This window comes from Dicentrarchus labrax, unplaced genomic scaffold (genome assembly GCF_905237075.1).
Source record: "Dicentrarchus labrax unplaced genomic scaffold, dlabrax2021, whole genome shotgun sequence".
Classification (NCBI taxonomy): domain Eukaryota; kingdom Metazoa; phylum Chordata; class Actinopteri; family Moronidae; genus Dicentrarchus; species Dicentrarchus labrax.
The window spans coordinates 18,265,212-18,379,795 of record NW_026136715.1 but is presented as its reverse complement, the minus strand read 5'-3'; the positions used below and the strand labels follow the sequence as shown (position 1 = coordinate 18,379,795).

Here is a 114,584-nt window from a genome sequence, read left to right as displayed (position 1 = left end):
CACTCCTTTTCTCTTTCCGCGTACCCACTCACACTCACTCTCTGTCTTCTTTGTGTCTTTGTGTTTTGCCGCTGTTGTCCTCTTTTCTGCAAATGATCACATCTACAGTCGGCGTTCTAGAGATTTTGTGTAGGAAGAAAGTATTTTGTGTGGGGAGAAATAGTTTTAAAAACAAAGGGTTTCAGTGTTTCAAGTGTCTTTTAAACCCTTTAAAATGTTCGAGGTGAGAGGCATGTTGTTCATTTCCAGTGGTTAAGTTTTCACACTTAATAACTAAAGATTTTTTCAAGTGTTTATTGCACAGTTGTTTGTCCATTTACTGAGCTGATGGCTTTGACCTGCATGTACAAAATCTGGAATTAAGTTGTATGATCCTAATTAAGCACCAACATATTGCTCATTTTTAAAGTTAAATTAGCCCTGATGATGAGACTGTCTTAAACCTCTGCTTCTTTAATTGAATGTATTCTGCTGTTTGCCTCCACACAGTTAACACAGTGTGTCTCTGGATCCCCACTGATTAAATTCTACCATAAATGATTATACTTAATGAAATGCAAGCAATTAAAGTAAAAGCCTGATCAAATGGTGTCTGACGGTCAGTCAAATATGCTGACATGTAATTGAAAATGTCCCCTTTCTCTTGCTCTCCACTGGCCCTGTAATATGAATCCATTTAAAAACAGATCAGGTTTCCGGCAGCAACAGGGGAGTAGATGATACTTAATCAACTAATTGACACAACAAAGACCTTTTCGAATGTGTGTGTTCAATAACATCTGGCCCCTCTCATGTTCAGTGCTAAATTATTCACCAGGATAACTTTTTATGCATACAAACTAGCTGTAACTTAATGTTTCAGCTGCTGATGAACATGTCAGACAGCAAAGGTTAAAGGTTAAACTGGTAAAGTAAAGTAAAGCAAAGGAAAACTTCCCAACTTTGTGGCAATATAAACGGTGTAAATCACAATTTCTCTTTGTGACTCTGATAATAAACAAGCACCTCCTGACAAACTGTCTCATCGAACATGAAAAACATGGAGCCTCAGCTTCATTGATCAGCTATAGCATTAAATGTTATTACTCGTCAGGCTTTTTGGATCAAAGGCAATTATTCATAATTCACCTTTCCAAAATCCCGTGGTGTCGCTCTGTACAACAAAAGCAACAGAGAACACGGAATACAATTTAATGGATTACCATTTTTTCTTGTGCCTTATGACACAATGACACAATTACCTTGAAGCTTATTTTCGAGGCGGGAAAAAGAGGATTGGGTGACAGAAAAATAAGGCGGATAATATGCTCTCTTGTATTTAACTTTGACAAACTTACAGGCTCAAGGCGTAACCGTTTCCTAGTTCTTTCTGTCATGCTTCCGAGAGTGGGAAGGGTCCTGTATACTGTAGCTACAGGTCATTGTTGCCGTACAGATGAACTAAGTGACAATAATTGAGTTAAGAGGGGAAACAAATGATGTCATGAGTGCATGAAGTGGAAAGAGTCGACTGATTTATTTTCCAAAACAATACATGCCAGAGCAAATCAGTTTTATTGGGAGGTGCTGTGGTGTGGGGGTGGGTGTGGGGCGGTTGGGGGGTGTTCGAACTGTAGCTTTGGTTCACTAGGCTTCACCGCAGTGCCACAGAGAGTGACTGTGTGCACCAAAGATTAACTGCTCCATAACAAGACAATAAGTCACTTTTATCTGTGATTAGTGGCAGAAGAAAGAGCAAAAAGTCAGGAAGTGACAGAGGAAATATTTAGATATACTTATAATAAAGAAAGGAAGCAATATGACGATGTATAATTCTCCTTTACAATTAAAAGTACTGCAATCAAAAAGTGTATGGGTATTACTAACAAAATATCTTTAAGTATTAAAAGCTGTATTAAAAGTGTTTATTATGCAAAGCCCCTTTCAGAGATCATTTCTGATGCCTTATCATATCATATCATATCATACCATATCTCCATACTGTCCGTATACAAATGTATCCCCACTTTGGATATTACCATATTTTTTTGCATTTATTCAAGTTGAAAACTGAATTCCAAACTAAATTTGTAACTCCACCAAACCTGAAATAATACTCATAAGCTGAAAGAAATACAAGTTAAATCAAATTTCAAAACATAAGATTAAATTTCAGTCTGGGAAATACAATTTTAAAGTTTGCATATAAAATTACGTTTTGAACATTTCAAATTAAAAACTATTAAATTCAGATTCAATTTGTGCTGGCACTAAAATAACTTCTGTCCTTAAACACAGTATTTGAGAAGATGTACTTTGAACCACTGAAGTCAGGTAATATGTAGATTAGAAGAGCTTATATGGAACAGATCTGGCACAAAAACAGGTGATATGTAACACCACTGCATGAGACACCATCAGCCTCACTAAAAGAAAAACAAATGAAAGGGGAAAAAAATGTATGAAACCAAAAACCAAACTTGTGTATGAAACAAACAAAAACACGGGCCGCTAGATTTGTCATTCAACCTGGATAACCAATCAGCCAAGTATTAATGAATAAACATATTACATTAAAGTACTTCATAGAGAATATTAGTTTATCATCTACATGATTTTCTAGGTGACTGCAGAAAATAAAACACACACAAGTTTCCATAAGTCTCTGCTACTTTTATGAATAAATAAACATAATAATAATGTGCTAAGTAGATATATTTTCTATCATTTTATTTTGTAGATAACAGTCTTTTGATGACTCATATATTAAACTATAATTACATTCTGCACACAACAATGATAATATCAAACTAATTTTGCTTCTTCTTAATGTAACAAGATATTTTACTTCAGAAGAAAACGCTGTGTATGTTAATTGTGGTGTCATTCGATACTCATCTTAAAGCATTTTGTGTTGCAATGTAGCTGCTATCTCAAGATATGTGTCAGAAATAACATAAACATAGTACACACTGCTTCTAATGCCCCTAGACATGCAGCACAGGTTGGTAGTGTCACAGTATCAACTCAAAGAAGAGCACTAATGATGTGAAATAGGCCTGAAGGACACATTGAGTTGTTGACATTCAGCCGTAGGGAACTCATTCCATTCCAGTGTGGAAAAAAAACAAAGGAATGATTAAAGTGACAAAGGTTCTGTCTGCTCTTGTCCTTTATCTGACTGACGACTTCACAGAACGAGACTAATTGCGCGGGGGATGAAAGTGGCCACAATTATTTCCCTATAATGGCACAGATGCATCCATTTCAAAGAGAGTTTGCAACTTCAGATGAAGTTTACTTAATTAAGTCTGAGTTGAGGGTCTTTGTTCCTGCATGTTTACATTGAGTGTTTGTGCATTTCTGATCCTACATGCAACAATTTAGATTTAATTTAGAGAACAATTCTATTCACTCTCTACCTATTTACCTATCTGTCTCTGTCTGTCTCTGTCTGTCTCTATCTATCTATCTATCTATCTATCTATCTATCTATCTATCTATCTCCTCTCAAACATTATCTAAGTATGGGGTGCAGCTGGGCTTCATTCAAGGACCTTTATTAAGTCCCTTTGGGCCAGATTATCAAACAGTATATTTCATTTCATTGTTACGCAGATGATACCCAGCTGTACTGCAAACCATCTGATTTAGCTAGTTAGCTAGTTAGCATCTCCCCTGCATAATTGCTTGGCTGCTATTAAGGTTTGGCTCTTCATTATAGACCCTGAGCACACTTATAGCCAACTTTTGCCTGCTCTTGGCATTCTGGCTCAAAATGTTGTACTTACTGTTGAGAACCTTGGAGTTCTTTTAGAGCAGAACCTCTTGAGTCCCATGGTACAAAGCTAACTCAGTTGTGTTTTTTCCACTCAAGAAATATCTCAAGTTATTTTATTACTTTTAATGATCTGCAGAGAGTTATGCTTAGAGACCAAGGTTGACAGGGCTTTTGCTTTTGGTGCTCCAACAGAATGGAATCCTACCTGAGAAACTAGAAAATGTACATGCTTTACTTAAATGGTCTCTCAAGATTAACTTTTACCATTTAGTTTCTTCTTATTCTTAGTATTCTCCTGTATTATTTTATTTGTCCTTGTTTGTGAAGCACTTTGTAATGGCAGGTTTTGAAAGGTGCAATTAAAATAATAAAGTTATTATAAAATCTATTTGTCTCTGATCAATAATAACATGAGGTTTTGAAGCTCACCCTATCTTGAAACCAGACAGGCAGCTTTAAATGCAGTACAAAAAACACAAAATTAAATTTTAAAAGCAATGCAAAGTTCCAAAGTTCAAAGGCTTCGTTATCAGTCATCATTTCCTCACATCCGTGGAGACTGTTTACTCCTCTAAAGTCAGTTTAAACTTGATCCAATCACATCTGTTGAACATTTGTGCTGCACTACAAAAAAGAAAGGCAATTGTCCCAGTTTTAGCATAGTCGACAGTCACAGGCATGCTGAGGTGGTAACTTGAGTCTGTGAAAAGTTTCCCTGTCTGTAGGTGTGTGGTAAAGCTGGGGCTCTTGTTGTACCGAGGTAGAATATGACTCATAATCCCAGATGACTCATGTGGTTCGTTGAAGTCACACTGAGGTTCTCAATATACCCTGATTTTCATGCTGATACAGGATGGGTACAGTGTTGACAACGTTGGAGCTTCCTTTTTTTGTTCAACTTTTTCATTCTGTTTTTTGGGGGGGAGGGTGCTGGAAGTTCTTAAACTGTGCTCTGAGACGGGCTTATCTTTGAAAAGCTTGATATGAATAACTATATAGGAGAAACTAGAGAGTCTGTTAAATATGCACTTAACTGCAACAAGAAATACACTTGGTGAAACTAGCTTAAAGGGATATGGTAGCTTTAGATATCACAGCAAATGATGCGCTGTGAACACAGTCCTTGCCTCAGGCCAACACAGTGACTAATGCATTTAACTGCGATTAAACAGCCTATATATTTAATGTGAAAACTGGTCATGTTTAACAAGAAAGAAAAGGCAGAGCATCAACCTTGTGCTGGCCGAGAAACTGGTTATATAACAATATTTTAGCAGATTCAAGCTGAAATAATCTTCTTTAAAGTTTATTAAATAACCATTTGAATAGAGTTTTTTTCTTGTGTTTTTAATACAGGGCAATGCATTGTGGGAAATGGATGATGCACTAATTCACTGTTTACTTGATATTGTGGGCTAAGCTTTTTCCATTGTTCCTCACAATCCAATCGTACAGTAGAACAAAAGGATGCCTACTAAAAGAGGTTTGAGCTCAGGAAAATGTGTGGCCAGAAAGAAACCTACCATTAATGTGTTTTTAGTCTTAAACACACACACACACACACACACACACACACACACACACACACACACACACACTCACCACAATTTAAATACATGTAACGGCATACTGTGTATCTTTGCACTTTTCAAATACCACTGGGAAAATGCAGTTTCTGGGTCATAGGATGGGAATGAAGAGCCTCAGAGAATTGCATTTAATACATTTGACTTTCCAAAACTGCATGACACATTCATACTGTACTGTATATAATGCATGATGATGAATGGAGATCACTCTTTGATGTCCTCTCACTTATAAAACTGGACTGCATGTGGTCTAAATTTACTTGATTATTACAGTAAAACATTTTGATCACATCTCAGAGTTTAATATTGTGTGATTAATTGTGCATCTTGTTGTGAAACATCCAGTTACACTCTAAGGAGCCCTTTAATATGCACTATAAATATGCATTATATTATATTTGAGGGCTTCATTCAAATATAAGATATCTGTGTGGAAACCTAGTCAGTGTCATATTTCCATGTGGACGACCAGAAACGACATCAGATCCCAGTGTTGACATTGGACTCATTTATTGATGTTTGCTGGCAGCATGTACAGGACGGACGCAGACAATGTTCACGCCATACTTGAAGCAGCTCATTCCCTCAGTATTTTCAGGTCAATGGCTTTCATCAGATGTAATGGAGGGGGGAGCGTTAAATTATGAATGAAGAACCACTCTGTGGACGATGAGGATGATGCAGATTATTCATCCCTGCTTCCTTCGAAGCCACTTCTCAGCAGAGGGATTTCACACCAGAGGGATGAGGACTGTATTACTCAAAAGTATAAAGTAAGTAGATTAAAGGCCGCTGCCAGTGACTGGTATCACCATCTGGATTATGGTCTGGATCAGGGGTTCCCAAACTTTTTAAAGTCAAAGACTTGCACAGTGAAATGCACCTTATATGATAGGATTTGATCCAAAATAGCTTCTGCTGAGATTTGATTTGCAGTGGGTGTTGTTGTTGTTTCATTTACTCCTTTATGTGTTATTTAAATTTAATCTGTTATTTTACTTGGATAGTCTCTGAGATCAGGAAGTTTTTTTCTGGAACAAAATAAAGAACCAAGGAAGTTAACAAGGATCCTAGCTTGGAAAACACTGTCAAAAAAATGATGATGATACTGATGATATGTAGGTGGAGAAGCAGAAATTGCATGAAAATGATGATGATTTTATTTATTTATTTTATTTCACCTTTATTTAACCAGATAAAACAACTGAGAACCTACCCAAGAGGCAGCGACAGGAGGGAAGTCAATATAACAAGTAAAACATAGATACATGATGGAGATTATGATGCGATGGTCAAAGCACTCTGAACTTCATCCTCCATCCTCGCCTCCTCTGTTTGTCATGACTAGAAGCAAGCTCTTTAGCAGCAGAATAAATGTTTTTAATTTACTTTTAAAACACAGCAGTGGCGGTTTGTGGGGCCCCAGGGCTAAGCATCAGTGACGTGGCAGGGGAAGAATGATTGCTGCTGATCATGCAGTATGCCGGCTGCTGATGACTTTATCGCACCATATCAAGTTATGGATGATTAATTTAGACACTGAATCAATGCATGCCGTTGGCTTCATCAGGGTCTTTGCTGACCTTAGAGGCCTTCATTAGGTGGTGTAAAGCGACATATGTAAAAGGCTTCTCTGCTTTTGGATTGGTTGAAAAATGAAATGTCACTCTCAACTCCTTGTCCTTTAAATTTAAATTAAACCAGTCTTCCTTCGCATTTCTTATTTTAGACCATTGGCCCATAATAAATAATCATAAGGAACAATAAGTAAGCCAGTAAGTCAATCTTGACAGTCAACTTTTGCAAAAATATCTTGCCTGTGTCCCAATTCCATCTCATGATTATACAAATGTGTCAGAGAGCGGCCATCTGAGCAAGACCTGGATAATAAACACTGATAAGGTAGATGTTCACTTCTGATAGCTGCACTGTTTCCTCTCTGCTGTCTGATGGAGGTGTAGGAGGAGAAAAGGAGGGAGGGGCTGAGGAAAAGGAGAAATGAGGTTGAGCTCTGATGAGGATGAATAGTGAAGAGAGGAGGAGGAAAAAGAGGAGGGTGGGGTAAAGAGGAAGGGGAGGGGTAGGGACTGAAGGGAGGGGTGAAAGGGGGGAATTGAGAGGAGAAAAAGGAGAGGTGGGGAGGGAGAGAAAGGGTGCGGAGAGGGGTCTAACTCTGGCATAAAAGTAAATTCAAATGCATTATTCATGGCTCTCTGTGTCAAAATATCATTTACGTGTGCTGTGTTGACTCATGGCTCGTAAAATGAGAAGGACATGAAAAGAAAGAAAGGATGGAGGAAATAAACAACTCAGGAGGCTTTCTCTATTCTTGGCCTGAAAATGAAAAAAGGAGCCCTGGTGCGCTCTCCCGCAACTTATTAGGCATCAATTATTTATTGTACTCTCTGTTTACTATTCTTTATCTGTGTAATAAGCAGCCACCTTGTCAGAGAAAGTCTCAAATCCATCTTCAAAGTTTGCAGGTTTGAAAGGGACCGAAGGAGTGCATTTCAAAATCCTAATGCAGAAGAATCCTAAAGAAAAAACAACAACCTCACCTCTCATTATTGACCTTAAAACCTAACACACCATGCATATATGAGAGTGACAATTTTCAAATCAACCCCAATCCCCTGTCAATAAAATTGAGTCTTCAGTTGCTTGCTTAAAAACTGGGCCAAGATAAGCAGCTGCTTTCTTTTTTCCATTTTAATTTTTGGGTTTTTCTGTATAATGAGTGCAGCCACTACTGTACCATCAGCAAGCCTCCTGTCTCTCCTGTTTGGGACTGTTGGCATCATACAGTAAGTACACTGACACCACAGCAGCCCCTACAGGTGGAGGGCTGTACTACCACCACCATCATCTTCATTAGTTTTTAATTACAGTAATAGTGGTTTACAAACTAGGGGTTGAGACCGTCAAATAAGCCTCAAGATAAATCTGAGGGGTCATGAGATGATTAACAGGGTGGGAAAGCAGGAAAAATACTGCACAGAATGATGTTTTTTATTTTACTTCTTCAGGCCTCTAAAAATATTCAAATAAAGCAGGAAAACACTAAAACACACACACACACACACACACACACACACACACAAACACACACACACACACACACACACACACAAAATCACTCTGCGGTTGACTTGGTAATATAATCATATGCAAATGTGACTATGGGTCACAAGCAGAGATTGCTTTGTTTTAAAGGTTGGTAAAATATCAGTTTTTATTGTTTTACACTTTTGAGAGTCATGCTACTGTATAAGTGAAGTTTAAATCCAATATGTCATTAAGGAATTTGGTCATAACTGGGTATTTTGGTGGTAATTTTGAATGCACACGTAGAGAGAATTACCATTCTTTTGTATTTATGTAACATGAATCATGACTGATATGCATACACAAAAAGCGACAGCAACATGGGAATATAACATGTTATGTTGCATGGAACTGTTACTTTGTATACTACAAATAAATAGTATACAGCTTTCTTGTACTTTTTTTTTGCCTTCTTCCTCTTCTGTCACATCTGTATTAGTATGCATGCATGCGAGTGTGTGTGTATGTCTATACATACATATATATATTTATATGCACGTGTGTGTGTGTGTACCCAGTAAGGGTGGGGGCACATATGACCTGCTCCACTTTTATTTTGATTTATAAGGCTGGTGGAGAGCATCATCACAGAATCGCTTCATCTTCTCTCCTTTATTACACCACATTTGTTTTCATTTTACTCCCAAGGCCTGGCTGAATACATTACAGATTTCCCATGGGGCCGCGGGGGCCAGCTTCTCCGCCACGGGAGACAATGGGACGACGGGGAGGGATTTATAAGCATGCTTCATCATTAGAGGCATTAGCATTATTTTTGACTTCAAAACATTATCACAGGATTATCATTATTCTTGGTATTAGCGGAATAAGTAGACACATTTGTAGGAGCATCGGTCAAGCATATTTGGTCGTAATAACAAAAGAAGTAATTGCTCAAGCCAGTAAGAGATAATTAGAGATATTAAAAGTGCCAGGTGTCAGAAGGATGCATTTTTAAAAATCCACTATTTCTAATGGAAAGAATATCCACACACCCCAACCAGAAACTTCTTTCGAGCAGGAGAAAAAAAATTTCCTCTGTCCTCTTTACTGATGCAGCTTCTATACCTCGGATCCCATTTTTTGTGATTTAGATGAGGCAACCCCCCTTCCCCCACCCCCACCTTCACATCTTTCCATAGGGCCTTGTAGTCATTTGAAATTTTTTTTTTATGCCTGAGGGTGAAGTGGGGCACAAAATCTGATTCAGTCGTAGGAAGATAACTAAGAGTAGAACATTACGTTAGAGATAATATAGCAATTGGGTTTAGCATACAGAGGTCAATGGCAGGTTAATGCACAATGTAATACATGATTGACTATGGGAGCCCAGGGGGGAGGGGCCTTGAGGTCAAGAGGTGGCACTGAGACTTGTTTTGGGTCAGTCTGGAAACAATATGAGACCATGGAGGGGAATTATGCTCATTTATCATGTTTGTCATATGACTTTGGCCTGAAAGATTTCTGCACTATACTATAATTTGTTTCCAAAACACTGTATCCATTTCTGAAAAAGGTTTTCCTTTCTTTTAATATCTCTAAAACGTACGTGAAGCCATTTTCTCATATCGTCAAAAGAATAATTTGCTTTAACATGTGCTTTTAGAGCCTTAAAGTTTCACACAAGAGGTGGATATTGAATTTAGAGAGCCAGTCATGCTAAAAAACTGCAGTCAACTATTAATACTTGCTGACACATGTTCATTTTACTTCATGTCAGCCATATTTTCCCTTTCCTTGGTTTCATTATATCAGTATTGTATTGTTCATCTCCATCCTCATCTACGAGCCTGACTTTGGCAACAATAGAAAAGGTACAAGGAGGCCATACAAATGGGCAGATTGCCTTATTTTAAACTCTCAACACCTCCCACAACTCGTCGTCACCATGCCTGCTGTAACTTTCACGTACAGTCATACTGAACCATCTTTTTTTCCACCTTATTCACATGTTCAACATTCACAGCCAGCAGTGAAACTGATAGCATCTACATCATTTCAAGGACATACAATAACACCCACTAGCCCAGCCCTTGTTACATGAATACATAGAGGAAAGGTTTCCAGCAATATTATTCCATGATTGAATTCCCAAGGACAAGAGGGAAAAAAAAGAAAAAATGGAAAATGGGAGATGGGAAGGGAGGGGAGGGAGGAGGAACAAGGTGTTTCTAAGGTTTAGTGTGGTGAGAATGCAACATAAAATATATATAAAACACCAAAATATGAAAATAGTATAACCTTGTTTATGTGTACATGCATTCTGAGTGTACATGTATATGCAAACACATGAACAGACACCCTTGTGAGAGTCAAATATGTCAGATAGTGTGTGAAAATAACAGCTATTAGATCTTAAAAAGCTAAGATCTCATTGGCTACTGAGCTCGCTATAAGCAATGCAGTTGGACATGTAAATTGCATGGCCTTTCCACTCCTGGGGGCAAAATTACTCCTCACTGCTCACTGCACCCTGTATAATAACCCTCTGGATTCTCCCTGAGAGTTTGGGGGATAGCTGTCAATCAAATCAAAGCTAGACAGAATACATTTACATAGTTACACTACATTGCAACATCTGAGAGACACTGAAAAGACACAGTTCACAAAAAAGATCAGATTTTGACCCAAGAAATATATGATACTATGAGATTTTATCATTTTGACTTAAATATACATATAATCACCCTAATAGCGAACCGGGTCTATTGTTAGGAGGTGATTTATGTTCAGCTGTAATAATGTTTTATTATAGAACTAACTTGACTTGAGTAATAATGTTCAGACTGATGGAAGATGAAGAAGCAGGCCCAGGCTGCTCGGATCTTCAAGTGGAGACTCCCACCCAGAGGTTATAGGTGGTACTGCAGCTGGAGCACGCATTCTCATAGGGACCTGCAACGATATTATAGATAAAGTGCATGGTTGCATCTGGGCTGCCATAGTTTGAGCTGGAAACAAACCACATTATTACTGTGTTGTTGTTTATTGAGATTTCTGCAGGATTGGAATGTATGTATGAAAGTACATTTACTCAAGTACTGTAAATCTTGATGTATGTATAGCCTACTTTACTTAAATAATTAAAATTTCTGCCCTTAAATTCTTCTACAACAGTATTCTTCAGAGGGAGTATATTTTTCAGTTCACTACATTTATTTAACAGCTATACCTACTTTACAGGCTAGAGTGCATACAAAACATGCGATCAGTTTATTTAGTATGATACATGTTTTTCAGATTAAACTACCCAAAAAGTAGATTAAATTAGCTACCTTTAAATCAGCTACAACATACTCCACAACAGGAAAATTTCCTGTATTTAAAAATCTTATCTAAGTGAAAGTATTCTCAGCAAAATGAACATAAAATGTATGCAACATGCCCCCTGAAAGTCATATGACATATTATGTTATTGTATTATTATTTGTGCTGCATTAACATGGAAGCAGCATTTAAATTTGTGATATGACTACTTTTACTTAAGTAACAGATCTAAATACAATGGAGGTGAATGTTTTATGGTGCTTACGGCATTGAAAGATTAGATTAAAAATAATCTACAGCAACTATTTCCAGAGTTAGTGTCCCTGTCTCTCAGGATAATCCAGAGACATCATTGTGTTTTCATTGGAACTAGTTTTCCATGAGAAACAGTTGTGTTAAAAAATGTTTGGGCGGCCCTTTCTTGAATCTGTTGCTTTATCCTGTACTGGCTGGTACACCATGACACAGCGCAGTAGACTGAATGCACCACCTTATCAGGATCAGGGGACTGAATCAGATAGACAGTCTGGCCTCACGGCAAAGGGGAGCCCAGCCAGATTCATCTAGAATCAAATACACGCTGTATTGTGGCAAAATAAAATGTAATTGTTCAGACTATCTCATTAATTTGCCACTATCATGGCTTATGTTGCGCTTTATACTATAAAGGACAAAAGTCAGATTTCATTAACAGCAGACAAAAGAAGAAAAGAGTGAGAAGCAACAGGCAGAGACTGTCTGTAATGTTCAATATGAGAGCAGTGACAACTGATGAAGGTGATGAGGTGTACAGTTTATTGTTATTATTATATTTAAAAATGTAAGGAGAAGAAAAAGAAAAGAGTGTATGAAACTGCTTAACTCCCAGTAACAATAAGCCTCCAAAGCTTGACCAGTGTGAGTTGCTTGTTCTTGATATTCATAGTAAAAAGTATTCGAGTAAAAAGAAAATATCTGGACAAGCAGAGTGAAAATAAAGATCACAGTTCAACCGTTTCCCCTCCGTCTCAGTTTTGCTCACATGACTTGTTAAAGTAAATTAGTTTGCAAAGTTTTTTGAAACAGCTATGATGTCTTGTTAAGAACACAGTGAAGATACTGGCGCTGTTTTTTTGTTGTGCCTGTAAGAACATGGCAAAACTACTTTCTATTTAACAGCTTATATGTAACTCCTGATTATGCCAATAGATGGCAATGCAGGGTCAGACTGAGAACACACCATGCCCTGGAGGATTGTATGAAAAGAAAGAAATACGCTGAATCTCCTTTGTCAGATGCATAACAGTAAAATCTTGTTATTCACTGTTACTGCATACTAAAAATGTGTAATTTAACTCCATCATTGAGTCCTAAACAAACTCCATCTGAAGTATCTGACTGGAGAAAAGTGTGTGTGCTGTCACATTGTTAAAGTGCAGAGATGGGAATGTAACTCTACAGGCACAAGGACCCAGCATCCTCTGACTGGGTTGCTCAGCCTGCAGGTTGTGTACTGGGATATTTGTCCAAACAGGACTGGAGTACATTCTTGTGTGCAAGAAGTTAACATGGAGAAACATTGGTCGGCAGTGTGTGCACTGATTCTAACACTCAGTGCATTTGTGCACTTTAACATTGCTTTTGCTGCAAAGGCTGATGGGAATTTAACAGGTATGTTTGTTTTGACTCAGATTTGTGTTTAATGTATAATCTGCCAATTTACTTCTGAAAAAAGTGCATGTTTGTCTTTTTCATTCCACAAACAAGTTGTTTGGCAACCAGACGCCTTCATTAATGTAATCCCACTTACCACAGCTGATGTCTCTCCTTTTCTGCTTCACTGCCTTTCTCTCAGTGATTCTTCCAAAACCAGGCCACTGCCCACGTCTCCTTAATGTTGTCCCATCACATAAGGGGTGTGAGTGTGATGAAGACTGTCCTGCAGACCACAAATGCTGTGTCTTTGACTGTGGAGCTGTCTGTGTCCCTCCTGCTTTCAGTACGAGCCACAATGTTTAACTTTTTCTCTAAGTGGACAGCTGTTAAATCTTTGGTCAAATCTTCTCAGTGACCTGGATGGAGAGTCCATAGGACAACAGAAAAAGAGTCCCTCCCATTCAAAAGCCATGTTTTGAAATTTCAGTTTTAGCTGTGTATATATTAATTTCTCTCGTCTCTTCAGCCAAGCCAGGAGTGTGTCCTCGCAGGCGTTGGGGCTTAGGGCGGTGTGCTGAATTTTGCTCTGATGACAGTGACTGCCCCAATGATGAGAAATGCTGCTACAATGGATGTGGACATGAGTGCACTGCTCCATATACAGGTTAGATTTGTGGCAAACCCCCCCCCAATACTCACTCCAGTAGTATGTGTGTGATGTCATTAATGTGTGTGAGTAATACATAATTGTTTTTGTCTTTGGTGTGTCAGTGAAGCGGGGCCGCTGTGCTCTGCCCAAGGGAACCCCTATGTGTGCCGAGTACTGCTACCATGATGGTCAGTGCCCAGGAGAGCAGAAGTGCTGCAAGACAACCTGCGGCCACGCCTGCAGCGAGCCCTGCTGATAGGATAGGCCTGCGACTCAGCTACATGTGCACAACAACACAGAAAATGTATTGAGCGATGGGAAATTTGTATCACTTTTTCTAGCTATAGTAGCACAATTTAGTGCAACGTTTGAGCATTGGTCTGCACAGGGTCTGATTGTTTGGGGGAGAAAGAAAATTGCTCCTTATATTATATAGTCAAGGAGCCTTTTTATGTTCCTGTACTTAAAGTACAAAGAAATATCTGCACATTTTCGTGAATACTGTTTTGATTGAGTATTCAGTTCTACATTATATTATCACACAGTCAGGAGGAAAATACTTTGTAGGATGTTATTCATAGTCTTCAAAAGACCCAAAGTGTAAACTTGATGAGTTTACAACTTAAGTAATCTTACTTGATGTCAAAAACATGTTGGTCAAGTAACAGTATCTCTGTATGAGTTGTAATACTGTATATTCTAGATTCTAAAATATGTACTGTACTTATATATGCTGCCTGTAGAGTTTCAAGGTATGAAGCAATTTGCATTTCTTTATATTACAACCAATAAACATGTTTCAAGAACCTAGAAATGCTTCACCTTGCTGGTTATAGGTCTCCAGTTTCACAAGTCTCTTTTATGGGCTTTTTAGACGAGAGCTTGGCTGAACAAACAAATGATGAAATATGCCAAGAATGGAACGTGCTTACTGGCAGAAAACAAGACTATTTAAAGAGGTGGCCAAGAATGTCTGCTGCCCTGAGATTTCAACACTGTTGCACCACAACCTCACATACCTTAAAATGCAGCTCAATTTGCTTTTTATATATACACAGCCGAATTCAATTTCGTCATTTACGAAAACTACAAAGCGTACTCGTCTAATCACAAACATATGTGCTAAATAAAGCGAAGGCTATGTCATTCAGAGTTGTGACAAGCCAACTGTAAGACTACTTGCTCAGAGAGTTAATGTATTTTGCAGCTGACCAGATCTGAACATCACTTATGTGGAATGCAGCTTTTTCCTTTGTTTTTGTTCCACACCGTTGCCAAACGTGCAGGGGTGAGAATCGCTGACCGGCTAAATACAGAGACGTCTGTGTTTGTTCTCTCGGAGTCTGCCAGAAGTGGGGCCAAGTCTGTTTACACAAAAATGTGGGCACTCAGTGGGAAGTAACACAGCTCCAGCTCCGGTGCAGTTTAGAGTGATGGACCTTTTTTTCACAGCTAGTAATTTGAATAAAATGAAGAAAATATATATATATTTTTTTATCAGTTTATTGAAAAGGCAATAAAGAAAAGTTTTGCAACTCACACACAGAGTACCGCTTCAAACATTCACATTCTGTACACAGCAAGTGAAACAGAATGGACTTCTGGGCAGATTAGCATAACACAGGTTGTTAAGATCTTGCAGGGTAGTATTTCATGGTAGGGAAAGGTCATTTCCACAATGACAGATTTCTATTTGCTATAAGACACTGACACTGCATTGAACTGATGAGTGAAAGAGTCAACAACCTGAAAAGTTGCGTTTAACATTCAAGCATGCATCCAACAACCAATGAGTGCAAAATAAAGGTTTGATAAGAGGGAGGTTTCTTCCATATAGAACAAGTAGTTCCAGGCAAGTTATGTTATGCTTACGTCCACCCCCAAAAACAAAATGTAAAAAATTATGGTTTTGGTAGTATTTTTGTAAGCATATGCTCTTCTCTTATATATTAAAATTACTATAAAACACGTGTTAGATAATACAAATGAATCAGGAACTGGATGTTCCATAGTTATTAGATTTGTTGTCTGTTGTTGTTGACACATGCTGTGTCAATTTGTAGTTGTACTCAGTATTTGATATCCTGTCATAACTGAGGTTTGAGAAAATGTAACATACTGACTGACCTCTCTCTATCTGAGCTCTCAATAGTCTCATATTTGTGGAAACATAATTCTATCATAATTTCCTCACGTTAACAAAAAGCCTCAGACATTCTGGCTATATTATGGTGTAGTGAAGTTATGGATTCAAACATCCACAAAACTTAAAAACAATGGAACCAGTTGCCATTGCAGCATACTGCACAGCTTTGGCTCCTTCTGCTTGTTAAACAATAAGAAAGCTCTCACTTCCCATCCAAGAAGACAAATGTCAACATTTTCTTACATTGTCCTTCACCAGCAGGAAATTATCCTGAATACAAACCAAAATACAAAACCTTCAAGTTAAAAACATTCATATCAGTGCTCGACTCAGTTTATCCCTGAATATCACATGTTTACCAGTGGTTTAACCAAAAGGAAAACTTCCTTTCTAAAAGCAGAGCCAGTTGGCATGCATAATCAGCCTCAGAGTGGCGGCACGCCCCGCATCTTGCGAATGATGTTGGCTATCCGCTTGGCCAATCCCGGGCTGGGCTCTTCTATCTGGAAACTCCGGGTCAGTAGGTTGTAGAGGGAGCCATAGCCCACGGCCACAACGGTGCAGGTCAGGCAGATGACATTATAAGGCATACTGAAGTCTGGAGTCGGCAGGTTGACCAGCAGAGGCTCTGTGTAGACGCGCACAAAGTAGCTGGACTCCTCTTTACAGGGAAAACTGGAGGGAGAAGGGAAATTTGATCATTCAGTTTTCCAGACAAACGTGTTTCTCTACGGGAACTCAAACAAGACATGAACGAATAGCAAAAACAGGCATTTTCCTCCGAAAAGAAACAACTCTGGACTTACAAGCTGCTGAAAAGTGGACGTTCCCGAGTGCTGTTCGTATCCATGGCGACAATGCTCGGTACAAGAGAGCTGATTACTGAAGACCTACATGTTTAGGAAACAGACATTTGAAAGTCAAAAAGAGCAATCCGCTCTTACAGCCCTCAACATCATACATCAACTACAATTTTAAAGCGACACAAGAAGCAACCTGTGTGCAACTTCTGTTTTCAGTTTTGAAAAATATATGCATACCCAACGTAGAAGCCGTGGTTAGGATCAGGGGTATATTCAGTCCACTTGAGGAGAGCCCTCTCAAACTGCACGGTGACCTCGGTGACAGAGTTGGGAGGAAGCTGGACCAGCATCTCCAGCAGGTGGGGCCTCAAACGGTCCTTAGACGGTTGGTAGTGGATGTAGCCTGTCGGAGGAAAGAAATATGAGTAACCACTGACAGACCATAGAGGGGCTATGGTAATTTTACTCATATGATACAATATGAAAATACTGCATAATTTATACTTATTTCATATGATGTATATATAATGTCTGAGCAAACAGGCAGGGAGACCTAACTACAGCTTTCATATGACTTGTTCTCCTCCTACTGGTAAAAAGAAGCATTACATTAAACAATGATTGAACTGTGGGGAAACCAGGAATGTAGAGTATAACTCGCTAGCTAGTACAATAATTTTACTGATCTATCTTAATGCAAAAAATTCCCACAGCAGTATATTCAAGAAGTTAGTTGAAGTACAATAGTAGTATTTTTATAATTTCCTAAAAATGGCAAAAGTTATTTTCACAGGTACAAGAGCAGAACCTGGTTTGAGGGTGGGGAATATTTGGAAAAAACATTTCTGCTGTTTAACAGGATTTGGGAGGAAATTCTGAGTTATTCTGCACATAATTCTGCTGTGCATGTACAGTACAAGTAGTGTCTTAAACATAACCAAACATTGGTTAACTAAAGTGAAGTAATAAACCAATATAATTAACAAAAATAATTTACATAATTTACACAGAAATGTTACATTGTCTGAAGAGCACTCTTTGTATGAGGCTGGTCTGATTTCTATAATTGTAACATTTGTGGTTGTTCATCCTTCTTATGCTTTCTAAAGTGACTCACTGGGCTTGTTGTCCTTTCCTTTGCTGGTGACAGTAAGGGTGTGGATGTAGAGACGAAGATACCAAGGCACCGAGTCCAGCAGCAGGACGGGGAAAGACCTGTAGGGATGGTTGTTGTACATCAGCGTGTGAATCTCTCCTGTCTGCAGCCCGTAACCAGCCACATAACGCTCAGCGTGGAGCAGAGGACGCAGCATGTCACCTGCAGGCAGGAGTATGAGACAAGGAGGTTTAATTGTTGACCATGTGTTTAACATCGCAGCAGAGACAAGTAATGTGACAATAAAACACTGCTGATGTTTAAATTCAAAATCTAGTGGAGCTCAATATTATATCTGACGATAATTCATTTGCAAATCAGGACTTTGGTCCGTTTCTTTTCTTGACTTTGTTAAAAACAGCTGTTACGAAACAGGTTTCACCTTAATGTTTGAAAAATCAACAGGGGATTATGTAACAGGAACAAATAGGAACAGTGTCACTTTGGTACAAAACACGAAGACAACAACACGTTTACACATGTTGCAGTCTCAAAGTGACTTCAGAGGCTGCTTGTTCAGGGCTTTCTGCACCAAAACAGAAGGGCGTTTAAAATTATGATTACTAGGCAAACACAGACAACACTGAGAACAATATGACAAACAGACACAGCTGTTAACTCCTTTATAGTCCTTCTTGTTGCATTCAATAATAAAGACGATTGTATGTTCAGCGTCTTACACCACGCTGTGTGTCATGTTCTGTTGTTCTCACTCACCCTCACTGGATTTCCAGCGGATCAGCAGGTTGAGGGAGCGCACAGTGCCAAAGGTGATTTGTTGGGTCAGATCGTAGACAGAGAAGGTTCGTCTGTCCCCCAGGACCACTGCCTGGCTCAGCAAGGGAGTGGCCGGGCTCACCTCAAACTGCTCGCCCTGCAAAATGACATCAGATTTCTCTTACCCAACAATGATGCACCCCTCTATACATAACGTTAAAATGTTAAACTTATAGAAAACATTAAAATGAAACTCTGCTCTGTTTCAAATAACCTTAAAAAAGGCACCCAGTGGAGTTATGGTTAGATTCAGCGTTACTAAAACACATCATGTGTATCCTTGAGCGCTAATAAAAGTGTTGATTTTATTTCCTTGCTCACACAACATTTGAAAAGCTAAAATTTATATTTTAATACTAAAAGTATTTAGTATTTTAAATCTAGCATTGTTTACTTACTAAGCAGTCTTCTTCTTCACTGCCTTTGTTGGTGCATTGCAGCATACAGGGACGCGCTCATAAATAAATGCTCCATAGCGCTACTAGAGGTCAACAACTCCACTGGGAACCTTTAAATATCTTCACCTTGATACTGCTTTGACAGTAAACACTGATCCTTTTTTGCTTTCTGTTAGGTTTCCATTGAGGGAAAACTAATTATTTAAAAGGAGATGGTAGCATATTTTATGTGGGAATCAAACCTGAGGGTTGTCTGTGATGTCAATGTAGATTTTACTGGAGGAGGCCAGTGGACAAGCTTCTGTCAGGGTCCGGGAAAACATCTTAAACAGAGACCACTCTGGAGGAACAAACAGTTTAAGTTAACTAAGATGCCCTCATGCTTTTTTCTACTACCAAACCTCAGAAACTCTAAACCTGAATGCAGGAAGAATATGCTTTTTGCTCACCTCGCTTGCCCTGTGCAGAGTTGTGCAGGTCAAAGACCACATTCAGCGTCTGCCTCAGCTCCCAGGATGTGGTTTTGCATTGCCAGTCCTGACACACGGGTCTGATGTGCACTGCCTGGGAGTGAAAACTGCTGTGGAAGAGTTTCTCTGACTTCAACAGGACAGCGAGACCAGCCTGAATGTGAAACAGAAGAAGAAACTAAGGCTGTAGTCACTGACGCTGAAAGTGAGTCTGAAAATCATACAAAAAGGAACACACACACACACACACACACACACACACACACACACACACACACACACACACACACACAAGGGCATTTCAGTTCTCATTGACACTCACCTTGGATCCACATGGCAAGAGCTTCTTCCAGGGTGTTAAATTCTCAGTGCAAACAATCTCTCGTGGGAGGGTGGCATAGCGAAGGAAGCGGTGGTCCGTCTCTTCAAGTTCAACAAAAATAAATAGACAATCAGTATACATGCAATGCAGTGCATCTTGGACAGTATCTGTAGCACCTGCATGCCGCAGGAGTCACACCATTAGCTTAACAAAACGTAAATGGAAACTGAACAAGCCTCTCAGTACCGTTGCCTATACCCAGCGGCTTGAAGGACGCACTGGGCTGAACTGTGTTGGTCGAGTCAATGAAGTTCAGTGACGCGCAGAAGATCCCCGACAACACATTGGTCAGCTCCTTCCACGTGCCATCCACACTAAAAAGGGCCGAAAATGGTATGAAAATGTATTAAAAGCACATATTAGACAACTTTAAGAAGAGAGCGAGATATAAAGAAACTGTATTGAAAATGTTCTCTATTATCTATATATCTATATTCTATAAATATGCCTATATAACAATATAATAGAAATGCCTCTCTGCACACGTCCCTGATGAATAAAGTAGTCTGATTTACCTGCCAGACACATAACTTTGTGTTCCATTCTTTTCACTGTGCTCACTATTCTTTACATTTTGGTGCGGCCAGTTTTCCCTCTGTTTTGTGCAGAGTAAGTTATGTCCTACATTTCCAGTTCCCATGACTTTTACCAACCAGCAGCATAGACCTTGCATTCAGCCTGAGGTAGCAGCATGGTAATAAAAAAAAAAAAAGAAGTGAGCCGGTTTTTGTTTGTATAATGATGCAAAATGATGTGGCTTTGATATTTTGTATGACTAACACAAAACCCTGATGTTTACCAATGACATCAGTAATAGAAAGCTAAAATCAATCAATCAATCTTGCATAACGGAGTGATGTCATAATGTTCTGACCAGTAATCCAGAGGATTAAATCAGATTTAAAATTTACTTTTTTCTTAGAAATCCAGAATATTTATTTCACCTCTGATGCTCTTCAACCACTAGAGGGCCGTACTCACTCTGTCACAGAGTCCTGGAACCAGACCCAGAGTTCAGCCCCAGGAGGGGACGGCTGAAAGGGCTGCCCCCACTGCATGGTCCTCCAGTAGCCCTGCGTAAAGGAGATATGCAGCTCTCGCACCGAGAACTTGGAGATGACCTGGCCCAGAGACTTGGGAAATAGCCGGTAGTGGGACACTGAGAAACATAATATAACATCACACACTTTAGGGTCAGGGTGAGAAAAAAAAAACATAGTCTAATGATGTGAGTATGAATTAACAAGAGAAAAACTAGGTTTGTAGAAATATTCTATTTCAAGACTCCAGTTGTTGGGAAAAAAAGCCTGAATGAATGAACGGTACCTCTGTGTCCTCAGTTTTACTTTACTGAAATGTCAATATGAATTTAATACAATCATCAAAAACTGTAATTGTACAAGAATGTATGCTGTTGTAAAGAAAAATGTGCCTACAAGTAATACTTAGACTTCAGTGAGAAGAGAAGATACAGCCAAATTTAGAACTGAAAAGTTAAAAAAACAACAACATGCTGTATCTGATCTTTTCTGTTGATAATCAGATTACTGGGGGATCAAGAAACCACGTATAAACCAAATTCATACCCATTTACAATCACAACTGGAGCTCAAGTTAAACATTTCGTGACTTTTTCACAACTTCCATATACACTGAAATAACCATTATCATTTAAATGGGGGGTATGAATGCATTATGTTACCACATAAAAACTAAACACGATATTTCTGACTCACAATGAATGAATGGCATGTTCACTGACTGACTGCTAACAGCTAGCTCACCTTTATTTCCTCTCATGAAATCAGTTTCCCACACGGTGCGGAACTGGAAGCTGGCATAAATATCTCCTGAGTGCAAAGGTCTGATGACCAATTCCTCCTGAAAATCGTCTTTGGGCTGCGGTACCGAGGAGGGGTCCACGGTTTCAGGGGCAGAGGTGTCCTGTTTGTCGCTTGCAGCAGCATCATCATCATCATCCGGAGTCGCCTCTTCAACCGCAGTTGCTTCCCACCGTCTCTCCTCCACCGCGGGCTCGGCTGTTTGTTCCGCTGTTCCTGTGGTTGTTTGTGGATTATGGACAGTAGTGGCATGGTGACCACCATTTAGGGTCGTTTCTTGACTGTCTACGACGATAAACACCGACAAACTACAAAGAATAAGCAGCGCAGCACAGTTGCTGCACCTGTGAGCTGCCATTTTTGTCTTCCGCCTGTGGTTTACTTCCGCATTGACGCGTCATACGTGGAGCCAGCCAATGGGCTGCTTGCATATTAATTCCTGTGGCACAGATATGAACCTGCTTTGTTTTAAGAAAAATGTTTTCATTTTTATGATATTTTACGAGTAAATGCTAGTGTTGAATCATTATTCAAGAAGAAAAAGTCATTTTAATTCATTTTAGATGTATTTTCTATGTAGAATATTATGCTTTTCATGCCTTGCTTCAATTTTAGATTTGGGTTTTTTATATACGTTGAACAAAACATAAAACAACCAGATTTGCATTTTTCTTCCCGGTGTTTTATAGAGACCTGGAGGTAAAAATAAAACAATACGGAAATTACATCGCATAATAAACACAAATTAAATGTATTTCTATATATATGAGTACATCATCACTTGACCAACGTCATGTGTCCATTAATGCATTCTAACCAATTAACCAATTGCAATTAATATAAATTAATTCTGCATATAACAATGATTGCTCGAATTAATGTGGCATTTCATAGCGTTACCTGGGCTGCTTAAACCAATAATAAAGCTTATGGACCCTAAATAAAGGGAAGGGCAAAAGGGGGAGCATAAAGGATACTGGTGCGTTCCCTAAAACCATAAAATACATCAATATTCGGTATAATAACGTACAATATAATGTGTGCAGCATGCTAGTGTTGCTGTGTTTAATATTTGGTCGTGTTGCTGGACAGGGACGGGCATCATCGGGGGTATATCACCCCTCCCACATCCACACATCATCGCGCGCACAGCCCAGACACACACACACATACACACACAGACACACACACACACACACACACACACACTCAGTGAGAATTTCTGCTCAGCCATGGCTCCCTGGTAGATGCTCAAAGCGGCTGTTGTCAGAGCGAATTAAATCTGCACTCGCTCGCTGCTTTCCTCCTGACCTTGCCTGCCTCTGGTTGGGTTTTTAATATTTTATTCAGGATTCCTGTGCTGTCTCCCCATGGCTACATCGGATGGACTAGACGGCTGTCTGCAACGAGGCAGATCTCAAAGTGACCCGAACATACTCACCGAACCGGGCATCGATTTGGATCACGGCACAGGTAAGAAAGACGCGTCATTGTCTTGGTATTTATATGCAATAATGTGTTTATGTTGCTGTTTGTTTGGAGATGCAGCGGTTTTCCAAAAAAAAAAAAAAAAAAAAAAAAAAAAAAAAGGGGCATCCTCGCTTGCCCAGTGGGATATCAGAACACCAAGGGATAATTAGCGCATATGCTTCCAACCTTGGACGTAAAATACAGACTGTGACACTGAATCATGGAGCTGCAAATTGAAATTTAATGTGCCATATCAGCGTCTATGAATGGCTGCATGCCCCTCCAGATTTGCGCGTTATAAAGACGCCTGTAGCCCAATGGGCTGTTGTGGCTGTGAGTAGTATTTAGGAATCAGCGTGTAGGCCGTTTAATATGAACATTAACGCGTGCAAAATCTACAGTATCTTTCGTCTTCTGCACGATGCCGACCTCCCTGTTCTGCGTGTGTATTTATCATCCCAAAATCCGCATGCACGTTTTGCTCCATGAAGCCGGGCTGAGCGTATTTGTTGTCTTATCTAAGCCACCATTATAGAGCCCCGTTCTTCAGGAGCCACATGGGTCTCGGCGCTAGGTTTTGGTGTGTTGCATGTAGAGAGAGAGAAAGGCACATGCATGTCTTTCTGCATTAAGCCTATATAGCTTTGACCCTGCGTATTGACAGCTCTGCCGCCCCCCATACGGAACTGATCACTGTTGTGATCAATGAGCGTCCACGTGATGCAGGCTATAGGTGCGATATATCTCCAATTCAGCACAGCCATGCACTCACAAAAGATCGACCCACCAATTCATTTTATCCTGCAGGTGCGCTTTCCAACATGGAGCCCTTGTTTATCTCTGTGGTCTGTTAGTCATCCCCTCTGCATATGGAATAATGAATTGATCTTTCATTAATAAGTGGAGAACACCAGGGAGCAGTCCTGTTCTGCACATCTACGATGAACTCTTGCAGATAGACTTGGATCTTGCTGTGTTTGCTGTAAATGTTTCTTGCTCTTGATTTACCAATATACCCTCAGTACAAAAAACATGGCTTGATTTTTTTTATGTAAGTGAGGCTATTTATGGTCATATTGTGTGGGCTTGGAAAGAGTCATTGCTAACTCCCACACATGGCGAGTTTTACGCAAATGAAGAATGCTTGACTGAATGATTCAGAAAAAACAAACAGTGTCATTCACCTCTCAACTGTTCACTAATGAGGCCCCATGTTTTTCACATCTCTAAATCACACCTGTCTGCACTCATCAACTGCCCAAAGCACATTTTTAATGGACCCTTGCTGAATTCAACCCTCCTATGGATGATTTAATTCACACATAGGTAGATGTGATAATGTCACACTGGGTCTTTGACACACCTGAATAAACAACAAAGCAGTTTGGTAGATCAGCAATGCTAGTGATGAGAGCTAAAGCTATTAGGGAACACTGAACCAGCCTCTTACGCTGGAATATGCACAACTGCATTACTGTCTAAGATGTGAATATAATTTGCAAATGAAAGACACAGTAAATACAGTTGTCACTGCAAGGACAATGTCAGTGTCTGGTGACCCAAAGTACACAACATCGTCCACCCCCTCCCTCTCTGTGTGGATCATCAGTGCGCTAGCGTCTGGGACACCAGTCTTTGCCAAAGGATTACTTTGGCGGACACTGCCTTTTTCCCCCAACACATTGGCCCTTGCAGCTGCAGAGGCTGACACTGTATTCATCCACTTACTCAACACTGGAGAGAAGAGTCAATAGAGACAGCAGTTACAGCTGACCATTGCAGAGAATCAGACCAATGTTTTTCTCTTGAATGAAGGTGCAGTAATCATACAGCAAGTCAGTGAAGTCAGTGTTAGGCATAACAAATTTATAAGGGTTTACGTTTGACTCTGATCATATTTTCTGTGTTTTTTTTCTCTAGAGCTTGTCTTGTTCACTTTCTGTATAGAGGCATCCTCTTTGAGCTGCTGATTTACAACTATATTTTAAAGTTATTTAAGCACGTAAGTCCAGTAACAGGCGTAGCAGTATAAAAACTTGTTTAGTGAGTTTGTTCAGACAAGGACCCTTTAGATTCTCCTGCTAATAAAATGTCACTTTCACTCAAACTTCCACTTAGTCATTGCAGAGTGTCGACCAAGGTAATGGTGTGGAGAGGACACCTTGAAGCTGTGGACAGGGAGCGTGTCCAAGCAGGGCTGTCCCTGTGGCTTCATTCCATAAAGTGATTCCACTGTCCTATAGAAAGATGTACAAAAGTGTTACATAGGACACATACCAGGGGAAAATGGAATGGCAATATCAGTACTAATACACAGTATAAATACATAAATATGGCTGCAACTATTATGTCTATTACCAGTTAACATATTTAAGTTTTTTTGACTATACAATGTCATAAAAGAGTAAAAAACTGCATATCATAATTTCCCAGAGCAAAAGTGGATGTCTTCAGATTGCTTATTTTGTCTGACCAACAGTCCAAAACCTCCAAATATTCAATTTACAACTATATAGAACAGAGAAAAGCAGCACGTCCTACTCCTTGAGAAGCAGGAACTGGCAAGTGTTTTGGCATTATTTCTTCCTAAACAACAACATAGACTTTGTTCAACTTTGATGAATCAACTGATCGTTTCAGGATTACTGTAGGTCCAAATGAGCAACTACTCCACTATACTCCAGAAATGCTATGATAATTCATGGAGAAAATCGCTTTCCACTTTGCCTTCCCTCATGGGAAGTCAGAGAGCAGGGTAAATGAAAGAACAGTGTCTCTAGAGCTCAGAGGAATCTGTCATGTTGCTCAAGGCGACTTCAACATGGTGGAGCTTCGCTTACATGGCGGCTTAAACCTGCGAACAGTCGGCCCCAATTTGTTCAGTTATAGGACAGTGTCTCTTACCACTACTGTCCACTGATCAGTATTTTTTGTAGGGCTCATCCTCCTCCGCCGGCCTTACTGATACCTGGATAATCCTCTCGGATCTGACATCAGAAGAATCTCTGAGGATTGCAGGTATAAGTGGAGCCCCCCTAATGAACAAGAAGATATTAAACCCTGTGAAAGCCGATATTGAGCCGTGACGATGACTCACCCCAAGCCAGAGCAATGTCTTGTACATAATACCTCCTGTATGCTCAGGTCTTGATGAGTAAATATGGTAAATTCTGAGTCAGCGGGTCTTATATAATTTGTTTCCCATTTAACAAGGCTTTGTTTAAAATGAAGAATTAATAATGTACACAAAACTGAATTAGTGCCACAAGAATTCCTAGAATAGAAAAGCAAGCCGGTTTTAAGATTTGAATGAGTTGCTGTAGCATGAAACAATAATGACATACACATTCATATGTATCTATGTATCACCTGTGGATCACACTTCAGAGAACATTGAGAAGATAGATAAACACCATGCCACACGCTCTGATGAAGGCCATGAGGGCGAAACGTTAGCATTTTTTTGTGACATGAAATTCAGATTAGTCATCTTTGTCCTGGAAATCTGTGTGTGCTACCTCTTATGCCTTTATCTGTATGCTACATACAAAGACTGGGAAACAGGGGAAACAGCTAGCCAGGCTCCGTCCAAAGGTAACAAAGTCTGTCTATCAGCACCTCTAAAGCTCACTAATTAACACGCTCTATTATGTTTGCTTAATACTTACAAAAACCACGAATGATGTAACCGGCCAGCTTCACAAAGAATGGAAACATGGGGAGACAGGTAGCCTGCTAAGCTAAGTTAACTGGTTGCTGGCTGAAGCTTCATACTAAGCATACAGATTTGAGAGTATCAATGTTATCTCATTTAAATGTCCAGCGGGTAATGCTCAGGATGCAAATAATCTGCTAGATGCTACTAAATCCTACACACTGGTCCTATCTATCTATCTATCTATCTATCTATCTATCTATCTATCTATCTATCTATCTATCTATCTATCTATCTATCTATCTATCTATCTATCTATCTAACTCTACTTTTCTGAATGATTGTGAACTTGTTGTATTCAGCTGTGGATAAAACAACAGCGAGAGCAACAGTGACAGAGAAGTGAGAAGTTTTTCAGTCTAAAAAAGTGTGAGGAAGTGAGAATCAGTCACTAGAAAAAGAATTCCTCTATTTCTGTTTCCAGTCTGTAAATATCTCAGTATGACATCATGCTAAGCGATTACTAAGCGGAAATACGCCTCATCACATTCGGATGTAGTAAACTAATTGGCAATAGCTGTTTTATTAGAGATTAAATGTGATCTTTCATACAATAGAGTAGTAGTAGTCAAGTTACAGTGATATTTCTGTCTGTTTGGATGACATTCTTCCTGTGTTGCATTGGAAAGAATGTATTTCTCAACAAAGTAAGCGTAGTAAACATCTTTACAGATTGAAATGGACATGGGTGGGTATTGCAGGACAAATGCTGATTTTAATTTCCAAATTTTACAAGTGGCTCCATAATGTGTAGCTCATAGCAAATTCTGTTAGATTGTAACATGAAATGTATTCTTACTAGAGCTGAAATTATCGTTGTCTTTTGTTTTTATGTTTTATTTGCACATTTTAAAAAGGAAAGATCAAACTGAGAAAAGCCAATAGAAGTAAAAGACGTGCAGGTGAGGTAGAAATCCACTATCTACGCTTATATAAACACCTCAGTTAATCGATGGACAGTTACACTGATTCCGGCTTCTCATATGTCAGGATTTGCTCCTTTTCTGTTTTATGTCACTGTAAACTGAACATCTTGGGTTCTTGACCGTTGGATGGACAAAACAAGACATTGGAAACTGTTATTGGCGTTTATCACTATTGTATGACATTTTATAGACAAAACATGTCGTCTTTTTTTTCGAGAGAAAATAATCTGAAGAGTAATTGATCATGAAAACGATAACTGGATGCATCCATGGAGGCTTCCGATATGTGCTCACTGGCCAAGTCAATGTGTGATGGAACCTTGATTAACAAGTAAACTTTAATCTACCGTCCGTTTGTTTTTGAATATTTCTTTAACTATCATCAAGGAGAACACAAGAACACATAGACAGAGAAAGATAGATAGACCGATAGACACACACAAGCTTACACTATCAAGATTATACTATAACCACCTGCACCTTTATCAAGCCCAGGATAATTAAGTTCTTACTTCCTATTTTCAGTAGCGGAGCTGTAATTCACGCCAGAGTCACGACTCATTCGTCATGGTCCGCCTTAAGGGATTGTGAGTCATTCAAGGCCACCTGTTAGTAGTAGCCACTGGGGAGCTATTCATTTCTCTCCTCCATGATGCACAGAGGTCCTCACAGAGGCCAAGGAGAAACACTCAGACATCTAGAAGCTGAGAGAAACTTCCTGGTTGCCTAACAAATATGTTCACTGTCTATTATTATTGATGCTGTCGAGGCTGTAGGAAGCAAATCTTCCAAAGGGAACTGCTTTATATTTTAAAGCCGAGACTTTAAGATAGTGCTACATATCTGTCAGTCCATGACTACAAGCACTGTTAAGTCATTCTAGAGTTTACTGTATTTGGATGGGCGATATGAATAAAAATCTGTAATATATATTGTTTTATACAGTAATATTCATATAAAGAGACATCAAATGTCTTGTTTCATCCAATTAACAGTCTAAAATCAAAAAGTATTAAACTTACAATGATATAAAACAGAGATTTTTAACATTTCGTGCCTTGTGTTAGTCTTTCTCCTCTCTGTCTGCAACTGTACTGTCACATTGTGGATCCATGGCCGCTGAGTAGTGAATGAGAATAAGCCGCATCTGGACGCCTTGTTGAGCTCTGCTCCCTGTGGATGCCTTCACTGTCTTTCAGCCGCCCATGAAAATGGAGCACAAAAATGGCGCCAACAACAAAAACCCTACATCATGCCTGCTCCCTGTGGATGTGGGAGCAGATTAAGCATTTGACAGTGTTTGAGCCATGTGTTGCTGCGGCTGTTATTTGCGCGTGTACACCTGCAGGTCTGCGTGATTTTTGGCGTGTGCATCCATGTGTGAACTGATCTGCAGGAGAACTGGCAGGTCTGTGCTGACTCGTGCAATGAAAAAAAAAAAAAACTAAATCACAGCCGGAATATGCTAGAATGAGACAGTCAGGCAGTTGAACAGACAGCCCTTGGAGAACAGAGAATGAAGACCCAAGCAGCCCTAAACACCTGTCAGAGACCGCAGTGTAAAGGCAGAATATAATGGAGCTGTTTAGCCTTTAAAGGCTAAGGTTAAATGGCATTCAGGAAGTTGCATGCACTATGCTGTGAAGGGTGAAGAGCTAATAGAAGAAACTCCTCTGGGCATCGTGTCTGCAGAACAGTGGAGACATTTTTTGGAGTAAAGGAGAAGAAAAGGAGCTGGAAGGGAAAAGGACAAGAGACTGAATTAGCGAGGCAGAAAGGAGATGGAAGAGAGGGAAGCAGAGCAAGGAGAGACAGAGATGAGGAGGCGGCGGCCTTCATTGAAAGAAAGCCAAGAAGTTGTCCTTATTGCTAACTGGCAGTGGTGAGATGATGGATGGTCTATAAGAGACCATTAACAAAGAGGCAGTGGCTGTGTGGGTCTGATTTGGGGAGCCTCAGCATGAGCTCCAGTATCAGGACAGTTTTTCCATGGATCCTCTGCAGACCTTTAAGTGACTGTTAAACTAACAATACTGAATTCCTCTGTTTACCTTGATCTACATGAGATTTTTTCATTTTCTCATTTACTCTCCATGCTAATTGCCTAAGGGACCACAGCTCTAGTTTTGCATTTCTACGCTATAATGCGTACATATGAGAATCAACTTTCAGAGACTTGACACCTGAGATGAATAGGAGGTACTGCTCTTGTTGGTGCGCTCAGTGAAGCTCTGACATTTGAGATTTACTTAAGACCTATCTGCTGAAAAATATTACATCCTTAAGCTACTTAGAGAATTAAACCTGGTGAAAGACAAACAATAAACAAACATGGACATTGTAAAAAAGCATCATTTTAATTTTTGCTGATGTTATTTAAATGCTGCTGTTTTGTCCGACTAACAGTTCAAAACCCAAAGCTATCAAAGGTCCAGGTCCTCCCAACTCTCCCAGTCAGTATGCTTGTAACATCAACTGCAGCAATCCCAGTGTCTCTCTATCTATCTCTCTTTCCTCTCTCTCTCACACAGAGAGACTCATAAATCGATGTATTGTATCTTCACACCTGTTTGTAGCCGCAATGTCCCTCTCTCCTAACGAACCTGCCAGATTCAGTCAGAGATAGATGAAGAGGGCAGAGGGGAGTCCCAGGCCCCATGGCAGATAAACACTCCTGTCTGAGATGGAGAAACATAGGGGATAGGGAGAAAGGAAACACAGAATAAAGCTGGAGTGAAAAAGAAAGAAGAAAGCTCATGTACCTAAGGCAGTGGAGGTATGATGAGGCTTACTAACAGACATTGAACCATCACAGAGATGAGAGAAAGTGGTGTGAGGCCTTCCATAGAGTGTTTGATAGGCACTTACACTACAGTGTTATTGAACATCTCTGCCAGGGCCTCTCAGGAGATGGTAAATTAAATACATCCAGATCAGATAACTGTACTAGAAAGTATACCGTAATAGAAAGGAAATGAATCGAAGCTTTTCATTGTGTTGTTGGACTGATTGTGTGTGAAGCAAAGAGAGTATCTAGGAGGAAAGTGAGTGAAGGGTATTCCACTCCATTCATGAAAATTAACAGTAGTATGTTACAATTTATGACTTGTAGATTATCAGAATTTAGCTCCATCACTCTGTTGAACTGTCACATATCAGTCATACATCAGGCAACAATTCTCTGCTTCTAACTTCTCCAATGTGAGCATTTGCTGCTTTTCTCTGTTCTTTATTATTGTAGATTGTGTCTGCAAACAAACAATTTGGAGACTTGGGTGCTGGAAACATTTTGTTCAGTATTTTTTGACATTCATAGACTAGAACGATTAACTGATTAATCACTAGTTGCTGGTGAACACATTAGTTGATATTGAGAGGTGACTGCAGACAAGAGTTTGTGAGGGCACTATAGTGGATAATTTTTACACCAAGAATTTCAGCGCTCAATTAAGATGGTGGAAAGGAAGTATATTGCACTAGGGTGCAAATAGGGAATGATTTTGGACTTGAGTCCTTGTTGTATTGTAGTGAGCTTCAGCACCATGGACAGCGCCAGCCTTTGCATTGCAGCAGGCTGCTGCTGAACCGAGCAGAGCCGTGTTCTGTGTGCTGATAAGTCTGTCCTGGATCACAGATGCCGCGACTCAACCAGGGCTCTTGATCTGCTGGGAAAGAAACACAGAATTTTCTCTTTTTTTTCCACCGATGACACATTAATGAGGAAAGCACACTGTGCAGATCCAGGCACAAATTCCGTTTAATTTAATCATCCCATACATCCATGTAAGCCAAAAGCTCCAATCCAATCCCATTAAAGCTGCTATTAGAACCGTAGCCAAGCCCAGAGTACAGAGCCTGTGGTCATTATTGATGAGTGAGTGGCTTCTAGCAACTTCTTCATCAACACTGATTCATCATATGGCCCAAACTTGTTCGACTACCAAATAATGTCTTTTTCACCAGGACAGCTCTCTGGCACAGAGCGACTGCAGGCAAGCTTGTGTGGTCACACAAGTGGATGTGTTTGTGCAACTGGGCAAAATCTTTTGTGGACAGTTTTCCTGTCTGCCATCAGTCCCAGACAGCTCTCACAACAGATTCTACTGTCGGACTGACTCATTTTTCCTCCAGTCAGACCAAAACAGCAACATTTTCTTCTATTGGCATCGTTTCAGGCAGAGTTACAGAATCTAACTTGTCATATTTATATGGATCTACTTGTCGGGGTAAGACCAACACATTGTGATATCTAACCTAAATCAAGGTGGTAGCAGTGACTAATCTTGAAATTACTAAATGCAGTAGTAATATCATTACTACACACGTCACATTTCATATCTCTGGTCTCTCAATAGAGGCAGCAGGCAGCATATCTGTCCTGTCCTTAGTATGTCTTCCATGACATGCATGAAATTGCTATTGACATGGATATTACATGGTAAAATGATGACCATGCATGTAACATCTTGCCTGTTTAAGCATATCCATATATCCATGACAAATGAGGTTACTGGAGAGTTAGTGCACTGACTCGTGTCTGTACTGTCTGGCATCACAAAATGAGCTGTTGGCTACTGTTCATTCCGGCCGGCCATGATCTTTGTGAGGTCCAGCACATGGGATGAACGCAGCTCTTTGGACAAAAACGTGGTGAAAAATGTCATGCTATTTTTACTCTTTTGTGTTTCCCTTGAGGAGTAGTAGCTTTGCACACACTACTGTACACTATGGCTCCCTGTCCTAGTCCCAGCTGCTGCTCAGGCAGTTACATCAGGTTGTTTAAACTGTCCCACGCTTGCATTGCTGCACACTTGAGGGAATCCAATTGTGAGTAGCACCCTTGCTGTGGGAACTTGTTTGGAGATTACAGTGCTAACAGTGATGATTTGTACTGTTCCTCTGTGCACCTCACATTATCTTTCCTGCCTGGAGACCATGATGTCTCCTCCACGCAGAGCGATGGGAGCTCAGAGGAACTGGGCTATCGGCTTCTGTGTCAAATGTAGAAACAAAAACATGTAGTCGCACACATAGTGGTTTCAGCAAAAATGTACTCTCAGTCTGCTTTATATAAATGTTTCAGGCACTGACCTAAATCAATGGAAATAACAGGAATAAATTACACACTGTTGCTCACCCACCTGACTACTGGAGTCTATAACTAGCCTCGTTGACTGAAATCGCCCACGCCCTATTGAAGACCCACTGCTAACCCACCTGTGCATAAACTTTGAGAGTACTGGCTGCTTTTAGGAAGCCATGACTGCTTACACTTGCTGTTATCTTGAGGAACTGAAAAAGACTGAGTAAGTAGGAGTTCAGGATATTGCTCAAGGACACTTTTAAAACTGTTGATAGACACATTGGCTGCTATACGATTGAAGCTGTGACCTTTTTGTTGGCGGGAAAGTCGTTGTAAACACAAGCCCACCTTTTTAGAGAATAGGGTCTAACAGCGTAATTTTATAATTAAACCATCTCTGTGAAGAGGCGGATCCTTTACAAGCAGCACTTTTGAAGATATAAGGAGATGAATGAGTCAATATGAATCTTGCAGTTTGTTAGATTAATGTGATAGACTGCAGGAACAGCCCATGGTACGAAGGGTGAACCAAGACTTCCATTACCTGATTGGAGGGAGATTTTTGATGGAATAGGATGAGATTTCTTATAACGGGACCGCAGCCCAAAACTTAACTATGGACTGGAAGTCTTCTTGGACACACTAAGGGTTTGTCTTCTTCTTCTGGTGGTGGTTGATGTTGGGAGGGCAGGTTGGAGGGACGTTTTCTGAGGCCCGCCCTATTGTGTGGGTGAAAGGAAAAGCACTATTAGCAGGAACATTTTTGGCCCACTGGGTGGATGTGACGGCTGCAGCGAGGCTTTCACAGTTGGTCAAAGATAGCCTGTCTTTTTTTGGTTGAATGCAGAGGCGTGTCTGTGTGTAAATGTGTCATGTGTGTATGCGCTTGTGAATGTGTGTGTCATGGAATTATCATCCATATTTTATGTATTTGTGTAGAAGTAGTGGTACCCATTTTGAGCATTAATGGTAAATTACTGTCCAGGCCAACATCCATTTAAAATATTTGAAAAGTTCAAACCTTGTTGAAGTCTTAAACTTGCTTTTGCATGTCTTAATACTACTTAATTTGTTATAAATGTCTTATTTCTTAGCCCAGAAAACAAAAATAAAGTACAAATGTACAGGAGATTTCTGTATTTGTGTTTTTATCTCTGCTGGTTTGAAGTGGGCGAGTACTTCCGTGCACCAATCACAGTTTAGCAACGTTTAAATAAAAACATGATGACGGATGATGTGTTGTTTGCTTGAGTTTCCAACATCAGATCAAGCCACCACACCCACACAGTCCTGATGAAGGAGGTTAGCTTTTTGAGTTTTCGACTGTTAATAAATAATAACTAAGGATGTTAACTTTGATTCATCCTGAGTTACTGTAGAAACATGGCAGACTCTGTACAAGAGGACCTGCTCCCTCTGTAGATAAAAACAGCAAATTCTAAGCTAACAAAAACACAACAGTTCCTGTATTCAGGTGATTATGAAAACATACCTATGAATATTATATTCCATTTCTGACAATAGATTTGACTAAATGTTACACATGACTCCAGAACGGACAAATCAAACACTGGCTCTTTTTTCTTTTGTGGCATTTTTACCTTACCTAAAGGCCACCGTAGGTTCTCCTACACATTTGGAAAGGGAGGCATGAGTGGAGGGGTATTCAGGTGGTTGCAGTCTGCAACCTCACCACTAGATGCCACTAAATCCTACACAGTGGTCCTTTAGAAGTTTGAAGTGTCCAAGCCAAACCTTTTTGACAAAGCCCCTCCACAGCCACAAAAGACAAACCATCAAAATCGAATCAGTTTCTACTTGTCCCAACATATATCTGAGAAGCAGCCTTTTATCAGAAACTGAGAATGAGCTAGATTCTTGATTTTCTTTGTTGATGCCACAGCAAAGTCTTACACATGAAGCCACCCACTAGTCCTCATTCTCAACACCAACATATGGTAACAAACAAGGGCCTCCGGCATTTCCTATTGGTTGCTGGCCTCACTGACATCATTTCACTCTCTTGATGCCAGTTGCCCACATGCTGGAGTTTCACACTAGGGCTGTAATCACTTTGATGATCTGGAGACTTGACCTTTGCAGACTCATGTTGCCTTACCATATTTTTCTCAGAAATTAGTTTCATTCCCAAACAAGTTAAAGTACACAAGTACACACATGTTAGGATGAGTCATCTTAACACGTGTACATAAGAAGCACAGCTAGTTTTGGATTGTTTTGACCAGAACTTATTTATTAGGGTTAATGTGGACCACTCATTGGGTTATACAATGTGTGTTTTTCCCCCTTTAATGCTAGTAATTTAATTCAGGGTGGGCTTTAAAATGAGAATGTTTTGCTCTAGATTGGGCTTTCATTTGAAAGTCGACTCAGACGACTATTCTTCCCCCTCTTAATGAAGTACATTGTGGTATGAAAAATGGAACAAAAAAAACATGGACCTGACCTCTGTGTCCTCGGTGTTTGTTATGGTCCCCTACCTATTGTCTGAAATGCATCAATAATAAAACTGTCCTGAAGAGAAGAAAGATATTTTGCTCATTAGTAATGTTATTATTTTTGTATTATTGAAACACTGTTCAGCAGGATGAATATTGGTGATTGGATATGCAAATGTGTACATAGAGTAATTTTCTGGGACAAAGTTCAGAGCAGTGACAAAATAAATCTCATACAAGAAAGAAAGCTTTATGAGACAAGGCTTTCAGATATTATTAATGTCCGTGTTGGGTGGACTTTTTTGGAGCCTGAATAGAGTGATTTTGTGAAGGTGTTCATTATTCTCTCTGATTTTCCTTTAATAAATCCATCTAAACTTGAAAACTACCATTCTTGATCTCATCCTTTCTTTTCTTATTAATTCTATTTTCATTTTACGTTGCTTCAGCCCTTCTGCTCCTTACTCTCTCCCTGCGAGTCATTAGCAGTGTGCCCTGAGTGTGGCCGGGCCCCCGAGGCAGCCAGGCTTCAGACAGATGGCAGCGCAGTTGTAAAGCCAGGGGGGTAAAGTGAGGAGGTTAGCTGGCGTGTCAGCGGGTAAGGAGGTGGTCCATTCAAGGGCACATTGTCAGTTGCCTGGGTGGAAGGAGCAGGGTGGCTGGAGCGAGGAGCTGGGGCTCTGTGGGGCCTGCAGAGATGTTGGGAGTCAAGGGTCAGTCTGATGTTATTTATAGCTGTGATGAGACCACTGAAGCACATAAACAGAATTTAACAGCAAAGGTTACACAGTGATATATATTTCTTTCTTATCAGGTTTGGTTTAGAAGTGCTTGCAGCAGGTACAGTACAGTAATAATAGTCTGCAGGCATGCTAGCGGCTGTGTGAGCCTGTGTGAGGCTGTGTAGTGATGCTTTAAGCAAAATGCTAATGCTAGCATGGCAATGTCCTCACAAGGACAATTCTAACATGCTAATGTTTAGCAGGTGAAATGTTTTACCAGGTTTAACATTTTAGTTTAGCATATTAGCATGCTAACCAAAGTATAGGACTTTTTGACCTGATGATGGTGCTAGAGGAAACGTAAACTGTAAATAACCAAAGTTATGACAGGTCATCCTCAGGGGAACATGAATTTCTGAACCACATTTCATGGCAATCTATCAAGTAATGTAGTTGTTGAGACATTTCTCTCAAAAACACCAAATGTCAATCTCACGGTGGCGCTAGATGAAGAGTCAGGGGATCAGAACATTTTTAGGATTCATCCTCTGGGAATCATGAACGTCTTTATAAAAATGTGTTTCAATCCAGCTGTAGATGTTGAGATATTTGACAGAATTAGAGAAAACCTGGCTCTGGAGGAAAGTCATTATCATCAAAATTAATAGCTTTCATCCTAATGACCTAATGAAAGTATTCTGGGGACCAGGAATTCATGTACAGTAATAGTTTCAGACATATTTCACTCTGGATTAAAGTGGTGGACCGACCAATTAGAATGCCTACAAAATGAAACTATAACTAACTGATTAGGACAATTTATTAAAATGATCTTCCTCAGCTAACAGATAAACAAAAATAGAACTGTACTACTAGTCTTAAGATGTAAATGTACATAAATTCGAAGGACAAACTCTATTTTCTGACTTCCTTGACAACCCTTCAAGGCCTTTTCAGCATTGCTATTCCAGAGATCTGAAGGCCGACGAGAGGTTTAAATACCTGCTTATAAAATAAAATGATCAATACTTGAATGTTTCACTGTAGTTCAATGTGTAAGGCAAGCGGTGCAAATATTTGAGCTACTAAATTAATACTAAAGTGCTGTTTTGTTCTGATTTGTCTTTTAATACAACAGAGAGAGCTTTTAAAAACACAAACCCACTCATTAGATCAGTTTATCAGGTGATTCAGCAAAGCAAGGCTTTGCCTCATACAACCTCACTGCTATAACTATGCTGCTGATATTATCCTACCCCTCAGTGTGAATCCCTTTCATTGCAAAATCTGAAAAGGTCACAGGCAGATTCAGTTGTATTTGTTGCTCACTCACATTCTTTGCCTTTGTGGTTGTCAGTGTTGCAACAGAGCAGGAAAATTGGGTGTTTGGCATTTCATCATCCACAAAATACGTGTTCCTTTTTTAAAGTTACCTTTCACTTTTAGACTTCATTCATTTATTCCTGTTGGCTAGCTCATCTTGGGCACTTGGGAAGGGGGATGTGCTCAGTGTGTACATGTGGGGAGAGATCTTATGCTCCTGAATGTGCTGACAAGCTGGTTAAGTGGGGTGTGGTCCCTGGTGGCACACTAACACTCTCTGTTGTAGTTTTCTTGCCAAGTCACATTATCACATTGCCTACTTTATTCCTCTCTTAAATCATTTTTGAGTTCACACTGCACTAATGCAGCATAGACTGTGGCATTCAAAGTTTACATTTGCTTGTATTCCTGAGGTATTTTATGAATTAAATTATGTTTTCTTGTTGGGGGTTTAATCTTTTATCTTGTGTTTATCTGTGACGCCACCACTCGATTGGAATTACAGTGTGTGCAGACTTATGTTGGAGAGGGCGTACAGCAAACAGACTATTGGTCCACTGCATCAACATGACACATGGATTTAATAAATCCTATTTTGCGTTAGCGTATTAATTAGAGTCACGCATACTCGCCACGTGGTGCATGTAGTCCATTCATGCTTATCTGACACACATTTCGATACATCCTCATCCGGCGGATAAAAGAAATCTCTATGTGCATGCATGTGTTTTCACCTAATTCCTGTGCTCTGCCCAGACTCCTGTCATTTTCTCTGAACAACCACCCCTTCTATGAAAAATGAAGAGTTACTTGATATGCATTATAAATAGCTGCGCCGTGATTGGACGAGCCCAGATTCTCCTGCAAGCTCTTCCGTATAGCAACAGCCCCCTCCCATCTCTCCTTCTCGCCTCTTCTCCCTGGAATCCCCCTTCTCTCCTCCTCCTCCCTCCTCCCATCTACTTCCCCCTTTCAAAATGCAGACAGATCTCAGTCCTCCATGTGGTATCACCCCTCCTACCCACAATGCACTGGGTGCTGCCACTGGCTTTAGATGTGGCAGGCAGTGTCTGTGTAGGGGGCTCCTCTGCTCTCCTCTCTCCTCCTCTCCTCTGAGCTACAGACTGACTCGCTCCTCTTGCCGGCTCCCACTGCTGCGGCAGCATCTGGATGTGGTCACCATGGCAACAGCAGCGGGCCTGACCCCACCTCCTCTCCCCCCTTCTCGTCACTCTCCACACACTGTCTCTCTCTCGCTCTCTCTCAACACCTCTACCCCTCCTACTCCCCCCCCTCCTTCTCTTAAGCTTTTTTTTTTTTTCTCTGCGCGACTGGGTGCGTTTCCTTCAAGATTGACCTGGATTCTGCGTGCGGCGCTACGTCTGCCACGCTGCATGTGTGACAGAAGTGATGATGACACAGTGAGACGGGTGTGCGTGGTCAACTGACCTGTTTCCGGGCAACTTTTACAGTCAAAGGCCGACTGGAAATTATCTCCTTTCATCTCATCTGTCCTTTACTTCTTCCTCTGTCTTGCCATTACTTTTCCTTTCCCTTTCTTTCTTTTTCCTTCCTCTCTACTTGTCCCCCCCCCCCTTTTGCCACTACCCTTTCTTTCCTCTGCTCTCCTTTTTCTCCTCTCCTCTTCTTTCTTTCCTTGTTTCTCACTGCCTTTTCCTTTTGTCACCACTTTTCCTCTCCTTTCCTTTCCCACCCTTTCCTCTGCTGTTTGCCCTCCTTTCCTTGTTTCTCCTCCTCCCCCAATCACTACCACAATCCTGGTTCTACTTCCTACCCATGTGCTTTAGGGAAGAAACAGGGGGCTGCACAAAAAAAAAAGCATGAAAAGGAGTCAGCTGTATCCTCCCTCCTCCATCACTGTACTCTACATCACACCCTCAGCCACTCTGCACCCCCCCCCCCCACACACACACAAACCACCACCTTCCTCTCCCAACATCCCCCATCACAAATCCTTGCCTCCTCCTCAGCTGAATATTTGAACAAAGATATCAGTCTCCTGAAGGCAGACATTGCTGCATTGACGTATGTAGCTCTTAAATACATGGAATTTATTGTACATTTCCTCTTTCTTGGCTCTTGACTACATGCAGGCGACCCAGCGGCAATGTACGCACATGGATCTGTAAGACCACACTTTGCCTGATGAGTCACAGCCTCTTGTTCAGTGAAATACATAAGTTTCCTTTAAAGTGAGAAAGGTGCTCTCTCTGCCAGAGATGGCAGCCAAGTGGTTGGGGACAGCTCATTGTCACTCACATTCAATATTACGGACTGCACTCACCACTGATTGCTGAATACTGTTTTACATTCATTCATTTTATCGGAAACATTATTTGTATATGAAACTAAATCTACTGAATCTCACACAGATGTACTTTTATTTGAGACATTTTTCTTTTTTTTTTATTGTGTATTTATATTATTTTATGAAGACCCTTCAAGACCAGCAAGCATTTGAGAGAGCAAAAAAAAAAAGGAAGGAAAGAGGGAAACGGATTTGCCTGCATGCAGAATATAAGCAGATGAGCACATGTGGTTGAACCATCCTCAGACATAAGCAACATGGAAGACATGAATAAATCATCACACTGTGGGAAGAAATAATGCCACCCATATTTTGTGGCATTAGGCAACATATTGCAGATATATTTGTACCTCCTGAAAACACTTGGGACAGCTAGGACAGAGAACATATGAGTGGTATAATAGAAAAACAGAAGGATGACACAATAAAACAATCAGCCCTGTTTTAGCAGGCAGCTGAGCCTAATGCTGTTTCTGGGAAAGCAGCGAGGCTGGCACACCTGTTGGTCTCCAGGGAAATGCATCTTTTGTAGTCTTATGAGGTCTGTCTGTGTCTATGTCCTCTTATGTTCCCTCCAAATTTTGACGGTGAGAGTTTTTTATTTTGATATTATGACGTATGGCTCGGTGGGAGGGGATTCGCAGGGAAATAACAGCCGTGAGGGAGTGTGGCTTGATCAAATTAGTCTCTCTAATTCAATCTGTTCACAGCACTTGGAGTCCATCATGGTTTATTCAGTAAGGTGAGCATACTAATTGTGCTCTGGTTTTTCTCTCCCCTCCCTTAAACTGTCTCCTCTCACCTACTTCTACACATTTTTCTTCATCTCTGTATCCCCACCTCCATACTGCAACCCACTCTTTGCCCTCTTTTCGTGCTTCTCCACCACACACGCCCACCCACTCTTTCCTTACCCCATTTCATCCTCCTGTAACAACTCTCAACCCTTCTCTTGGCTTCTCTTCCTCCTCCACTGTCACTGTAGTAGAGTTGGTGGACCAGCAGAGGGTGCTGAGGACTGGTTGCCTGGTGACCGGGGTCCACACTCCACCCATCCGACGTAACAGCAAGCTGGCCACCCTGGGGCGCATCTTCAAGCCCTGGAAGTGGAGGAAAAAGAAAAATGAGAAGCTCAAGCAGAGTTCCACAGGTACAGGGCTGGATGGTTGGGTGGGTGGAAGGTGAAGTTATGGTAGAGGGTGGCTGTATATTTCCATGTTTACATCCACAAACACATGAACACACATTCAAATTCCCACATTACTCCTCATCTCCTCTGATAAATTAGGTTAGGAAGAGATAACGAGAGGGTGTGGGTGAAAAGATGTGGTAAGTCATGTTCCAATTAAGTCAGTCCTCATGAACACCAGAGAGCAGTTTTATACATTTTTACTAACCCACAGAGATGCACAGCACAATATTGTTTTAAGTTCCCTTCCACTTAGAAATATTGTTCTTATTTTTTTTTATAGTGTGGAAATCAATCCTGGTCCAGTATGCAACTTATACAAATGTGGTGTAGAAACGTGAAGCCACCAGTGCACAGACACTGAGAATGGACTTTACAGTGAAGTAGAAGACATCTTGTGTGAACTAAATTAGCATATTCATAGATTCTGGGATTTTTAATGAGGTAAATGCAGTAGATGCCTTTTAAAAGATTTGAATGTGAAAATTATACTTTTTTTCTGGATAAAAACAACATCAGACACATGTTTGTTCCAAGCAGACTGTTTGTATGTATGTCTTAATACATGTCTTGAGAGGATCTTTAAGTTCAACAAAATATCAGACATTGTTTGCTGGCACTGACCCACTTTTTTAAATTGTATTGTTCCTTAAATGGCTGCTATTTTACTTTTGTCAAACACTTAACGCTGTTCTGAAGGTATTTTTCAGAATCCTCAAAGACTCTTGAAACCTTCATCTGGATGAATAGAATGTTCTGCTTAAAGATACAAAGGTCTTTCCTGTCCAGTTATAATATAGTGCATGTCCTTGCTCCTTTTGTACAACACAAGAAAAATATGAACCTGTTATTCTGCTTAAAAATAAAGAATACTATAAAGTAGCATCAGTGTAGACAAATATAAGTAATAAATGCTTTATGCTTGGTTCATGTTTTACAAATTTAGCAAGGATATATCTCGTTTTGTAGAACTAACCATGAAGAACTAACTACTGAGTGCCAGTTGTAAAAAATGTTACCAAAGATAATTTTTGTTGTTGAAATGGCATTACATTTGGTGAAGAGGGCATTATTACTTGTTTAGGACATTTTTAGGATTTGGGACGTGACACTGGACTTCCCTTTTCACTTGGAAAACAATGACTTGATTCAGGAATCAAGCAAGTAAGATGGTCTCAAAATGCTGTTTGATTGTAACTGTATAGATCAGCTGTGTGGTTCAGCAACAGGGGGAATAAATACTAAAAAATTCCTTTTTTATGACTTGAACTCTTTCTAATAACTTCTCCACCTCTTATCCTCTCGCAGATGTAGCATTATCCAGCAGTCTTCTATGCCACGACCTGAACTCCCCCACCCAGGGCTGCTGCTCAGATGGCACAGTCCTGCTTGGAGGATTCGGGGGACCTTTAAACGCTAACCTCACAGTCAGCAGTGTGGAATACCTTGGTCCTGAGGAGGAGTATCCCCTTCAAGGTACGACAATTCCTTGCTGTACTCACAGCCATCAACTAATCAATGGACATAATAAAATTGCAAAAACAACAGACAAGTGAGAAATGGATTCAAAAAGTGTCTGGGTGTCTTTCCCTCCGCATTATAGTAGATCAATATGAGAGTGCATAAGATTGCTGTGATCAGTTTGATAAAATGCTTGAAACCAATCTGAATGAACACAGAGGGATTTTTAAGCTGTTTCCTTAGAACAAAAGTTGACACAAAAACCTATAACCTACCTGCTATATTTATAATAAGTATTTAAGTGGGAAACATTTTGCCCAAATGTTTTGCTTTCCTACAAGAAACTGAGATGGAATTAATCCTCTACATATGAACCACTAGAGGGCAGCAAAGACAATTCAGTGACATTCTTTGTCTCTAATATGTATATTTGTTTGTACAAATACAGTACATTTAAGTATAGTTGGACATTGTAGAAATTCTAGATTTGTAGAAAATCAGCTTGGAAAAAATGTACAAATTGCATTACTGTTTCATTCATTTTAGAATCTGTTCATTTTATTATTTTTTTTCTTTTATAAAACACCATCTGCAATTTATATTTCAACAATCACTCTTAGGCTTTTCATTTCCGTTAGTATTTTACAAGTCTTTTCATTTGTATTTCAGTGTAGTCAGATGTTTTCATCACAAGTCGTGTCAATTATAACCGGGCTGTGATGTACAGTTCTTGCTACGTAACCGCCTTCATCTTCAAAACATTCTTTTACAAGCTGTTTCCACCAGCTGTCGTCCTTTTAATAGTGACATTATTTTTCCTTCATTCATGTCCTCCAGTAGCTGCCCCTCTCCAGGACTGTGAACGGGTGGAGGAGAATATACCACTACCGGAAGGGGAGGGAGGCGATGAGGTTCACCCTGCTGGGGATTTACCTGAGGGGCTGCAGGACGTGGGAGAGCACATGGAAGACAGGCCAGAGGAGGACATTACTCCAGGAACTTCCCCACCACAAGTACCTCCAAAACTTTTGTCCCAGCTGAGTACTGGAGATGGTGAGCCACTCATATGTTTCCATACATGTCATGAGAGTAATAATACTACAAGTACAGAAGTATTATGAGATGTACTAGATGTATCCAAAGTAAAAGCTTGTTCAGTACAGTCACTGAAATATTATTATTATGTTATTATATTGTTGATTCTGATACGACATTGTGTAAGCAGCATTTTACTGTTACTGAACTACACGTTGGTAGTTTAGTCCAGCAGTTCCCAACCTGGGAATCTGTAAAATAGATCTGAGGGGGTCATAACAGGATTACTTAATTAATTAATTAAGAGAAAAGAAGAAAGCACAGATTTATTTTCATTTTTTTCAAATTTTCTTTTTATCTTTGTTTCGTTAAATATTGGATAATTTTACATGTCTGGGCCTCAAATAGGTCTTTAAATTAAACTATCTTAGATGCCAACAACTCATGGACATGTAAAACATGACAGGGAGTGTCAAATAGACACTCCCTGTTTTGGTTTTATTCCAAGAGATCAAGAGACGAAAAGGTTGTGGTTGGGAAGCTTTATTTTTTAACAATGTGTTGTGTATATTCATACAATATATAATACTACTGTATATATATAATACTGTATATTTATTATATGAAGTAAATCTGAAAAGTACTAGTAACTACAGCTGTCAAATGAATGTAGTGAAGTAAAAAGTATATTTCCTGAAATGTTGTGGATCATCAATACAAAGTTGCATATTCTGCAGTTTGACAAATACTAAATTTGGTAACTTTGAAGTGGGTAGGTAGAGTCACACTTTCTACCCATTAATAGAACACGCATACTGTAGATACACTGCAGATGGCCGATCTCTAACTTCTTTGCAAGATAACCTTTTAAGTTTATTTCCCTGTGTTCATATTTTTCCTCCAGATGCTCAAATGTCCTCTTATATTAAACATCTGTGCAAGTCAAGTGTAGTGGAGAGTCTAAATTCAAAAGTACAAATGTAAATGTGTTTCTCAAACTCCAGCTCAGAATCCTAAGATAAAAGCCATTTCCTGTGACCCCGCAAATGGATATGAGGATAATAAAATTAAAAAAAAGAGTGATTCTTATAATGTTTGTGTTTATCTGCTCATCCCTCCCTTCAGATTCAGGCCCTGTATCGCTCCCCGCTCACCTGCCCAACTCCTACCTCCCCAAGGAGCCTCCACCCAGGGCCACAGAAAGCCTGTCTTCAATGACCCTGCCACTACGAGGGCCCCTGGCCAACTCCTCAGGCTCCCCACATCTAGGCAATATGATGCACCCTCCCATGCCCCCTAGCTGCATCATGGAGGAGCTGCAGAGAGCCTTCGCTTCCAAGAACAGACAGGAGAGGTAAGCCCTCAGGTTGACCCCATACATCTGTTTATATTGGCTTCCTCACTCAGACATACTGGGGCGGTGAAAACAGATATGTTGCTTTGTTTGTTGTCTTATTGGTGTTAAAGCTAATGCTGGCGTTGATGAAAAGCTTATATCCCATATGACAGGATATGATATTTGGTGACTATAATGAAGTTTGCACACATCTCTAATTTCTGACAATACAACAATTTGTTCAAAATGTCCTCCAAATAGACTAGAATTATTAGAAATAGATAGATTACATCCTTAAAAGCTAATATATTTAAATTCCAGATGTTATCCTTAACTCCTCCCACTACTATCAACCTTAATTTTCCCTCCTCTCTGTGTTCCTTTAGTGTGCACGAAGGGTGTGAGCAGGGCTCACCCCCGCGGCTGTGGTGTTCAGACGGGCGGCTCTCTCGCTCCTGCAGCTCCGAGAACCAACACACATCATCTTTGGGGGGCGGCTGTGTGGGAGGCGGAGGGTCCAACTGGCCCAAGAAGGAGGCGGAGGAGAATAAGGAGAACGTGCGGCTGGACCAGTGCTTCTCCAACACCTCAGGCCTCCCCACCGACTTGGACGACTGGAATGAGTCCGTTATCTCTGGTGGGTTGAAGAGCTTACAAGTACGATGTACAGTGCATTTCCACGTTCCTTTTGGTTTTGTCCTGGCTCTATGCTGTACATGTTAGATTTAAAATAAAACAATGACTGTGAACTTAAATTCTTGAAATTTGATTGAATTTGAATGTGTTTATGTCTAAAAATTAATTGCTAGCATGTTGATTATAGTCACTTTTAAAAGCTAAAGAGCCACATATTTATCTTCGGGAGTTGACTGAACATTTGTCAGGTGGCTAAACACGACTCTAACTGAATACTACTGTTGCCCTGTGGTTGCTGGATGTGTAAATAGGCAACTGACAAATTCACCATAGCAACTTTATAAAAGAACAAAAAAATCAATTAATGCAATCTTAATACAGTCAAACAGAATAATATAATTTTTGCACAATTTAATTAATTAAATTGGTCCCTCTTCTATCATAGTGCCTCAGGATCCTTATTATTTCAGTAAATATTAGACTTTACACAGTTGACACAGTGAACCTGTGGACTCCTGGAGGTCTGTGTCTTTGGGGTAGTAGCCTGGTTTGCGCAGTTGGTAATCCTGCCTTGGGAGTTCCATATAAAAGCAGCTATGAGTTGTACAATATTACTAATGTGAACACACTCAAACATTCTTAAAGTTGAGAGTTGGCATTTTTCCCTCATAGTCACCATTTCATTTCAAATCGAATTTGCTTCAGGACAGAGCAAACACAATATAAAAGGTGTCGTTCAAATACTAAAAAACTGCACTGTAAATAACAATCACTTGGTGTGGATGTTTGCTGAGGTTGTTGGCATTTGGGATGGAGGAAGGATTGGCAGCGTTTTCAGATTTACAGTATGTGTTTGCATATAGTCAGAGCTGAGAGTCTGCAAAGGATGGTAATAAGGTAGAGTTTTCTATGTTAATGCATGTATGCGTGGTTGCAGGCACACTTCCTCGCAGGCTAAGGAAGGAGTTGCTGGCTGTCAAACTTCGAAACAGGCCCAGCAAGCAGGAGTTGGAGGACAGGAATATCTTCCCAGCAAGGAGCGACCAGGAGCGCCAGGAAATTCGCCAGCAGATTGAGATGAAACTTGCCAAGTAAGCAATGAAATCCTCATTTTAATCTGTGTATCTGGAGTATTAGTGATGTACTTGTTGAAGTAATTGCAATAAACCTTAAGCGCTGATCATTGTTGAACACCGGGTTGTACAATGTATTTTGTCCTGTGATAGACGTATGAAATATTTTACTCATATCAGTAAAAGCATTTCTCTTTGTGCTCTGAAATATCTTTCTAGCTACAATCCCTTAATATCGCTGCAGTTAGCTAATGATTTCTGTGTTAATCGTGGTGGAACAATGCAAACACATGATGGATCAGGACAATGGATTTTTGCAGGGTAAACCTATATGCTTAATTGCTTCAGTTACATAACACCCAACAGTAGGAGGAGGTGAGATAAAAAAAACTGGATCTAAGCAGATTATCTGATTGTTTTGCACAGACTTGATTTATGTTGTGTAATCTGCTACTGCTCAGAGGAGACTGTTGGGGTGTAATACTTTTTTACTCAAGGCCAATCCTCGTACTGGGAAGCCTCTATTATATTACAGCACAGCACTAAACCATTTTAACTAAAACTGAGAAGGTTCCCAAAGTGGGGAAATGACATATCTATTCAAAACAAATAAAGTCCCAGAAATCATTTGGCACAAGAAACACACGTGTCGAGTACACGCCTGGATGCTTTCAAAAGAACAACTGTTCTCACACTTTCTGAAGTGCAACAAGTACAGACAGACGCTGCTTCCAGGAAATCTGTTTGTGCAAGACGCACCGCTGATGTTCATATTAGTGCTCTCCTACCAGGACATTAATAGAACAACTAGCTTTTCTAATACAACTGAGAAATGTCCAAAGACTGACTCGTGTGTGAATGTGTCACAAGACTCAGATTCTTTAACACCAGTGTGTCAAACAGGCACACCACGGCGTTACATAACCTGCTGTGCAATAACACAGCCAAGCACAGAGTGCCACCCACACTTTCAAGAGAACAAGATCTAGCGTCTGTCTGTGAGACAACTAAGAATACTGCCTCCCCGGTCTATTCTTAGATTCGCTGGGAGAACATATCTTATTGTTATTCGAAAAAAGGTGAATAACTGCTCGCGAGGTCACAAGCTTATGTAAAAGTGAGGATGGAGCACAACTGTAGCTAGCATGAGAGCTAGCAGGGTCTTTGTCTTAAAGACAGAGAGGGTTCCACTTGTAGCACAGCAGTGAGAGAAGCTGCCTGTTATGTAAATATCTAATTATACACTGGATTCAGTGAATTTACTCTTTTAGATTAATAGCTGTAGATTTCTTCACAAGGACAGTGTAAATTAATGATCAACCGACTTACACTTTATTTGTGAGCTTCATGCTGACGCCACTGAATAAAACTCTTTACCCTGCTCCAGGACTTTAGAGGCTGTGTAAGATATAAAAAGGCTTCACAAAAAGGCAGCAGTCCTTTGCTTTGTCTGGAGTTATTACCACTGCCATAATCTGTAACACCAGAGGCTCTAAATGAGTTATTTAAATATTTATACTTCACCTACAGTGTCAAGCATATGCAAGAATATGCGTTCTCATCCGACAGTACAGTACATGCATAAATTGACGGCATACTGCACCATTTTGGGAGGAAATCCTGGCTAAAAATAGCTCAGAATGGTGAAGAGGAGGGGGAGAAAAAAAAGCTCATTTCCCCTGAGAATTCATACTAAATGACAAAACAATCCATCACACACTCCTCTGGATTTTTCCAGGTGACTCCCACCATAGATTCAATCTGCTCTTTTTTTCCATCCTATCTGCAGCTCACAATGAAAAGCTACTGTTGCATTTGCTGCCGATCAAGCAGAAAATGCCATCAGGACTTATGGTGGATAATGACACCTTGTCTATCCATTGTGTCAGTGATAGATGACCTTTCTATCTTTAGAGACTCCCCGCCTGGCACTTGTGCTGCAGCCGCACTCCACTGTTTCTAATCTTAGCCACTGACACTGTTCAATAATGCATCTCCCCATGCACGCCCTTCTCTCCACAAATGTGTTGTCGGGGAGTTATAATGGCAGAAATAATGGGGGGAGGAGCAGGTGGGAGCCCTGCTACTGTACTTGAAAAAGAAAGAAAGCTGGGAATGGCCAATTTTGTCTCCTTGTGGAGTTGGCAGCTGAAATCAAAGACTGAAAGTCTCTGACACCCACACGTTGGCTTTTTTTCCCTTTTGTTTGGATTTTTCATTCCTCCCTTGGCTGGCGTAGTTAGACTTTCTATTCTATCTCGGTTCATTACAGAACATCCCGAGTGGGAAATGGAAACCCTTATGCCAACAGGCGTTTTTGCGTCATCATGGTATTCTGGGGATACCTTTCAAACCCTTATTTCAGCAATTAAACCCGGATGTAGAGAGCAGTGGGTGAGAAACTGGTGCAATGAGTCAATGTTTTTTTCCTGTTGTGATATTCTCGGTTATCCCAAATAAACCATCTCGGTCACCTGAGACAGAAGATGGTTGGAGAGCAACAAGGTTTTTGTGATTCATTTGGCACACAAAGAAAAAAAAATCTGTCTTTGTTACCAAAATAGTGTTTCTATTGACAGCGACCTTTGGTTTATTCAGCTCACCGACATAGACGAAAAAAGGAGGTGGTCTAAAAATAGCCCCAGATTCTCTGTAAAGCACACAGCTCTGTGTGTTATAGTGAAATTCCCATTAGTGTGTTGCTAGGGAGAAGTGAGAATTTCTGCGGGAGGACTCTATTGTCTCAAAGATACCAAGTGTTGTTGCTAAGCAACTCGGCGACCAGGTCAATAATACAGTGGATGGTCATATTCGCTGGGGCTTTGAAAGTGATTTTCTCTTTCATCTGTTTAAAATGTAATACTGTAAGAGCTCTGGGAGCACTTTGTATCTCAGTTTATCGAAGAGTCGTGAAGCCAAAGAGCGGTCGTGTTGGTGCTGTTCCCCACCTAATGAGATTTTACAATAGTAGAAAAAAAACACCCCCGATTTGATCAAAAACTACTAAAGGGTCCCCCTGTTCTTCACTTTTAATCTTATTTCTCAGAAGAGAGTTTGCTTGGGGAATCAAACTATTGAATTATTCCTCGTGCTATTTCTGGACGTCTAGTCAAACGAGTGTTATTTAACAGATTGATTGCTGGGCTGTACTCATTACTGTTTAGATACATACAACTGTGCAGCCAGCTTTCTTTCCACTGCCAGTGTTGCTTCACTTATGTAGAGATGTAGAAAGCAAACCTTTAGACACATGCTTATAACATAATGCAGTAGAGTACTGATGCCTGTTTAAATGCTGGCATCTGTTGTGACAAAAATGTGGTTTTAGTCCTACTTAAATGGTATTAACAGGGTTTAAAGGACTAAAGTGATTTTATGAGCTATTCAGTGCCCATTGTGGCACACACACATCGGGCCACCTGCTTTGCGGGTGACCTAACTTTGATCTTTTACAGGACAGAACTATAAAGTGGCCGGTGTTATCTCGGGTAAAGGGGATAAAGAGAGCCCTGCTGTGTGGCGGCATTCTCCACTCTCTGTCCTTTCCACCTCTGGAGGTGTGCTGTGGGGTGTGCCACATGCTGTCTGGAGCCAAGCCCTGTTGTGCAGCTCACATTTATTATTTATAGAAAGTATGAATAGTTCACACGCACAGGGGACTCCAGGAAAACATTGGATTTTGGAGACCTTTGGGACGCTTTGATGGCAAGGGAACGTGACAGCTTGAAATAAATGTGTAATCTGAATGTTCAAACACGGCTGTCATAGTAAAGAAGAGATAGGACAGATGGTATTAGATCATAAAATAGGCAACGGTATTTTGAATCTATCAAGTGTAATATTCCTTGTTTGAAATTTTTTTTCCTTTGAATATGGGTCTTTTGAATGACTAAAAATAAAATCAAGTGGTTCAACAACGTGGGTTAAATGACTGTGCCAGTAGCCCAGTGTGCATCAGGAGGAGGTTGGGGATGCCGTGAGTGGGAGCCCATTAGACTCCGCCTCCCATAGATTATGCATGCAGTAACCAGGGAAACTAGGGGAGTCGCTCCCCAGCAGCCAGTCACGACCCACTTCAAAAGCGCCTGTAGTCTGTGGCGGGTAGTAGAGGAGTGCCTGTGCTGCTGCTGCGGTGTACAGTAAACGCAATCCGGCGGCTGCACCTGACATGCAGCATCCTGAGACCGACAAATAATTTGGTGGAGAGTTCTCAAACAGGAGGATCGAGCTTCTTCCGACTATTCCAGATGTGGGGAGCGCCTCTGACGAAACACCATAGCCGCGGTTTGGATGCGAGATGGAGACATAGGGGATTCCTCTCGAGAACGCGCACAGTGAAGAAACTACAGCCGGTGTAAAGAAAGGATAGGACAGGGACAGCTCAAGTCACAATGGTTCAAAACGTGGTCTTGGTGTTTCTCCGCAGGAGGCTGAGCCAGAGACCGAATGTGGAGGAGCTGGAGAGTCGGAACATCTTGAAACGTAAGTTCAAACACTCCCATTTCTTTTTTTTTTTCAAAACTTTCTAATAATATTTATAAGAAAAATATTGTTAGTATATTAAAACAAAGCCCTGACCAAAAATACCTAAAACAGGGCAAGATGATGCATTAATAATAGCACAGATTGCCAAGTGTAGTACATTATTCAGAAGCCAAAGAACGCATGAGTGCACACTGTAAAGCCTGGTAAAGCTGGCAGGAACTGAATTTGCACAGAGTCAAGGCATGATAAACTTGCTATGGCTTACATAGATTTATAGATTTAACATCAGTTTAATTACACAATGGCTGATGAATGTACTCTAATTAAGCATTTAAATAAAATAACACCCTGTAGTGTCTCCAATGTGTGTTTTTAGAGTAATTACTTGCTGATGTGGTATGAATTTCTAATTTGGCTGTTTTCTTTTTCCCAGAGAGAAACGACCAGACAGAGCAAGAGGAGAGGAGAGAGATCAAACAGCGGCTAAACAGAAAGGTACAACCCTCTGTGACCAAGTAGTTTCCATATATTTGGAAGCATTTGTTTTAGATAACTAACAGCAAAACAATATCAACCAAGTTTTGTACACATGAAGCGTGTGGAAAAGCATCCGGCTGTAAATGTTTGTCCCAATGTCTTGTGTGTTCCAGCTCAACCAGCGGCCCACAGTAGATGAACTAAGAGACAGAAAGATTCTGATCCGCTTCAGTGACTACGTGGAGGTGGCCAAAGCTCAGGACTATGACAGGAGAGCAGACAAGCCCTGGACTCGGCTCTCAGCAGCGGACAAGGTGTGTGTTTGTGTGGAACGCGGAGAGACAGTATGGATATAATACACTGTATAATATTAGACAGTTAAGAAAGATGTTTCGTCCTATCACTTGGTCTCATCACCAAAACAGGTTCACTATTTAGGCCAGTCTGATTCCAAAATTCTTCAAATTCCATGACCTATTGGCTCATCAAGACTATCTGCATTGCATGTTGCTGTTATCAGCTTATCTTACCAAATCCCCAGTTCTCTTTATTTTTTTAGGCTGATAATATTTTCTCTTCCTCTTGCTGCCACTTTGCTGTTCAAAGGTTGCAGCACCCCAATGGCTCAGGATGTACTTAGGGATCCACTAATGTTGTTTTTCCTCTTTCCCCCCTCACAGGCCGCAATCCGAAAAGAGCTGAACGAGTTTAAAAGCACTGAGATGGAAGTTCATGCCTCAAGCAAACACCTAACGAGGTCAGTATTCAGAAGCCCATGTCTGTCTGTGTATGTTTGGGAATGTATGTTTGCTCTATTCTGGGCAGCAGCGGTCTATATTTAGCTCTCCTTGCTCATCCAGAGAGCGCTGAGGAGCTAAAGATAGATGGAGTGCTTCTAAACGGGGGGGTGTTTAGGGGTGGTTGTCCTCTGGAGAGCTCATACTGCCAAGCAGGGAGAAATGATATAATGCCACAGTGTCCTTGGATAAGCCTGTTTAGAAAGCAGAGGGGTCCTTGTTGTGAGTTGTAACAGTGACCCAGAGGGAGGATGGGATGCGAGTACGTGTCCAGACTCTTGGCGCATTTAATGGCTGTGCTAAAAATAGCCCCACGATGCTGATTAATAGCTCCGATCATAGCTGTTTACAATGACAAAGGCACCCTCTGCTCTCACAGTTCGTACATTTCCCCTTTTACAAACGGTCTCTCTGCATGTTTGTCTCTCCAGGTTCCACCGGCCGTGAAAGCATTGAGTTTCTTCTGTGAAGAAATGCTGAGCGTGGACATTTTCTGAAGCTGCTACAAAGCTGCTCAGCGGTGACAGTTCAAAGAGCCTGGAGCCTTTTCATCTTCAGCGCATCTTTAACATTCTTCCAGCACCCTTGACCATCGTATCGCCAGTGTGAGGGCATGGGTGTAGGAGAGAAGATGGCGGTAAATGTTTGCGGCAGTGTGTCCTGGAGACTACTGAATGTCGCTACATGGAGGCTGGCTGGTGGAAGAGGACTTTGGTGGAGCCTCTCGACTCTCAGGATGAGAGCGGAGGGAAAAAAACAATCTTGTCATTCAGTCAGTGTTGGGTTTTTTTTGTACTATTTCATGGACTCCTGTGACAAGGCGGCGTGAATCCGTGTAGTGGGAGGAAGTTGTGCATGTGACCAGCTTCACCTTTTCTTAACTGATGAATAATGTGTCACTTGGACTGTGTAAAGACTGTGCAGTCTGGGGGAGGTGGTATTGGGGATGAATTTGATATTAACTGTACATACAGTATGTCAATCTGAATGAGGCCGTCAATGTCTTCACTGAAAAGAGAAATACCTTTGTAAGCACTACTTGTCTTCAAAATACAAGGTCTTTTTTAAGAATGGCTTATCTCTTTTTTCAAACTGTTTATTTTCAATCAAGACTAATGTTGAATCGGTATTTAAAGGCAAATGATAGATTTAACATTTTATATATTTAGTTTTTCAGTACCTAACTAACCTACATGAATAAATCAGAAAGGTTTATTAAAAAAATCACAGAGCATCAAAGACATCAAAAAGATTACCTGTACTTACTTTTAAAGAACACTAAAACTTATTGAATTAATACATTTAATAAAATAATAAATATGGAATAATGTAACAATTCTCATAAAACATACATGTAGCAACAACACTAGGTCAGAATAAACCATTCACATTCAATAAAAACAGAACCCAGAAACATCAACACCTGAGGCAAACTCTTTGAAATGGAATCAGCACAGCAGAAGCACACAGCACAGTGTGCATCATGTGGTGAAATACACAACCTTGTTTAGAGTGCAGAGACCTTTGGCAGGACAACTCAAAAGCTGGCGCCATCAGGGGAAAAACAAAGCATGCAGACCTCTCTTGACACTCTGGATCTCCCCATCTTGCTACAAAAGCAAAAAGACACTTCATTTAAAACCTTAAACATAGCATCATCTGAGTCATAAATTCTCAACACTGCATGTTATTTAAAGGCTTTCAAAGGAGCAAAGTTCTGCTGTCAGAATGAAGGACACAGAATGAAAGGCAAACAGAAAGCCTAATTGTTCTGGTTTATTGTGACCGAAGGGTCACCAGTGTGTTGTTTTTACTCACCATCTGACTGAGGAGTCTGTCCTGGACTGACTTCATGTCATTTTTTATCAGGCACATCTGAAAACAGCAGGCAGAGCAGCAGGGTTTTAAGGGCGGTAACGACAAATATGACACAGTCAGGACAAGCAGGGGACAATAAGATAAGCAAAATGCTGTAAAGGCCACTCAGCGAACAATTACTGGACAGACAGGTAGGTTGACAGACAGAGGGGACATGTTCTATTAAAAAGAAAAAAAACCCTATGAATCTATGAAGGAATATTCTTCATTCAAAGCTACCTGAGCTCCGGATTTACACAGTTAATTAGAAGTCTAACACTTGAGTAACACAATGAAGCACATATTAGATGTCAGCTGTGAAGTTCAGAGCCGAGGATCAGACCTGGGATGTGAATAATCTCTCCTCATACTCCAAGCCGTGACACACGTTACCCTGGAGGGCTTTCGTCAGGATCTTATTTCTGGAGGAAAAGAGACACAACCAAATGAGGGAGAGCCCAGAAAGGTGGGAGAACCCACAAGATAAAGGTAAATAACAAATGTAAATATACTGCGGGTTAAAGGGGAAACTATGCTATGCACTATTTCCTTAAAAAAAAACTGTGGAGTGACTTAGTGTAATTATGTTACATAAAGTCTGTGTGTATGTCAGTGTGGCCAAAAAGAAGCCACAGCTCACACACCCCCACCATTTCACTAAATCAATAAGGCAGTAGGATAACATACATGGTGCTTTTCAGCAGCAGGAACTGAGGAACTCATAAATTAACAGAGGGAGCAATGAGTGGGGTCATAAGTCAAAAACTGCCTATTTTGAGCAGTGTGTTAATTTAAGCCTGCAGATAGGAGAGGCATGTTGATGAATTTGGACGCTCTATATGAACACAAATCTAGTGTCCCATATTTTTATGGCCATCCATTCATTTTTAAAAGCCACTTTTTATATTTTGTGAAGCCTATTAACTGTGAGAAACCTGGGTATAACAGGATAGTCATTTACAGTCGTGGCAGCAGTGCCTGGTTGGATAATGGGAGAGGAAAGCATGCTAAATAAACACCAGTAAGCTCAGCTTAGTCATATGAAGAAGCACTAACCACATTCCCCCAAAAAATAGCTTGTGCCGTTGGGTGCATAGTCTAACTTATGATGATAAGCCTGAGGGAAGGCGCATTTTCCAGTCAAGCTTTTTAATCCATGTTCCACCGAATAAACAAGAGTGTTATTCAACCTTTTACAGAGTATATGGGTTTAAGCCTGTGGGAACAGCATTGATCAGAGTGTGGCAGGAAAACAGCATCAACAGTACTCTTTCAGTGCTCAGACAAACACACACACACACACACACAGGCCTAAATTTCACCTCCTGGTTTCCTGCTCCTGGTAAGAATGGAACGCAATGCTCTGCTTTTTCCAGTACATCTATGAGAGAAAAGAGAGCATACATTGATCAGACACTAATCAAATCCACATGAAGAACACATATTTAGTCACAGTCTCATTCAACAGAATTTTGTATGGTGGGATTATTTTTTATGACATTACTTTTTATATTCTCCCCCACAAATGTTACACAACTTGTGTGTGTATGTGTGTGTGTGTGTGTAAGAGAGAGAGACAGAGCGGGAGAGTAAGAGAGACACACAGTCAGGTCTTTCTCCATGCTTTTCAGCACAGTCTCATTCTGCTCCAAACTGTGGATCTCTTCCAAGAGGACCCCTTGAACCTGTTCAAGCCTCTGAGTCCTGTACAGAGGAGCAAAAAGCAAACAAAAACTAGAGTGTTTTCAGACTGCAGGAAGACAGAATACTGTACAGTTGGAGCCCATAATACATACAAGTACTTGTGTACGGAATAAACTTAGAATCGCTTTGGGAAATGAACATTGAATGCTGACAGTGGATTGTGCTGTCATGTTATTGGAAAACAACACTGGTGGAGAACCAGCCATCACATTAAGCTCTATCTTGATTGGAAAAATGGCAAATATACAAATTCAATTTTGCAATCTATGAGTCCCTATGACCAGTGAATGGAAAAGTTAGCTTTGTGTTTTACACAAATACTAACTACACACTAACTGACCTGTGTTTGGTAACTTGCATGTTGAGGGAGGAGACATGTTGCTGGACGCTCTTCAAAGACTGCTTGTTGTAAAGCTCCATCATCTTACAACGGTTCTGAATACAAAATTTAATAGTGGCACTCAGCTGACAAGATATATGAAGTGCTCCACAAACCAATGGGTGAGGTCACATTAGGTTAACACTGGAGTGTGTCGCTATACACTGTTAATGTGTGTTGTTGTGTGTACTTCCAACCTGGAACTTCTTGTTTATTAGGTCAGAGCTGAATTGCTGGCACATGTTATTTGGGTTTACAGCAATTTTTGGCAACTCCAAATCCTCATCCATGTCCATGTCTCCATCCGTCCCATCAGCCTCCCAGTGGCTGGAGCTCACTGTGTGCGAAGATGACATCACCCGGCTCACCTCACTTTCAGCAGATATCTCGACAACTGAGGGTAACAGACAGAGCCACTGATCCATTAGGGGGGATAACCTCAGAGAGTCAAATTGATTGTTGACTGTTGATTGTTGTATATTATTTATTATTACATATTTTTTTATGTATTTTTTTTTGTATTTCTCCTAAGCTAACCCTAACCCAAAGACAACTCCTTTGTGCTTTTGGTATTTCTATTGGTGAACGGACGGCAGACCCAGAAAAGGATTCTGATCACAAGATGTGCTCCTTGCCAAACCACCTATTGGCACATATTGTTCTGATATTCTTTCCATGGTAACTTTGAAAGTATGAAATTATGACACACATTCCTCATGTCCCTAAAAAACTAATGTGGTAACATTCATATTACTTTGTGTGATTAATGCATTTGCTTTTCAGGTTTACATGTGTATTTCTCTGCCAGAGGGGCACTGATTTCTCAAGAGATGTTATTCCACCAGAACATTTGTAATGTTACTCCAGACATAATTAACTATGAATTTTCTTAGTACAACATGTCTTACAGGACTTGAACAACTTCCTTGGTTTCATCCGAGGAGAACGCTGCTCCCTCATCTTGCTTTTCTTCCTCCCTTCCTTCTCATTTTCCTCGAAATTACTGGACAAGGAGATACGGCGCTTGCGACTGGGTCCTGCACCAAGAACCAGCTGTTTTAATACATTACCCAGTATACGACTGTTCCTTAAAACAGGACTTTCCTCTAATATAGATCAGTGGTTTGACTGTGGAGCCCCATTTTATGGAATTTGTATTCATTATGACTACTGCAACATTTTTTAAGTGTAGCAGGGATATAGGTGTGGGGTTAGGCTGTAGCAGGTGGGAAATCCAGCGTACACTTGTTAACGACCAAGTTGAAAAATAAAAGGTCAGGTCTTACCTGACATATGAAGCTGTGCAGGCTGTAAGTCTTGATCTGAAGGTGGTGATTTCTGTCAGGATGAACAGTAATGCATTAGCCGTTTGTTTGATGGCAGACAGCTAAGTACAACAATTCATTAGTGGTCTTTCAGTCCTAACATCCGTCCATTCATTTATCCATCCAATTATAATCTGCCAATCAATCATAATACATTTTGTGTGGTAAAGCCCTACCTCTGTATTGATAGCCAGGACAGCAGTGGGGCTGTCTTTAATTCTATTACTGAGTACTGAAGACTTTGTGGATGACAGGCTCACTGAAGACACTTTACTAAAACCATAATGGTGGCCATAGTTGACAGTGTCTTCACGGTATGGGGACTGAGGAGGAGAGGGCATGGGCGGCTTATCCAGCTGTGTGGATGTCAACAGGGGCAGAGTGGACGGAGACAAAGGAGACTGAGGTGATGAGTTTCGCTGCTGTTGGATTGGACTCATCTGGCAACAAATAAAAGAATGGAGAGGGACAAAAAGTGATGATGATGATGGACAAGACATACGACAACTCATTTAGGGGTTATATAATCACCATGTCTGACATGGATTAGTGACAGTAAAATGACAGACATTTTCTGTGACGCATAAGAGGCCCAGATGAAGTCTTCAGCACTATTATCGCTCTGCCTGGAGTTATACAAGTAATTTCAATCATGCTACTTAATCATTCAGATCATCATGTGAAATTCCAACATTATCTACATAATTACATTATGTATTTAGCAGGGAAAGTTGAATTCTCCAAATGGCCACTTCAAACTCATTGTTATACACATTTGCCCATGAGAATGGCTTGGTATACCCTCAGTCCTCTAATGTTACCCCTAACCGTTAGCAGTTGAGCAGCAGTTGATATTCAATATAACCAAACAGCTTTAAAAAAGAACCTCAAACCTCAAAAAAGATTGTTGATGGAAAGAGTTGTTACTTTTACCCACGTTTTCTCAACTGGTCTCAACCAGTGATGCTTAGGTCACAGTCACACACATACTTCCTTAAATTCTAGTTTACTGTTCACGAAGGCCTACAGTCATCTAATAATTCATGCCTTCATTCATGCCACTTTAGTGATTCTCACATGACTTCTGAATGACGTCAATGACTTCCATGTAGTGTAAAGGTGTGTGAATCACTTAAAGACGTCAAATACCAGGGAACTCCCAACCAGTCATTAAAACCGAAGAAGGCTCTGATATGAGTTGTTAAACTCAGCTACACTGCCCAGATACAGATCACTGGGGTGAAAAGGAGCATATTGCATTATGTTACATCAAACATCTGAATGTGATTCTACCATTTAACACAGAATCCATATATGACCATGAGACCTGCATAAGGTGTCCGAGAGATGCAGTTTTACCTCTGCTGCACTAGGTCCAGTGGGAGCACTGGGAACAGAGGTTTGCCCTATGGGGGTCAGTGAAGGGAGAGAGGGGACAGACTGGATGGATCGAGTCTTGGAGGACCTGCGCTTCTTTACTGCACTGTAGAAGGAGGAGGGCTTGAAGTTTCCTTTACTGCTGACTGTAGAGTGAGGTTTGGGTAGCAGCGGGATTGGCGAGGGGGTGTCCTGGCAGGGAGGGTCTGGGGAGGCAGGGAGTGGGGATCCCCGCAGGCTGAGGAGAGGGGAGCAGGTCAAACCCAAGGTTGGGGCTGACCTCTCGGCAGCTGTGAGGGTCCAAAATAAGCACAGATGTTCAAACAGCTGGCCTCAGACGTTGGACAGAGAGTAGAAGGTCAATATATACATGCTTTTCTACATATCAATTTACAGTTATGAGGTTGGAGAGCAATAGGGTCATTTATGTAACAATTTTAAACTTTCTGCGTAAAAGGTGGTGAGAGTGAAAATGCATCTATCTATGCAAAACATAGACTGATACACACAATGCTTTACACTTTAGCATCATATGACTGAAACTGAGCAAGCCAATTAAATCAAGTACAATTTGGGTTTTAGGTGAAGAATATTATTTTCTATATTTATATTAATTTCAGGTAGGACAAATTCAAATCCGTTTGGACCTTCAAAATAAAAGTGGTTATTTGCTCTTTCTTTTTACATCAGGGCTCCAGTTTATTAGCCATTAGGACTTGACTGAGAAGAAGTCATTCCCTCCATCAGTCTGCATAATCTCCAAAGGCATGTGCCTTCATTTACTCTTGACCTACTTAAATAAGTGGAAACTAAACATATTTATACATGTCAATGATGGGAAAAAGTTTAGGAACCAAAGTGTCAAACGTAATATATGTGGCAGCTGTGATGGAATTAACCATTTGATCCAACATGAAACATGTAACAGACATTAGCTGATGTCAAAGGAGTTAAATGACTGTTATCTAACTCAGATGTTGGCAAGTGGCTTTCCACAGTCTTACATCTCATCCTCTCGATGAAAGGAGGGGACGGACAAAAAGAGGTCTGGCGGATAGCCAAGGAATCCTTCAGTGCATTCATCTGATCTTGGGCAGGGGCGACATTTCTCTTATTTAACTTCAAAGTTTCTGGAAGAACATTCACAGGCTTCTGCTGCTGAAAAAAAAGTGTTTCTGTTATACATGATGATTAATTAACAGTCAATCATTACAAAAAAACTACTGTTATCAGATGTGCCTAAATCACATAGCATAATACTTCAAAAGGTAAGCTGAAGTGATGTAAATAGAAGGCTGGTCTCCCACCTTGAGACCAGATGGCTTTTTCAGATCTGATTGGTTGTTGCTGTCCTGTCTCCTGTAGGTATCTGTGGAGTTCTCAGAGGAGGTGTTTTTTCTTTTCTTTATCTCTGGAACCTCTGAACAGGTCTGCTCATTTTTCCTCTGCTCACCTACAAAATAATTCTGTTGGCGGACAAACCAAAAATGAAATGGAATATTGCTGCAACCAATAATACAACTATGACTGCAAAATGATTCATTCCACATCAAACATGATATTCATTCTCACTGCTAACAACAGAGTTCACTAAGGTAGTCTAAGATGATGCGTGGACTGCCAACAAGCTTTACAGCTGAGAAAAGTTGCCCATGGCTGAACTTGCCTGCCATAAGAAAATTGATTTCCACCCCTTGTTGTTTTCCTGCCTGTGGGATTTTGTTTCAAAATTATCTCTAAAAACACCATATAATGCTTGGAGAACAACTGGATCCATCTGTGGAGTTCACTGTAAGGTCTGATGTAGTTGTATTCATGTTTTGTCCATTTTTGATGGATGCTACCTAATACATGATCAGTATCAACTACCGATATTTGCCTTGATCACTGACATTGGCCTATCGGCAAATAAGACATTGTTTACCAATATCAGTTGCTGATGTTTATCGGTTCTGTCACATCAATTTTGCGCTGGACAAATGCTGTGTTCAACTTGGATATTGGAGAAATGACTAAGGGTGCGCCGTTCACGGTTTTTGAGGTCAATAGCCGATCATTAGAAGCAGTATCAACTGATACCAATCACGATCAGAGGCTATTTAAAGCCTTATGTCTATAGTGTACGCACACACTTACATCTCTGTCTCACACACCAGCTGCCCCGCCTCTCTCTGCTCTTGTCTCCATATACAGGCTGTATGTGTCTGCTCCGTTAGTTTGTTGGTCAGCAATACGTTTTTTAAAGACGCCTAAGAATCTCATGTTTTCAGTGTTTTCACCTGCAATTCTGTTTTCACACCAGCAGGTGAGCCATGTATTAACGAGGACGACACTGTTGCTTTACATCCACCAGATAACCTCTCTCTCTCTCTCTCGCAAGATACTAAAATGAGTCCCTAAATCTATGTCAAAGACTTTATAATCTTCCTATGGAATAAAATAAATGCGGCTCTTCTGATCCCCGATCAAACTAATCTAAAAGAGTGTATATCTGCAGATGACAATTGGTGACCGATTACAATTGGTGACCGATCAATCAGAGCACCCTCAGAAATAATCACTTCCATTTTCCAGCACTAGCACAATTTACACGCAAATACCCATGAGATCCATGCAGCAGCACAGACACTGAGCTGCTGTATAGTTTTACATCTTACATCCTGCATGAGAAGAAAAATAAACTAAGCTGCAACGTGGCAGAGATGCTTATTCTGCTTTATGGAATGTAGAAAAGATAATCACTTCATCAGGATAACGTGGAATATAAACTCAATGAACTCTACCTTGGAAGTGGGTCGCTGCTCTGACACAGAGTCCGACCTGCTGCTATGATGGCTGCTCTTTAGATTCATGTAGCTTTTGCTTTGTTGTTTGCTGGCTGTCCCTTTCTTCATCACTTGAGCAGTCTTGTGAGTTTTTTCAGCATTGTCCAGATGATTGGTGGAAGAGAACTATAATTAGGGACAAAGACAGTACAATTTTAGTCAAGTACTGTACAAACAATACACCTGAACAAGTTAATGGTAGATATTACTTGCTCAAAAGCCAAACACCTCAAATGCTTTACATCAAAATTTTGTGTGTCAAAATTTAGAAATGGCCGTTAAGTATGCTGTACTGCAACTGTGTAACAAGGTATCTAACATCTCTGACTGTATTAAAGAGTGTATCATTATATATTGTACTACATTGTAAGGCTGACTTTGACAACATTGGTCTGCAAAATCACTCATATTAACAAAATGCCAAAAGGGTCATTGGTATGGGCAGATTCAGATAGATAAACTCAGATATATAAACCTAGTGTCATAGGAATGCACAATAAGAACAATTACAATGTTATTGTTCAGCAGTGTTTCAAAAGTGGATAAATTAAAATGCTTTTAAAAATAGAAAGTGGCATAAGATATAGGGAGTCTTTTGCCTTAGAAACAGGAGGCTTTACTGATTCTGACTGGCTGTCATCAGAATCTGGCTCCTTGTAGCTCTTGGTAGAGATGGCTGCTGCTCTCCGGGGCCTCCTGCCCAACACATGTGGTCTGTGTGGTTCTGCTGCTGGCTCCACTGTCTTCTTCGACTGTTCCGCTCTCTCCTTCATGTCGGGCTTCTTCTAATATAACAACGACACACTGTGGCTGACTGGGATAATGCATCACAGGCTAAAAGCCCATTATTTGTCAAAAAAAAAAAAAAAACCTGCCTTACCTTATTGGGTTTGGTATTGCCCTTTACAGGTTTTTGAGCTGGTGGGTGAAAATCTGGAGATTTATCTGCAATGAAAGAAAGCCCATTCTGTGTATGGAAATACTAATACCTTTAAAAAATGAACATCAGTCTTAATGTGATGAATTTCAGACTGTAAGAAGCATGAATGTGTGGCTTTAATGGCTTACATGAAGCACAAGGTGACACAGCTTTAGGCTTGAAGGGCGCCTGCCTAGAGTATTTGGTGACTTTGGGTTTGGGTTTCCTGCTCGACTCCCTCAGCCAGCTGACCTCTGTCATGGCATAGTCTGTGTCTGTGTCACTGAACAGATGCTTCTTCACATGTCGCTTCTCCTGCACCATACAGGGGAGTGGAAGACAGGGAGATAGATGGTTAGAAAGAGAGAGATGCTTTCCTGGCACATGGTACACTTAAATTTGCTGCTGCATAATTCTTGCCCTAATAATAAGTAGGCTTTCCTCCCTTTTAAATGACACGAGCAGAGCACACATGCAGCAAGAACACACACACAGTCTTTACCGACTTCGACTTTTAATACCTATAATAAAACACTACAGTACGATTTAAGAATACTTTTGCCACCGGTTGTCCTTTCTTGGCTGTGCTGAGGAGTCCTGAGGAGTCACGGATGCCACTGTCAAACATGTGGGGAATATGAAATTAGACAGTTTTCTTTACAAAATGGTACTCTTTCAAAGGTTTCATTTTTTAACAAATAAGCCCATGTGCCATTCTCGACTGTCAGACCCACCTGCTCGATATGGCAGAACTGTCAGTGAAGGTTTTGTTCTTTGCCTAAAGAGCAATAAAACAGACTTTAAGCACTACACTAGCATACCAAGTACTCAGGTATAATATATCCAAAGATATAAAATAACTAATATTAGCAATATTTACCCCAGTGCTCAATGGTGGATCAATGTTGAATGCAAAAACATCTTTTCTGTACAACAGAAACAACGCATTAAGTAAATCATAAAATGCACTGAAAGCCACAGAAATGTGCCTCAAATACAGAATTATATTACCTCTGTTTTGTAGAACTTCTTGTGGTTTTGCTGTGGGACTTCATTAGGCTTACAGCTCCAGATACATCTCTCTATAGGAGACAGATCATCTTTAGTAAATCAAGGAGGAGAAAGTAACATTAAGTTACTCCTCACCTTAAATAAAGTAACGATCACTTACTTTAGCAGTTGACAACCAGCTCATATTGAAGATCGGCCTATAACAAAAGTCAGTAAGTGGCACAATTAGCATTGATATTTGTTAATTTACTACAGTACAACATAATACAATCATCAATGTGTATACCTGTTTACAAAATGAGGACTCCAGGTCTGAGGGATATTTTCTGCAGTAGCTTTTGCTGTAGGTTGGGGGTTACTCTCATAACGGCTAGAGATGAGCTTCACCATGCTGCCTGCAACCTCTGCATCTCTCTGAGTAAAGACAGCAGAAGGTGTGGGGATCACAACATAAAACATTAATAACCTTAGAAAGGGCATAAAGCTTACAGAAGTCATACCTTCTCTTTGACTGAAAGGGCCCTGTTAGTTTCAACCCTAACGTTGGGTGGTATTCTCTCTTGCAGAACTTTGGTTGTGGAGGCCTTGGCTGGAGCTTTGATTAAAGCAGCATCTGCCTCCAGTGATATTTGGCCTTTGCTCTTCCCTTTGGCCGGGCCACTTCTCTGGGCCCGCTGTTCTTTGGGAGCACGTAATGTGGAAGCACATTGTTCCGCAGAGCTTCTGCCTTTGGAGTCCTCTCCGATATCAGACATTTTTCTCTGGGGTGCAGCTGGCTGCTGAGGTGCAGGATCTTGGTTCCTCTCGCTGAGGAACTGCTGCAGGCGCCTGGTGACTTCAGTATGGAGTTGCTTTTGGCTGACTCGACCGGGAGCTTGAACAGACACTTTCTGTACTGAGGACTGGCCCTCCTGCTGTTGCGCCAATCGAGGCTCTAAAAGAAGAAAAAAATATTTAATTTAGAAACAACATAAAAGTTAGTTACATACTTTTTTTCCTAGCTAGTTTTATGTGTTACTATGTTTTAATATTCAAAATATTTAGTGACATCTTTGAGATAGTAAACATACTTGATAACTTCTTTGCTTACCAGGTCGTGGTACAAAATTGATTTTCTGTGTGGGCATCATTAGCATTTCAGAAACCGACAGTTTGCTCCAGTTAGAAGATCTGCAATTTGAACAAATGAACAAGTTTAGCTATGCACTAGCTATGCATATGCTACATACAACATAAATACACACAACATTACCAATCAGAGGATTTCATAGGGCTTACATGTTTCTCCCAGAGCTGGGTTGGCTGTCTGGCACAAAATTATGCTCTGTAAGTAAAAACATCAGTGGTGGGTTCAAGACTCTCTGAAGAATAACAGTGTAGCTGTATTATCAGGCTAAGCCAAAGTGCAAAGTCACTATAGCAATATAATACCCAGAGACAGTTCTTCTCCCTGTCCAGCTAGAACCACATCTACTGCTTTTGCCAGTGGTATGTTCTGTAGGACAAATGGACACAATAAATTAACTACATTATATATACTGTGTAAAATCAACTTTCTTTCCACTGAAATAAAATATAAAATACATACAGGATTATCAGGGTAAATTACACCAGATTTGCCTGACAGCTGGAAGAGAAATCCTGGAGGGGTGGTTAGGACCACCAGCTTTAAACATTATCTTGGTCTGGGGTTATCAGGTTTAATCTTAATAATGAATATGTGTAACCACTAAAAAAAAGATTCAAAAGCAATATTACTGTGTTCATAGTTCAATTGTATCATACCCTTATATACTGAGAACAGTTCAGAAAGATTGTGCAGAAGTAGAAAACACAGCTTTTTTTTTTTTTTTTTTACAAACATAATAATTTGGTGATTATACCTTTTTGTGCTTGCCAGCTTTATTCTTAATGGCCTGTTTGGAAGCTGTACTCTGTAGAGACGTATCACCCTGAGACAGACACCATGAAATTAAGGGAACTTTCAAAAAGCAAAAACAATATCAGATTTAGCATACTGTGACATTTTGGGCTTGCTCTGACCACCTGTGTAGTATGTTAAATGCTGTTTATTCAATATTTTTCATACCTGCTCTGTACTGCCACCTGCTACGGTGCTGTTAGATGTTGTGCCGTGACTGTAGGTCTTAGCGGTTGTCCTTAGCTCTCCCAGGTATAATTCACCTTGCCGGTCACATGAACGAACCATCTCCAGAGATGGCTTCCCTTTACCCCTGACTGGAGTGTCTTAAAGGGAGAAAATAACAGTCCTTCCTTCAATTTATCGTCACAGAAATTAAGAAAGTATGAAACTGAATACAAAATTGACAAGAAGCTTCTCATCTGCACGAAAGACTGCCAGGAATTTTTTGGGCTAATATTGTGGAATGTGAATACGGATATGACGATAATCTTGGTACACATGAAATAGGCACATTGTAATCTTAAAAGACAAGAAAGATCCACTTGTGATTCAGTTCCATCTTTTGATGTGCTGTCTCAGCTGTGCCCTTCTCTTAAATTTATTTGTCAACAAAAGCCATTGGACAAAAATGTATCTTTCAATTCATCTTAGTTTGGTTTATTGTAATCTAACCAGTTTATTTCTGTCGCTAGATGTGACCTAGTAGTATCTATTCTAACTCTTTCCTCCTCAACAACAGGACAATTTATGATGTCATACATCTTATCAACCAAAGGTTCACAGTACACCGCTAATCTTTCCTTGACATCAAGAAAGTTGAGGAGGCCCTGTAATAAGAAATACATAACCCAAAGAGTTTAGTAAAGCATATTTAATGCTAAATAAATGTTTGCATATTGTACAATTAACCCTGTTTTCTTTTAACATAATACAATTAGACTGGAACTGGTGTGACAGCAATTCATAACAATTTCTAGTGTCACCTACTTGATGGCAAAACAGCAGAGAGGGACTTGGCTCTATGCACACTTCCTCCTGCACTGCTGCTGATGAAGGTGGTCGACTCTGAAATCCTCATCTTTGCTGGGGTCACGATCTGGATGGGAAATCAGAATGAATACGATGTTTTAAGTCGCATCTTTAAATGGTCCATGAAAATGTTATGCTCACATGATCTTTTTTAAATATGTAATCCCTTTAACAATCGACAATGGCAGTATAGAAATTCAACAAAGATTCAATGTCTTCAGTGTCAGTGATTCCTTCGTAGGGCAAATACTTGAACCTGATATGGACGGTTCCTTTGCCCTCTACGCCCCCTACTGGCCATAACTGCTACTTCTTAAGGTGTTTCAGTTAGTGATCTCAATGTCAGGTGCATATTTTCACAGCAGAACTACAACCAAGTGTACTTTTTGAATGATATATTATATTCTTTTATGTAGCCATAACACAGCTTCTTATCAACTAACAATCTCAACAAGTCCAATAAAATCATAACAGTTTTTTAGTCCTCTTAATCGTCCTTCATTAAATTTAGGAGTTTTTAAGACCTATTTCACGCCCATACTGGCGAGTACGAAGGATATGAAGATGAATCGATATTGGTTTCATGTCGGTTTTGTTTTGTAGTTGTTACAGCTTGATCAAAACCATTTTTCCCCCAAAGCACATTCAAAAGTGAGACTGCAACTTCATATGAATGTTACTTCACGTAAGTAACGTTAACTTTGTTAATCCAATGAATTTTTAAGACCTGTCAAAGGTCCTTTTAGACATTTTAAGGCTTAAAATTCAGATGATTGGATTTTAGACTTTTTAAGATCCTGCAGACAGCCTAATTAAATCATTTTATACAAGATAGTGTAATAACTAGACAAAAAAAACTGTTCTTTTTACACAAATCCATAAGAACTGGAGAGTCTGGTTATGTATGTTTTTGAGCTCAAAACATGTTTGTCATTGACAAACCTATGAGTTGTTCACATACAGAACCAAACTCTATCACCTGTACAGGTGCAGATGGGGCTGGCAAAGGGTAGGGGGCAGTATTTTTCTCACTGTCACCAAGGGACACCTGACTCTCTGGAACAACCTGCATAGAGTGACAAACATACAAAAGGCATTCCTCATAATATCAAATTAGTGTAAAACTCATTAATGAGGCCAAACACCAGCCTTGAGATTATTTGTCTGTAGCCAAACTTTACTCAATGAACTAAATGTAACTTATATTTTGTACTTCGACAATCTGATCTAAAACAATCTCAGAAAGAAACAAATTCTATCCGTAAATAGGCAGCCTTCCCAACTGTCTCCAGTTGAAAACATCTGTATTGATGTTATGCTGTATTAACAGGCCATTATTTACCTGGGAGCTGTTCTCTTCCATTATAATTTTGACTGTGGTCTTCACTACAGATGTGCCCGTCTTTCCCAGAAAGCCCTGCCAAGAAGATCACATGTTTATTTGCAAACACCCAAATAAATATTCTTATTAATAAAGTGATCAATAAGGCTGGAGTGGGTAAGCCATGGCCTACTTTGTTTTTGCTGTGTCCATAGACGCTACGAGCAGCCTGCAGGATATCCAGGGAGGAGCTGAAGTGGATGGTGAGACTCGATCCTTCCACTGCACCCACAACCACCACCTCTGACAGTTTTAACCGCAAGACTTGCCTCTTGCCGTCCTCTGGAGATAAAGTTTAGCGTTATGCTCATTCACTGATTAAAGCAAAGGCCTTTAAAGACACATACATTAATCAAGTTCATTCATGCACGATGCCTGTGGTTTAATGAACAAATGTATGCATGGAATACCACAATACACTATATATGATTGTGTTAATTGTGACATCTGCAGCTAGAGGGCTGAACTAATAAAGACCACTGCAGTGGTCTTTGTGCTTTGATTACCTGTAACAGTGTAGCTTTGGACTTCATTCTCATTAATACATATTGTTTCCCATTGGCCCTCCTAAATGAAAGGAAAACCACTCTACGTTAGTCTCTAACAGATATTCATCTACTGTTGGACTTTTTTATTTTTACTGTTATTAATGATCTTGCGGTACCTGCACTTCTTCATCAGCCAAGGAGAAGTAAAAGGAGATGCTATGACTGCCAAGGTTGAAGTCAATCCAATATTCTTCCAGCTTCTCATCAGCGGGCATCAGCAGCTGACAGGATAACCACAATGCTTACACCGACTGAGTACATTATGGATTGTGATGTTCCACTTCACATGCACACTATCTTTACACTTACTCACGTTCTATATCATTACCTTTACTGTGCTGTCAGACTCAGACAGAAAAACATGTACTTGTCACTTTCTGTTTGAACAATGTTATGATTTCATTTTTTGAACCATAGAAATCCTGTTTCATTCCTGATACTGACCTCAAACTTGTCCAGATAAACCTCCAAACAAGGGTAGGAATACACTCTATAATACAGAGAGGACATTGGTATTTAGTGATATGCATGTCATTAGGGCTGCAAGTTTTCCTTAACCTTTATCCTATCAAGAACCCCCAAATACTGTATATTTAAAGAATTTAATGAAAATATATTGGGACTCATGCATGAATCGTTCATACACACAGATTTGATTTTAAATTGTGCTTGCGAACAATTTAAGTTCTTTTGTGGCATTCATCGATACTTGTGTACTTCCTGTTTGTTCTTACGTAAGGTCAAATTTGACGTAAGATCAAAATTGTGCTCTTTGTCCCAATATGCAACTGAGCCAGCTTGTGCTCGGTGCTGTACAATTTAAAGTTACCTTATGAAAAAAAAGAAGAAAAATGTACTAAAATGATTTATTCATTTGATGATTTTAAATGTTTACACTTTCATGATGATAAGGTTGCTGAGTCAGATTCTACAAAAATTGTGTGCTATTCTGGAGCCTCAACTTAGATTAGACACAAAACGATCTAATCCTACCATCTCATCTGCAAATAGTCATCGCTTCGGTTTCCTGGCATTTCCTGTCCTTTTTTTTTATTTTTTATTATTTGGTCTGAGTTCAACATTACCTTTCAAATGTCAGTGGCTTGTTGATTTGCACGCGGCACCTACATCTGCTGCCTTTCTATGGATTTATTGGGGTGTTTCTAAATGCTAATTGCAAATTTCCTTGCACATGCATCCAATTTAAGATCAAACACAATTCATCAACATACTCAGGTAGGTAAGAACACACTTGACTGTCAGCGCACGTTTCATGAATCCCATGTAGGACTTTCTTTTTTTCCTTTATATAAAAAAAAAATAAAAACACATGCATGCATGAGGCCCAATGTTAGAAATTAGCTGGAACAGAATTACACAGCTGTTTATTATATGGGTGTGTGATATCACTGAGGAGAGAGGGAGGACTGTCACGCTTACTCATTCTCTCATTATACTAGAGTCAAGGGTGTGATGTAGCAGTTCAAATATTCCTCTTTTGAGTGTCAACACTAATAACCCCTCATGTTCCCCAGACCACATCTTGGTTAAGTTAAGATACTTGTGTACCTTCTCTTGTCTCCCTGCATCCCATTCACCAAGTTCAGAAACTTGCGACAATCCTGAAATCACACACACATTTACATTAAATTCAACATAGCTGAGCTGTTGTAGGACCATAACAATACATTACCACTGTAGTGCACTCGGATAAATTACACGTTTTTACCGTCTCAAACTCAGAATCACGGATCTTGGCAAAGGCTCTGGCCACATGCTCCATGCTGAACCATCGATCTGTCAGGTCCTTCCTCTGGTCAGGAGTGGCCATTCTGCACAACGCCTCCATCAGCGCTGTCTGCAAGTCGTAATCTGACAAAGATGCGTACATGTTTTGCGTCTATATAAGTTTCTGGGTAAAGAGAGATGGTACTTTTCGTAAAGAAAAACTTACCACCACCGTCCAATATCTGACCAGCCAGCTTGATCCTGTAGAAATATGATTATTAAAAAGAGTTCAAGAGCGTGTGGATACTGTAAAAAATGATATGATCCTGACAAACAACCAAGTCATACATGATATCTGAGGCCTCCTGTGATGTTAGGATCTTCTTCTTCTTCTTTAACTCCACTGGGATTTTGTCCAGAATTAAGTTAAATTTACGAATTGCCTGTTAGAACATTACTAGCAAGTTAATTTATGAACAAAAACCTGACTCACTGTTTTTAATGCCATTTCAAAAAAAGTAGTAAAACTATTTCAAACCTCTTTTTGGATCAGGATGTAGATTCTGGGGTCTACTGCCAACTGACCAACAGGATACAGGAAGGATTCTGTGATTTTGTATGTTCCTGCAAAATAACATGTTTAAGGCAATACTGTGAATAAAGACAGAGCTTTTCCAAATGTAAGCATTGATGTGGCTCTAAGCCCGTTCTGTATGATAAATCCTCCTTATTTTCCACCTGAATCTGTTCCTACAATCTCTCAGTCTAAAGGAACAGAGTAACTGAAAACAATGTCAAGAGCGCCTGATTTGATAGTACTCTAAAACAAGTGGGATAGTGTTAACAAATTTTAACACTAGTGTGAGGAGAATTTGATGCTCTCCTATCTGTGGAACAGAGATTCAGGTCATACTGTGACAGTATGATAAATAATGGGTAGGTGAAATACAAGCTTGCTCGTGTTAATTTCCACTAGGGTCCTAAAAAGGGGCGAATTGAAAATGAAACACATATACTGAGGATGGAATGCAGATAAAGATAAATGTGTACCCTCTTTGCATGAGTCGTGAACCACCTGTAACAGAGAGGAAAGAAAACAGTTTCACATTACAGGCACCAACATGAGTAGTACATGTTACAGTAGTTTTATAAAATAAAGTGTGTTTTACTGGTAGACATTATCTCACCATTAAGGCATCAAAGAAGTCCTCAGAGAGGTTGAACAAGGTCTCATCCCACTGCGGGCCACACTGGATCCACAGTTGCCTGCATTTCTCAAACCACTGCACCATGTGCACAAAACCAGGTTCAGTTAGCAATTAATTACATTTATTTATAAGATTTTATTAATACTGGAATTTTGAATTAGCTTGTATGTATTATACACACATAGACAAAATACATACACACACTATGTGCCTCTTTGTATTTAATGTATACTTATCTTTTTGAGCAGGCCTTGAACTATTAATCCAGACAGCCCTTGACTAACACCAGGCAGTTTCAGGTTTTTCCCACACTTGTAGAGGACAGCAAAACCCAAACTGGCTGACTTGCAATCTTTTTGATCAGAACTCTAGATGAACAAGATATATACGGTTTCATTAAATCCACAAACTACAGAAGATCATGGCATATTACTGAGTGTGCTGGGCTACATCTTACCCTGCTGACAAGTTTATCCAATTTGGTGAGAAACTGTTGGGAACATTTTATGGGGGTCCCTTCTTGTATGTCCCTTTGCAAGAATACATCCAGTGCTTGGACATTCCCACTCTTCAATACCTCATCAATGACTTTCTCCAGCTGCACATATGGAAAGGGTTAATCACAGTTTACTCTTCACCATTACTTCAACAACAAATATGAAAGTAACTTCACCACAAGATACAGTAAAGTTGGTAAGGTTTGCATGCCCACCTGTGTGTCCTGACTCGGTGCCATTTTTCCACCACTTGGCCTCTGCTGTCTTCAGAGTGACTGTAAAGGTAAATTTCAAACATCAACCTGCCAATCTCAACACTACATTAACAGGAATTAACTATATAACTCAAGAATTAACTATATAACTAAGCTGTACCTAGGTGAAGGTCAATATAACCTTATTTGTAAACTCCACATGCAGATAAGACTGTATTACTGATTTTAAAAAGCATTAGTGAGATGACTTTGTACATTAGCTAACCCTTGACAACATAATCACATCATAATACATATTTTTCTGTCAACTCTGTTAGTAGTTAAACCTTTATGTAACTACCGTCGTAAATAAAGTTTAACACAAGCTGACCTGTTTCAAGCTTACTGACTTTCCACATCTAGCTGTTAGCCCGATGTACAACCCCACCACTGTGTAGCTCAGCAGTAACGTTAGCTTAACGGTACCTGCTGCTAATGTTAGCTTAACGTTAACATTCACTAACGTTAAAAACTATAACAGACAATAAATACTGAGGTTAATGTTCAGCAGGCACTGAGTAACCAAAATCATCAAGGAAACGATGTCGGATTTCATTATTCCTGTAAAGTTACTTACTGTAATGTCGAGTATCAAAAACATGATATGTAATATTTCTCAGGTTTTCAATCGCTCCAGTGTTAAACGCGCGAAGTCTTTTCACTCATCACGCATGCGCGAGTCAGGTCACTATTATCCACCAGCTTCCTCCACTATTATTAGTCCCACTACAAGAGCTTCTCAAAGTAAGGTTCATTCATCAGGTTTAAGCAGACATTTAATCCTGTACTGGATTATATATTTAGTGCTTCACTTTCACAAAAAATAAACAATTATTTTCAACTACATTTCCCATGAGCTCCTGTTACATTAGCTACATGTTGTGACTACAGTGGTTTATTCCAATTTAGCTGAAAACATAGACATATATATATATTGGCATATGTTTTGAAGAGTTTTTTTAATAAGTGAAAACTAGGAGAAACCCCATTGAGTCACAAAGAAGCTAAGATAGCTGGGAGGAGGTGGGATTTCAGCTTTCAAGAAGAATATAAATGACAAATAATACGATTAATAACGATACAAGGTGAACATTATGTGCAATTGTGCTTTATTGTTAAAAAAAATAAGCAGGTATTTCTGATTCATGAAAAGATATTCAAATTGTATCTATTGCATGGTTTGGACATTTGGTTTAAAAACTATTGACTCAAAAATAAACTCTGAATACAGAGCAAATGGTTCAGCAGACCAACATCCTGCAGTGTATAAAACTATTGTCTATGTCAAATACCCAGCTGAAAGAAAACAGTGTTCAGTGAAGCGCCTTCATTTCAATAACACTGAACATGTACGTGATGCTCAGTGGATGTTTCCACATTAAAGTGCATTTTTTTTAATAGCTGGGAAAATCATATAGTGCAATTTAAAAAAAGAAAAACAGTGGCACTAAAGTTGGCGTCAGGTAAGTCCACTAGTGTTTGTTATTTTTCACTCTGCGAAGTCTGAGTTCACAGTTAATCTTGAACAAAGGAACCATGAGTTAGCACTTGTCTAACAAAATGAACATTACATGTTACAATGCAGTTATGCATTTTCAATAGGTCTTGCTGACAAAGTGCTCTAAATAGGTTCTTCTACCTGTACTCAGCATACTAAATAAAGTGCACCATGCTATCCTCGCATTCTTTTGGCACAGTGAGCTTGTAGTTATGGCAAACTAACTTATAATTCTCTCCATCATTGTTGTCCCAGTATTCAGCACCACAGACTTTGTACCGGATAGCAAACTGTAAGACTGCTCCAGGCTGCAGGAATGGAGGAACAGGCAGGTGGAAACGAAACGTATCATAACTGTGCTGTCCCCCTCCTCCTTCCCAGGTCTTGGTGATGGTGGACACCCAAGAGGCTTTAGTTTCTGTGCAGCTCTTCCACTCTGTAAACGAATAGCGAGCTGTGACATCTTTCTCAAAGTCCAAATTGAGGACCTGGGTGATTCCGATGACACCCAGTTCAAAACACAAGACTCTCTCCAGACACACTTTCTGCTCGTGGAGACGATGCATGAATCCTGGCTGGTCACCAGGTTGTTGGGCAAAAACCGGCTTCAGGTATGGCAGGGATATCTCCAGATGCCTTCCATCTGCCAACTCTGCACCCATCAACAATCTAAAGGTAACATGTTGTGGTACAAATGGATCCTCTCCAGATTTGAAAAGCCTGATGTCTTCCAGATCAACCCCCAGAGAGTCAACAAAACGCACACCAAAAGCTCTGCATTGCTTCTTCTTCTCTGTGGCGGAGGGCAGAGAGTGTGACCGTTGACGGATGATGGGTTTAGGCGTGGGTTCGCAGGAGAGACTGCGGTGTAACTCTTGTGCCCTTGGTAGAGAGACTCTGGGGCTTGGGGGCCGGATTGGAATCGGCTTCTTTACTGCATTAGGTCTGTCAGCTCGGAGCATTTCAGTCAGGTTGATAGTCATGCATGGCCTTGAGACGCTGCTGCAAGAGCTCTGCTCTTCAGATTTAGTAGAGGAGATCCTCTCCTGTCCAATAAACCACCCTCTATCCATGTCCTGTGAGATCTGTTGTCCTGCTCACCTGTAAGGAAAGTTGTGAAGCATAATTTATAATTATTATATCACATTAATTCCTACATGTATACACAATGACGCATTTGGACGAGAGAAACTATTCTGTTGGAGCACATTTGACAGGACAGAAAGTCACAGCAGGAAAAGAGTGGGCGTGTGCGCTGGGAGTACGTGCCTGAATGCATACAGCTCACTATACTGCCTGTAAAACAGCTCTAACATTACTGAAACTGCCTTTAATATGGCTCAATAAAATAATACGTTGACGTCACCTCACCATATAAAGATACGAAGCGTAAATTACATCTAAGCTGCAGGATGTAGCCTAAGCTTGATCCTCCATTTAAAGAAGTATTTATTGGAGCTGCGCGTTTCCGTGCGTCATGAAGTCTCCGCTATTGGCCGCAAGCACGCAACCTGATCTGTAAGTAGCAACCACCTCCATGTCTCTCGGATACGCATACATGTCTGGTGTATGTGCCCTCGGTGAAGATCTGCTAATGTGCGCGCAGTTAACAGGAAGCTGCAGAAGGACCAGAATATCACTGACGCTGCATGGGAGATTGAGGAGTTTAAGATCAACAGACACGTTGGTTTCAAGTCTTTTTTAACTTCTTTCCCGTAACACGGTGTCGGTCGTTCCCCCACTTGTACTACACACCGTTTATGAATAGCAAGTAGGGCTATTAAAGAGCGTTTGTGTGTGTAGTTTGAACGAGCAATTGATGTGCCTTTACTTCAAGTCCCATAATGCACCGCGCAATGCCCAATTCGACACAAGTGGCGAGCCAGTGAGCAAGCAGGTAAACAAACCTATCTGACTGGGAAGGCGAGCCAAACAAAGCGTATGCGCTGTTTGACCGTCCTGCATTCTTAATGGCGAGGAAGATGACAGTGGGAAAAAAGATGCGTCTGCTGTCACCAGTTCTTTAAAATAACCCCCCTGAATTGTTGTTCGCAACGAGAGAGGCGAGTCGACGGCGAAAAGAGAAGGACGAGTTGAACCTGCAGTGGAGAAAAACGACTGTCGACATCTGCGCATGATGCATTGCAGCACTTTTGAGAAAATGGGTGTCTTTAGCCTCATTCTGAGAATAGAGTATCTGATCCGAGATGTCGGTTGGGTTCTTTAGCTACCGGATCATTTGATTTTGCTGGACTCGAAACAACATCCCCTCTGGCGACCTGCAACATGGGGCCCATCATGCAGGAACGCACAGCATCCACGACACTGAGACGCGTCGTCTCCAAAGAGAAGATTCGGGTAAAAAACACAGAAAATAGCGGACCAGTAACCAGGTAGGCCTCATTGTACTGTGGCACATGGCAGACAAAATGAAGTGTGTCATGTTTTTTTGTCTCAGACATAGGTCAGAGGCGAGCCTGACAAAGCCACTATCATGTTTCCACAGTTCAAAGAAAGGTAACAAGATGAAGAAAGCAGTGGGCCAAATGAAAAATGGCCTCCCAGGACCAGGTCAGGATAAGGACACACTGACAACAGTGCAGAGGGTGAGTGAATTAAAGAGAGATAATGTTTCAGCCTTAATGTCCTTTGACAGACTAGATTGAAGAGGAGGCTGACTGCAGCATGTGTTGTGGGTCACGTACTTCACAAAACTCAAGACAGCATCCTCCATAATGATTTATGATGGTGATTGTTTTATAGGGTGCACAGCCCAAAGGTTGCAGGGTCAAGTCTGGCACAACACGGAACACTAGCAAACTCTCCAGGTATGTGTGGAGGAGGGGGGGGTTGCAGTCTTACTGAATGCTTTGCTTGAGTTGCAGTAAATCCCCAAATCCCCAGCAGCTTTTCCTTACACTTGTCTGTCTCTTCACAGCCCTGAAGAAGATGGAGATTTGAGACCTCAGCTCCGCAAACACTTATCTGTGCACAGGAAGGAGGAGAAACCTGAAAATCAACGGATGTCACAATGCGGCAGTGAGCTCCAGCAGAATCGTGGGGCGATGGGGAAAAATCGGCGAGCGCTCTCCCTGCCTCTCTCCCCAATATCAGGGCTACGACACATGCCAGCACACCCCCTAACACACTCCCCGGCCCCTACCCCGGAGGCACTACAGCAGCACTACAACCACAAGGATGTTGACACTGACAGCGCCAGCGATCTGTCAGACTCTGAGAGGCTGCCCGTGCTGCCCTCTCCCTGCACCCCCTGCACCCCTCCTCACCTCAACCTGCGGGCAGAGGTCATCAACAGTAATGACTTTCCCCCAGACTTCCCAGGACCCTGTGGGATTCTGGGTGATGAAGATGAGAGTGAAAAACCCAGCTACAGTTACCCAGACTTTCTGCCGCCTCCCTTCAACAGCTGGAGCCTGAGACAGCTGGCAGTGTTTCTTCATACTGAGGGCCGTGGCGCCCCCCGGCCCAAACCTGTAGGGCCCTTAGAGAAGTACCTGGAGAGGCTGCTGCAGCTGGAGTGGCTCCAGATCCAAACGGTGCAAGCAGAGAGCACCCGTCCCCCTGGGAGCCGTCTAAGGCCACAGGGTTTCCCCTCTGCCACCACTGCTCACCCACCCAGGCCTCACACAGCTCCACCGTCCAGACTCAATTCCCCTAAAGGGCTGCGGCACAGCCAGCGAGCCTTTCCATTTGCACCTGTCAACAACCCGCCGTCACCAGCCTCAACCCAGCACCAGCACTCCCGCTTCCCAGTTTGCCCTCACTGTCACATTCGCTACCCGCTGTGCAATGGAAGCTGCTCTGCCTATGCCTACCAGCGCCACTCGCGGCTCAGCCCACTGCTTGAGCGCAAAGCCAGACCTGGGGCGCCAGCGAAGAGGAGCAGCAGTGAGACCCGAGCGACCTCCACGGAAGGTAGGAGCCCAGGAGGACAAGGGGGAGGAGCCAATACCCCAGTTAGCCCCTCAGCTGGAAGGAGTCATCTCAGGCACATGCAGGCTGCAGGCAATGCCCGTAAGCAACCGCAGGAATCTGGAGCCAACCCAAACAGCAGAGGTCAGGTGAGGAAAAGCCGTGTCAGAGCTAACTCTGAGACAGATGTTAAAAAGGAGCCTGGTGGCAGTAAGGCAGCCGGTGCAGAGAAACGTGTTTTTGCTGCAAGTAAGAGAGAGGTCCTCACTTCCAAGAGAGTAGAGAAGGACTGGCAGAGGACTGAGGCAGGTCACGGAGGTCCGGCCTCTAAAACTGCCATGAAAAGAGCTGCTAAAGAGCCGCAGTCTCTCTCCAAAGCACCGCTTAGTAGTAAGCAGAATGACAAAACAAAAAATGTGCACTTTGTTGCAAAGTAACCCCTATAGACCTACAGTGTAGTGCTTTACTTAGTGGTTACTTGGTACAGGAGCTTGAACCTATGCTTGCTTTCTGTGTAATCTGTGTAATACTAACATGTCGTAACTGTTGTGCAGCAGTCTAAATCAGTCAGTAGTGTACAGCCTTCAAAAGGTCAAAACTAACAAGAAGTTGAGCAGCTAGACTAGAGATAAAATAGCAATGATTTCAATGCACAATATGACAGTTAAATAGAACAGAATTATATATATATATTGTATTTCATTCGAAATGTACAGTAGGTTTGCGGTCATAATTTCAGACTGTTCTGACAAAAGGCTCATTATGGCCCTAAACACTAGTAGGATCAAAACAGTCTAAAAACACAGCTTCTATGTAAACTGAACTCTGTTGCACTGCACAGTCGTCTCTTAGTGTGCTTCTAATGTTGAAATAGGCATAAAATAAGCATCTACCGTACCACTTAACAGCTTTCAGCATAAGTAATCTATAGTGAAGTTGAACACAGATCATTACATTTTAGTCATCCAATACAACCATAGCTGTTACTAGTGGAGTTTTTGATGTTGGAATGTATTTGTTGTCATTGCTCTTCCTTTAATCTTTGTCCTTTTTTTTAATCTCATGTTTTCAAGACTTATGTTCAGTTAAAGCATCTTGGCTGAAAGGAGAAGGCGCAATAAGTGGTGGTGTACTGCAGTGATGTAATTTGTTTCAGATTTATTTGTGCAATGGTATTATTACATTTTTGGTTACAAGGGCTTTTCATGTTTGAACAGCTTGAATTGTAGTCTATGATAATATATTGTATTTTGCATAGAGCTGAGCTCTTTCTATCATTGAAGACAGTGTAATGTTTGCTACGAATGTAAATGCATATTTTTTCAACTTTTATATACCATAGTTATATTTATGAAAAGTGTTGTGGTTGACTTGTATTGCTCATTGTCATTATTATGTTTACATCATCATGCACAAAAAGAAAATATTTAGTAAAAGAGCTGAATGTAACTCAATGTCTGCTGTGCTGTACCATTGTTTCATTCCCACAATTCAATAGGATTCCACCACATCGTAGCTGTAAGGCTGTAACATGGTGATGTTATACATATCATCATATTCCACTGCATACTTGAAGTCTTTAGAACACTGTGTTTACATTAGAGTGTCTTATATGTTTGTTGTGATTTACCATGTGCACTTGAGTCATAGGAATACTACATTAATGTAAATAATGTGATATGTATTCTGATTGCACCTTTACTTAATATTCCTGTAAAGTATCAAAGCCATAGATAAGGGGCCAGGAGTGACATTGTTATTATAAATGTGTACATTATGTTGACACGCACGCAGAAAGATTCTGGTATGTATTTTCTCAATGTTGAATGCAAGTATTTGTAAGGCATAGAAATAAATGTTTTGCACTCAAGGGACACTGAACCATTGGCCATTCTTTGGAACACATGAAGAAATTATACACATTTCACAACTATCTTTATTACTGAGACCCTGCTAAAATCCCAAACTTAACCACATACACTTCATTCATTAATCATGCCAATGAGTGCATTCATAAGCAAAACATATTTATACCAGTATTCTTGTTTTTTAACTCTGGCAATTGAAAGTATTAGATGCTTGGTTGAAGTTTCAAGAAAGTGTAGTTTTTATTCATCTGCATAATGAGATTGCAAACTAGGTGCTTGGAATCTGATCAGATCATCACAGAGAACTTTATATGAAATATTGCTAATGTTTTTTCAGTTATTTGTGCTCACTCGAGCCTGTCTTCTCCAAAACACTTTCCAAGTACTGTAGTGGTGGAACATAAAAATGATTAGTGTCTTACATCCTTTTCTGGTATGGAAATGGTTTTAGAAGACGACGAAGCTGCTTCTCTCTGTCATTCACACACCCTGTAGCAAAGAACAGGTATATATTTGCAGCAATTAGTCATAATGTATTGATTCACATGATGCATTACCATGGTCTTAATTGCATTTTGAATGTGGGGCTTCTGTGTAAAGTTTGCATTAGCAGCATAGTGAGCTTACCTAAGTGTGTGTTGGCAGTGAAACACGAACTGCCAAATGTTTCTAGGTTAACATCCTCTCTATAGACAGGCCCATCGTTCCACATGAGATCATAGCCACCCACCCTTTTCTCCTTGCCACTCAGCCTAATGAGAAAAAAAACACAGTTAATTAGATTGCAGCACCAGTGCAGCAGAAAGAGATAAAAGGAACTCATCTTATCGTCTGATCACCTTGTGATCTAAGGGAAATGGTGGTAGGTTCTGTACATTTGTATGGATTAGTGAAAAGAATCACTAAAGAATGTGAAGTGTGTAATGAATGGAGGGACAGAGAGCCCTCATACCTGGTGGCAGAAAAGGCAAACACATGATTAAAAAAAGGCCTTTACCGTCCCTCCATATCAACAACATTCAAAGTGTCTTCCAGCAGACGGCACTTCATCTCGTAATCCTCTTGACTACTGGGTGTGTGTGACGGAGAGGCATTCACCTCAATTAACCACCTGCAAAGAGACAGAGGGTGATGACATTCACCAAACATTTACTTAGCCTTTTGAGCCGGCATTAGGCCAATCTATAAGGAACAGCAAACAGTTCAAAGAAGATTGTTAGGTAGGCAGAAGCAAGTGAATTAATGTTACAATATTTGCATTTGAGAGAGGCACTGCGTGTGTGAGTGTGTGTGTGTGTGTGTGTGTGTGTGTGTGTGCGCGCGTGTGTTTTTATTTACAGCAAGATTATTGCATTTTTCAGATATGCTGCGCAGATTTATGAGGTGTTCATACATGGTTATTTTTGGAGCCTAACACTAGCAGATTTACTGCTTTGTTTTTGAGTATTCAGTAAGGCAAATCAAACGTGTGCCATGTTTTCTTGTCTGTGCATGTGCCCGCCCTTCTCTGCTTATCTGTGAGTTTCGTGCCTTAGTGCATGTTTATGTGCAGCAGACCGTACGACCACTTACGGTTTGAGGTTCTGATCCAGCAGAATGTCGTACCCATAAAGCTCAAAGCAGTGTTTGTCATTTATAATGACCTTTTGTACACTCTGTAGACTGCGGACAAATATGTTATCCATCTCTTTAAACAGAGTTTCTACCGTCTCTCTGCCGTGTTTCGCAGTCAGGTATCTTCGAAGCTGCTGCATCTGCCACTTACAACCCTATTTAGAGATTAATGAAACAGTACAGGAATACAGAGGAGATAGAATCTGTTAAAGGGGATACATTTCAGAAAACTGATGTAAATATGCAGTAACATAATCTGTTGTTTGAGGTTCCTGAATTACGCACCTTTTCAGGATCATAGTCTGGCGCCGTTTTCTGAACAGCCACATTGGTGAGGTGCATATCTGAAAAGAGGCACTAAGTAGATTTTGGAAACTTTAATGACATAATCACGCCCTCCACGGGGATGTGGATGAAAGCGACAAAATTAGGAACAACAGCCTCAGAAATTGGGTCAAACCGGGCTATTTAAAACTGACTTTGCTTGAATATTTAATCAGACAAAGGCTCAACTTGTAAAGGACGACTGGCACACTGGTACTTAAAACTCAAAACTAGACTATCACATCCGAGTATCAACATTCAAATGAAATGAGACCAAAAGGGATACACTTGTCATCAATGGTGCTAAGGGAGAAGCGGGTTGTTGAGAAGCGGGCAAAGCCATCTCGATACAGCCAGGCCCTCAAGGGAACATACTGAAACACAAACACACATACACATACACACACTGATTTAATGCATGCAGCAACATTTACATTCATCATTGTGATTTACAAGGTTCACTACTTACTGATGTGACCAGCACGTACACCCTCAGATCAAATTTCCTGCCTGTGGACGGTACAAAAAACATAAACAGTACATAAGCCTCTATCTGCTCATTAATACTCCTATTCACAATTTTTTCCATTATCGGTTTATGGTATTATTAGCACACATCATTATTCATTACCATTAATGAGGTAGGGGTTCTCTATATAGCGTTGTGCCACATAGTTTTCCACTTGAGCTGCATCCTTTTGTTCCTCTGAGCGGGTGCCATCCTGTGTGAGCACATTATTATCAATCCGAATATGTGGGTGTGTATGTAAAATTTTGTCATTTATTTTACAACTAATTCCTTGATCAAATAAAACCACAATACCTTCTTCCAATCCATAATGTCTTTCAATTTCCTGAAAAGGAAAATGCCTTTCCCTTGAGATTTTGCCACCTAAATAAACACAACATACATTTTCACAACTTAAATGCAATTTGGTTCTGGAATCATCCAAATACTGAATTAATTATGATTTAATTGCACTAGATTACATCTGTGGTCTACTTTAGCTAACCGGCTTCATGATCCAGGTGCTGCCAGGGCTTCTTTTGAACTCCTCTACAAAGAGGTGATATTCGCTGGGCAGTGCAAAAGTGCAGGGGAAAAAATCACATTTGGATGCCTCCATGCGGCCAATGTCCCTTTCGAGATTTTTCCGGTATCTTTTGAGGTTTTTCACCATGAGGTTTTTGCGGGTCAGCTGTAACATACAATAGAAAAACACACACAAAAAGACGGCATGACTTTTGGTTTGAATGATATATGGTTTATTGCTGTTGAAATCTCCAGTTTATAGCCTCAAAGCATACCAGATTGATTCTGCCTCACCTCATAATGGTTGCGAAAGTGGTTTATCCTAACATGTTCCTCCATGTACGAGTGATCGAAATTCTCCCTGAGCCAGCCCACATCACACCAGTTGAAGTCCCACTCTCCATCACTGTAAAAAAAAAGAAAAAAGATCAGATATCAGGTTCATGGATCAAATACAAAGACAGAGAGGCTGATGTGATGATGAACAGACAACCCTACTCACTCCTTGACTTCAATCCAGCCTGGCCTTTGGCGCAGGACATCCTGTATGGTGTTGAGTAAGCCACATTTGTAACGCACACAACTTCTTACCTCCCTGAGGAGACAATGTTACACAGTCACTGCAACCAGTACTTGTGAACAGCTATTCATTTAAACTTCAGAACAACACTCACCGCTCCTCAGTTTTGGTACTGTCATATGAACCTTTGTATCCAGATGTCTGCAAAGGTGAGGAAAGAAAAACAATATTCAGCTAGCTTAACTCCCCATGGTTTTCAGTACAAAACATTTTACAACTGCAAACTAACCTACACATCAAGTAGCAACTTATCTGGTTTTCTAATTAATACGTAGTTAACCCTAAGCCAACGACCTAATTAATCACTTGCTAATAATTCAAACATGTATGTGTAGTCTTTAGCACAACCATGTTAATGTATTAAGTTACTCTTCATTAACTTACGGTACGCAGTAGCAGGAACTTTGCTAACGCGAGACAATATATAATATCACATAATAATATATTGAAATGCTTTCTTATTACCTTATACTTTGACATGGAGGCGCACACTATCAAACGTTAGAAAACTAGGATTGTTACCTATGTCTATAACAATGCGTAAGAAACAAGTAACGTAACACCTGACTAGTTAGCTCCTAGCTACTCCTAGCGTTGTTTGTTAGAAAAGTTGTCATGGTAACAACATCAGTCAATGACCAAGGAGAATTGTCCGTGTGTGTTTTCCGTAGTTTCTGTAGCATTTGTAAGCCGCTGACCATTTGTAGTTTTAGACACATTAAAGATTTGGTCCAGGTGACCCAAACTGTCCGATTTGATCGATAATTACAGTATTATTACAGACGCTTATTCTTTAAAAAAAAAAAAAAAAACACCTTTCATGGGGCGGGTGTTTTTAGTTAACAGTATTCGTAAACTGGATAAATGCCATATAAATGTATTGCATCTTAAAAGACAGCAACAACGTCACACCTATCATCACCCCTTAACTTTACTATAAAATTACCACTTAGTGGCGCCAAAACCTCATCTAACTGAGTAAACTAGGACTTCTCTTTGTAGCATATGTTGAATCTTTTTTTTTCCACCTCAAAAACTCTTTTATATTACCCGCTTCATCAAAGCAACTCACACATCTACTTATTTACCTATATGTGTTATCTATGTTAACATATACATGTATTGGATTTGGGAATGGAAACTAAATATGCTTGAGGTTGAAAAACATATATCAAGTTCACTATCTTCATCTCTTCTTAGATTTTCTATCTATTAAGATTCTGTAAATACTTTATTCTAACTGGCATATGCAATATTCTGACATAAGTATCAAATGGGAAATGTCATAACAACACAATATTCTTTCGTATTTATCTCGGAATTTTTTTTTTCTATGTTTAAAGCCATATGTGAACATTTAACTTTCCAGAGGGATAAATGACCCACCAATTGTACCCAGTGATATACAATGACAGGAGGGTTATGAAGGAAAACAGTCTGGAGTGGAGAGAGCTGGGTCATACTTGAGATTTGACCTCTGGCTTTAAGAAAGACTTTCTATGGTATTACGAGAAAACACACTGCCCTGTTCATTCACCCATCAGCTAATAGTTAATGGACTGTTCTAATCTGTTTATGTTTCTTGGTAACAGAAGCTTCTCTTGTTTCAGTGTGCATTACTCTCCTCAAAGAAATTAGCCACTACATGTCTCATTGATCCTTTGGTTGTTGTTTATCTGATAAAAGCATAGTGGATTGGAGTAGAGGTTTAGGGTATATGCTCCCCTATTTCGGAATTCTAAAGCATAATAACAGCTAAATCTGTAGGCTACTTAGTTCGTGAAACATTTATTGTTTTAAACACCTTGTTGTATAGACTATTGCACACCTGAGTCAGATTCCTGTGCAAAGATAAATAAATAGGTAGATTTTCATCTCCTATGCTGATTCCTTTGCCTTTTTCTTTCTCAGCCACCCACCACTAATCAAACAAACAACCATACTTTAGAGTCGGACATAAATAATCAGGACAGGCTGGAATTAACAGGGCTTTAAATTGAATTTGGATGTAGGCTATGGTTTGGCTTGCTAGCAAAGTGTCCACAAGAACAGAAGCCAGGCCTCTCAGTGGTGTGTAATAGGATTTCTGTACTGAGCTGAGCCAAAATCCAGTCTCAAAACCTTTCTATAAGTTCTTGAAGAAAGTGCTTTATGTGTGTCAGTTCATTGAAATTACAGCTGTTACAAAACATAACATATGGTTGCAAGAACTGATTTTCTATTTAGTGCTGTCATATAGGAATTTGGGTATTATTTTTAACAGTAACGAAGAACAGACAAGAAAATCCAGTTAAAAGTAGCAGCTCTAGTATTTCACTTCTAAAACAGCTGGCTATAAGATGTTTTTCAGTTTTCTTTTAAACTTTATCAACATCATTCCCTTTGGTGAGCCTCAGGCGTCTTTCTTTTATCATGTTTGCTGTAAAGGAGATGTTTGTTAATTGAAATATTAACGGGTGTTAATTTAGTTCCCAAAAGTGTCAATAATTGGAATAAACAAGAATGTAATTAGAGCAATCAGTCAAGTTATCAAACTTGTGGATTAATAACTGACAAATTATCCAAATAAATGGATGGAATAGAAGTTATACCATATTTTTCCATCTCAGTGAAAAAGTAATATAGATAGTGACAAGATAGATATTAGATATTTCTAATTTCTAGTAAAGGAAACAGCGTTTTAGCCACCCACAAACTCGTGTGGGTGGCACACCCATTGTGTTCCTACATAAACTGCTATGTCTTCCAAAATCCAAAAAGTTAGTCCTTTGCCAAGAGTTTCATTTACATCACCACTGCAGCATTACAAATCCCATTTTCGAGTTTAGTGCTTTATGTCTCATGGGAGACAACAGTTTTGTCCTTAGAGCACATTTTCACTCAATGCCTTTCAAACCCCAGCTTCTGCAAAACTCTTTTTCTTAACCCCGAATAATCGGTTAAACCATAGGAGCCAATCAGGGGTCAACCTCTCAGCAAGCTTTTATTTTGAGGCAAAATCCTGCATTTGTGTCTGTGCAGTTTTGGGTTTGGCAGTCATCTCTCCAGAGAATCAACAGTGGCTGTACACATTATGCTTATAATTCTGGATAACCACTTAGATTTTTCTCCTTATGCAGCATGAAAAAAAAATACTTGGAATTGAACTGTTTTTGAGGATCAACCCATGGGTGTTTCTCTTTCAAACATGAAGCCCATGTTTTGTATGGATCTGAAGTTAAATTCCAACTTTATTGATTGTCATTTTATATTTATTTAGATTTTTCTTTAAAAGCCTCCCTTTGACTGGCTCAGTTTGACAATGCTGATTTAATCACGGTGTGGGTTTTGCATAAATCTCACTTACTGTGAAGCATCCCGCAGGTTATACAATTTCCAGTGGCTGATAGTCATCAGTCCTGGTAAACCAAATGCTCCTCAACAGCGACCACAAAGAAGGGAATCTCTGTGGGATTCAGGGGCATCAGCTGTTACTCATAAGTAAGGCATCTTGCAGATTTAAGTATGATCATCCTTACCATGGAATCATGTTCTGTTTGATGGAAAGTTCAGCTCGGTCATACATTTTTCTGCAGAGTCTTAGTACCCAAACACCTCTGTTGTGTCACTAATTCAGGTCAAGGGAGTGAATAAAGAAATAAAAAACAAATCTAGATTAACTGAAATGATATAGAGTACTTAAAAAACTAACATGAAATAAAAAATATACAGGACATGTCTTTAGTTTGTTGTCAATTTGTCAACACAAAAAGCATGAGGAGGCATTTATTATGTTTTTTGAGACGGATGTCTACGTGACTGAGTCAATTGCATTCACAAGGCAGTATATTTGTATTGTAACACCTATTCTGAATTTCTTAAATAAAACAAAAAGCTTCATAATAAAAGAAAAAAAAATATTGAAATAAATAAAACTAACTACAACAAAAAAAACGATTTTATTTTACTATTTATTATAAACTATTTGTACACAATAAAAACTAAACTGAAATGGGCAAATCCACTTTAGAAACTAACTCAAATTAAACTGAATTGAAGACAACAATTAAAAGTGATGAATATAAAACTACAATAACTGCTTTGAAGCATGAAAATGTAAAAGGGGCAAAGGGACTGAGCGGATATGTGCCATCTGTATGCAGTAATGTGCCAAGAAGTGGCATTGCTGAGGTCAAACCTGCCCATGTGACATGACTGAGTGTCTCTGTCCTGCATCACTCTACATAAAGAATGTTCTACCAATACTGCTTAGAGTAACTGACAAGCTGTCAGGAAATTATTGCCTCAAGGCTTATTTAAGTGTGCAAGTACGTCCTCTATGTCTAATAACATCTGTGCCATTTATATAGGCAGGACAGGAATAAATAGCAGGTAGTGTTTTCATGTGTCCTTTGCTCTACAGTTGAGATCCACTTCCTTTCTGTGCTTGATTTTCTTACCCTTATCAGATTTGTTGAACTGTTTTACATAACAGTTCTTCATATTAATTTCAACAGGCTTACATATCTGCAGCCTCTGAGATGTTAATGCCACCTTTATTATTTCTTCGCTGCCTACCTCAGTAGCTCCACAGCACTCCAGAGGCCATGAATCTTCAAATCCCCTGGCTTTGCACACCCAAAAGTTTTCTAATAAAACATAAGTAGAGGCCAAGAGAAACAGGACAAAGTGGCAGCTGGAATCCTCCTCAAATGTATTACATTCCCAGTTGCCTCCCAGTTAAACCGCCAATCTACTCCATTGAGTTTCCTTCTACTGCAGCTATAATCACCACTACACAAGCAGATGTTGGCAGGCAGAAAGTTCACATACATGACATGTGTTATGGTATGAAACCATATGTCTGGCTTCTTGACGTAAAGCAGGGAGAAAAACAGAGGGAAGAAATATTGAGTAAAATTATTACAGCGATCTAGGAAATACCAGAAAACGTGTTAGGTCCATGATGGATTTTTTAAAAACCATGGTTTTTAATGGCATTGCTAACGAAGTAAACAATTTAAGTAGTAAAATGTGTTGCATAATGCAATGAGAATAAAGTGTGGAAGATCTATTTAAATGAGGCCTACTATTAGATTTCACACCTCAATCCAATTCTATTGCCTTGATCAGCCAAACCAATGTATCCATGGAGATTTTATATTTTGATTTGGCCTGTTTGGTCTAAATAACCATCCATGATAAAATGAACTCACACTGCAACATCAGATTCACCAGACCAGGTTGTAAGAGGTCTTTGACAGAAAACCCCCAAATTGATACCTTGAAAGCATGCATGCATCATGTGACCGCTAAACCACATGCAGTCAACTTTCTGATAGCATTCTGTCTCCCAAACTCGGTTCAGGGGAAAGAAAACAGAATATGGTCTTCATTTATCTGGAATTTCTCTCTGTTTCCCAGCTTGGGGATTGTGCCAGAGGACTGGGGTATGGCACAAAACCCTAGCCTTAGGGAATTTGGGAAGGAACCAGAGGGCAGTCATGAGTCAGACAGATCTAGGTTCACTGGATGCCTCTGTAGCAAAGTATAAATCCAGGACACTTAGTGCATACAACCCAGAGAGTGAAAAGGTACAGTTAACATTATGAGACACTTTGGATCATCGTGCCAAAGCATCTGAATAAAATCTTCCCATGAAGGTATGCATGTGTTTCATGTAAGTGTGTTTGTGAGATCTGTGTTTAAATGTAACAGTTTCTCTGGGTCTGACTCAGGCTAAAGACCAGTTAACTGGGACAGCTTCTCCAACTGGGAACAAAAGCAATTTCCACAAGTTGGAAAAAGTTGCTTTTTGGGTCATTGGTTAAGGTTAATAATAAGACTTATTTTTTAAATTCAAATACTTACATTTAAATGGATTTTCATCCTACATCTTAGTTTAGTTAGTTCATCTTCAGAGGTTTCCGGAAGTGACGGAAAAACAGCAGAGAACATAACAGAAAATCTAAACAGATTAGCTAAGTTTCCTCTACTCTTTTCTGGCAGTCTGGTGTTTGATAGAAATGATCCCCCAGGAGGCAAAACAGAGTGAAAGGAAATTGGAGTTGGAGGCACAGTGAGGTCTGTTTGTTTTTATAATAGGGATTTGAGCTTGACTGAAGGTATACCCTCAAAAAATCTCCTGCTGGTCCTTGTTCAGTTTCCAATGCACACTCAACATTTCCTTCAAATTTCCAAACGTGTTCTCATGTAGCTTCCATTATTACTTCATGCAGTGTATGTGTGTTGTGTTCACTTCAGAAACAGACACATACACACTCACAGTGGTTTGGTGAACAGAATGGATCAGTTAAATGGAGTTGAATTTAATTATATTGAATTTAAGCAAGATTCAAAATTAATTATATTTCCAGTGGTGTCAGTGCCAGGACCAGGGCCAGACATGGTCGTCACCATATATTTGGTTGCAAATCAGTCACATACATGCTGTGCCAGGCCTGAACTGCTACCATCATAAGCTTTAGTCTGGTCTTCATAAAAAGAAATGCATGGTGAAATTGACTGAAGTTGGGTGATTGACACCATCAGTCAACAACACATTCCACTGTTTGGACATACTAGACTGTAAAACACCTTAGTTGTTTTGGCTGCATGTTCAGGGTCATCGTCCTGCTGCATGACCTTCTCTTCGTCCATGTCTGACAGATGAGGTGGAATGCCTTTGATTATGAGATGTTCTTCTGCCCTCCATCCTTTACAATTTCCATCATACTTGAACAGATTGATCTTGGTCTCAGCTGTCCATTACAGTTCATTTCAAAACTCTGCAGGTGCAGTGACCCAGTTGCAACCTGGTCTTTTTATTCTTGAGGCTTGTGATCCCTCACACAACTCCGCCCACATCCTTTCCATGGTCTACCAGGTCATCTGCAACTGCTGGGCTCACTTGTAATTTCTTACTTCTTAACCAAAGAGTTGTATTCCAACATATCTCATATTTTGGCTGATAGATTCATTCTCTTTTTTTCAGCCTCTCAGCGGTCAAGTTTACCAGCACTGACACTTCTTTAGTCCTCATACTGAGAGACAACAGAATCCAAAGGCAAAACAGCCAGAATCAACTTCAGAGCAGACCGAGAGGCACTTAAGCAGTCAATCATGCAGTCACGTTTGGGTGAATGGAGAGAGAGAGAGAGAGAGAGAGAGAGAGAGAGAGAGAGAGAGAGAGAGTATAGTTCAAGTATAGTACAGTTCCTTGAGTCTGTGCCCCTAACTGGCCCCCCACCCAAAATGCTTCAAAATCCAGATGTAGATTTGCAGAGACTCCAATTACACACATGCACACAAACACACACATATTCAATTAGAGTCTAATTGTAGCAATTATTCACTGAAAACTTTTAGACAGTCACACTTGAAAAAGTCAACACCTGTTAACATCATAAGAGGTCCACCATCCATGCAGAGAATGACAATAAATGATATATTCCCATTTTTCTATGATACCATTTCTTACAGAAATAACTTACTAAAAACATATATATATATATACTGCATATCACCTCAGGGATGTACACAATGAGCACAGTTACGTAAACTAAACATACTAACTAAGATAATGATATAAAATAATATTATAATGTAATTGCTTACAGTTTTTCTGACCTTGCATTAAAGGTCTTGACTTGAAATCTATGTACAGTATACTTGGATAAAAGACATAGCCTATAGCTCTCCCAAAAAATATTATATTATATTATATATAACATTATACTGCAAATGGGAAAGCAATACTCTTGTGTGGCAGCAGCACTGTGTGTAGTAGATGGCCTTGAGGGGGTTTTGTCTAGACCACAGGATTATAAACCTCAGAACAGTAACTCCCCTGCCCTACAATAATAATGCATTGGTCCATTGGGCCTGGAAACTGCAGCACAAATTGATCCTCATAAGTGATGTGAGCATGTTCTCAAAATAATGCTAAAAACATTTCCTCTGGGTCTTAGTAGCACCGACTGGCATCTCCTTTTAGTCTCCATTGTCAGGGCATGTTGGGCAAAAATACCTTTGTTATTGAACTTGAACAGCAGCACCTCATCTTTGCCTTGGGGCAGACTGTGATCATCTCCACACTGACACTTATGTAACAAAAGAGTGCACTCAGTGGAGTGTAGATCCCCACCAGGGAACAATATACATTTTCTGATATAGATGTATGCAAAGTTTTCAATAAAGTTTAATACATTTTTGTATAGTATATTCTCAGTTTTCTTTAAAGGTTATGTAAGATTTACGAGAATCTATTGGCAGAAATGGAATATGATCTTCATAGATATGTTTTCATTAGTGTATCATCACCTGAAAATAAAAAAAAATGTTTTCGTTACCTTAGAATGAGCTGTTTTTATCTACAGACACTGTGGGTCACCTGCTATGGAGGCCGCCATGTTGAACATGTTTCTACACACTAGACCTTGAAGAATGGCATTGTACCTGAGCATCTGGGGTTCGCCTATCTGTATAAACTTAATGAGGAAACAATAAACAAGACAATCAGTCAAAAACTTCCCCTTTCTCACCTCCCAAACAAAGAAAAGTTTAATCTCACTCAATTGTCCCTCTTGGCTTCAATACAGTTACTTTATAAACCCGTAGTCCACCAGTAAAAAGAAGAAGGTAGTCAAGATGGCAAAGATAAGAAAAATTAGGATTTGTTCATTTCATTTAACTTTAGTGGATCATCAGGTATGGATGGTTCAAGATTAGACCAAACTTGATGTCAGTTTTTGAGCCATGTCAAAGGCCAAAATGTGGCCTACAACAGGCCACTACTGGCCGGTTAAGAGGAGTAAGGAGTCAGCAGTCGGTATTAGGGCAGTAAATAAAATAGCTTTCTCAGAAATTGTGAATCAATGCAACCATGAGAGCTCCTTGAGCAGAGTCATATGTGTAAAAATATCAGGCCGATGAGTCCAGTATTGGAGATAAGCTATGGACAGATACCAACACAGACACAAGGACACACACCTGACCGAATGCATGATCCCCTCCAGGCTTATGTCTGGAAGGCTCCAAATGTATTAGATTATTGTGAGGTGTGAAGTACTGTGCTTCTGTTTTATAAATTACAGCAACAAATAAAGTTGTCATCATACAGTTGGATTATTATGCAGCATCAAACAATAATTAATGGCCCAGGGGCCAACATGAATGATCTCTTTTACTACCTTAAAGGAGCCACCACTGTTTACATGTCATCAACAGGAACACAAGCACAGCAGTTTATCTCAGTGAACACACACAGTAGTGCTGCTGCATCTGACAGAGGGGGTGTTAAGGGAGGCGTGGGCGTGAACCCAAACCTCTCCAAAGCCCTGTATTTTTGATTCCAGCTTTTAGAAGGCGAGGTGCCTTTGAGAAGCATCGTTACGCTCTTTGCTCCAGAGATCACCTTCACAGAGCACTCTGAGCAGTTTGCGTTAAGGAAACCGCAGTTTCCTCTCTTTTCAATGCGCAATTTGGAGATAGGATTTATGACATGAAACTATAAATATGAAAGAAACTGTGCAACAAACAACTTCAGATTCTCTATTTGCTATTTGACGCCTGGACCATAAGAGATGAGCTGCACATGGACATCTACACTGAAGTTAATGGATTTTCACTCGATGCTGGTGGGAGATTAATTTGACAAGTGCGCTGCATCCTCATCAGGCTATGATTCATTTTGGGAATATCTGACATGACCAGGATACTATCCGTCCTCGCGAAAATCATGCTTTGCAAAATACTGGCACTGATGCTCTTACAAGGTACGTTTGAGGTCAACAAGCTCCAACAAAACCTTTACGACACATTTATATATGTATTCGTTCATTTATCTATTCACACGTCTGATTATTTCTTTATTACGAAGCTTATTTCTAACATGTTTCTCGTACTAAACAAGGTGTCTTTGATGCCTCGGTCATATCCGAGGTCAGCCCCCGAGGTCTCCCAGACTCCAGCAGGGTGTCTGGCTCCGGGGGATCCGCGGGTTTGCAGCTGTCTGAGGCAATGGAGGCGAAGTCCAGACCCAAGCGCTGCACTTGTTATTCCTACAAGGATAAAGAGTGCGTCTACTACTGCCACTTGGATATCATTTGGATCAACACTCCCGAGTAAGACATGCTTTGTTAAACAGTATACTGTTAAATACTTACTATTAAGATAATTAATAACCCACTCTGCTAATGCGCAATCATCTCCGGACTTTGATAATTGCCTATAATCGTCTTTTGTCGGTGGGGGTAATGTGTGGGTAATTATGCAAAAGTTAGATTGGCATGTGGCTAGTTTGTGCAACTCAAATGGGAGTCGGGCACTGAAGCCAAGACAGTGTAGTAAGTCACGCCCGGTAACTACCTCCCTGAGGCGCAAGACGCAGTCCTGGTTTAAGTGGTGGCAAGCCCAGCAGAAACTATGTGCCCTGCGAGGTCAAAGTTAGACATCAGAGAAGAGGAGGTTATTATTGCATAATTTAATGTGCTCTGTCTCTTGTATTGTCTGCTTTCTCACTGTTTCATCCTTTCAGTGCCAAATATATAAATCATAATCTGCAGGATTCTGATATCCATATAATCTCATTATTTAACATTAACATTTTGGTGATGGTTAATGTCCATGTTGTGTGTGTGTTCCTGGCATAATTAAATCAAACAGCATTATGTGATACTGATGTCTTTATCAAAATACTTCCTGCCCCATGATCATTAGATTCAAGGTTGCATATATTAATTTGCATGCATGTCCCATGTGCTTCAAAGGCACCAGAATCACCAATGCATGCTCTAATCAAAAATAGTCAAATCCTCGCTCCCTGCGCTCGCAACTTGAACAGAAATCACTGGTCAAGTCTCATTAATCATGCTCTGTGAAGATGTGAGAAAAGATGTATAACTCCCCTGTCATGATCTAACAATGTCTCAGGGCTCTCAAGCTGCTGAACTACTATTAAACTGCAGTGTGGAGGTTGGAAGGCTGAATGGACAGAGATCAAAGAGAAATCTGTCATGCAAAGCTAATGGTCTACAGGGGCTGGTGAGCAATAGGCGCAGTTCTTCATTTCCTCCATGGTGGACCAAATTTAAATGCTTCACCATCACTCACAAAGGCTGGATTTGTTCAAAGGGAGTTTTCTGGTTACCAAAGTTGTACCACAATAGTTAATGTGGTATTGTGGCGTGAATTCGATTTTTTTTGTTGTTGTTGCATTTAGTCTGCTTTTATACAAAACCAAATGAATTCATTAAAAGATACTTAAACTTACTCACAATCTAGATTAATTAACTTTTCCTTTAGAGAGCTGGCCTGTGGCACAAACATCTTAAGCTGTCATGTATGGGCAAACACTGAGGAAGACAACATAATGAAGGTATTATTATTAATATGGTGGAAGTTATTCAGTGAATTGGTCCTTGGACCAGCAGTGCAGTCATGTATTTATATATCTGTACAGATATGTAGATGTCCAGAGGCCTGTCCTGGCCAGAGGTTCGCTTACTGCACCTCAGGAGTTATGTTGGCTCTGCAGGTGATGAAGAACCATGAGAAAGCGAACATTACCAGCTGGCATTATTTCAGTATGTGGCATAAAGTGTGTTTAACATGTGGCCTAGCATACCACAGATTAGTAGCAATACCTCAAAATATATTTTCCAACACTTTTTTGTTTTCCTGTCTTTGTTTTGCTCCATCCTAACCGCATATTTAAATCCTTGGCAAGACAGCAGGAAAGCATTCTTTCTTCCTCTGTCTTCTTGTGCCAAGACTGCTGTGGGCTGTTTCAGGTAAACAGCACACTTTATTACTCCTTAGCAAGTTGGGACAAATTGACATAGTTTAAAGACTGAGTAGGATATTGACATATACCGCAACATTAATATAAAAGCAATGAGTGTGTGCTCACATTGTGTATAACACTGCATGATGATTATTTTCCTTATTGATTAATTTTCTTGAATAACTGATTTGTTGTTTGGTCCATACGATGTCAGAAAATTTATTTTTAATAATAATTTAAAATAATCTTGTTCTGTTAACAAACTGACACAATTCAGTTTAATGTCTAAAGAAACCAGATCTTATCCAGATCTTATCTTCCGTCAGATAAGAGTCTCTATCTGATGTCAGGCCCTTCTGTGATACATTGAGACAAAACTTGCAGCAGCCACTTCAGATTGAACAGGTTGAAAGGCCTTTTTACCCTGAGGTCATGCAGGTTTACAGTTGTAAAGAGACAGGCTCCAGGATCAGACGAAACACAGTGGAAGCAGCAGGCGGGTAGTCAGCAACACTACTCAATCAGGTATAAGCAGCAGGCAGTCTGACACAATCTACGGGGAAAGCCATTCAGAAAATATACTGTTGATGAAACGTTTATTTCAAATGGATCAGGGTAGTCTTTTTGGCATCATTACCAGATCTCCCTTTCAGCTGTGTACAAATGCCTCTGCGATATTCAAATTGTTTTAGAACACCTTCCTCTTTGCCCCAAGACCTTATAGCTCCTTACGCCACAAAAACCTTTCTTTTTCTTTTTTACAAAATCCATCACAGATGGTCAAGAACAGATGAGTGGAAAGAGGGAGAAAATGGAGGGAAGATAAGTGATGCCAACCTGACACTCACTCGAACAGTGGTATCCAGATGGGAGGATTAGGGCTAGAACTGTCAAGTAGTATACCGTGATGGATTTTCCGACTTTGTTAATTTGATCTATGGAAGTTATATTTCAAGTTTATTATTCACTTTCATAAACCTTTCTGGCCACCTTTGTTTTTCCATTACCAATTCCCAAAACATTTAATCTATAACAGAATGTAAAATATGAGGCAGATACAGTGAAATCTGTTTCTGGACAACCATACAAACCTTTAATGCAAATCTTTCAAAAGGCTTTTTTGTGCAACTTTTCAAAACCTCATGTTAACCTAATGTTTAAAAAAAGAGAGATTCTCTGCTCAGATCATGAATTATGACGTGACTTCTGGCTTGAGGGCTACTATAAGATACTGTATGTCCAAGCACTCTCTAAAGCTAATAATATCTATATTTATTTATTTTCCTCTGTGTGTTCAAGAATGTGATCTATGTCACATTTATACTGTTATTGAAAAAGATGGCGTCTGTTTCTTGAACTTCTCAGACGCACTGTGCCCTATGGAATGTCGAGCTACAGAGGACCACAGCGAATCAGACGTGCTGTTGGTGAACAAGGAACTGAACAGGAGGAGGCAAAGACTCCGCGCTGCATTTGTGCTGTGCTTGACACCGACACTGAGTGCCTTGACTTTTGTCTGTCAAGGTCAGTCTGATTCTTTCTGTAAGAATTACATTCACTGGATCTTTATCATTAGACATATTAACATGAACACATCAAGCTCATTTTAAGTGAAATTAATTAACTGAGTTAAAAAAAAAAAAAAAGGCCAATTTTGGACATTTTGTTTTGCAGTGCATTGCTTTATCTACAAAAATAGTTTGGAAGCAGCAACATTCAACATGTCTAGTTCAAAATGCCATGTATCACATTTGTCTGCATGCTATTACTCAAATGTAAAGCAACAAAGAATAGATAGAGAACGTACAGTAACTAAACAAAAATGCTATCATTATTTTCCTGGCATGCAATTATGAAAAAAAGACACAGCTCCTGTGAGTCAAAATTATCGAACTATGATTTATATTTATATTTATAACCAAACATTCTGAGAAGTTGGACATTTTTTCAAAAAAAAGCCCATTAAACCTATGAGACAGAGCCATGGGGGTGAAGAGAGCCAGGGCAAACCATAAATCTGTTTTATGTTTTAATACAATTCTGTAAGTAAGGCTGTTTTTTCTTCAACCTGTGTTGTTGGAGCTTTAATATTTCAAGAATTTACAAGTAGGCTAAGTTGTGCTAGAACCTCAACTCAGCATTATTTTTTGTTCCAGTCAATAGATACATGTCCCTAGTTATTAGAAAACGTTGAATGAAATACCAGAAACTGCAAAAATGTATTACCTTAATCCACTTAAATATTTAAATCCTGAGAATCCATACTTTGCTGTATATACATTTTTACTTCATAATTTGTTTATAAATTTTACACATCAAGTTCAGTTTACTCATTTAGAAAATAGAGGGGAAAAAATAGGCTTGGAGACAACACATTTATAACACAGAATTTATGTGTCACAAGCGGGGTGTATGGAGTTTGAAATTATTTATCAGGCAAGGGGGGTCTGATGAGGAGACACTATTGGTTGCATGATGGGAAAGGTATGATCCAGTGTTGTTGAAGCTTGACCCATCCTAGGGACAAAAAAGTCTCAGCCTACTGTCTCTTGTGATCCCCGCATGTTTATGGAAGTGCAGTACTCAGTCACTGGATATGCCCTTTAATATTGCAGATTTAATGTGAAATGTTCTCTTCAAAGCCCCCTGCAGGCAGCACCAATCAGGAGTCTCCACAGAGTCCCTGGACCTGGATGACACTTTGACGTCTCTCCATCTTCGGCTCTTCTCCTCGTGGGAATGGACCCATCCCTCCTTTTCAGCCCCTTCAGTCTGCATTTGGCACTCTTGCCTCCACAGGTACACTCACATTCAAGGAAAGAGCTTTGGAGTTTGACACAGCCGACATTCCTCAGCATCATAACTCTTGGAGCAAGTTCCATCAGGCCGAGTGGTTTCAAGAACTCTTCAGCAAATTCAGTACAGATCCCTGGAGGCTATCCCCTTTTTGTTCCCCCCTCAGTGCAGCATGAGGATTATTTTCACCATAATAGCCAATGACCTTGCTTCTGTCAAGCTTGATCAGAAAAACCTTTTGTATTTTATACCTAGTAACAGTGTTCCGGGCTACTTAACTCTCTCTTCCAAAACAAAGAGATCAGCTTGTATAAATCTTTCAGGGACAACAAAGACATAGACAACAAAGTGCCAAGAGGAGCCATGGAAAGGAGCAAGGCATGACATTGTGATATCACACCTTAAAAAAATATTGAAACATGCAAACAGAAAAAAGGGGAAAGCTTTTGACTGTCCGTGTTATGGAGCATATTATTGAGCTTTGATTTGTGAGACTATTTACAGTCCGTCTGGAAAGCATTCATACCCTGACACTTGGCATATTTTGGTCATATCACTTTTTTTCATCAATAATATATCAATCCATCACCCAACCATCAGTCATATTCGTTGTGCTTTTACCTCACCGCCCCTGGCGAACATTCACTCTGTAGTAACTGTATGACAGCTTAAACTGGGGTGAACTTATTGAACCATCTACAGTTGCGTCTAGCCTAAATTGCTTGGAGCTGTGGATTGCTTACCACATGTTAAAAAGTAAGGCTGGCAATATTCAACATATGTTTCACTGTCAACCAATCCCTCGAAAAGACCAAAACCAACAATGAATTTGTTCTGTTAAGTATTGTCTGTGCTGTCAAAGTCTGATATATCTTATTCCTCTGTGCCATAGACCTCCGCTGCTCTCCAAAAACTAAAAAAGACATAAATGAACCTCACTGTTGCACTGGTTGACATGTTCACTCATCACGATAAACATGGCGTTTATTTTGAGTCAATCCCTAGTCAATCACTAGTGCACCATATGTACTGTATATTATTTTGCAGATGAAAATAGTCCCCTTACAAATGCACTATTAACTCGTTCGAATAACGTTTGCCAAAAACTGCAGTGTCCAGCTGTGTCAGGAAAGTACTTTTGTAAAAGATGAAACTATAAAGATTTAAATATTCATCAGAAATATATGAACGGACCAAGGTATGGAAGACGGAAAGTACATGTCTGTTTAGGTCTTGTAACGGGATTTACTCTCAATAAGAAAAATACAGGGTAATGCCAGCTTTATCCTTTAAGGTTAAATGGTTTTGATATGGAGCCACATTTTAGCAAATGACAACTCCCCAGTCAACATGGACACGTGTTCCTCTTATTCACTGAATCTTTGGGGTGAAGAAAAAAATTGAAAGCACCATGTTGCCCAAGGCCTGAACAGACTGTGATTCAAGTGTGTCAAATTCCATGAAGCCAGTAGACTTAAAAATGATAAACTAACATGCAGTGCTCCATTATAGTTGACTGACTGTGTTCCTTGCTTCTGGGTCCACATGTTCTCTCCCACTGATCAGTAATTAAATGAATCATTCCAGATTCTCTCTCCTGTCCCTTCACTACTCCATCTTCCTGTCCAGTTTGTCAGTCCTTTTGGCTTTTGCTGTGCAGACAATGTGTACTTATTTATCGTAATTGCAACTTTTTGGATTTCCGACAGCAGAAATAGTTCTCCTGTCACATGAGCAGTACAAATAACATCTTCAGCTCTCTATTGTTGGGCAGCGTTGTGTCTCACCATACCAAACCATTAACCAAATTATGTGGTCTACTCTAAGAAACAAAAAGGGACAATGAAAACAGTAAGTGGCAAAGTATTTGTTAGTGCCTGTTGGTTTGTGGTCCATGTAGTTACAGTATACTGAGAGCATTTCCATGAAAATAGGGTTTAATGTGAGGAGACATTTCAAGAAAACACACTCCTAAGTTTGGCACAACCTATCCAGTGTGCCCTGAATCTTATAAAGGGATTACAGGTTTCTTTTTCTATATTCATAATATTCTGCCCGATTTCTTGCCAAGAATGCATCACCACTAGTCTTGTTTCATACAAGCACTGAACGTTGCTAAGTGGTTTAATAAAAGTACCGCAGAGAGAATTCTAGCTGGCTGTTTGTTGCCTTTTTGTGCATGCTGTCGCTTGGATAATAAAGTGGACATCCAATATGTATTTCCATTTCAGTGCCAATATGTGGCTCCATTTTGTAAAGCAATAATTCTGGTCCAACCAAATAAAAGCGTATCTGTGTCAGTTTCCCATCAACATTACAAATCAACAATGACTTCCCAAAAACTGTACAGTAGGTCTAACTGATGTAGAGATGTATTTGTTCATTATTTTTGTTTATAAGAATGATTTCTTTACACAACATGAAGAGGATTTACATTACATAAAAAGGTGTAGTTCTTGGTGTTGATGGCGAAGCACACACAGGTACCATAATTGGCGTGTGTGTGTGTGTGTGTGTGTGTGTGTGTGTGTGTGTGTGTGTGTGTGTGTGTGTGGAACTTTACAGAATGTGTAACTTTATAGAGCATGCGGAACATGAATGTAATATTAGAATGCAACAAGAATGTTGTGTAAGCTATTTCATATAACAAACATTGGAGAGTTTCTCACTGATTCATTGATTCATAATCACAGTAAGAGTATGACGACGATCATACCTGTGATCTGACATATAGACCAGACATGTCTAATTATTATTTTTGCATGAACCGGAACATTGGAGATACCCTCATAAATTAAGGTGAATCAGTCAGCCATCACGCCCTTTCAGTCCCCCCCCCATAATTCATATTTATTGTCATCCTAAAGAGATTTACACTGCTACTAAAATGAAGAATTACCATTCTCTCATAAATTCTTCAGCTGTGGATGTTATTCTACATATAAAACATGACTGGACCACCATGATTCTGTCCCCCCCAAAAGAGGCGCGGCCCTTATGACGTAATGCCGGTCCGGTCTAAGGGAAAATGGAAAAAGAAGTTTATGGTTGCAAATAACGTATACCCTTTCAACAAAGTGTTGCCTTCCCACTTTGTACATGATGTATGACTTAACGTACATTTGTAGATTTGTTTCTTACATCAAGGGGGCAGGATAATATAAAGGGAATGGAGGATGCAATTTTTAAACCGTGTGACAAAACATGCTGTAAAAGTCTAATTTCTTAGAATTAAGCACTAGTATTTATATTTTGTTAAAAGTTACTTTCATGCCAGTTACCAGATAGTACATAATCATGGTTTCACTGCTGGTATGATCGATTCTTAGGAGAAATTAATTTTCTTCCTTCAACATGTAATTTAATGTTTACTACTACAACCTCTTTCTTGTCGTTACCAGTGACTAATTTCATTCTCATGTACTTTTCGATAAAAGGTTGTGACTGCAGTATATTGACCTTTGCTGGGGAGCATCAACAATCAATATAATGAAAATATTTATTCTGTCCTTACGTGTGGAGCATTATTTGCCAAAATTGTATAGCCCTCTGGTGTAAAGCCAGGCTACAAACCCAGAGGAGTGAAATTCTTTCATGGGAACTGAGCTTCTCTGGTCAGGGGGTGGGTGTGTGGGATAGGGGTGGGGTTAATGCAAGGTGGTGCACAGCTGGGTAGCCTGGGGTTTTATTGTGTGTTGGGTGTGTAGGTTAACTGCAGTGCTTTAACCCTCGTTTTTTATTTCCCAGATTGCTTTGCTAACTTATGGCTGTCTGAGTAGAGTTCATGTGTGCTGAGTTAAAGAGTTTATCAACCCTCCTGTCCTACGCCCTGTTGAGCCATGAACCGCCACCATATCCAGTAATAAGCTTGCTTTCAGTTCTCAAGACTACCTCTGGTGTTAGTCCATGTTTTATCTCTCTAAGTGGGCCAGTCCATTGTACAGTATCTAATAATCTTTTGAATGTCATACTGTAAACTGTATGACAAGATTAAAATTAGCAACAGTATGTGCATATTCCGTTGGGGTTGAATAATTAGCATGATGATCAGTTGTTTTTTGCCTTGCTACAGGCGAGGAATCCAAAAAGCAACAGGTCATCATGCTAAATAAAAAGAAACTGGCATAACTCTGCACAATAGTACAACAGATATTTATAGAAACCAATAGCAGCCACATTGTGATAATTTTTCTGCTATCACAAGATCACAAGTTAATTATCTTGCTATCTTGAGATAGCAAAGTTGTTTTTTCATGATAATGACATCATTTTCTTGTTATCTGGAGAAAACAAAATATAATTTTCTTTTGATAATGGATTAATATTCTTGTTAACTGGAGAAAATGTCTTTTTAATTTCTCAAGATAAGGAGAGAAAATTATCCCGTTATTACAAGAAAACGGCTTTGTTATCTCAAGATCGCAAGATAATTTAACCTAAGATTTTTAAAAAGAATTAACTAACTAGCAACTAACTTCCCTTTCTTGTTTATGAATCATACATTAGTTATTGTGTTGTGAATCAGATAATATATATTATATATTTCATGTCTCAGAGCTGCATTTCTGCCACACAAACACCTTTTTCCTGCCACACAAACATAGAACATGAGACCAAATGGACCCCTTGAAACCCTAATACCCCCTATCACCCTGGAATGTCGCACTAAGTCTACCGTCAATAAGCCTACCCTGGAGCCTCAGTATAAACCTTCTGCAGTGAGCACCAATTATATCGCTCAGAGAGAAAGGCCTTATTCCCACAGTATATCCTGGGAAATATTTCTGTGCAGACATCCTGACCATGCAACTGCAGGTTCAGAGCCCCTACCACGGCTTACAGTTTGTTGTTTGTGTTCTGGTTCATTAAATGAATAGACCTTGTGCCATACAGTGAACATTTTCTGGATACTGATAATTAAAAGACCCTAAGAACTGCTCGGGTCACACAAGCCTTTCCAGACACAATGATATTATGTTGATATTTTTGCATAGAGTATATTCTGTTTTTGAGTCGGGGTAAAAAACATTTACTATAATCAATTTTTAAGGCATTGTGTTATCCTTTGCTTATTGTGCATTATTGGCTTATTGTACCTATTATATTCTTGATTTGGTGCATAAATTATATAAAAAAAGTCGAAATGTAATACTATGTTGCTCAGATAAGATAAATGTTTCTGATAGGGTGTGTCTTTATTATTGATTTATCCTCCACCAAAATATTTGTTATAATTTTGTTTTTGTTTAACAATGTACACAAAGATACATGTAATTAGGTGTGAAGATGCATTAAAGTCTTTTATCTTTTGGTTATAACATAACCAGCATCTGAGCTTTTTTTTGATGCTTTGTGCATGAGAAACAACTATGTTGTGTTTGCAGTGTATGATTTTCCAGAACAACATCCTTTCCATAAATCCATTGATGTGTTGTTGCTCTCATTTTGTGATCAAGTCAGTTGTCCCCTCAGAATCCAACCTGACGTTGGTAAACATAAAAAGTGTGGACCACACGTTTGAAACAGAAAACAGACTGCAGATTTGCAGCCAAAGTGTATCCCAGTGTCAGCTCTGTGATTCATGACAAATTGAACTACTGGATTGTTGCTGAGATGGATGATTAAAAAGGTCTGCTGGGTTGTTTTTAAGTCAAACACTTTAAAATGTGTTTTGAGTGATACTTGTAATATATCGCTCTACAGGGAGCAGCCAAAGTAACTGTTATACGAACAGTACATAAATCAACATTGTACACTGCTGCAAAGTTGAGGCATATCACACTGAACACTGTATTTTTCAGTTATTAAAAAGTTGATCAATTATCAAATTATCCCATCATCTGCTTGAAAAACGCAGGTGGATCAGTTAAAAAAGCAGCTGGAAATCAGGAGAACACATGTAAAACAACACACACTGAGAAAGAGGAGCCACTGGAAGCTAATTAACATGTTAGGTAATATGATCCATCTCGTTTGCAGTGACTTATTTACTGTAAAGTTGAAGTCATCTTTCATGAAGTGTTAACATTACTCTTTTAGTTCTTCTAAATGGTTAAAATGTGTCCTGATTTATCTTACTCAGTCCCAGTCTTTACAGTTTAGGGAAGATCAAAAGTGAACTAGACCTCCACATCTTTGTGATTTTGTCTTTGAAGTAAATAACAATTAACCGTCTTCATCTCTTTTGATAACCTGCACAAGGGAGGAAGAACACTGATGGAGCTTTTTGTCAGTGATATAAGTACCCATAGACAAGAAAGACAATAATATTGATACAGACAATGAAATTGGAGCAGTTTTAACAAGTCATAACTAAATCACAACACTTTTAATGTACTCACTGACACACTGACATGTGGAATAAGGAAAACGAAATCTCACTTACAGCATAATGGTTCCGTGCAAACAAAGACACTAAACTGTACATATTACTACAGTCATCACTCACAGTCAAAGCATGCAGATGGTCATTGTTCCATGACACAGGTGTGTGAGTATGAAATAAAAAAGCTGACATGTGTCTGGCTGTTCACATGTAGCATGAAGCTCATATGCTGTTTTTATCATAAGCCAGAAACAGCAAGACGTCTCTACAATACTGTTCTTTTCCAACATATTTACTTTAGGTGAAGCCTGTAATAAAGATTATGTGGAATTTTACAGCTGATCTATGACCTTGTTGCATCACATATTCTCCACTGTATAATAGTATGCACAGTATAAAAAGAAGAAAACTAAAGGGAAAAGAGCTTAACCTAGTGAAACATTTAAAAAACATACTGTCTTAGGTTAATTGTCAGTCAAATAAAAGGTCATTTCAACAAAGCCTTATGATTACCCTTGAAATAATGCATAGATAAAACATTTAGGGATCTGTCATCTTATGTAATTCATTGCCTGTATAATTGACAAAATCAGACAAAATAAAACAACTTAAAATACTTCCCTATTTTCTGACATTTGGAAGTGCAGACACGCATCCTTCACATATAATTACCTTCAAAAGTTGCAGTGGCTAGCATGTTAGCAACAGTTAATTATTCATCAGGGAAGGGGAGCGAGGTTAAATAAAGTTCCATTTTTCTATACTTATACTTAACTTTTTACAAAATCATTGGTCTGGACCTGAAACCACTGAATAGCATGTACAGCAGACGGGCTAAAATGAAAGGACTACAAATTACTTATAATAAATAAACGTATTATTAATTTATAGACATTTTTAGGTACACTTAATCTTACTGGTGGCATTTTAAAGATTTTAGAATTGACATTTGAAACCACACTAGTGTCTACTCTTTGTTTGTTGTTCCTAACGGCTAAATTGAGTTATTTTGATTGATTGATTGATTGATTGATTGATTGATTTAGTCATGAATATCTTATATTATAGGTAAATGCTTTAAAAACACTATTTCTCCAAGTTTATAGAGAATTGTATGTTGGTTTTATCTGTTATGTGGAAGACTGCAGCTTGAGACAAAATGTGTATCATTATGTAAGAGAGAAATGAGCTCCAATGAAAGCAACAGGAGTCATAATAAATCTCATTCCAGGTTTATTAGTTTATTCAACCCTGTCTATTAAGGCACCAAGTACATTTTCAACGTGCAACAAAGATAATTAAAACACTTTGGACAAACATTTTTTTACAGTTTTTTAAAATATGTACAAAAAATAAAAATAAACTTAGGTGTCAAAGACAAAAACTGTAGAAATATATTGATCAGAGAAAGGAAAACATCAGCTAATGACATTCACAGTAATGTGTCTGAGGTCCACCAGTAATGACTTTGACAGGACTGTCCCATAAATTGAACATTTGCTTTCTCCCCATGCATGTTTAGTCTCTTGACTGCTCATGAATGAAGCAAGTTGATTTATTAACTTCAAAACCTCAGCCTGACTGTGTACCAAATGCTTTACAATATAGCAGGTTACACAACAGAGGTAGTAGTAAATTGAGCATCATTAAAGGCACTAAATAAGAGCTCAAAGTGAAAACATGTTTATTAGCTGCACTAAATAGGTTAAATGTTTCTACTTGTATAACTCTCTACTTGGTGTTTTGGATGATGATTACATTCTCATTTACTTGAATAGGCTTGTCTGTCAGAGCCTTATTCTGATGACATGCCCACAGGGAACTGAGAAGTATATTGTATCAGTGCATGTTGTAGCACCACGCCTGCTGCAAGTACATGTAATTATGTCTGAAGATTTCAAAAAGAATTGAATAGCATGAAGTAATGATTTGATGGCCTTTGGGGTAGATTAATGTTTCCTTCTAACAGTTCTATTTCTACAGCAGAACATCTTGTGGTGAACACCCAAACTGCCTTTTGTTCCATTTCACTTCAGCAGGTCTTCACAATTGTGAAGAAATGACATGAGCCCCATTTTCATTCCATTGAGGTTACGTTCCTTAAAAGATTTGACAATTTTGTGGAAGAATGTTAACAGCTAGTATTGGAGAGAAAGGCTTTCTTTCCCCCCTATTTATTCTTTGGAACAGAACTCAAAAGTGGTGAGATGGTTGCATGCCAGAGGTTTTTACTGTGAATGACAGTGATGGGACATACCGATTATGTGGTTTTGTGCAAATAGACCTTGGGAGCAGTATACAATATTTGGACTGTACTTTTATTTACTTTCAGCACCTTTGAGAATTTAAATATGTGTATTTCTGCTTTTCCGTTTCAGAAATATATATATCTTGTACAATGTTTCAATGATGGATGTTGATATGAAATGTCAAACAATGAGGTAAACGTAGGTAAAAGTAATCCCTGTGAGCAAAAAGCTCTGAATTTTGACCCCATTTCCATTTCCAACTTTGCCTCACATGACTAGCCAACGTCGGCTTTGTCACAGATTTCTCTATACGATTATCTGCTCCAGGCAGAGCACGGCTGAGCCCAGGGACACACTGTTTGTCATTTAACTGCTCTGTCAGCGCTCCTGGCAGTCCAAAGCTCCTGTACTAAAGATGTAACATTGAACCCCGATGCTCTGAGCTCCAAGTCCGGCCAGAGTCACCTAATAGGATGGCTTAGTTAGCTGCAGGCTAACCAGCTACAGTTGGCAGGTAAAATAGCTAACTGCTAAATAAAAGTAGCTAAGCCTAAAAAAAACTATGAATTTGATCCACTTTTAAAAGTGTGTTTTTGTCCGGTGACCAATCATTTTTCCAACCAAAGTTTTGTCTGATTTGTTTTTTGACAATCACAGGGAAATATAATATAATATGAAAATATTCTTGGGGGTGATCAGTTTATCTGCTTATAGGCTGGACTTTTTAGTCAGAATTTATATAGGCACACTTGAATCAGCCTCAAGGGCACATTTTACTGTCAGATTGATGTAATTAGGTATAGAGAATAAATCAATTCACACTTCTTGACGTCAACATTGACAGATTTGAACATGTACCTTCCAAACGATCTTTCTATGAGCGAAACCATAAAACATTTACAACATAGCTTTCACTTTCTGCACAGGAATCTGGCACAAAAAAATCCTCTGAATGTATACTACTCTACGTGTCTTGGGTGCAAAAGTTCACCTTGGAAACAAAACAGAGGAAAAGAAGTGGAAAAAAACAAAAAAAGCTTTTCATTGGACCTTAAGTGTCTTTTTCTTGTGTCACAGAATGTATTTCAGCATAGCACACTCTGGTAACCTAAAAGCCCTTCACGTATGTTCATGTTTAAGGGAGATCAATTCCTTTGATCAGTGCGTAAACCTGGTGCTCTGGAAAAGACGTTATGTGTCAAGCGTCAAGTGCTCCCATTGTGCAATGCCTGAAGACAAGGTTGATGTCCACTTGGCAGGAATGCTAAGAATATAAGTGAGTATAACCTTTTGCTTTGCTGGACATGTGAAAAACACAATGAACAAGATTGTAAAATTTTACCAAGCTTTCCCACATTTGTGCATCCTCACAGAAAAGGAAAGTCTAATTCTTTTCATATCTACATGTTTTTCTGTGAATATCAAGGTCGTCTGCATCTGCACTGGAGTGTTGGTGATTTGTTTATGGGTTTTATACCCACTTATTCCTGTTCAGTGTCACAGGAAGCAGCAAAGAAAAGCAAAGAAAAAAGAAGAAGAGAGACAGTGTCTGGAAACTTGTGTAAGTAACAAGCTGTACAAGTTGTATTTGTTTTTGTTTGAGGCTGCTACCAGTAGTCATCTGGCATGACTCCACACAAGGAACTCATCTAGAGGCCATGATGGAGTGAGAGGATATGCCTCACAGAGGACTGTGAAAGGTGCAGTGACTTACTCAGAGCTCAAAAGCTAATGGAATCCAGGAAAAAAAACATAGCTGCCTGTCTTATCTTTTCAGTTTCTTATCATTGTCTGTGTGCTTATGTCTTATTTTCTGTAGGCACATGTCATGTTCAGTATCAATTAATCTCATTTTCAATTAATTTAATTTTCTCAATCACTTGTCACATCATGGTAAAAGAGTTTCCAAGTGTCATCTTTAGGTGTTTTGTAACCAAAGAGACTCAATTGAATGACACGAGAGAAAATAGAAATGTCCTGAATGATTTCCTGTCACACAGGCAAAGGCTCTTTCCATCTTAATTCACTTAACAACAAGCAAGCTAACATTACAGATGAAAATACTGTATGTTTCAAAGTTAAAATTACTGTAACCCAAGTATCTGTAAAAGTCCTGCATTCAGCACCTTGCTTAAGTATTGTCACCAAAATGCACCTAAAGTATGAAACGTAAAAGTACTCATAGTGCAGTAAAGTAGTCCCTGTCAGTGTTTTACTATATCTGATGTTTGTGGATTAATATAACTGCTGCGTTAATGTGTATGTTGCATTTTACTGTAACCACTTTATATACTGTAGGATAGTTTAATCCACAGATCATCATATGTTTGTACTGTCGGTCACAGCCTGTTTCCAGCTTTGTGACAAAACATTATCCTGCTAATCCAAGTAGGAGAATTCAGGATAAGTAGGCTTTCACATACAATCACCTTGGCGTTTTGGTGCATAACAACAAACAGTTATTAAAATAAAAAGTACCGCAAAAATCAAGAATGAAATATAAAGTGAAAATATTTGCTATAAAAGTTTGACAAAATGCATTTTCTTATCCCTTAAAGGAACACAATACACTGGAGTTTAAGAAATCAAAAAGAGTCAAAATGACCAGATTAGGATATACATGGTTTTCACTGGACAGGAAGGTATGAAAAGTAACTAGTAGAAAAACTTAGATTTAGTATATAAATGTATTGGAGTAAAAGGGTACAATATTTGGCTCTGAAATACAGTGGAGTAGAAGAATAGAAAAAAACAAAAGCTGTATGAAATAGAAACGTTCAAGTGAAGTTATGCTCCCAGTACTTCAAGAAAGTACTTAAATACAGATAACTAGATAAGCCTGCATGTAAAATGAAGCTCTGGAAAGTGTCACGACTTCAGTCAACTCTTTCTCTTGTCTGCTCTGTTTTCCTGTTGCATGCAACCTCTTCTGTCATTTTAGATGCAGCCACTCTCTTCTGCCCTGCAGGAAGTTTCCTGTCTTTCCCCAATACCTGACCTCCCCAACTACCTGCTCACCTGTTCACAGTTTCCCTCATCAGCCCTGCAGTATACTGGCCCATTTCCATGCATTCCTTGCCAGACTGTCTGTTGTGCATATGCCTTAACTTTTACAGCCTTTGCTTTGCCTGCCTGACCCTTGGACTTGCCTGGTTTTGACTTTTGCATGTTCGTGACAACGAGAAAATGTAAAACTTTTACCTAATCTGCTTGTCTCTGAGTTGTGACTGGTATGTACTTAGCTTTTACTGAAAAATCTCTCTAGAAATACAATAAAATGAACTTGAAATTTGTCGGATCCTTTTACTTTTTTTATTTGATTTCATGGTTTTATTGGTTTCACCTCTCACTCCCTGTGTCCTTTGAGAAGCAAATGAAGAATGCACCTCAATGATTGGGTCACCGTCAAGAGGAAAGAGTAAACATGGATGTATAACTTGGAAATGGAGCAGAACACTTCAGATTGTGAGTTGTGAAACTTCACACTTAGCTCAGCGCAGCTTGGATCGATCATATGTTCTGATTCACCAACTAACTCAACGATCATAAAGCTATTCATCTTTCACTGTTTGTGCACATAGCCAAAGTATGTAAGTATCAACTCACTGCTTTTGAGTTTAAGGACTGTCCCAAGTTTACATGAAGCAGTGGGAATTTGTAATATTTCACTTTTTTGACAAATCTGTGCACAGTTTGTTTAACAGAATCCTGTTACCAGATCCCTATCATTCAAGAGCTTTACTGAATAATGTAGAAAAACACATCAGACACACATTATTGGTCCAAGCGTAGTATTTGTATATATGTCTTAATACTTGCCTTGGTGGGAAGTTAGTCCTGGTTGATTTGGCAGAACTTGGTTACTGGTGGTAACAGCAAGTGCAGGCAGCAAAACACTCCTCGAACAGCTCCTTTGTCAAAAATAACTACAACATAAGATCAATAGTGTATTTGCTGACAGAGCAGCCAAACAAACTATTGGCATTTTAATAACAAAGTCAGGCACAGCGGGGCACCGTGAAAGAAGCTGCTACCTCACAAGTCTGTCCCCTGTCTTCATCTAACAACTTACTGTGACTGCTCCTCTTGTTCCATTACTAACTGCAATATAAAGTGATCCGCTGTCAAAAAATGCTGAAATAACCGTTTTTTGTAGGTGCATTTTATGAATGATAGTGTTCAAACACCCAGTGTCAGCTCAGTGTTTTGGCAGTTGAAGTCTTTTAATGTGAACTTCCTGAAATAAATGTTTGGTTGGCATTAGCTGTAACTTAAAGGACCAGTGTTAAATGCATCGAGCAGTGTAGTTGCAGATTGCAGCTCCCTTGCTTCATCATCCCCTTCCAAGCATGAGGGATAAACTACGGTGGTTGTGAAATGTGCCCTATCTAGAGCCAGTGTGTGGTTTGTCCTGTACTGTAGAAACAAGGCGGTTCAACGCGTAACACATAATGATTCTTTATTTCAGGCGATAATACACTAATGAAAACAACATAATATTACAGCATATATTGCAGTCTGACACCCAGTTTGTATTACCGCAAATATATAAATATTGCAATACTTTCATAAGTGGGCCCCTTGGTGTTACCTCATTTGGCAAGAAAAAGTGATTTAACAAACATTTATATAAATATCTTATAATCTTTGACTTTATTACTTTATTCATCCTTTAATCAATGAATACAAATACTTACTGTTTTCACCCTTTAAGTTCAGTTCATGGTTAACGGCAGACATTCTTGAGAACAGATGGCTTCCAGTTTTACAGACCACATGTTCCAGGAAGCTACGTACAGTACAATGTGATTTCAAAATGTACTTCAGCACACATAAGGACCACAACACTGAGATCCAGATGTTAAATACATTTGAATGTATGGCCATACGAAGCAGTCAAGATGCTCTCTGTGTGTATGGCTCGGCCTAAATTCAGAGATGGCGGCAGTCAGATGAAGTTAGCAGGTTGGTGGTCTTTAAGTGAGAACATTCTCCAGTGTCACAAAGTACATGACGGGCAGCATATTTGGGAGAAAGAAAACAAGTGTGTGTGTACAGTGTGTGTGCATGTTTGTCTTTCACTGACAAGACATCTGACAACACTCTATGACCCGATTATACCAACATTACAGTGCACACACACACAAGCTGGTGACATGTCCTCATATCACAATCTGTATTTGTGTCCACTTAAGTCACAATCAGCCCTGTGAATTCAATTTCCTCATTGTCGGTTAAGAAAAAAACATCCAGAGTAATGTGTTTGTTTACCCTGTCTGTCCCCATTACCTAATCCCGCAGGCCTTTGACCCCAACTTTATCAGTAACTGTCACATTTGTATGGGATCCTTGACCCTTTATGTAATAAGCCTGGTGGAGTGTCTGACCGTCCAAAGCTGTCAATCACAAAGAAAGACAAGTAGTCGAGGGCTTCTTTTTGTTCATTGTTCAGTAGTCGGTTGTTATGCTGCACTTAACTGGGTAAGAAAGAGCTGATGAAAGCAAAGTTAAAAGCTAGAATAACATTCAGGGAACTCCATCTGCATCTTATCTCGTAAATGAGAAGTTGACAAACTAACAGAACAGCATGTAAGCAGAAACACAACAAGTGATCCAAACAGGCAGGAGCTTGCTGCGGTTTTCCACCAGTAAGCATTTATAACTTCCACTTTAAAGTCCCAGTGAGTAACGTTTAAGAGGATCTATTTGGCAGAAATGGAATATAATATTCATAGGTATGTTTTCATCAGTACATAACCACCTGAAAATAAGAATCATCATGTTTTTGTGACTTTAGAATGAGCCTTTTATACGCCACAGGTCGCCTTCTATGGAGGTTGTATTGAACAGCCACGTTTCTACAGTAGCCTGAAACAGACAAACCAAACACTGGCTGTAGAAAGGACCATTCGTAGTAGTTTCTCCTATCGGCAACAACACTGCTAGATGCCACTAAATGTGGTTTTCATTGATTTTGAGGGAATAATGGAAATTTGGCGCCTAGACTGCATGAGTTTTTTCTGATCTTTGAGTTTAATGAAGTAAAGTTTATGATACTACACAACCACACTTTGATGGTGATGATGGCAAGAATCTTGTGAAGTGAATTAATGATGAATCACCCTCATGCATGAATCATACATCAATAACCGCCTAATTTTACAGATGATCCATGACGATGAACATACAGAAAAATAGAAATGATAGAAACAGCATATAGAAACCCCCCCCAAAATTTCACAAATCAGATTTTCAGGGGAGCTCATGTCTTCTTGAGAGGAGCCAAGCTCACTCCTGGCTCCCCTGTAGTTCGCACCCTGGTATTATTTGACACAGAGACATGCTTTGATTCACCACTTGCAACTGGACATTCAAAGCACAGTTGTGCTGTTGGGATGTGGGCCATTGTTCTATTGCGTGATGTACCCTGCTGTTAGTCAGCAGTGTCTGTGTGTGTGTTGATTGGTAGTTAGGTGTTGGGGTGGTTTGTAATCAGTGCCTTCTGGTGAAACCTAGGCCGGGTGGCACCCCTTCGATGATGTGACCTGTTTAGTTTCTCCTTGATTCTCATTTGCTTAATTTATGCATTTTACAATGCATTTTAATATTTAATAAGCTAGTATATTCGTTCAAATCTTAATTTCAGGTCAAAACAACTTGTGTAAGTTAAAAATGTCTTAAAATGAAATCCAGCTACTTTTCTTTAGAGAAGTCATGTAGCTCTTTGCCTTGCGGGAAAGAGGTGTGGAATTCTCTTTAACAATGCAACAAATATAAATCATGTGTAAGGGGACATGGCAATGACATGATTTCAGTCTCATTCTTATCCTTCCCAGAGAAATATTTAATTTCTGTATCTGCCTCAAGGAAATACAACCATATGGCAACATAAATAATGTAAGGTATTTAGTGCAGTAGTAAAGAGATTTATGGCCCTTCTCAGTCTCAGCGTGCAGAGTAATAACTGCAAAAATGATAAATTTTTATATGTGAGACAGCTTCGAACGCCATAATTCATGTACGGAAGTCATGGTTTCTTCTCATGTGCTGAAAGTAATACAAATATGTGCACTTTACATATAAAGCAAAGAAAATGTAATGCTTTTAGGAAGCTGACTGAAAACACATATGTGCTTTACGTTTACAGGCTATAGAAGATACTCCTCGTGGTTGTGACAAGTGTGATTATGGTATATGACCGCCACCATGTGGAGAAATCTCTTCACAACTACTTGGAGTGACTTAAGCTTCTTCCATTAACAAGAAAATGTGATATTGATATCCTTAATGATTTTAATATGAGCATCTGGTCATATATTAAGTGTATTCAATATTTTACCTCATTCACTACATAGATTATAAATTAAGATATATCCTATTTATGGTATATAGCATTAGTTTATGCTCCAGAAATCCTGCCCATATGGCAATGAAGTCATTCCGCTGCTGCTCATTTTCGCATATCCTGTAAGCAACTGAAGGAGACCCACTGAAGCGTGACAGGAATTGATTTTCCTGTATGCATATTTGCATTTGAACAGAACACTTGTGCATGAAAGCCAGAGAGGGCGTTCAGCACAGAAAGTTCCTGTGAGTCACCAATGCAATACATCCCCCACTTAGCCTTCATCCATTCAACACACTGCATGCAGGGAACAGTGTAACAATGTCTACTTCACGCTGTGAGTTAAACATTGGCTTTTACATGCCTCTGAATGTTATATACGTCAGAGGGTAAATCTTGAAGTATAAGTGTGCTCAGTAAGCTCTTTCCTAGCACAATAAAACAGTAAGTTAACATTTATTGTTAAATACCATAACTGACCTCACATGTTAGAATGTGCACCCTTGTCTTTTTCTCATTAATGATCAAAGCAAAACAATAGTTGAATTTCACACCTCCTTGGCCTTCGGGGCCTAAATCCTTACGTCAACAACTGTCAATAACACTTTTCATTAGTTTTGTGCAAAGTCAAGATTTGCAGTTTGCAAAGAACACATTGCATTTGGACTTCTAGTATCTGACAGGTGCATAAATTACATTTGTGGAAAGTCACACACAGATAGGCTGCAGCATTGTATGTTGCCAAAAGCTCTAAAGCAGCTGCTCAGCAGGTGTATTCCCCTCTTCATTTTAATA

The 114,584-nt window shown here is 39.8% G+C and overlaps 8 protein-coding genes across 14 annotated transcripts; 4 read left to right on the top strand and 4 right to left on the bottom strand.

Annotated features, from left to right (window-relative positions):
- The first annotated feature begins 13,210 nt into the window (after positions 1-13,210).
- wfdc2 (WAP four-disulfide core domain 2) lies at positions 13,211-14,819 on the top strand. Of its 2 annotated transcripts, XM_051425081.1 has the most exons (4): positions 13,211-13,371; positions 13,556-13,699; positions 13,883-14,020; positions 14,128-14,819. In XM_051425081.1, exons 1-4 carry the CDS (start codon positions 13,269-13,271, stop codon positions 14,259-14,261), a joined length of 519 nt encoding a protein of 172 aa, XP_051281041.1. In that variant the 5' UTR covers positions 13,211-13,268; the 3' UTR covers positions 14,262-14,819. The 2 variants fall into 2 exon arrangements, with proteins under 2 accessions (XP_051281041.1, XP_051281042.1); XM_051425082.1 differs by lacking the exon at positions 13,556-13,699 and having other exon boundaries at positions 13,213-13,371.
- A 673-nt stretch (positions 14,820-15,492) lies between these two features.
- On the bottom strand, positions 15,493-22,373 carry pigt (phosphatidylinositol glycan anchor biosynthesis, class T). The gene is made up of 11 exons (XM_051424522.1): positions 21,922-22,373; positions 21,119-21,296; positions 20,324-20,451; positions 20,078-20,178; positions 19,735-19,909; positions 19,528-19,625; positions 18,828-18,984; positions 18,072-18,272; positions 17,192-17,357; positions 16,958-17,041; positions 15,493-16,826 (listed from the first exon to the last, which is right to left on the bottom strand). Exons 1-11 carry the CDS (start codon positions 22,334-22,336, stop codon positions 16,577-16,579), a joined length of 1,953 nt encoding a protein of 650 aa, XP_051280482.1. The 5' UTR covers positions 22,337-22,373; the 3' UTR covers positions 15,493-16,576.
- Positions 22,374-22,813: 440 nt separating this feature from the next.
- On the top strand, positions 22,814-53,565 carry phactr3a (phosphatase and actin regulator 3a). 3 transcript variants are annotated; one of them, XM_051424526.1, is made up of 12 exons: positions 22,814-23,451; positions 40,994-41,155; positions 42,503-42,670; positions 43,493-43,708; positions 44,816-45,044; positions 45,413-45,663; positions 46,600-46,753; positions 51,162-51,217; positions 51,654-51,715; positions 51,871-52,011; positions 52,378-52,454; positions 52,926-53,565. In XM_051424526.1, the coding sequence occupies exons 1-12, from the start codon at positions 23,349-23,351 to the stop codon at positions 52,939-52,941; spliced, it is 1,635 nt and encodes a 544-aa protein (XP_051280486.1). In that variant the 5' UTR covers positions 22,814-23,348; the 3' UTR covers positions 52,942-53,565. The 3 variants fall into 3 exon arrangements, with proteins under 3 accessions (XP_051280486.1, XP_051280485.1, XP_051280484.1); XM_051424525.1 differs by having other exon boundaries at positions 22,815-23,451; positions 40,991-41,155; positions 43,496-43,708; XM_051424524.1 differs by having other exon boundaries at positions 22,823-23,451; positions 40,991-41,155.
- LOC127377003 (synaptonemal complex protein 2) lies at positions 53,395-73,459 on the bottom strand. The gene is made up of 47 exons (XM_051424521.1): positions 73,038-73,459; positions 72,422-72,481; positions 72,167-72,307; positions 71,946-72,077; positions 71,689-71,793; positions 71,552-71,576; positions 71,040-71,125; positions 70,850-70,944; positions 70,728-70,762; positions 70,503-70,645; positions 70,343-70,395; positions 69,218-69,263; positions 68,890-68,994; positions 68,732-68,792; positions 68,359-68,507; positions 68,187-68,261; positions 67,824-67,910; positions 66,803-66,911; positions 65,981-66,138; positions 65,775-65,843; positions 65,323-65,386; positions 65,170-65,215; positions 64,982-65,061; positions 64,392-64,825; positions 64,178-64,305; positions 64,052-64,088; positions 63,892-63,962; positions 63,761-63,806; positions 63,615-63,658; positions 63,437-63,497; positions 63,030-63,195; positions 62,842-62,906; positions 62,561-62,746; positions 61,920-62,087; positions 60,444-60,602; positions 60,141-60,294; positions 59,119-59,426; positions 57,936-58,199; positions 57,721-57,772; positions 57,343-57,471; positions 56,632-56,828; positions 56,396-56,490; positions 55,956-56,055; positions 55,674-55,732; positions 54,695-54,773; positions 54,313-54,369; positions 53,395-54,104 (listed from the first exon to the last, which is right to left on the bottom strand). Exons 2-47 carry the CDS (start codon positions 72,443-72,445, stop codon positions 54,048-54,050), a joined length of 5,004 nt encoding a protein of 1,667 aa, XP_051280481.1. The 5' UTR covers positions 72,446-72,481; positions 73,038-73,459; the 3' UTR covers positions 53,395-54,047.
- A 93-nt stretch (positions 73,460-73,552) lies between these two features.
- ppp1r3da (protein phosphatase 1, regulatory subunit 3Da) lies at positions 73,553-75,683 on the bottom strand. 3 transcript variants are annotated; one of them, XM_051424530.1, is made up of 2 exons: positions 75,228-75,683; positions 73,553-75,059 (listed from the first exon to the last, which is right to left on the bottom strand). In XM_051424530.1, exon 2 carries the CDS (start codon positions 75,029-75,031, stop codon positions 74,114-74,116), a length of 918 nt encoding a protein of 305 aa, XP_051280490.1. In that variant the 5' UTR covers positions 75,032-75,059; positions 75,228-75,683; the 3' UTR covers positions 73,553-74,113. The 3 variants fall into 3 exon arrangements, with proteins under 3 accessions (XP_051280490.1, XP_051280491.1, XP_051280489.1); XM_051424531.1 differs by having other exon boundaries at positions 75,357-75,683; XM_051424529.1 differs by having other exon boundaries at positions 75,330-75,682.
- fam217ba (family with sequence similarity 217 member Ba) lies at positions 75,610-79,761 on the top strand. The gene is made up of 4 exons (XM_051424523.1): positions 75,610-76,351; positions 76,465-76,564; positions 76,722-76,786; positions 76,897-79,761. The coding sequence occupies exons 1-4, from the start codon at positions 76,245-76,247 to the stop codon at positions 78,326-78,328; spliced, it is 1,704 nt and encodes a 567-aa protein (XP_051280483.1). The 5' UTR covers positions 75,610-76,244; the 3' UTR covers positions 78,329-79,761.
- Positions 79,762-79,804: 43 nt separating this feature from the next.
- On the bottom strand, positions 79,805-83,907 carry ttll9 (tubulin tyrosine ligase-like family, member 9). Of its 2 annotated transcripts, none has more exons than XM_051424527.1 (14): positions 83,776-83,907; positions 83,405-83,451; positions 83,233-83,325; positions 83,025-83,136; positions 82,711-82,896; positions 82,521-82,589; positions 82,329-82,419; positions 82,167-82,207; positions 81,984-82,071; positions 81,659-81,717; positions 81,332-81,528; positions 80,757-80,870; positions 80,387-80,511; positions 79,805-80,248 (listed from the first exon to the last, which is right to left on the bottom strand). In XM_051424527.1, the coding sequence occupies exons 1-14, from the start codon at positions 83,788-83,790 to the stop codon at positions 80,178-80,180; spliced, it is 1,308 nt and encodes a 435-aa protein (XP_051280487.1). In that variant the 5' UTR covers positions 83,791-83,907; the 3' UTR covers positions 79,805-80,177. The 2 variants fall into 2 exon arrangements, with proteins under 2 accessions (XP_051280487.1, XP_051280488.1); XM_051424528.1 differs by having other exon boundaries at positions 83,233-83,273.
- Positions 83,908-92,561: 8,654 nt separating this feature from the next.
- edn3b (endothelin 3b) lies at positions 92,562-103,193 on the top strand. The gene is made up of 4 exons (XM_051425682.1): positions 92,562-93,065; positions 93,203-93,413; positions 96,440-96,598; positions 97,717-103,193. Exons 1-4 carry the CDS (start codon positions 92,996-92,998, stop codon positions 97,769-97,771), a joined length of 495 nt encoding a protein of 164 aa, XP_051281642.1. The 5' UTR covers positions 92,562-92,995; the 3' UTR covers positions 97,772-103,193.
- The last annotated feature ends 11,391 nt before the right edge of the window (positions 103,194-114,584 follow it).

Bases quoted from the DNA above. Each gene is read 5' to 3' on its own strand.
- wfdc2 (XM_051425081.1), top strand. From the start codon at position 13,269: ATGGAGAAACATTGGTCGGCAGTGTGTGCACTGATTCTAACACTCAGT. The intron at 13,700-13,882 runs GTACGAGCCACA...TCGTCTCTTCAG, and splicing joins CTGTGTCCCTCCTGCTTTCA to CCAAGCCAGGAGTGTGTCCT. The intron at 14,021-14,127 runs GTTAGATTTGTG...TTGGTGTGTCAG, and splicing joins GTGCACTGCTCCATATACAG to TGAAGCGGGGCCGCTGTGCT.
- pigt (XM_051424522.1), bottom strand. From the start codon at position 22,336: ATGGCAGCTCACAGGTGCAGCAACTGTGCTGCGCTGCTTATTCTTTGT. The intron at 20,452-21,118 runs GTGAGTACGGCC...GGCCCTTTTTAG, and splicing joins TTCCAGGACTCTGTGACAGA to TGTGGATGGCACGTGGAAGG. The intron at 17,358-18,071 runs GTGAGTCACTTT...TTCCTCCGACAG, and splicing joins AGGAAAGGACAACAAGCCCA to GCTACATCCACTACCAACCG.
- phactr3a (XM_051424524.1), top strand. From the start codon at position 23,349: ATGGCTACATCGGATGGACTAGACGGCTGTCTGCAACGAGGCAGATCT. The intron at 41,156-42,502 runs GTACAGGGCTGG...ATCCTCTCGCAG, and splicing joins GCTCAAGCAGAGTTCCACAG to ATGTAGCATTATCCAGCAGT. The intron at 45,045-45,412 runs GTAAGCCCTCAG...GTGTTCCTTTAG, and splicing joins TCCAAGAACAGACAGGAGAG to TGTGCACGAAGGGTGTGAGC.
- LOC127377003 (XM_051424521.1), bottom strand. From the start codon at position 72,445: ATGGCACCGAGTCAGGACACACAG. The intron at 65,387-65,774 runs GTATAATCACCA...TTTGTCCTACAG, and splicing joins AAGCTGGCAAGCACAAAAAG to AACATACCACTGGCAAAAGC. The intron at 65,062-65,169 runs GTAAGCCCTATG...TTCAAATTGCAG, and splicing joins CCCAGCTCTGGGAGAAACAT to ATCTTCTAACTGGAGCAAAC.
- ppp1r3da (XM_051424530.1), bottom strand. From the start codon at position 75,031: ATGGATAGAGGGTGGTTTATTGGACAGGAGAGGATCTCCTCTACTAAA.
- fam217ba (XM_051424523.1), top strand. From the start codon at position 76,245: ATGGGGCCCATCATGCAGGAACGCACAGCATCCACGACACTGAGACGC. The intron at 76,565-76,721 runs GTGAGTGAATTA...ATTGTTTTATAG, and splicing joins CACTGACAACAGTGCAGAGG to GGTGCACAGCCCAAAGGTTG. The intron at 76,787-76,896 runs GTATGTGTGGAG...GTCTCTTCACAG, and splicing joins AACACTAGCAAACTCTCCAG to CCCTGAAGAAGATGGAGATT.
- ttll9 (XM_051424527.1), bottom strand. The intron at 82,420-82,520 runs GTATTGTGGTTT...GTGCTCACACAG, and splicing joins ACATTATGGATTGGAAGAAG to GATGGCACCCGCTCAGAGGA. The intron at 80,249-80,386 runs GTAAGCTCACTA...TCTTTGCTACAG, and splicing joins CACTGCCAACACACACTTAG to GGTGTGTGAATGACAGAGAG.
- edn3b (XM_051425682.1), top strand. From the start codon at position 92,996: ATGACCAGGATACTATCCGTCCTCGCGAAAATCATGCTTTGCAAAATA. The intron at 93,066-93,202 runs GTACGTTTGAGG...GTACTAAACAAG, and splicing joins GGCACTGATGCTCTTACAAG to GTGTCTTTGATGCCTCGGTC. The intron at 96,599-97,716 runs GTCAGTCTGATT...TTCTCTTCAAAG, and splicing joins CTTGACTTTTGTCTGTCAAG to CCCCCTGCAGGCAGCACCAA.